Raw genomic sequence first — 137134 nt, 5'->3', positions numbered from 1 at the left:
ACATACTAATGAAATGTTATCGGGAATGCGCGAGAGAGAATTTGACATAATACCTGTATTCTGTGATGATTCAGCCATTTTTTTTACGGGAAGCTTGGGGTGCGAAGTAGCAGTCTTTAAATGGGCGGGGCTTATCTACTCATTTTGGATTTATGCACTAGCATGATCATTCTCGATGTTTTAATTTGTTAAAAACTACATACAGCATAGTAATACGATTATCTCAACACCCAACTTCACTAATGAGGCACAAATCAAAGTCACTGACACGTTAACTCATTATATACGTTTCTTTCCTTAATGCATACCTTTTTGCTATATCAATATACGCCTATCATTCCCAAACAAATCAATATAAACAATAAATAAAGCTTGGATCTGAAAATATCGCAACCTAAATGGTGTATATCAATACCTACGTTACTGTCGCTAGTGTAATTACGAGCCAATTCTGTCAGATAAAGATGAAAAATACAACTGAAGATTGAATTAAAAAGTCTCTGAATCAATCGTGTATACTCTTTGAGAAATCTAAAAGCAAAATTTGAATAATTATACCCTGAACATTCATTCACGAGACTTCAGAACGTAGGTCGCTAAGGTCATGATACATACGTAACCCTTTTTTATGCACGGCATATTTTGGGTGTAAAACGAGGGTTTTGGGGAGTATAAAAGGCGCTCAAAATTCACTTGTACGTTTTATTATAAAAAAAAACAAAATAAATAGTTATTGTTGATGCATATAAGTTTTTACGTGCCAAATGTTGTTATGTCCATTGGTTATAAAATATGGGATACTTACGTTACTTGGTCCACGAGAACATCTGAAGCCTTCCCAGTCATCAGCGGAGTCAAACAAGGCTGTGTCCATGCGCCGACGCTCTTTGCCATATTCTTCTCCATGCTTCTCCAGTACGCCTTCAAGGACTGCAGCGAGGGAGTGTACATCCATACCAGGGCTGACGGCAAGCTGTTCAACATCGCCCGTCTTCGTGCTAAGACTAAAGTCACAGAGGTACTCATCCGTTAATTGCTCTTGAACGGCAGGATTGCCAAGGCAGCAGCAGTGATACCCAGACTTAACCAGAGAGTCTGGAACAACTCCAACCTCACAGAGAAGACCAAACTGTGTGTCTACCAAGCCTGCATGCTCAGCTCACTTCTCTACAGCAGCGAAACATGGACCACCTATGCAAGACACGAGAGGAAACTCAACAGCTTCCACCTGAGATGTCTGCGGCGCATTCTGCACATCCAGTGGCAGGACAAAGTACCCAACACAGAGGTTCTAGAACGCGCCAACATGAACAGCATGTTCTCCATTCTCAGCGAGAGGTGCCTTCGCTGGCTTGGTCATGTCAAGAGAATGGACCCAGGCCGCATTCCCAAGGACCTGTTATATGGAGAGTTAGCAGAAGGTGCACGACCAACTGGACGACCACATCTGCGCTACAAAGATGTTTGCAAGAAGGATATGAAGACGGCAAACATCAATGTCAACGACTGGGTGAGCTGTGCAAACAACCGTTCCAGCTGGCGTCTAGCTGTCGAGCAGGGAGTTCAAAACGCAGAGGAAGCGAGAAAAATAAAACAAGCTGAAAAGAGAGCTAGAAAGAAGGATAGAAAAAAGCTTACTTTGGAGCTACGCCATCGTCTCCCGTAAACAGATGGATGCCAAGACGTTACTTGGTCCAAATAATATGAAATCAAAATCAAAGGATTGAATAAACGTTTTGAAAATGTAATCGTGTTTCATATATGTCTCAAACTAAAATCTTGATAAATCTATCAAGTAATATTTTGACAAATTTTTGCCCAAATAATACTTAATAATACGTACGTTACCGATACATACGTGACAAAGATATACTAAACAACGGAACACGTGATGATATCCGGCCAACTTTGCATGCTGAAAGGCGTCATGCCGCTATCTTTCAATTCTCAGTAGTAAAGAAAAACATCAAGTACAAAGAGGACAAGCCAGTAAAATTGTGTTATACTCTATGTACTAAAGCCAACCTATAGGTAAGCGATTCCAGTTAAAACTTTTGATTGAGACTTACATTTGTATTGCACAGGAATTAGTGAAAAAGAAAGAGTAGATGCCATACATTAAAATATAGTGACCTCTATGTTTATAAGCGATGTAATCACTGTGTATGAAGTACTGATAGATAAGTTACAGAGCCTAACGTATGTATTATGACTTAATTCTGAACAAAAATGATTATCAGTGTAAAATATGAGTACAACTTAGATCTTCAGTTTAGCTCTACTATACAATTATTCTTAAAAACACCATTAATATTGGATACAATTTTAACAAGTTTTTAAAAGTTACTATGAATGATATGAGCATATTCGGTAACTAATGGTTGAAGGACTAGCATAAAAAAGAACAAATCTTTAGTACGAAGGTAAATTATAAACAAACTAGGAAAAAATTAGAAACAAACCATGAGTATAAAGATTTAAATTTTTTAAAAATTAATTTCAGTTATACTTAATACTTCACATGATAATTTCGTAACGTATTATCGATACTTACGTTATCAATCCCCTACCGGTGAAACCGGGCGGACTCTAGGTTTGCATTGACTAGTTCTTTTCTTATGTTACGTGTTTAGGCTCTAAAAAGCAGTAACTAGAAAAAAAGTGAAGACAACAAGCTTTGTAAAATTTAACAAATAATTTATTTCCCTAGATAAAGGACAAGGTAAAAATGAAAAATAGAACTTACGGCTTTAAGAATCAAATCCAAAAAAAATCCAAGAATAATCCAAGAATTAAAAATTAGAATTCCTAATAATAAAATGTTGTAAATAAATTTGAGTTCTGATCCCGACGAAAATCCAAAATGGAAGGCGATGACGTACGTTACATCTAGATAGTGCTGTTGTGTCCACAGTTCTTTGTTATTCCACAGACAATAATATTCCGGTGTTTGAATTCCGAATAAAACTTAAAGAAGTGTCTTTGTCCAAGAATTCTGTAGAGCAGTAAAATATTTCCAGAAAAACTAATTATTCTTTTAGAATCCAAATAATTTGAATAACAATTAAAATGTAACTCCAAACTGGTCACAACTAAACGAACACCTTGACATCAAATGTTTTCAAGACCAAACTGACTAAATTCTTTTTAAACATTGGTATTAAACATGACTACTGCGCAATTCAGGTAAAACCAGAAATTCGAAATAGAAACTGTTTACATTTAAAGTCACGTATTCCCAGTATGACCTTGACAAAAACCAATCATTTTACTCTAAGAATAAGAGAGAAAAAAAATATAAAGTCGTTTACTTGACTCACTGGTTTCTGAATCAAGGTCGGTAACTAGCTTAGCTTTAGGTGTTTACGACAAAACATTCAGGTCAAACTTATTTCTGGAAAATGCCAAATTCCAGTAAACAAAATTACATTACTTTTACATGTAATAAACGCCAGAAAGCTAAGGGTTCGGAGTTCCTCCAAAACGAGAGAGCTAGGCAAAAGCAATATAATGTGCCATCGTCACAAGTAGGTAAGAAGAAAAGGGAGTAGAGAAACATGACAAATTAATTAAGAAACAGACTTTCACAGCATATGATCAGGCGTAGGGCTCTTGCGCGTTCCCACAAAAATATAGATATTCTGAAATCTGACGCTTCAAACCTGAGGCGTAAGATAAAGACACAAAATAAGAAAATTGAGTGACTGAGTAAAAAAAACTCAGACTGTTGACAGCACCTAAGGAATTAACACCAAGTAAACGAGCTGTTGCAGATGTTGAAAATTTATATCTGACCACAAGAAGACGGAATCTTGTAAGAAGAAAACTCATTGTATGCGATGCAGTTTTGTCTGAAATAAAGGCGTCAAAACAGTTGTTTGATCTTTCAGTTATTCCCGTGTTTTACACTACGACACATAAGTTACCATTCTACGTTACAAAAACATTTTATAAGATACATAAGTTATTTTGTTTTATTTAAAAAAATTGCGTGAATTCACTTAACGATTTTAATCATTTTGTCTTCCTGTAAAATATAAAATAAGTCATAATGATTATGTCAGATCAATGATCATGTGAATAATGATTATGTTCAACTGTCACATACGGAGAAAACATACTAAAATGGCGAATTTACGTATTTAATTGGGTTAATCAAACATATTTGTAATAATTTCATACCATAATTTCATGACCAAAAGGGAAAATTAGAAAACTGAGTGAAAACAATTATAGATTTAATGAACAGTCTCTTGTCGTGTGTATCTGATACATACGTTATATTTTTTGAGTGACTGGAAAGGCATACAATTTTAAACTTTCGTGTTTATATTTTGAATCGGAAATTGTTATGATTAGAATGGTATTAATTTGACAACTTAAAATGTTTTTGATGTTTTGAATATTCATTATTATCAATTTAAATTTAAAATACAAAATTTTTTGGTAAAGATACATTTTACTTTATGCACATTTATCTGTCTTTTTTCATAACTCATAATAGCACAACGCAATAATGTTTTGAACTAAATTTATGTGAAATTATCGCAAAATACCTAATTATACAATTTTCAACCATTTTCCCGGTATAATTTTATTTGTAAATCATAAAAAATACTTTCAAATACGAGAAAATCTCTTGTAACATGTGTATTTTGCTTGAGAATTAAGGTTTTGATACCATATTTGTGAGTAAACATAAACAAAATATGGGTCAATTGGTGTTATTGAAATTTTTACAGTTTAAATATCAGATATTTGTCTGTAAAATAGGCGAATAAAGTTGTTGTTTCTAGATCATTTTTACTTCCATTTTTATAAGTCTGATTGCGGGTCATTGGTGAATTTGGGTTTCAAACTTGACAGTAAGCCTGGTGCCTTGTTGCTGATTGCGGGTCATTGGTGAATTTGGGTTTCAAACTTGACAGTAAGCCTGGTGCCTTCTTGCTGATTGCGGGTCATTGGTGAATTTGGGTTTCAAACTTGACAGTAAGCCTGGTGCCTTTTTGCTGATTGTGGGTCATACCTAAGGACTTTAGTTATCAACTTTAGCTTATAATAATCAGACATTCGTGGATACAACAATAACGAAAATAGACAATCAAAACTTTTGTATCTCAGTTATCCAGAAGAAAAAAAAATACCTGAAGCAATTATATATGTGCACGTGTATGCTATTAAATGTGTTACCTGTTTGACGCAATCAGGGGTTTGTAATTGAACTCCCTGAAAGGGTCTCATTTTAAGACAGGTTTTACTGGCAAACAGACCGAGTTATTAAAGACTTTTTTTCTGTATTTTGCTCGCAAGCAGATCCAATTATTACAAGTATTTTCAATGGGTTTCACTCGCAAGCTGAATTATTATGAGTCGTTTCCTTCTGGTTTTTACTCGAAAGCAGACGGAGTTATTGTGAGCCGTTTCCTTAGATTTACTAACACGCAGACTGAGTTATTATGAGCTTTTCCTTGGGTTTTACTCGCACGCAGACCGAGTTAGCATGAATCGTTTCCTTGGGTTTTATTCGCAAGCAGACTGAGTTATTATAAATCGTTTCCTTGGGTAACATCAGTACAAGCCTTCATATGCATCAGTGTACGACAGGACTCTTCGACCTAAAGGACAGAGTTAAGCACCAGACACGAAGTATTGTCTAGTTTGGGATGCGAAATTCTGATCCAGATGATGAAATTTTGTTACCTAAAGCTGTCACATAATGAAGGGCAATTTTCTCACATTCTTGGCTACATGACGAAGGTTATATACCAAATTAAATTCAGTCGGTACAGATGAAATATGAAAAACATGCATTAAAATGCCTATTGTCTACACACTATCGTACTTGTTGCCTACCATAGAACGTTTTCCAAATCAGAACTGTATGTACGTAGGTTCGACAGATCAATCCATTGCCCTAATTAACATATTCATATTAATAGGCGGTACTTATGTAAACAATTGCACGTTGCTCCAAGCCGCTCGTTGTGCAATACTTCCAACATATAACAATGAGAACTTTTTGTTTGTTTGTTTGTTTTGTTTCTAAGAGAGGCATATATAGATAGATTCTACTTAGGTATACATTTAGCCTCTATTGTTTAATTGTATGCACGAGAGCAGACTTTTTTCTTGACCTGTTCACATCTGTATCATTGCGCAAACTGTCTGAAGTACATAACTCTGACGCACCATATTGCCATTCACTTAGCGAGTTCAACCACTGTTCTTCGATAGTTGTGTTTATTTTGTGTGATTTAACGCCTTTTCAGCACAGCATACAAGGCGCTCAGCATACTTTTTGTCAAGGAAAAATCCTGTACGACTCCGGGGATAACCACCGACCCACGTTATGTACTGGTAAGCTTTCTCATGTACCCACGTTCGTGAATCCAAGACTCGAACACATGCGGACAGAGGTGAAATGTCAGTGATATGTAAAGGCGAGAACTTTTCACCACTCAGACACCAAGCTCCTCCCTTCTTTATAACGCTGTTACATATACAAACGAAAGTTAAAGTTTGCATTGAGTTTCATCGTAGATGTAACTTCTTTCACTCTATAACAAGGAGGGGAAATTTTCAATGGGTAGGCATATTTTGCTGTTCGAAAGTTTAATCAGTATCCACCACATAACATTTCGATTTCGACGAGTATGTTTTGTTCAGGAATGTGATCTATGTTGGGGTTTGCACCGAGACAAGAATATCCCAGTCAAGGGGTTACATTATTTGTGTCCCCACGAGAATCAGTGAACTTGAAAGTTTAGCACATGATTATCCGCTAGGGTCCGTATTTGGAGGGTCTTTTATGCACAGGGGTAATTTTACAGTCAATATTAAGGCCAACACAAGTATGTCACAAATAGTTTCACCTCCTCCAAAGAAAAGGAGAGTTATATACGATAGTGATACAGATCACTAATTACCCGTGAATAACCCAAGCATGGAGACTCATGCTACATGTACCTTTTCGTTATAATAATAGCCTATACTACTACATCAGAGGTGTGGGACCAGTATCGTTTCATTATTTACAATACTATTTTCTAAATTGGAACTGATGAAAATGAAACATTTTCTTGTAATAAATATTAACTATTTATTGTTAATTTCATATAACATCCATATATTAAGTGTCATAATACCTCAATACTATGCAACGTTTCTAGGGGAGACAAATAATGTAACCCCCTTGACTGGGATTAAATTGTCTCGGTGCAAACCCCAACATAGATTATATTAATATCAGTCAGGCCTAGTTACTATCACAAATCTTACCCATCGAGTTAGAGCTCCATTCCTGCACATGTATGTATGACGAAGATTTTATTGCTATAGCCGAGGAAAAAAGTGAAGATAACTCTAGGCGTGGGCGAGAAAGCTCATTCTAGTGGTTTACTTGACTTTGCTTTCAAAGTCGGTGCCTCGATTCGCGACAAACGTGTTTACGTTGATTGTTTTTTTTTTCTTAAAGTCGCACAATTTTTTACTTATCTCTAGGGAATATTTTCCTCTGGTGGAAAGACCTTAGATGTTTCCTGTTGTTATTTGTAAGTCTCTATTATTTTTTTTGTGACGAAGATGAGTCTAGCGAGCCCTTGTCGCTGTACGTAGTCTTTATTGTAACAGTTTAACTGCTTGTCACCTAACACAACTGCATAAGTTGAATTCAATATAGATTATTGTTTCAAAATATGTGACGTTGTCATTGACATTTCGAACATGGTTAATTACTGAGTTATTTAAGATGACATCTGTTTTTTTAACAATGTAAAAATCTTTTATATAGAATGTTGTAGGATAAAAGAGACACAAAACCACCGCATATTGTGAAAGTTAGTTCTGTCTTTAAATGTAAGAAAACAAACTTAGAAGGAAAAGGTTATTAATTACAAGGAATTAGTTTTATAGGTAAAACTATCTCAGCATAAAAAGTTGAATAAAAAAATAAAACAGTACTAAAATTAGTCAATTTGTATGTGATTGAAACGCGAAGAAAAAAAGACATGCGTGCATGAAGAGTATCAGAGGCCAATGGGGTTTATGTATTGATTATGGTCTTGTCTGCGAAACAAAGGCGAGAATGGATATTTATTTTTCCGACAGCATTTCTGAGAATGTCTTAAAATATCTCGTTTTTAACTTCTTATTCTGTATGCTCGTCGGTCATCCGAAGCAAAAGTTCTAAGTTGGGCGTCAAGCGCTATGACGTTCTCGTATACCGATAAAATAACTTTTTTTTTCGTTGGGCAAGCGTGTTCGCTAACTTAAAGCCTTTAGCTCTATTTCTCTGAAACTGTTACATGTTTAGTATAAACGGGAAACACGGCCATACCTGTAGGCATACATTTTCTCCTATTTCCTTTTTAGGTTGAAATTACACTGTAATTTGAATCATTGCCACTGTCGATATTTATTATAGAATTTATTGTGTGAGTTACAAGGAAATTATAATTTCATGCCTTCAAGGTTTTGCATCCAGCGTCGTTTTCTTCGCACGCTAATACACGACAGTTAAATATTTTTAAGACAATTCATATGAAGTGTGTGTGTGTGTGTGTGTGTGTGTGTGTGTGTGTGTGTGTGACTTAGATTGTTAACGAAGCTTTGACAATGTTTCAGTCACGTCGCTACAATGTCTGCCGTGTGGCAGTTTATAGTGGTGTCTAGCACTGGGCCATCATGCCACAGACATGTAGCATCATGGCCCACTCAGTCACGTTATCCTGACACCAGACTGACCAGCCCTAACACTAACTTCTTAATGCTCAGCGCCAAGCGATGCAGCTGCAAATAGGCCTACCATTTTCATAAGTCTTTGGAATGACTCGGCTGGAGTTTGAACCCGCGACCTCCCGCATACGAGGCGGACGTTCTAACCACTCAGGCCACTGGAGCGGTCCATTCATATAGAAGTCTAATGTTCAACAGCCTTAAAAAGTAGGTGATACTGACCTTCTTCTTTTTTGTGTGCTTTAGGGTCATTTTTTAAAGGTTCTGTATTTGATATTGGCGTAAAAAGTAGGAAATAACATTCTGCCAAATTCAGGTTTTTATTAATAGTACTACTACTACTTATTATTATTATTACTATTATTATTATTATTATTATTCATTCATTCATTCATTCGACCCATTTGCATCTTCGAGGTCAGTCCAACTGATTATTCCTTGCATATATGCCGAGATCTGCCACCTCGGCTATTTACGAAACAAAGAGTTAAACAGACGTACACGTCGCGCTATTTATTGGACTGGTACACTGGCCAAACACTGGCGATTATGATTGTCCAGGGTACCAGGCTAACTATTTATTTCATTCGAAACCTCTCGGTCATTAATACAGCTAATCAAATCGTAGAAATAGCCGCGGTGGTCCGAACATATCCTGGTTTCTGGTATTTGCTAAGATATTTCTGGGGAACAATATGTATAATTTTTATTCTTTAAATGACTGAGCCGACAAATTTCCGATATTTTATGTCTCACTGAAACAGCCAAGGTGGTCTAAATGTCCTTCACCAAACTCATTTCGTACTGACAGGTGATCTGGCACTCGATGGTTCCAGGGATACAGTACTACAGTATAGCAATTGACAATGCTGCTCCGTTCATGTATTGGTTGCTCAAGCAGTTGCTAATAATCAAAGAAGATAAATTACATTATAAAGGATCAGCGAATGGGTAGTTGGTCCGAAAACGGAATTTATGAAAATATTTGTTGAGGAAAGATTGTATGTATTTTTGTGCCATGAATAATTACACATTTTATGCGTGAACCCATCCCCAAAATATCCTATTATAAAATATGTACCATGTCCCTTTGAGGTAGCAAGGAACACATCAGAAGATTAAATGAATACTGATCCAAAGAAAATTGGGGATTTCGGGTCATTCCAAACGCCGCAGGAACATCAAGACTGTTTGCTGACGAGATTTCAAAATTTATTGGATAAAGACATTATCTGCAGAATAGACCAATGGTAAAAGGGCAGGATTCTAGGATGTTTTATCAACATTTTTCCTTGTCGACGGATTAAGTTGCCAATTTCATTTTCAAGGCATAGTCTGGAAAACGGGATTGTGGTAATAGTGGTCTTACAGCTTAGCACATTACCCTCCCCCCCACACACACACACTGCCACTCCTTTTTTTGATGCAGTATTAACGTCACCTCTCCTGGTGACGGATTACCCATTGGACAATCTAAGTACGTAGTTAGGGCACCAGCCCAAAATGGGCACCAGAACATTTCAGATTAATTGTTGATGACAAAACTGAATAAGTTATATATGACCATTTTGATCTGCATGAGTATTTTATTTGGAATGATGGCAACACTGGTATTTTACAACCTTTAAAGCTTTTAATACAGTTTTTTTTAAAAAAAAATAATTAGTTTCACATTTTGTATGAAGGGGCAGGCACCCTGGAAGGCCTTAATTCAACATTGCTCCCTCCTATTCAAGATTGAGTGGGGTGGGGTGGGGGCAGAAGCGTCTACTGTGAATCGAATATTGGTAAAATTTGTTCATATAACGGTAGTGTTCATCTGACGATTTTTAGTACAAAGGACTTCATCACATAAACGGGAATATATTGCTCTTTCTCACTCATAATTTCCGAGTTCAGCAAAATACTCTTAAGCCTAGTACCGATAGATGCCAGTTTTCCCCGTGCTTTACGCGATTTGGTGCTACTAACTTTCCATATCCAGCACGAGTGAAGCAAACGTTTTTTTCGAGAAGGATACTGATTAGATTATATACACCAAGCACGGTATGCCACTGCTTTTGGTATCGTCTAACATAAGCATGAACCACATTATTACTGAGCCGTTAACCGCTTCGTTTGTGTAAGGGACGTAAATGCGAGATCATTTGTACAGTTTCAGCTATTACTTCCCTGGTTACTTTCCTTGTAGCGTATGCCTGCCGTTTTCTCATAACTTAAAACTATGAGCTTCATGAAAGAAAGAAAGAACGAACGAAAGAAAGAAAGATAGACATAAAAATAGATCGACTACCAGTGGAGTTACAATAATTAATCCAACCCAATGCAGTAGACTCGTTGCATCATCCTCACATTTAGCCTTGGTAAGTTCTTTCCATCGTTTTTCACTGAATTTTATTCCCAACCTGGTTCGGACAGTAGGTTTTTACATTTAATTAAGAGAAAAAAAAGATATGTTAAGATTGGAATAAAAAATAAAAAAAATATTTTAAACTAGTCTAGCTTATGTTCATGGTAAACTCGAGCTTACCTTCGATGCATAGGTCAAGTTTATCTTCAGGGCAAAGTTCTTCCATCTTCGCTTGCCAAGGTTCCGATATGTTAACCCTATCTACACCTTGGCGGATCGAGAAGATATTTATGTACTTCGGGGCTGTGAATTTCACTGGAAGCCAACGTATCCAATTAAATATAACTTGTTCAAATTTTAACACTGTTCCTACATGATTGAGACAAGGGGAGCACACAACATGAATCGACTCATAAATAAGCATTTTTCCACTGCCGGTCCGTGTTAGTACAGATACACCCGTAATAGTACGTAGTCATACTTTCGATGTTGAATTCCCAAAGAACCTTTTGGAGTAAATTGCTTCCACCATTTTCGCCTGATGTACAATGCAACGCTGTTACACGCTATTGGTTAGTTGGCAATATATACTAAGGGAGACAACTCATGAAATCCAATCGATGTCACATGGACAAAGCTCTAAAATCAGGGACGTATTAACCATTAAGCAGACTAAGCACGTGCTTAGGGCACGAGGGCCAAAGGGGGCACCACAAAGTTGAGAAAAGGGTGAAAAGAAAAAAAAAAACGAATGAAGATTTGTAAAAATAATTGATCAAACTAGTGCAAACTGATCATAATGTTCTTTTTCTTGATCATGGTGCACCCTCGGGTTATCTTCCCAGGTGTACGTGGAAAGGAGGGGGTGGGGGGGGCACCAAGATTTGTCAGTGCTTAGGGCACCAGTGAGCCTTAATCCGCCCCTGTCTAAAATGTCTGCTCGATCCGCGTAGATGTAGATAGGGTTAACATATCGGATCCTCATCTTCGCTAGCCAAGGTTCCGATGTGATAACCCTATCTACACCTTGGCGTATCGAGAAGATAGTGTGTGTGTGTGTGTGTGTGTGTGTGATTTGGATTTTCAACGTAGCTTTAACAATTTTCAGTCACATTGCTACCATGTCTGCAGTGTGACAGTTTATAGCGATGTCTAGCACTGGAACATAATGCCGCAGACATGTAGCATGATGTCCCACACAGTCACATTATCCTGTCACCAGACCTAACACTAACCTCTTTATGCTGAGCGGCAAGCGAGGCAGCTGTTAGTACCATTTTTGTAAGTCTTTGGTATGACAGCCTCGGATCGAACACACGATCTCCCGCATCCGAGGCAGACGCTCTAACCACTGGGCCACCAGAGCGGTCGAGAAGATATTGTGCTTCTAACCCTTGTCACCCCATTTTTGATATTTGGATATTTATGTTGGGGTGTAGGGTCAGAGTTCATTCCCTATCGAAAAGTTGGAATTCGCCGACACCATTTGGTGTCGGCATGGGGTAGCCGCTTACTAGCCGGCCCAGCAAACTTGAACGACCTTTCATCGAGATGAAATTTATAGGAATATGGTTTATTTTCTCAGAAATCGTGAGCGTGGCATTCTTCGTGTCTTTAATACGCTGACAGACGAGACGAAAGTACGTCGTTGCTGAAATTTGACCTGGATCTATCCATTTGCATCCCGAGTCACCAACATTCTGGATTAATGTTTAGTCATATACACATATTTTTCACTTCTCATAACCAGCTTAAATAAAATTCCTAAGTTTCAGATAGTGAATGTTCTCATTAGACTGATAAATCTCAAATCGTTGCAGGTTTTGTTTTAGTGGTTCTGCAACTTCATGCCCCTGACATTGAGCTCCTGTATTATCGTATTTTGCCTATAAGCATTGTGACTTTTTCCGTTTCTCTTCAAATCATGCTAAAAGAACATCAGGATATATGATTCTTCTTTTATATAAAAAAAAAATAATTTTCCAACTAACACACGAGTTTAACCGCTTAGAGTAATGCAGTAGTCACAAATTATTTCTTATCCAGCATTTTATTTTCACACCTTATCCAGTTAGTGTCTGAGACATATGCACTTGTAATGGATGTCCTAATTTCTCATCTACACGTTGAGAAATAAATTCAGTTTATTTGTTTTAGTCACGGATATTTTTCACTAAAAAATCGAACATTCTATGATAAAGCAAAGCTTTATCGCGTACGGTAATAGTTGTTGTGAGATAAGTAGTTTTTAGCTCAATAAATAATGCATTGTTTTATAGCCAGGATAACCAGACATGCAAGCGGTCTCACATCAACGTTATATTTATCATACCATAGTAAATAAAAGTATAGGTGCCGTGTTTAGTGTTAAACTTTATTATAATTTGTGTTGATCTAAATTACACTTTTGACCAGGTTTGCCTCGCCTGCATCAACAAGTTGAGAGAAAAAGGTTTCTTTAGTTGGTGGTGATGTGGGCGGAAGCATCAGACGTAGATGGATCTTATTCATTATAACTACTTTTGCACACTGAATTCTCCGTGCATTCATCCGTGTGTACAGAGTTCTTGAGCGGAGATACTCAGCTGATGTGACATACGTAGTAATTTATAGTTGTGTGTGTGTGTGTGTGTGTGTGTGTGTGTGATTTAGATTTTTAACGTAGCTTGACAATTTTTCAGTCATATCGTTACGATGTCTGCAGTGTCAGTTTACAGCGATGTCTAGCACTGGGGCATCATGCCGCAGACATATATCATCATCTTGTCCCACCCAGTCACATTAGACTGACACCAGGCCGACCAGTCCTAACACTAACCTCTTGATTCTGAGTGCGAAACCGAGGCAGCTGCTAGTACCATTTTATTATGTCTTTGATATGATTCAGGCGGGGTTCAAACCCGCGACCTCCCGCATCAGAGGCAGACGCTCTAAGCACTAGGAAACCGGAGCGGTAAATTTATAGTTGTCAAAAGGTAAATTGATATTTGCATATTTTTATTATATAATTCATCGAGTGTTTCAACAACCCAATTCCAGATCGGGAACTTGGATTTTGCAATAGTACTTGCCCTAACCCCGTTTTTGTTGTTTCCTCAAAACATCTTAAAACTCATTTGGCACAATATTTAACAAATGGATTCCACGCAGACGCGATTAAAATATAACTAAATGGCATGGACCAGTCGGATTAAAATATAACTAAATGGCATGGACCAGTCGGATTCATCCTATTCTGGAGTAAGAAAGTTGCTTTTTATTTACTTCTTTCAAAGTGTTAAGTAAGTCATCGCTATCCATGAATGTTCGGAGGAATCGACGGACTTTTTATCATGGGTATGTCAAATTTATATATGACAATAATTAAGAGACTATATACTTTGGGTACTTTGACCTAACATCATGGACGCCGGCAGCAGAGATCAAGGGGAGGGAGGGGAAGTAGTCCAAGTACACCCCCCCCCCCCGGCGGGAAATCATACTGCAAATATATGTATAAATTCTGACAAGTATAATCATGCAAATGAAGCTAAACATATATCTCAAGATTCTGTTCAAAACGCTTAGTAAATATTAGCTTTAGTTTCAGACTGCTTTACACACGGAACTACGTAAATAACTCTCCCGGCCGTGACTGACTGACCCTCACCACCCTACCCCACCCTGCAAAACATCCTGCGGGCGCCCATGCAGAGCAGTTTTAAGGGATAGGTACGCGAGGCACGTGCCTAGAGCCCCGCGCAGCAGGGGGCCCCACGGAGGCCCAAAAACAAAATTTCGGTGTCGGTTTCGGTATCGGTGCAGAAAGTGAACAAATTGTTACTTTCGGTGTAGTCTCGGTTTCGGCCGAAAGTTAAATTGCATCTTTCGACAGACTCCAGTGTATGTCTGCATATAATAACAAATAGTAACCTGTAGACACAAGACTTTTATGTATGTCTGGATATAATGACTGACAGTAACCTGTAGACACAAGACTCCTATGTATGTCTGGATATAATGATTGATAGTAACCAGTAGACACAAGACTTTTATGCAGATTCAGATTGTAATTGTCAGTTATCACAGATTTGCCATTTTGTCGATTTTCACTAACTACGATCTATTAAACGAACCATTAGACAACCCTCCAATAATGAGTAGAAATTATATGAGTGGTGCTGCGAAGAGAAAGAAGGAAGCAGCAGAATTGGAAAGATTGGCCAAACATCCAAAAGTATCGTCTTTTTTTCAAGGTCAGAAAGCACAATCATCATTGCAGTCCGACATTGTTGAGACGCAAGATACTTCGCAGCCGTATGATGCAAGAACGACTAAACTGCCTGTCTGTCATGAGCATAGAATCAGATGTGTTGGAGTCTTTGAATTTCGATGATATTATCAGACTTTGCTCCGAGCAAAACACGAAAGCGATGTTTGTAAGAAAATGTCATGACAATGTATAGCAAAGTAAGCTAACATTTACTCATTACAATAATACAATCTCGCTTTCAATTTAATTAACAATAAAAACTTTAGCGTATGTTTAACTGAACTTTTGTTTTTCACTCGTAGTAGACCTACGCAGTTTGCTGTGTTAGCAGTTTAGTATTATATTAATAAATTTAACAAAATGACACACATACACATGGAAATGCAATGCAATACTCTATATCTGAGACTGATAGACTGAGGCGGAAATCGGGCTACGTTTAAGGTTAGGGTTTGTGCCTAGGGCCTCCAAACTCCTTAAAACGGCTCTGCGCCCGTGCATAACATTAGTCTGTTTGACAAGGACGAGTACGTTTTAATAGATCTGAAACACATTTCTGATATGAACCTTGACGCTGAGGAAACGAAAGTGGAACTGGATTACAGAGCGAAGACGGATTGACGGAAGGGCATGGAGCGATTCAAATGTAATTCAAACTCCGCATTTGTTCTCGAACAGTTAAGAACACTAATAACACAATTTGTTTCTTTCCGATCAGAATAATAGATATTGATATTGTATACGATCCTGTGATTAATGAAGACCATCATTTATTGCAATTAACTTTTTTAGTCATGGCGGCGGTAATAAGAATGATGTACTCTGTTTAAAGGATTATTTCATTTTCACATCTGTGACGTGGGTTTAGTGCATCCCTTCAATGTGTGCGGTGAGATCTTTCTTCTGTACGACAATTTCGTGGCAGATTTGAACTGTGTATGTCCACCAGTTTAGCAGGTGTGTACATGCCAATTGTTATTTTTGTAGGGTTTAACGCCATTTTTCAGCACACGATAGGCTATATATGGCGGCCAGTATTAATGGTGGAGGAAGAACCCGGAAAACCCCCGGAAAGAACCATCGACCCACGAGAAGCTACTGGCAAGCTTTCTCACATACCCACATTGGCCGAATCCGAGACTCGAACCCACGCAGACAGAGGTGAGATGGCAGTGATCCGTAACGGAGAGCGCTTTAGACTACTCGGCATGCCGATTGTAATCTGATGGGTAAATAAAGGGGCACCCACACTTACATCTATGTTTTGAATTGACACGGACAGGCTTGTTTTAATGGCCCGTATGTTATTTGTGATGCATCTGTAATCACACACAGCAGTTGTAATGGCACGAGCTCAGCAACAGAGAGGGTGAACAGACTCTGATTGGTTCACTCGTATTTCGCCAAAATAAACCTTCCTGGAAAATCGCAAAAAACAACAAGAAGAAAACGCGATATCCAGCGTAAGACAGCCCTGTCAACGACAAATTGGCTTACCCATCCTATCGCTGATAGGTTTTTCTAATCGCGATACATCGAAGGAAAATATGCGATCGTGTCGGTGCCAATTTGGAGGCAGCACCCTCTCTGCTGCTATTATCCAAAAATCGTATCAAGACCGACTCGGTATCGTGCTCGAGGATCGTGTAAATTAATTGTTATAAATCCATGCGGGGATAACTGAGCCTGACTAAATAAATTTCTAAACTTAATTATGTCCATATTACCGCTACACCAGGTTTGATGAATATTTCTTAACGTGTGAGTATCAACTCCGTTAAACACAGCAAAAATATTACAATTATCCCTAATCACTTTAGGAATTTGTGTATATCGCTGGGTTACATAAATCACATTGGTGTTTTTGTGCCTGCCTCTGGAAAATATCCTAGCTGGATTTGATTGTTTATCAAGCATTACATCATCGTACACGACTAAATTGTTAATAAACCCATCAATATCATCAACACTCGGCGCTTCATCGATATCAGTGATAAACTCGATAACATCATCGCCGTTTTCATTTAACGATTTTGCATTTTCATTAAAATTCTTTAGTACATCATAGCACCGCTGGTCATCTACAGACGGAACTACCAAATACAACTTATCCCACCTAAGCCATCTCATTATCAAATTAAGTAGCAGTTGTGTTTTACCACTTCCAGATGGTCCTATAATAATCATACGAACAGAATTTGGTAGTGCAGCACGATGCTTGACTGGTTCTTGTTTTCGTGTTGCAGAAAAATCAATTACATTCCTGGTATATAAAAAGAATATGGATTTATATTGTGTGAAATGAAGGACACGTACCCCAACAGGTGATCTAACAACCATTACAACAAAAAATAACAGATCAGCGGTTACGGGTAAGTGTGAACGATGCCGTAAAAAGAAATTTAAATTTATTCCCGCTGACAAGTCAGTGCAGTCGGGTTTTAAAAAAAACGAGGAGGTGATATTGCAGCAAAATTAACAAAATTACCCGGGACTCCGTGGGCTAAATACCCAGGAGAAAAACATCTTCCAAGATATAATTACTGTGGTCCTGGAACCCGACTTGATATCAGACTTGACAACCAAGACCAACGAAAACCAGGTGAGTATCCGATAAACGCTATTGATAAAGCGTGTCATGCTCATGATGTAGCTTATAAAAGTAAAGATCTGCAGCATAGGCATATATCAGATGTAAAATGAATTCACGCGCTAAATTCCATTACGAATAAATCCTTCAAGGAATCATTGGCTAATTGGTTAGTAAGATCTGCGATAAAAGGTAAATTAGCTCTAGGCGCTGGTAATTAATTATAAATGGAATCGATTTATTATTCCCCAAGAGGATATTGGAAAGGTAACGCAGCGATTATTAAACTCGCTGAAGCAGTAAAAGTCACACGTGTTACTGCTAAAAAATGGTTATCCCGACAAACAATATGGCCATTTTATCTACCGCCACCTAAACAAATTCATTTTGCACATTTTGATGTTAGTGTTCCTAATGAAGTTCACCAAGCTGATATATTATTTTTACCACATGATACTATTAAAATTGGTAGACGTCAAATAACATACAAGTACGCGCTAACTGTAGTTGATGTTGCAAATAGATACAAAGAAGCAGAGCCGTTGTCAACAAAGATAGCAACTGAAGTAGTTGCTGCGTTTAAACGAATTTATCAACGTGAACCCTTGCAATGGCCACAGCTGTTACAAGTTGATCCTGGCAAAGAATTTCAGGGTGCAGTATCATCGCTAATGAAGCAACATAACGTCACCATCAGACGAGGACATACTGCAATTCACCGTGATCAGGCAATTGTTGAACAATTTAATCGAACACTTGCTGAGCTGTTATTTGGATATCAATACGCGAAGGCATTTATTCAAGACAAGAGATCTCGTGAATGGGTTGCAAGATTACCAAGTGAAATTACTCGAACAACCAACATGAAACCTATTAGCGCAGTCACAAAAAACATATACCCGTATAACGACGTGATTTTTTAACACAGCCAGTGCTGGGCAATGACACTGTAAGATATTTATATGAGCCCGGTGAACTTGAAGGCGGTAAAAAAAGAGCGACTGATCCTATTTGGAGCACCACGACACACAAGATATCTAACATAACAAGATCTGCTGGTAGACCAGCAATCTACAGACTGGATTCAACTGCTCCTCAATGATGCCCAGCGTAGCTCCGCGAAGTGTCTACCAAACCAAACATAACAACACGGATGATGATTCTTAACGAATTCAAACGACACTACACGAGCGAATCCTGTCAGATCAAAATCCGGTAATGGACCATTAATCGCCACTCGTGTCATCTTGTTTGTAGGATGTCCAAAACGCGCAAAATATCCAGCACACTCACCCATCCCGAGAAAACTTCCCGGATAACAAGCGACCATAGCCACCGAAATGACATCCTTGTGGTTATATTCGGTATTCCACAACCGCCATGTCCATATTCAATACAACTTAACTGAACATCTTCGAGGAACTCAGCGCGTGCTGGTCTCCATGAATTTTTCTCTGTCGCGGCGTGGGCAGCAACTGATGGAACTGTAAAACAATTAGTTAATGATTGCTTAGTATTTTCTGAATATCTTTCCGCGAGTTTTATCATTGCGAGTTGGAGAGATTCTTTACGATATAAATCGCCGTTAGGTCTTACAAATTGATCATATTCTTCATCTTCGGAACTCTTAAACAACCACACTGATACGGGATCATTTTTACTTATCGGTTTAATAAAATCAAACATATTTTCTGGAGAGTAAAATCTCACGACACGATCTCGTGGAAAAATTGTTACCGCGGAGGTCCACGCGTGAGCGTTATGATCAATAATTTCAGTTGGTGTCCCTCTAGATTTAGTCGGCGAATCTTATAAAACCTCTCCGGTTAATGTTTTTACTACCATTGGAAATTTTAATTTACTTGATAACTCAGCGACATCGTTTATTGACGCTCCTGTATCCTTGATCGATTCAGCCCATTTCGCTATTGTTTCACGTCGCAGATCAGTTAAACCGTTTCCACGCTTCGCATTTGTAAAATATTCCATTACTCGCTCGGCTACACAATTCAATGATGAAAATCTCATCGGGGCAAGATCATTAATGTTAGGATTATCATTTAGTTGATAAATTCCATAAATAACCGCAGTTACAGGATACTATCGAGCGTAATATGGTCTGTCAATCCCAGTTAACATTTCTGGTTTGGAAGCTTTACTTAATACAGCGGTTTCTAAATTAGCAAGGACAGGATCACGTTTGTCACGGATAATCCACGTATCGGAATCTGCTTGCACAATAAACTTTATTCTGAAAAGGTGTTTCTGATGAAGGTAATCGATAATCGTTTTCGCTATCGTTCATTGTAGCATCAATGACATCGTTGACACCTTCGGTGTTGCGTACAATTTTGAATGTAGACCACACGTGAGATGCTCAATCATCACGAAATTCTTTTTTGGCATCTCTGATAATATCAATCAGATCAGTCAGAGCTCGCCTCCGCGAGTCAGGGGTTAGTCTGTCAAGATCGAATCTAGAAGCTTTCCAGGGCTTGATTGCAGATAATCTCTCAAGATTATCCATATATAATTAAGACAAACATTTAAATAAAACATATTATATATAATGAATCAAGTACGAAATCAGTGTAAGTGGCTTATGGTGGGTTCATTGACTCCTTGTAACAAATCCTGTATAAAATTATTCTGCGAACAACATTTGCAGTGCATTCGTAATGCAAGCTTAGGACCAATACCATGTCTGCGATGTGGTGTCGGAGCCCAGAAAAAGACACAGTTATGTGCTCGTTGTGGTGGTAAGCGATACAGGGAACTTAAAAGATATTATGATAAAAAAATGATGACAGTGACATAGTTATAAAACGTGAAGAGGATTATTTAAATAAGTTCTCAGACAAATTATGATTTAAACAAATACATTATATATAATGGAGCAAAAAGAATTTGTCAGACATCCCACCATTAAGAACTACGAAGCAAATCGTGATGGTGTAGTTAGAAATTGTAGGTCGAGAAAACCACTTGGTTTTGTTAACAGTCACGGTTATCTAATGTTTGGTGTTGGGAAGAAATAATATCTCTGTCATAGATTCGTATTTGAGGTTCATCACGGAGCAATCAAAGATGATCTTGTGATCGATTAAATCAATAGTATAAAAACTGATAATTCTTTATCCAATCTGAGAGCTGTCACGCAAAGCCAGAATTGTAAGTCTGGTAATACTGGCTGTAATGATAAGAGCGCCAAAGCAGTTGTATCCATAAATTTGGATCCTGGCGAAGAGAGAAAATTTCAATCAATGAATTCGCTGGCAAATATTTTGACATTTGCATGCCTTCAGTACGAAATGTCGCAGAAAATATTTACAAATACGCATTCTCAAAGAAATATAACCAAAAAATTATTTTCAAATATCATTAAGAGAGAACTAAGATGCAGTTACTTTATTATATTTATTTAATTTTTTGGTCAGAAATTCCTATTTACATACTACTTCTTTTTCGACCTGAAATAAGGGAGATAATTCTGTAACGTAGCTTTCTCCGTTGCTGTAGTCGTAATTAACTATCTACGTCGTAATTCATTAATTAACTATCTACGTCGTAATTAAGGATATTTATGGTTTCTAACTTACAAACAGAAAAAATAACTACGGTTACACATTGCACAACAGTGAGTTATTTTTAGATCCGTTGCAGAAATATACAGTGTATTTTTTTGGTTATTTTTAGATCCGTTGCAGAAATATACAACGTATTTTTTCGGTTATTTTTAGATCCGTTGCAGAAATATACAACTTATGTTTTCGGAAACAGTCGAAGGTATGGACTAATGTTATTTTATCAGTGCATAAATTAGTAATTTTACTCAGTACTGTCTGTATTACGCTTCTCATTGGGTAACTAGATAATAATTTTTAAATTATATACCAGTAGATTAGAGCCATGGCGCAGTGGTAGAGCGACTGATTCTCGTTCTTGGGGTCAATGGTTCGAATCTCGTAACGGGCATACTGTCGACGGTACCGATTAATAGGGTTTTTCTATATATTGTGGGGGCGCCAGCAGCCCGTGTAATCTCTCATCACGTCAAATACGTGGTGAGTGCGTCTTTTGCACTACCCCGGGATTTGATCGGGGGGGGGGGGTGTACACGAATGCATTTCGCTCCCAAAATAAACAGAAGCGTGGATGTATAAGCTCTATGTCACATGGGTACCCACAAAAAAAAACATTCGGAAAGAATGTGGCCAAAAAGAAACGGTTATGGGATGGCGAGAAAGGTCTCTAGAAAAGATAAAAGTCTCAAATAAAGACAAAGTCTCAAACAAGGATCTCATGAAAGACACACAGGCCAGTGCAAGGACCCATGAAATGATAACCGCTCATCATAGCTACTGTTTTGTTTTTGGGCTAAAAATATTTTCTTTTAAATGTATAATATTCGATGTATGTATGTATGTATGTATGTATGTATGTATGTATGTGTATATATATATATATATATATATATATATATATATATATATATATATATATATATATATATATATATATATATATATAATGAATTAACGAAAATATCAATGATGTATTTGTTGCTATTAAAAAGTTAGAACATGACGGTATAAATTTATCTGATGAATTAAATCACGAAAAAATTATTTCTGATTTTGAAACACTGCAGGAGGCTAAACACGATGGAAGGTATATTTTGCCATCCCAATATAGATTTATAAAGATGATTCAGACGGTTATGTGTCAATCACTAGCCACAGTAGACGAAACGCGAATAAAGGAATTTGTTTCGTTGTCTCGTGCAATTGAAAAAAATTAGATCACAATTATCTCAAGAATATGAAGCAAAGAAGATAATTAATACTCGTGTAAGGCAATTAAGAAAAATTATGTCAGATCGTGAAGCGATCGAAAACGAAAGTTAGACTCATTGATTTTATCAAGTAAGTACGTGGAAATTAAGTACGTGGAAATGAGATCGAAAGTAAAAAAAAATTTCTGATTACACTACAGATTTCAGTAAAATATTATATTTTTTTTTGTTTTTCACTGACAATATTATATTATTTTTTTTTTTTGTTTTTCACTGAAAATTGTTGGATTTGTATGATTTTGACTACCTATTATCCCTTCAGCGTTGAGAAATCAGTCGATGTATATGATTTTGACTACCTATTATCCCTTCAGCGTTGAGAAATCAGTCGATTTGTATGATTTTGACCACCAATTATCCCTTCAGAATTGACAAATCAGTCTGATTTTCAGTAAAAAAATAAATTTCTTATAATATTTTTGTTTTTCACTGAAAATTGCTGGATTTGTACCTTATTACTTTCAAAATTAACAAATCAGGCTTATTTTTACGATGAGACCTTAAGATGGAAATCATCAGGATTTTACAAGTAAATTAATATTTACCGTTTCATTTCTAAAATCCAGAAAATGCCCGGATTGGTCTGTTAGTTTGAGATTTATTCTTGATAACAATGGATTATGACATCTTAGATAGACCGGATTGATCGGCTCTTGCACAATCAAAAATCCAGGCGGTTCTTTTGGTGTGAATGAATAAAGAATGAATCCTTTCTGTGCTTGATTTGACATTGTTGTGTCCGTGCTGTAGCTGTTATCGATTACATGACACACAAGATTGACCGCGACCACTTGGGTTATATTTACGACTTCCGGAGATACATGTCGTCCTTGCCCATGTGGATCATTGTTGTGCCGGAGAATAGTTGCCGGTGGTGGTGTTTTTCTCCACTGCGTAAGTACATCAGGAAAGAACTCATCGATGCTTTTGGTGGTGGATTTTTTTAGTTCGTCTGTGTTATACCCGGGAAATTTAAAATTTGGAAGATCAGCTTACTTTATCGAGTATGCAGTTAGAAATGTTTCTTTATAGCGATTATATATATTGTCAGTGTAATCAATTGTTGCCTGGATTACTCGCTGGTGAAAATATTCCATGTCGGATACGACTTGATTTAATATTTCTATTCACGTGATGATTTCGCTGCGTGAACTTGTTATATCAAAAAGATGTTCTTGGAAACTTTGCCGTAGTCGATCTAGTTGTGTTTTATGTTCTTGATTCATGATTTTAAAATATTCAATAATTTGACGTACGGGAACAACAGTGGATTTAGTTCCTTCTCTGGGGGTTTGTTCACAAATAAACCCCCACCACATATTGTCTTTACTATAGAAGTTAAAATTAGTACCCAACGTTGCGCTTTTTATATCGAGTAATTGTTGTTTGTAATACAGGGTAACATGGTGGTATGGTTGTTTGTCCGTGACAGAGTCAGACTTTTGGGGTTCAGGTGGTATCGATTTCTCCGGCGGTGGAATTTCAGGCCAACCTAACACTGTTCTGCTCGAACTCTGATTTATATCCACGGCGTAGTCGGAAGAGTTTATCTCAATTGCAGAAGACAGCGTTGGTTCATGAGCTGTTATTGCTATTTTGGATTCTTTTTTTATTCGACGTTTTAATTCCTCATTGATTTCGTCGATCTGATAGCTCCCAGTTGGTATTCCAACGTTCCAGTCGGGTGTAGCATCTTGCTAATTTTTATTTGCAAACACAAACGAAATATTTGCTGGTAATCCACCAAATGATTTTGATCTGATATTTGGCCAACTGTGATATACTCGCAACTGTGCTAGCGCGATCTCGCTTACCGGAAAATTAATACTGAATTCAGGTTTGGTTGAGCTTATTGTTATCATTGTGGTCCTTGCCTGAGTTGTATTTGCGGCTATCTGCTGAAGTAATTCTGTCATTATTCATTTTCGTTGTTTTCAAATGGTGGACTTCATCGTATGTCTTAACCATTAACGCGAATTCGGAATCTGATATTTTATCGTCGCTGAGGCTTGATAATATCGGTGACGATAATTTTGAGTAAGCTGCTGCTGCTGTGTTTAATCGTGTAACCGCGTCATGGTATTTTGTGCTATTGCACGTTGATATCTTTTTCGCGATTATATTAAAAACACCTGCAAGTGCCGCTGATGATGAAACGCATATTGTTACTGCTAGTGCAGTTGTTACCGGGGTCAGCGCTGATAATACTACCCCAGTGGACGCAACTACCGCGAATACAGAGTATACTGCAACGTCAAGAATGACTGCTCGTCGCTTATATTTTTCTACTTTTGTTGTATATTTTCGATGATGGTTTTTAACTCTGATTGCCATTCGCGTACTTGATCGTATCCATATTGCTGGACATTTAATGTTGTCATTGACTCCGTTTTTGTCAATGCCATTATTATTTTACGCAGTAACCAACTGAGGTGTCTCAGCTACAAATTCCAAACACCATCAGTAAGATGTTGCGGTTAATTTCTTATCGGCTATAAACGTTTCTTCGTTTCCGCTATTTAATATGATAGACACAACCCCGGAAAACCTGTCGGTGGAATGTCGCTAGGGATACGTTGTAAATATCTCGAATTTTTCAGCACTGAACACAGGCAGTCTATACACGCCAGTAACTGTTGCGGTATATTTTATAGTATTATTTTGTTTTGACCATGTTGCGAATCCAGATGATACTGTGTATACTATGTTGTCAATATGCCAGGGAGTAACTCCAGGTGGGATTTTAATCAGACTAATTTTGTTAACAATCTCAGGAATTCCACTTACGACATCTTCGAGTGTTTTCTTGATCGTGTTAATGCCAGTTTGGATATCAGAGAGTTTTGCGTCAACGGTCAATGGGGTACCAAAGAATTCCTCTGCGGTTTCATTAATTTTTCTAAAGTTTCTACGGAGATTTGTAAACGCATTTACGTGAACGTAATACTCGGCCCGCAACGTGGATAATTTACCGTCAACGGTGTTGTAGTCAACGTCAACATACCTTTTCGTCGCTGCATCTTCGTCGGATGTTGGATCTCTTTAAACCACTTTTTTATTTCAGTTCATGCTGAGTTCACCTGTCATTGTGTCACCGGTATTTTTTAAGCGATTAGCAACATTTGTTTCAATTTCATCTTTGATGCCGGCAATTGACATACTTGAGTCTCTGATTTTTCCGCTGTCAGTGAACACAGGGATGTTACCCGGGGTAGGTCCAAGAACCCTGCGAACTATGTCATACCATTTGATATCACTGGTTTTTAGCTTGCCATAACGGTCTTGAAAAATAACAACTTCATCTGGGTCTATTCTGGAGAGGGTTAAAAGATTATCGATTTCATCTTTGGTCTCATATTTTGATAAATCTACGTCGTCGCGTTTTTTACTTTTACTCGTGCTGAGAGATCTTCCGTAAATATCAACTATTATTCTTTAGGGATTGTTTAAAATGTTAAATCGTTCTGCGGTATACTCGTGCATTACTTTGTGAGGTGGTTTGGTTGATTTTGATAACGCGTCAAGTGCATTAATTACTTCACGGCCACATATCGGAGGATCAGTTAGTGTTTGTGTTGGTAGCGTTGAATACCAGACTGGAATGGGAGCGGAAGTGCTTTGCACTTTGTGTACGTATTTTAGAAATTCGACTGGCGGTGCTAACCCATACGAATCGAAATAAACAATTCCACGTGGATGTATCGCGTAAGCAACCCAGTGAGTTCCAGGACGTTCGCTGTTATCGAGATTAATAATTCCAGTTTCTGGATTATTCGGTTGGCTCGGTAACTGATCTCGCATAAAAACACCTCTGCAATTTTTTTATTTTTAATTGTTTAGCGGCATCGAGTAAATCAAAATTTGAGATCGATGTAAAACCGCTGGTTTTCAAAACCGTTTTGGGTACCATGAGGGCAGAGTTCCTGCAAGTCTTAAACCTGCCCTGTATTGTTCCACTGGTAGTTTTAGACGACCCAGCTGAGGCATATTGGACTTTTTTGGACGCCTTGTTGGTTTTTGTGTCCGTGATGATCTTTCTTTTAAGCTTTCCTTGTGTAAAATTCCTTTTTCAGTTGCTTTTTTTAATGCCATTCCAATAGCGGTTCCAACAGCACCTAACGCAGCTGCTTTTGCGACAGCTGGAGCAGCAGCAGCTATCAGCGCTGGTATTGCTGAGAGAAGTGGAAATATATCACCGGTTTTAATCATGTCGCTGATGGCTTTTGGAGCGAAATCAAGTTGAACTCCGGTTTTTGCTTGCTGCGCTTTATTGAAATGTTTTAGTTGGGTTTTAGTCAATGATAACTTGTTTGGACCACCACTAGCAATTTGATCTCGCTTCAATGTTATTTTTGTCCCACATGCGCTCGCGTTTTTTTATTCTAATTTGTTCGCCTTACCAGAAGTCAGAGTGACATTAACGTGACTATATGACATTTTTATAATTAACGCGGTTGGTCTAATTGTCTACATGTTTTCCACTGGGGCATCAATGACTCTCATTCGCCCACCAAAATCTTCAAGTAACATTGTTTTATGGCTGGGTATAAGAGCAATTGCTCTGTAAATAGCACCACCTGTGTTTACGCTAGCTCGAAAATGCATATCAACGACAAATTGCTTAACTAAAGCAAGATGTTGCAGCGAAAAGTAATAAATTGGGTACAGTGTTTTAAAATCTAACTGCTATATTTGTAAACCAGTATCAATACTGTGATCGCGTCCCACAAATGTCATCAAACGATGATATGCACGTGCTACATAATTTTCGTTAAAATCCAATAATATATCCTCGGATGGTTCTTGATGTCGGTTTATTCTTAAAGATACATTAGAGGCACCAAGTCTGTCAAATACCATTGGATTTCCTTCTTGATTGTTTAATCCTGCAACATTTTGAAAAGCAACAATGATATGTCTTGGTGCAGAAACACCTTGCTGTGATGATATATGCCAAGTAAATACACCGTAAACGGGATTTTGTTAGCCATGATAATATCGATTTGCCGCCTTGATCCATAAAAGAAAGTAGCCGCTGTTCTTCAGCGATCGATGGAGTCATTACCGGCATCCACAACGAAAGTTTAAATAAAATTACTTTACCATCAGCACCACCTTCTCGCCAGATAGCACTATTATCTTCTTTTCGATGAAGAACAATTGTGTGTTTGGCTCCAAAAATGACCTTTCTGACATTTCTGCAAAATCCAAAGATGTGAGACAGTGGAATTGCACATGAAAATCTTCTTCGATCACCTTTTAACATTAATTTACGTGTTTTAAATCCTAAGTTGTAATCTGGATTGCTATGAACCACCGGCCATACACCAGCGTCAGCGTTGTCGGCAAAGTTTCTTGGTCGTCTTACATTATCAGGTCTCCCATCGGGATTGTCAGAATTATCCTTGGCGAACATCATAGTCGGACCAGCTGATCTAGTATAATCATCTGAATATCTCGCTAGGCCTGTAATCGTTGTAGCAACGTCAACATTATCTTGGATTTTCTCAATTTCTTTTCCATCAATCATGTATACAGCACTTTTGAATAACGCCATGATGCCATTATTAACAAAGCCAATTCTGGCATTAGCTCCGTATGGTGTATTAGTGACGACGTTTGTTACAAGTTCACCTGTGACTTCAATAAATGCTTCAGCGGGCAAGAAATACCTACTTGTATCCTGAACTCGTAATTCAATTCGTCCACGTTGATTTGGCGATACTGCTTCATAAGAATAATATTGATAATCACGCACAGACTCATCCTTGAGTACTGGTGCATCCATGTCAAACGCTGGGTCAGATGTACGTTTAAACATTTTATTATAATTTGTTATCTTCTAAAGCGAAGACCACTTCCTGATATCAGACTTGTATTTATTTGTTCAGCCCCTTGATTTATCAGTGCTGCTAGTTTTTGATTTGCGGCTTGATTTATTACTTTACTGACATTTGCAGGCATCACTTCAGTGCTTGGTAATTTGACTGGCTGTGCCGGTTTGCGTATTAATCGTGCTAGTCTGTCCTTGATTGCCAAGAACGCTTTACTGGCAACGTTACCAATAGCACCAGGAGCTTTATCACGAACATCGTCAATAGCTTACATTGATAATTGTTTTGCGATCGGTACTGCTTTGGGAGCTATCCTTCTGAATAAACCCTGAACAACATCACCGAGTCCATCTCCGTAAGTTGCTTTATAGGTTGGTAATCGTGAGTTTATCACTCTAACCGCTACGGGTCTACGATGAGCATTGTGTATAATCATCTTATTTGTTATTCATTTATCTAACAACTAGTCACAATGATAGTCATCAACGATTTCATCAATGAGCCCCCGATAAACATTAATGTCCATGATACCGCCTTGAAATAATCGTCGACAGATATCAGCTGCTTCATTAATTATTTCTGGTGAGTTATTTCCAGCTCGTTTTCCTCCTATGAGAACTTCTAACTGTTGCACGTCATTGAGAATATTATCAGGACAGGCAATAAGACCACTTCCCAAACCACTGCCAGTAGCACCGGATACTTCTTTTGAAGATTGTTGTTGCTTCGCTTCGATTACATCTTGTCCAAATTGTGCGTACCCGTGATCTAATGAATCAATATGCGAATTTTTAGAAGCAAAATATAATACAGCAGGCCAAATATTAGATCTTACTTTTTCAACGTATTCAGGTTTCAGATATTTTTCTCTAGAATCATAACCACGTGCAACAAAATAGATTAATTTATCCCGATTAGTAAACGTATTAAGAGCTTTAAACATCACTGCAGGTTGTGATGATGTTTTGAAATCGAGTCGAGGTTTGGGTTGAGGTTCGGGTTGAGATTTTTGTCGTTCTATTTGTTGCAGAGGTGGAGGAAGTCGATAAGACTCTTGCTCAGGTGGCGAATAGGGAGGTGGTGGTGGCCGTTGAGGTTGTGGTGCTTATTTATTATCAAGTCTTTGTATTTCGTCCACAAATCTCGTAAAATTTGGGTCATCATTTCTGGCTTGTTTTTTGTCGTAATACACGCGATAAACCCATTTTACAAAATTGTCATTGTTTACGGTAGCGTATTCTGGTTTTAAAACCCTGTTTTTTTAAGTCATACTCAGTAATGTTTTAACGGGTAAGTCCTCTTCTTTTAATTTTTTTAAGTTGCTCAATAACACCTTCGTTAAATTTTGCAATCAGTTCAACATTTTCTTTTACTGGTTTGGGTTCAGGCGCAGGCTCCCGCCTTTTCAAGTCGGCGACTTCAGTACGAATTTTGCTGATGCCTTCAAGTATTTCTTTATCGACGGGTAGGGGTTAAACTGCAGCTATATCAGTTGGAAGATCTCGTAAAATCTTTTTTGTTTTTTAAGTTCTCGCTGCTATTTTTTCAGTCTGCTCAGCGGTTTGTTTTAATACTGGAAGAATACCCTTCTTCCTCTCCTCCTCATCCTTAATACCTCCCCTTATAGCTCTTTCAGTAGTCGTTGCAACTTTTTCAGTAGCTTTTGTAATGGGTTTAAATAACTGTTCTGTACCCGTAGCAAATTCAACTTGTGCTTCTTGACGTTCTTTAAGTTTTTGTCTTACAGAATTACGAACAGGAAGAAATATTTTGATTGATTCTAGTCGCTTTCGAGCTAATCTAGCGGAATGTGCTTCTCCGATATTTGCCATTATTGATATAATGATGATTTAATTTATAGCAGCAGAGAGGGTGCGCCTCCAACTTGGCACCGACACAATCGCATATTTTCCTTCGATGTATCGCGGTTAGAAAAAACCTATCAGCGATAGGATGGATAAGCCAATTCGTCGTTGACAGGACTGTCTTACGCTGGATATCGCGTTTTGTTTTTGTGGGGTTTTTTTTGCGATTTTCCAGGAAGGCTTATTTTGGCGAAATACTAGTGAACCATTTAGTCTGTTCACCCTCTCTGCTGCTAGCTCTCGTTCTTCGATCTGCGATGTGACTTCGATCCTGTTGCGAAAAAAACTGCTTTGACGTCTCTGTTTTTTTTTCTTAGCAATATTATCCAGAGGCGACTCCATTATTTGAACTTCTGCTGGCGTATTTGGTTCTGTCGCGTGAAATGCCTTTTCTATGGGACTAATCTCTCTGTCCGCCTAGGCTATATTGAGAGAGAGAGAGAGAGAGAGAGAGAGAGAGAGAGAGAGAGAGAGAGAGAGAGAGAGAGAGAGAGAGAGAAGTAGTTTTCCCATTGAGGGAATAAATATATACACGTTATTTTTTTTTATAGAGACTTCAGCAAACATCAGTTTTGTTTTGTCTTATCTACACTGAACCATACCTTAGATGGTAAACTTTAACCCATATGAATTTCCTCCGATTATTGCTTCTAGGTGGAGATATTTTACCGCGTAAAAATGCTGTGTTTGGATAACTTTCTCTCAGTTAAGAGATGAGTATTTGCCCACATTCTTCGCTAAAAAGTGGTAAGTGTACTCCTTTGAGGTAACTTAAACCACGCTTATCCCTGAGTGCGTTCCTTGTTATAGTTTTGCCACCCCCACCCCCGCCTCTATCCAGAGACCGATACAGTTAATTGTATATGTAATGAGCCCCTATGGGGTAAATTGTCCATATTCCAACACACGTAACTAATTTGGGCAACTCGAAAAATGACCGCCAAATAGTTCATAGCAATAGTAAAAAATATATTCCAGAAGTCGGGGTAAGGAAGGTACAAGATTACATCCTATCACTAAAAAGTACACTGCGAAGAATTTCATGGCTTTATTTGGACCAATGAGATTCACATAAACTGATATGTTAACATAATGAGATATAATTAAAAAAAAATGTTAAACTGCACTTACTATATGTAAAGTGTACGAAGTATGTGATAAACAAAATAACGTCATGAAATTTTAGTTACATTGAAGTGGACATATACTCTTAAATTCTCGTGGCTATATTTTACATGATAACATAAGTGAAGAAATGCTGGTGTGTTTTGTGATGAAGTCATGAAAAAGTTAGAAGAAAGAATGGCAGATCGAAAATGAATGTACGTTTGATCTTTTTTGCAAGTGTACACAAGGGGCTTACGGTATTCATATGACGACACTTATTTAGATACAAGCCTTTAATTTCCATTCATAGTATATGTGTTACTGTAACATCTAATTTTGACGTGTATTTGATTTAACTCTGATCGTAGTTCAACATGTACCGCTTTAATGTGTATTAGATTCAACTCTGATCTTTGTTCAGCATGTAACGCTTTAATGTAAATTTGATTTAACTCTGATCTTTGTTAAGCATGTAACGCTTATTTGATTTAACTGATATTTGTCAGCATGTAACGCTTTAATGTGTATTTTATTTAACTCAGATCATAGTTCAGTATGTACCGCTTTAATGTGTATTTATTTACTCCTGATTATAGTTCAGCATGTCCCCTTTTAATCTATATTTATCTCTGATCTTTGTTCAGCGTGTAACGCTTTAATGTGTATTTAACTCTGATCTTTGTTCAGTGTGTAACGCTTTAATGTGTATTTAACTCTGATCTTTGTTCAGTGTGTAACGCTTTAATGTGTATTTATTTTTCTCTGATCATAATTGAGCATGTCCCCCTTTAATCTATATTTGATTTAACTCTGATCTTTGTTCAGTGTGTAACGCTTTAATGTGTATTTGATTTAACTCAGATCATAGTTCAGTATGTCCCCCTTTAATCAATATTTGATTTAACTCGGATCTTTGTTCAGCATGTACCGCTTTAATGTGTATTTAACCCTGATCATAGTTCAGCATGTACTGCTTTAATGTATATTTGATTTAACTCTGATCGTAGTTCAGCATGTACCGCTTTAATATATATTTGGTTTAACTCTGATCTTTGTTCAGCGTGTAACGCTTTAATGTGTACTTGATTTAACTCTGGTCGTAGTTCAGCATGTACCGCTTTAATGTATATTTGATTTAGCTCTGATCTTTGTTCAGCGTGTAACGCTTTAATATGTATTTAACCCTGATCGTAGTTCAGCATGTTCCGATTTAATGTATATTTGATTTAACTTTAATATATGATTGATTTCACTCTGATCTTTGTTCAGCATGTTCCGCTTTAATATGTATTTAATTTATCGCGGATCGTAGTTAAGTATGTACTGCTTGAATGAGTATTTGATTGAACTTTAGTGTATACATGTATTTGATTTAACTCTGATCATAGTTCACCATGTAACGCTTGCAGAGTTTCCTGTTAATGAAAAATTTATACTACGAGTACATACTATACATGTATGTTATTTATATCATATACAAATACACTTATTTTCACTTTGAATGGATTTACGATATTCTCCGGGCAACTGTGTATTGACCGAGTGAATGAACTCCTCACATCCCTGAGAGTGTGTCCACTACAAAATAAAGTTCTAAGATTTTTCTTGTTGCTCATAATCAAAGTTTTCGTCCAGTGCAATATGTTTTTCTCCGTCACTCCAGATTTTTGCTTACTTTGTCCCTTACGCACGAGAGGGGAGAGGGGAATGGAAAAAAGAATGGATTCGGATGAAATTGCGTACCATTTTAATTTCATTTAGAAAACAGGGACTATTAATACCTTTTAGTGTTATTTTCATAGGTCATTTATGATTAATGAGTGAGTAGAAATTCATCATTTATCTATAGGCCTGCAGTTGAAAGAATGTTTATATATATACGTATGATTGCGCCATGGGCAGATCACAATTTGATCTACCAATAATATTGGTATATCAATTTGTTTTATGCCAACACTTTAAATGCCATGTTATTTTTAATATATATATATATATATATATATATATATATATATATATATATATATATATATATATATATATATATATATATATACACACACACACACACACACTATGAGCATTGTGCGTGTTTCTGATTTTAGAGTTCGAGCTTCATTTTGTGATTCGTAATAAACGTGTTTCGGAAAAATGACACGAGAATCTAGAGGTTTTCAATTAGCAACTTTTCCAAGTGATTTTTCTAAAAGTCTCGTTCAATCAGACTATACCATGACTTTAAGACATCTAGTGCAAGGGGTACTTTGTATAGATCTCCATATGTTATCAGCTGCTTGTTGATGGATATTATGACGCCAGAAGACGTACATTTGTACAAGTCATTTACTTAATGGTAGAAACTGATCAGTCCTCCTTTCATTTGAATCTTGCCTTCTGCACGTTTCAGCATTAACAGGCAAATACCATACTGAAAACATTTATTTTAACCTTGTTGGTTTTGAGAATGAATTAAATATTCACAATAGAATTTCATGCACTACCCAATAGACTGAGTGTTATAATACGTTCATGAGAAGTCGAATGCATAATATTCTCAAATAAATCAACATTCGAGGAATATGTTTCAAACTTTGCCATATGACATTCAGATAGCTAAACTATCCCTCCTGTCTGATTATTTGGACACCAAAAACAATTTTAGTATTAGGGTACCAAAACAATTTAGTATTAGGACACCAAAACAATTTTAGTATTAGGACACCAAAACAATTAAACTGAATAATAGGACACAAATACAATCTGAGTATTAGAACACCAACACAATTAATCATCCTGTTTGTGTATTTTAACACCAAAACAACTTCGATGGGGACACAGTTAAGGAGCCAGTGGTGAATTTGGCACATTTGCTTGGTAATAACTATACTACCTGTGTACGATAATTTATTGTTGTTCAAATTATGAAATTACGTTGTAAAATAGGTACAAAATGGCAAAACAAAACATGATTTTGAGTCAAGACAGGAATTTCTTTGAGGGATTCTTAGTGATTTGTTGAGATAACTCTCATGCCTTTACAGAAACTCAGAAACTGTATGATTTCCTATTACTCTGATTCTTGCTAGCCTTAACACATCTTGTAAGCGTATGTGATTGCTTGATTTTATAAAGTTATTTTACTAACATTATTTTTCTTTTATTCTATATATCCGCGTCATATTCTTGTTGTGGGACAGAAAGCCATCCATGCCAGCCATGTAGAAGGGAAGAAGATATATTATCGTGTAATACTTTTGGAGTATGGGCATTTGGTTATAGGGTTAAAAGGAATTCTTTGAATTTTGTGATTACTTGTCTGATTATTGGAATTCGGTGAAATATAAAGTGTAATACTTTTAGAGTGTGGGCATTTGGTTATAGGGTTTAAAGGAATTCTTTGAATTTTGTGATTACTTGTCTGATTATTGGAATTCGGTGAAATATAAATTTTCCTTTTGCCCGAAATAATTAGCCAATTACTAGGAGCAAACTTTTTGGAGTAAAGTGTTAGTGAGTTTCCATGATGCCATGGTCCACTAGTAATGAATTCAGGTCAAAACCGAATGAGTGACCCTGGAATAACAGTTCCTATTAAAATCTAGTGGTGTACATTGGTGATGTGACTGTAGTGGCAGTATTAACGGTAGGAAACCGATAAATTACACAAAGGAATCAATCTGAAGGGACTCGGCAGATACCGTTTGTGTCGTCGTGTTGGCAAATGTGATGCAGTTGTACTGGCGAAATGTTCCTGGAAACCACAGCTTTACTGGCCTAAGGTGGCGTAGTTAAAATAGTTCCATGTGTTAAGGGACAGTCGTATAGTTTCTACGGCGTGAACTGCTGGCGGTACGGAAACCTAACGAAAAGAAACAATGCAGATGTGCGGTTGATATATATTTGGCAGGTTGTGAGATCTGTTGTCTTGCATTGATCATATTAAAATTTATGTATAGAACGGACACGTCGGTCTTTCTAATTTGCAACTGAAGTTGTATGGAAGTCTTTGGAAATTTGTGGTAAACTTATAACTTCTAGCGGGAATCGCGTCAGGGTTTGACACCGCTTGGTCACGTAAAGACCCCTGGCTTTTAACAATAGGATTAATTGATCCTTCTGACTTGATTTACTTTTTGAGTGGTCAGGTAAAATGTACACATCCATAAATACCTAACCATGATTATTTAATCCTTATAATTCCAATTTACTTCCTTTCTGTCATCAGATTGCATCATCAAGACATTCACTTTTAGGTAGATCGTAGTTTTCTTGTATTAGCCTCTTAACTGTGACAGAGTACATAGCTGGATCTTCGCTAGCGAAGAATTGTCAATTCTTTATACAGTAATATAGGGTAAAGCGTCAAAGTGGATCATATCAGTATTATATTGTTATGATCATTTTTTTAATACGTAAAAATTTTGGTTGATGCTGTTTAAACCAGGCTATTCCTTATTTTTGACTCATTATGCTTGTGTATGGGACCTGATTGTTTAATAACATTCTTTGTTCTTGCTTTCTACGCATTTCGATTTTTCAAAAGTGTGTCCATTGTTAGTGAGATCCCTTGCTCTACGTATGATCCTTACCTTGAATAACAGCCGGTGAAACAATATCGAAACAAAATGCAATATTGTCTCACGATTGGCTTATAAGGCCGTCCATATGCTTTCTTGGCAAAAACAGGGGCTGTGTGAGTGTTGAGATGCAGGAATAGCTATGTATTGACACTATTTTAACTTCTATTTGGCGATTTTAATTAGGGTGCTGCACATTTTGTTTTGGAAATCACAAAGGTGGGTGGGAGGGGTTTGTTACTGTTATTATTATGGTGTAAGACATTGGTATTAATAAAGCACCACATAAAATTACCTGGAAACTTAGAACCAAAATTTGTCCGCAGAATTTACAGATGTATAAAACTTATTGATCAGTATCACGCAGCCATTTATATCCAATCATATTGCAGAACATTTGGTTGGTTCATGACAACTGGAATTATTTCACAATATGTGTTATACATGGATATATGATAGACATAAAGTATGAAAAGTTGCTGGTACATGGAGAAGATTTAGATTCTCAACCAATTTTCTGCGTTGTTCAGTGACATATGTAATAGTATTCATTTTCAAATCATCACCACAGTGGATTAAACCTCAAATGATGAAGATATGCCATTAAGTAAATCACTACAGTTATTTCACATTCTTGTATGAAGAATAGATAATTTCCTGTTACTAACGAACACATATGCAGGAACTTGTATTGTCTTAGTCTAGTAACTTTTATTTTTTACATATTAGTGGAATGGGTTCAAAACACAAATAGAAGAGTGTAAGAATACGTTTCTCCCGTACAACTAATTAAGTATGCACCCAGTGTGAGATAAACTCGTCGCACGTACACATGGTGCGAAAGCGATGTAAATTCCAGCCAAGACAAGACAAAGTCCGGCTACAAGAAAAATATTCCCAGATGGATCCAAGTAGGCAGACCCACATAGAACAGCAAGTGTCATATTCATCCAAGAAGACAACCTTGTTCAAAGAAAAGACTCCCAGACCACTGTTCCATATACTCTGCAGAATTGTGGGCAATCATAGAAGCTCTTAAATAGACACGAGACAACAAAATAGAAGAAACCAGTGTCATACTTAGTGACTCCATAAGTATACTAAGATCCCTGGAAGCCCGCAACTCGATCAGTAGATCAAACTTCCTGTCAGAAACCAATCTTATTCCAGCTTGTTTGCCATCTGGTATAAATTGTTTACCTAATGATGCTGTTTATTTCATGTATGCTGTACTCGATAGTCTTATATCCAACCTTAATTTTTCTTAATAATCTGTGATATACAAGTAACAAGTGTACTTAGTCACGCTTGTCAAAAACAATTTTATGAGGTACCAACTGTGTCTAATATTAATGTGTGTGTAATGGCCTTTGAACTATTTCAGCTGATGTTTTCATATCTGTGCTGTACTACCAAACCACATTTTGGGAATAAAATGAATTGTTTTAATTATGAGTTGTGTTTTATTCATATCAACACTTATTGAACTTCACGTGGTTGATATGGGATAAATCACATTATATCATATTATGTAATAACTAGGTCAAAGGTCAATGTACCAAATAGTATGTACCGCTCCTACTTCAGAAAGTACAAATCACCTTAAAGAAAGGACTTTATATTTGTTTGGCAGATGCAGAACTTAACATCAGAGACAGGTGGACATGACACGATCTTATTATAAAGTATAAGCTTTGAACACTTTACACACTCTGCAGATACATGAGATCACTAACCCCCAGTCCTCACACAAAGGTCTACCTACCCATCCTCTTTGTTGTAAGGATTGTGAGAAGTGTGGTCATACAGCTTAGCACGTTAAACCACCCACCCACTCCCACCCGCTTTTATTGCGCAGTATTATAAACGAAATGTCATTACTGTCATCTCTTACCTGATTATCAATAGTGGTGGAGGAGGGGAGCAGAGGCATCAACTATGAACATATTATCTAAGCGAAATTTGTTCATCCAACAGTAGTGTTCATCTGACGATATTTAGGACAAAGGACTTCATCACATATACGGGAATCTATTGTTCTCTGTCATTCATAATTTCTGAGTGCAACATAATACTCTGAAAACTCTGCAGTTTTGCCTGTGCTCTAAGCGGTTTTGGCGCTTACTAACTTTCCATATCCAGCAGGGGTGAAAGCATAGCACAATACCCACCCACCCCGTTGTTTTTTTCCGAGAAGGACCAAATTATAAATACAAAGCATTATATGCCTCTTTTCCTGACATCATCTAACATATGTCATGTATTTATTTTTCAGGGCCGTTTACTGCTTTGCTTCTGAAAGGGACGTAAATATGAGATTATTTGTACAGTTTCAGCTATTACATACCTGGTTACTTTCCTTGTAGCGTATGCTGTCGTTTTCTCATCTTTTAAAAATATCAATTTCATGATAGATTATATTAGGATAGTTAGATCGATTAACAGCGGAGCTACACTAATATCGATCTAACCAATGAAGTAGACCATTTTATCATCCTCACAGTTAACTTTGGAAAATTATTACATACATGTTTCTATGCATTTAATTCCCGACCCGGTACGGACAGTAGGTCCTTTAATTTTATTAAAAGACAATAATGTAGACTTAGAAGTTGGAAAGCATCTTGGAGACCATAAGTATGTGTTAAGATTGAAATAGAAACTAAAGAAAGTATTATAAACGAGTCTTGCTTATCTTCATGGCAAAGGTCAAGCTTATCTTCGTGGCAAAAGTTAACCTTATCTACAAGGCAAAGGTCAAGCCTATTTTCAAGGAAAAGATCATCCATCTCACTTTAAATTCCAGTAACAACCAATGAGAAAAGTGTCCAGTATCAACCAATGAGAAAAGTGTCAGCCACACAAGATCCATACTTAATCTTGACTCGGTGGTGAAGTTCTTGTTCTTAACGAGCCCTGAGCCAAGTTAGCAGAAAAGGTAAGAAAAAAATGTATATACTCAGCTTACGGAAATTGTGCACAGAATTAAGTCAAGTTTTCCTGACGAAAAATCACCATGTTTTACTAAAGCCTGCAATAGACGAAATTATGTTGCAAAAGGTAGTGGCATGGTTCTGACCGTTTGGCACTTACCATTTATTTAATCAGTTTATTGGTGTGGGGGGTTGATATTATGGGAAGAAAAAGTGTGATAATTTTCATAACGTCAGTGTTCAGCAAAATTTAAATAAACATTATAATGCAATGCGCATGCACATTCCTCATCCGATGATTGATAAGGTTAAAAGATCAAACATCCGGCATTTTTCCATATATGTGATCACCGAGTAAACTTAAAAGACACACACAACAACAACAACAACAACAAAGAGAAAGTTATTAGTAAAGTTTCGAAACATATGCCGGAACCTGTCTGACTATAGCATTATTTTTATCTAAACGCGTCGTTCATATTTTATCTTGTTAGTGATTAAGTGGCACATTAAATACCCGTTTAACGTTTCAAATGTTGCCAGTGGCGTAGCAACCGCCGCACCTTCGGGATGGAGGAATGGCAAGCGTAGTGGGGACCCAAAAGTTCATCAAACAACTTTTTATTGGGAGGAGGCGAGAACTGAGTTTCAAATGAAAAATATGTTCGGTAAACATGTTACATACTTCCATTCTGCCAACATTTATGGAAGACCCCCCCCCCCCCCCCGGAAACATTCTCAGTAATATCGCTGGGTATTACATTAATAAAGACGGAAAGGCTTTTATAAAGGTTAATACTTGTCCAATTCATAAGCTGTACTTTCGAGCCGAGCCTATTCAAAGCATGCGAGTACAAACTGCTGTAATCACGTCGATTAATTATGGAGGATAGATTATTGCAGATAACATTTCCACACGTAAATGAATCGATTCAGGTCAGTGTACTTATCGTGGCGGAGAACTCCACGTTTACATATCAGAGCTACGTATAGGTAAGTACTTACACTGAATATATGCCACACTGTACTTAAGCAAACTATCTGACCTTACTATCTTTGTTAAATTTAGAGCTTCCAACCCTAACATATCTGGTCAAATATATGTCTGGGTGTCAAGAGACCGTAGTAATCTGACAGTGTACATTGTCCGGAGTACCATGAACAATATTCCGCACTAACCAGTGTATAAAATCAAACCCAGCTACATACACCGTATGCACAGATCTGCGTTCGCATTACCAGCGGCGATCTAAACAGTCTAAACGCGCATTAAGCGACGGCTGTTCTTGGTCAACGGCGTCTGCTGTTGGATGTGTGAGAAAATCCGGCTATAATAACGTATCGGTTTATATTAGTCGTATGATTTGTCATGAATAGTCAACATAGTAAGTATTAAATGAAACAAGTACAGATAAGTACGGAATCCAGCGGGACCTCCGAATCTTGTGGTGATAGGGGTGGGAGTGGCGCTAGAACCCAAATAGAGGAGGTATGAGAATCGGATTTAAAATATATTAAAGTATCACAACCACCCCACCCCCAGTCCATTTCTCTCTCTCTCTCTCTCTCTCTCAGTGGCGGCACGATGGTTCGGGTGGAGCTGATGGAATGGAGTAAATGCCCCACGCCAGGCAAAGGGATGCCGTAGGGAGCTTCTTTTCAACCCAAATTTTCAGTTTACCATCACCTTAGAGTACAGGGGGCAATTCTTCACAAAACGTATTTTTTAGGAGCTGGGAAGAGGGAATTTGGATGCAAGGGTACCACTAAAGTACTTTGCCCCCGGGCCCCACGAACCCTCGCGCTGCCACTGCTATCTCTCTCTCTCTCTCTCTCTTCTAAATCACTCTGCTACTTCTGACCAGTAAAGAGAATGTTGAGCTAGCGTTTATTGCCTAAACAAATAAGCAGGACATTTTCACATTTCAAGTAGACTTCATTGCTTGGTTTTGCTATTGTAAACTAATCGCATTTGTACACAGGAACCTGACCCAAGAAATGGCTAGAGGGCAGCAGGACTCTCCCTTTGACTTGTGTATTGTCGGGGCCGGAATGATCGGGTCGGCGGCAGCCAAGCATGCGTCCTTCATCCCGGGTCTACGGGTATGCCTCATCGGACCAGACGAACCGTCGGTAGGTGTGATTGCATATTCTATCATGTACGAAGTCTTATTGGGCCTCTCCGTACAGCAGTCACATTATTTAGTATATTCTTTAATACCCACAATTATCCCCGCGTTCAAATAAGCATCACAGTTATTGGTGCTCTCTTTTGTACCTTTTTTAAATTTATTTCCTTATATCTGTCGGTTATGCCATTTTCTTAAACTGCTTAATTGAAAGTTGAAAAAGCATACTCATTACACTTTGCCCAAAAGGTAACTAGGTAAGAGATGGATGTTATTTTGGGTAACCATGTGAGACACTTTTGTTACTTTTGGTAACCACGTGGAGTGGTCTTTTAGTTTTGGCTCCGTACAATGGGTTTCCTGGTAGATCACAATGTTACATGATTAAATCTTCAACGAGTTGCAAAAAAATGAAAATAAATGACATGACTTTTATATGAAATATCGGTGACGAAAAGTCCAGATTGCTCAAGTTTTCTTTTCTCCATCTATTTACCTAACCTGTATAATCAGCATGAATCATGTTGAGCAATTTTTTGGGGTTTAATTGATTGTTCATAGAGAAAGGATTGGGTGTTGTAAAATAACAGAAAATCGACAATAGTTGAAACGTTACTGTTTGATATATACCCTTAAGTGCGTACCTTGTTTGAAGCCACTTTAAATTTCCATTACTATATCGAAGAAAAAGGCATGTTTGCAAGAAGTCATGTTTACTTGCACTGTTAGTGCTGATGCATCAGTTTTAAGTTTACTTACTTCAGTGATGAATCAGTTTTAAGTTTACTTACTTCACTTCATGCCAACTAACACAATATAATTCGATAAGAGAGCACCACTTTTATCCAACCGTGGTCATTGTATCCTCCCAGGGGTGTAAAATTAAGGGTAAAAAAGAACCTTGGTGTCAGAACTGGGGGTCAAATAAAAACTGTGGGGGTCAAAATTGTACTCACAAATTTTCACCTTATCTGTACTTTTTCAGCTTGAAATAGGATATTGCAGCTTGCACAACATTCTCTCTCTCTCTCTCTCTCTCTCTCTCTCTCTCTCTCTCTCTCAAACTCAAATACAAATAAACCAACATGCACCATTAACAAACAAATGCATTGTCCATTCAAAAAAGAATTTTATTAGTTCATTTTTCTTTTAGTTTAAAGTCGTACTTTTAACAGTCTCCTTATAATCTTTCTGAAGCAATATTATAGACCAATACAGGATATATAAGCCAATACAAAAAGCCAATTAAATCTTTTTAACCAAATGGCAGTTAATTTACTGCCTGCCATAAAATGTGTACTATCGTCGGTTTCATTGTACTTCGTCCTAGAGCACATTTATCCAAAAATCAAAAAGGCTGATGATTAATCTTCTCTCTAATAAGTTACAGTTGAACTTTAAAGATCTTTATTTTGTTGCATCAAGTTAAAAACCAACAAACTCTGCAATGACCCCCTGACTTTGGAATCCGAATGACGCATTTTTCTCAGCAAGTTTAAGAGTTTTTTTGTTGTGAAAGAATGTCTTGGGTGATAATGTGTTCACCAGATATCTTGTGGCGAACAAGGGCAGATTTTTTAAAATTCTTAAACCCTGTCACGAAAGGATTATTCACTTTTGCAGTCTTCGCAATCATGCGATCAGAAGTCACACCGGTAATCCTCATGGATGTGCCGTATTCCAGTAAAGGGAATTATTTTCGCCGTGTTTCATTAAAGTTAGGTCCACTGTTACTCTTTTGTGTTCTGCTTCTTTCACTTTCTTCGCTAATGATTCTTAGTCCAAGCCGTTTTAATCTGGTGATCACTTTCTAGTGCAACAAGCATTGACATTAAACATCTGGATGACATCTTGATGAGCTCGATGGAAATCGCATGAGAGCTCGTGAGATTAGGGATCGCATGAGAGCTCGCGAGATTAGGGGAAGCTACTCTGTCATAACATTGCCTATGCTAGTTTGGTTCCCTGTTTCGTATGCTCCCTGGGAGCATACGAAGCAGGGAACCAGACTATGCCTATACTCGAAGTATACACGATTCCATCCCTCATACAAAGCATTGGATATTAAATAAATCCTGATCGATTGATACGAATCCTTTGCGTCGAAAAAACGCAGGCACAAATGTGCGTATAGGGAAACACTGCGTGGTTTATTCGTGGCACCCTCCCCCATATATCTCTCTTTCTCTCTCTCTCTCTCTCTCTCTCTCTCTCTTCATGATCTAGGTCCTGCCTTTATAGCACATTTCAGTAAAATAAAAGCTTATGAAATCTATTGTTTGATGTAGAAATCGTACAACAATGCAAGTTATATCCTCGACAATTTGCAAGAATGTTCCCTAAAGTATCAGGATTCACCCGGTGGCCTTATGGCCTGCGGTCGTTGCCCTTGCAGATCATAATACATCTTACCTCTGTTTCCATGGATTCGAGACTTGTGCAGTGCCATTAGTTTCCCTTGGGTCGGTGACTCTTCACCGGTTTTCCCGGCTTTCTTCTCCAAAATATATACTTGCCCCTTTCATCTGCTGAAAAATGACGTTAAACGCATAAAGCCAAACAGCCAACCTTACAGTATCATAATGTTACGTTTATTCTAAATGAAGTTAGAGAACTCTGACTTGAAGATTGGCAAAGCGTTTGGAGAATACAGGGCAGAGTCCCACTTAGAAGGCCACCTCTTTATCGCAAGCAAGCTTTTTTGTAGCATATGATAATCTGAATACTGCCACCTCCCTTGTTCACTTGAATAGTTACATGTGTTGCAGTGAGCCACTAAAAGGGTTCGTCGTCGGTAATCGTATTATGTCAGAAAATGCTTGGGGTTTTTCCAAGACGTTTTTAGTGGAAGTGTGTCTGATTTTATCGTTATCCAGTTGGAAACGTAGAGCGTTTGACCCATGCAAAACGGTACTTAACTATCGAAGATTTGCAGTTTTTTTGCGATGTTTAGTCCTTCGATTTTGTACGTTTACAAAATTAAATCAATTAAAAATGACTCCTTTAATGCACACATTTGTTTTTGTTTTTTTAATTGTACTTTACTTCATAACCTTGTTGACTGTTGTTGAGCCATTTGAAAAACTTCGTTTTATTGTGTATGATACACATATAATGGCTTGGGGTTGTAAAACGTCTTCCGTGTAGTCTGTGTCTTTATGAGTATTTTTAAGGTTAATCTGTTATTTTCGGCACCATCCGAGTTGGTTTTTGATGTATTTTATTAACGAGTCCATAACATGAATATTGAAGACAGGTGCTAACATATATCCGTGTTTGACTCCTATATCATCTCTTAAAAATTCCAGTTTGTCAATCTTGATAAAGAATTCTTATTATGATAACTATTGGACTCTGTAGTCATACTAAGTAAAAGAAAGAAGCGAAACCAGCAAGTTTGTTTTCTTCTCGTAAACCCTAACAAATTATTTAATTCTCTAAATTAAAAAATCAAAATTTATGAGGAACTTAAAGCATTATTTACTAAATCCAAAATTATCCTAAAAGGCTCATAACATGTCGAAAAGAATCGAGTATTCCGAACGAGTAAAGCACCCAGTATAGACTAAATATACATTGGACATGTCACTCAATACTGCCGCAAGGCATGTTGTATAAGGAGAGGAAAATAGGTCATAATTAGCTTATATTCATACGCCGAATCAACTCCACCGTTTTAATCAGAAAATCATACGCGATGACACAAAAAGAGACACGCAATTGTGAAAATGTACAAATTATGTTAAGATTCCACTCCTTAGTTTCGCATTTTTGCACAGGGTTGAAAAATTAAAGAATAAAGTATCCATCTGATTTTCTCCGTGACAATTCTGCTTATGATAAGACACGTGCATACAATAGGGTAGGTTAAAGAACCTGTTTTGTTTTCTTCTTCTTCTCTTGATTTTGATGTTTGAATGATAGAGTTGATTTGGGTTTGAGAGTACATAGCTATGCTTTACTTCAGTCATGCATCACGTAACAGAATGCTAGTCAGCAGTGTATTGTCACTTCTTGAAATGCAGATGTAAATTATTACAAATAACATTCAAAATTTTAAAACTTCGTATGTGCACTTTCACTAAATACTTATGCATATACTGTGGAGGTTAATTTCAGCATTTCAAAGACATTCAGTGTTCGTGCACTTTATAATGTCTCAAGTACATTTCCACATCACACAAAAGGAGCCGAAACTAAATCTCAATCAAAATAGTGCCTTTTGCCTTGCTACTATTGTCGGTGTGGTACCCGAGTCTATGGTCGAACCATATTGTGATTAAACACATTTTAGACAGTAGAGCGACAAGAACGACGTCATCAAGAAACTTTGTCAGACCATCGAGTCAGTTGTAGTTGCTATGGTTCACAATATGGCCAATTGGAGAATAGCATATTGCAACTCACTAAATGCTAAAAATAGAGGTTATAAAATAAAGAGTAAATTTGGAAATAAAACATTGAATTTTTTTGTTCTGGACTTTACAGGATGACATAAAATTTATTTAGCATACAATAAATTTCAGTTTTCTGTCTTATATCAGACTATTTAGACAAGAACATGTTTATGAGAATCGCCTATATCGAATAATGTAAATCATAAGATTTTATAGCGTTTATGCGAAGCACGTGCTTTTTGAGTTAAAATTAATTTCAAAACTCTTTGTTGCTTTTTCTCTTGAAAAGAAAATAGGTATTTTTACAAACGAAATTCCACCGCTAGGGTGACCTATGTGGTTAGAGTGGCCGCCTCGGATGCGGGATGTCGCTTGTTCGTACCCTGGCAGAGTCGTACCAAAGGCTTATAAAAATGGTACTTGTAGCTGCCTCGCTTCGCTCTCAGCATTAAGACGTTAGTGTTTGGAATGGTCGGCCTGGTGCCAAGATAATGTGACTGGAAGGGACGTGATGCTAATGTCTGTGCTAGACATCACTTTAAACTGCCACACTGCAGAGGTAGCGATATGACTGATTTTTTTTTTGAAAGCTACGTTAAAAATCTAAATCACACACAAACACACACGAAATACACTTAGCTCTGCCAGTTTGAAGCGTCCAAGACTAAAGTAACGTTCCTTAATTCTTCTCCAGTCTTTGGAGGAATCGATTTTAGTTATGCTTCACTTAATATTTGAGGAGACTTATTTATTTAAATTTTTCACTGGAGCTACAAAGTGCTCAATAACACTTTCGAACTATATCACTATATTGGGATTATTGTGAATTGATTTAGAGATATTTTGGATTATATCATTGTGATGCATCAAGACTGTTAGCACATCAACACTATTCCAGGTCATTGGTATACCAGCCCTTTGAAGATTGGAATTTATTCGGAACACTACTTGAATTCATTGGGAATTCTCTGTACTTTTGGACTTGTAATAAAACTTTTAGGGTTAATAAGGATTTAATTCAAAATAATGTAAGAATTTTTTAAATATTCACTTTTTAATCTAGAAAACAATTTTTTTTTGTTGACTTTTGCAGCACTTGTTGGTTTTTCTTCTTCTCTTTCCTTTTTTAAGACCGTGGAGTCCTGATAACACATGATGTGAAGTGAAAACGTTTTACTTTTGGTAAAAATCTTGCATTTATGGGGACGATATTTTTTTCATCGACGTTTATTAAGATAAAATGAAATATCTTTCTGTGAATTTAGAAAAGATATGCTAGCTGAAGAAGGAAACTAAAAAATATCCATAGGCATATATTATAAATATCCATAGGCATATAGTATAAATAGCCATAGACATATAGTACAAATATTCATATGAATTTAGTATAAACAGGTATTACAAGCCATATGCATGTATTATTAATAGTCATAGGCATGTAATACAAATTGCCATAGGCCTGTAGTATTAATAGCCATAGGCATGTAGTACAAATAGTCACAGGCATGTAGTATTAATAGCTGTAGGCATGTAGTATTAATACCCATAGGCATGTAGTACAAATAGTCACAGGCATGTAGTATTAATAACCGTATGCATGTAGTATAAATAGCCATAGCATGTAGTATAAATAGCCATAGCATGTAGTATAAATAGCCATATGCATGTAGTATAAATAGCCATAGCATGTAGTACAAATAGCCATAGGCATGTAGTATAAATAGCCATAGGCATGTAGTATAAATAGCCATAAGCATGTAGTATAAATAGCCATAGGCATGTAGTATTAATAGCCATAAGCATGTAGTATAAATAGCCATAGCATGTAGTACAAATAGCCATAGGCATATAGTATAAATAGCCATAGGCATGTAGTATTAATAGCCATATGCATGTAGCAAAACTAGTCATAGGCATGTAATACAAATTGACATAGGTATGTAGTATTAATAACCATAAGGATGTATTATACATAGCCATAGGCATGTATTATTAATAGCCATAGGCATGTAGTATAAATACCCATAACATGTAGTATAAATAGCCATATCATGTAGTACAAATAGTCATAGGCATGTAATATACATAGCCTTAGGCATGTAGTGTAAATAGCCATAGGCATGTATTATACATAGCCATAGGCATGTAGTATTAATAGCCATAGGCATGTAGTATAAATAGCCATAGCATGTAGTATAAATAGCCATAGCATGTAGTACAAATAGCCATATGCATGTAATATACATAGCCATAGGCATGTAGCACAACTAGTCATATGCATGTAGTACAAATTGCCATAGGCATGTAGTATTAATAACCATAGGCATGTAGTATACATAGCCATAGGCATGTAGTATTAATAGCCATAGGCATGTAGCACAACTAGTCATAGGCATGTAGTACAAATTGCCATAGGCATGTAGTATTAATAACCATAGGCATGTAGTACAAATAGTCACAGGCATGTAGTATTAATAGCCATAGTTATGTAGTATAAATAGCCATAGCATGTAGTATAAATAGCCATAGCATGTAGTACAAATAGCCATAGGCATGTAGTATAAATAGCCATAGGCATGTAGTATTAATAGCCATATGCATGTAGCAAAACTAGTCATAGGCATGTAATACAAATTGACTTAGGCATGTAGTATTAATAACCATAGGCATGTATTATACATAGCCATAGGCATGTATTATTAATAGCCATAGGCATGTAGTATAAATACCCATAACATGTAGTATAAATAGCCATATCATGTAGTACAAATAGCCATAGGCATGTAATATACATAGCCATAGGCTGTAGTATTAATAACCATAGGCATGTAGTATACATAGCCATAGGCATGTAGCATTAATAGCCATAGGCATGTAGCACAACTAGGCATAGGCATGTAGTACAAATTGCCATAGGCATGTAGTATTAATAACCATAGGCATGTAGTACAAATAGTCACAGGCATGTAGTATTAATAGCCATAGGCATGTATTATAAATAGCCATAGCATGTAGTATAAATAGCCATAGCATGTAGTAGAAATAGCCATATGCATGTAATATACATAGCCATAGGCATGTAGTACAACTAGTCATATGCATGTAGTACAAATTGCCATAGGCATGTAGTATTAATAACCATAGGCATGTAGTACACATAGCCATAGGCATGTAGTATTAATAGCCATAGGCATGTAGCACAACTAGTCATAGGCATGTAGTACAAATTGCCATAGGCATGTAGTATAAATAACCATAGGCATGTAGTACAAATAGTCACAGGCATATAGTATTAATAGCCATAGGCATGTAGTATAACTAGCCATAGCATGCAGTATAAATAGCAATAGCATGTAGTACAAATAGCCATAGGCATGTAGTATAAACAGCCATAGGCATGTAGTATTAATAGCCATATGCATGTAGCAAAACTAGTCATAGGCATGTAATACAAATTGACATAGGCTTGTAGTATTAATAACCATAGGCGTGTATTATACATAGCCATAGGCATGTATTATTAATAGCCATAGGCATGTAGTATAAATACCCATAACATGTAGTATAAATAGCCATATCATGTAGTACAAATAGCCATAGGATTGTAATATACATAGCCATAGGCATGTAGTGTAAATAGCCATAGGCATGTATTATACATAGCCATAGGCATGTAGTATTAATAGCCATAGGGATGTTGTATAAATAGCCATAGCATGTAGTATAAATAGCCATAGCATGTAGTACAAATGGCCATATGCATGTAATATACATAGCCATAGGCATGTAGCACAACTAGTCATATGCATGTAGTACAAATTGCCATAGGCATGTAGTATTAATAACCATAGGCATGTAGTATACATAGCCATAGGCATGTAGTATTAATAGCCATAGGCATGTAGCACAACTAGCCATAGGCATGTAGTACAAATTGCCATAGGCATGTAGTATTAATAACCATAGGCATGTAGTACAAATAGTCACAGGCATGTAGTATTAATAGCCATAGGCATGTAGTATAAATAGCCATAGCATGTAGTATAAATAGCCATAGCATGTAGTACAAAAAACCATAGGCATGTAATATACATAGCCATAGGCATGTTGTGTAAATAGCCATAGGCACGTAGTATAAATAGCCTTAGACATGTAGTATAAGTAGTCATAGGCATGTAGTGTAAACAGCCATTGGTATGTAGCATACACGGCCATAGGCATGTAGTATAAATAGCCATATGTAGTGTGTATAGCCATAGACGTGTAGTGTAAATAATAGTGAGGATGGAGCTGATAGAAGGAGGGGTGACTACACAGGGAGAAAAAATATTTCACGCACTTTAAACGAAGGAAATTCATCAGGGTCTGATTGGTCAGATTGATTCAAAATGATCAAGAACAAAATATCATATGGAGTGCATATCTTAAGATATATTTAAACTTAGGAAAGATTCTCATAGATTATGCAGGTGTAGTTTCCACTAACAATGTGTCGTACATCATGTACTGTAAAATTGATTTTCTTTATAGTCAGGTTATATTATATTATTCACAGAGTAATATAGCAACGAAAGAAAACGACAGTAGTATTTGTCATGCAACGAAGCTTTCTGGTTTTGTTTTGTCTCTTTTTCTTTCGTATGCACGTAAGGAAGTGGCAGATACGTGCGACTTGAGTTCCGTCATCAGAATACGAAACGTCAGACATATAGACTAGCTCGAGTTTTAAAACTAGTACGAGTGCATCACTTATAGCAGAAAGTTTTTTTAGTAAATATTTTTCAAATTAAATTGAAGTTTAGTAACTATAATATAATTTTAGCTCTGTGTCCAGATTTATACATGTATCGACGAAAATGGTTTAAAGCGTCCGCCTTGGATGCGGGAGGTCTCGATCACTTTTGATCAGTGAAACAAGAATTCATTTTGCGCAAATATATATATATATATATATATATATATATATATATATATATATATATATATATATATATATATATATATATATATATATATATATATATATATATATATATATATAGTTATGTATATTTAATTTCTATTGTGTTATTCACTTTTGTCCCTAAATGAGGGTAGAGAATTGGTCTACCTGGCTAATCTCTTGTGTATTCACGTTTTGTCATATTTGTAATGTATAAATAAGTTGTTGATTGATATTTGAGTTCAGAGAAGTCTAGCCTTATTTACAAGTTTTAAACGTTCTGGAAGAGAACTTACTACCCACATACTAGCCATTTTATTGTGTCTTAGGTTCTTATATAAGATTGTGGTAAAGAAAATTAATCATTCTTTTCTTCAGATCAGACTGTCGAATCATTCTCAACTGTGTTCAGATATAATTTGAGAGGAATCATTTGTTTCACAATTATTCATTGGAATTACAAAGTGCTATTGTCTTTTTGGACTAAATCACTAATATAGGGTTATTAAGAATTCATTCAAAGACATTCTGGATTATATAATTTCATGTTCCTCTTAAGTTTATACTATAGAACAAAGAGAAATAAAGTTTTTATTTTTTACTTTACTAAATTTACCCGTTTCGCTTCCTTCTGTTATTAAGTTTAAGACCATGGAGTCGTAATAATATATATATATGTCATCCATACAAAAATATAGTTGTAACAGATTTTGCTATGTCTCATAAATTATTCCTATATATTATATATCAGGAGAGGCGTCTCGGTGATGGGCGCGATATTTATGGAGCGCACTATGACGAGGGAAGAATAACGAGGATCTCAGATCCGGATCCGGTTTGGGCCATTTTGGCTAGGAACTCTATCCGACGTTACAGGGATATTGAAAATGAGTCAGGTACTACTGCTATTATTATTATTATTATTATTATTATTATTATTAGTAGTAGTAGTAGTAGTAGTAGTAGTAGTCGAAACGATGAAAACAAATATTGCAAATTTGTAGAAAGTCTCTTCATTTTGTGTCTCAGTTATAAATTAAAGAATCATGTTGGTTGGACAGAATAACTGATTGACAAGAAATCACATTGGGAATTCGTGTCAGAACTACCGAGCTGAGCCTTTGCATAACTGCAGTGATGGTCCGGGTTGGACAAAGTTGTTTAAGCTGTTGCAGACTTAAACCAGTGGAGAAGGTTTAATTCTTTCAGTCCCCACCGCCAGTTTTATCGTGCATAGTCAATGGAGAAAATGTATGCTTTCAAAATCTTATGTAATTGATGTGTAAGAAATGAATTCCGTTTCATTTCTTATGAACAACAATGCGAACTATGGCTTCAGATTAATAGCCTATGATTTAAATATTGATTTGCAGGTATATCCTTTTACAAGGAAGTGGGTGCCATGCAGGTTGGAACTCGAGATAGTCAGTACATTAATGACATAAGGCAGACAAACTCTGCACTAAACATTTCTTCACGGGAAATGAATGTCTCGGATATGGGAAATATGTTCCCATACATATCATTTGCTGCTGATGATGTCGCTCACTACCAATCCACGAATAGTGGCCATATCAGTCCCAGAAATCTTGTTAGAGCACAACAAGTGATCGCGTCACGACATGGATGTACACTTATTCGTGATGTAGTTGCTAACATTAGACGTATGGTTCAGTCAGATGGCAGTTATGTGATGGAGGTTACAACAGACAGTGGTTCGATATATAAAAGTAAGAAAGTGCTGGTGACTACAGGAGCTTTCACGACGTTCCGGAACATTTTGCCGTACACTGATGCTGTACCAGATTGTAAATTGTATCCAATAACGGTGGCTAAGGTTGAAGTCAGTCCAGATTATGCTGAAAAGCTAAGGTAAATATATTGGAAACATGAATAATATGCTGAGAAGGATCAATACATACCATGTAATAACCGTCATAAACGATAAGATATTTTTGTTGGTCTTCTGTTTACATTAAAACGATAACAAGAATATTTCCTTCAGTGAAAGGAAAGTAATATCAATGTAAGCAGACTGCATACCCACACCGCCAATTAAGTTTTACTGAAAGGAGTGTAAGGTCTTTGAAAAAGGAGAGAGAGAGAGAGAGAGAGAGAGAGATGTGTCATGCAGCAATGAAGGTTGTTGTTCGACCTCCACTAGAACAAGCTTCCTAATTTTGTTTTGATTCTTTATTGGGGAAGGGGTTGTTGTTTTTTGTTGTTTTTAACTTCTACCTATGGAACTTAGTCTTTTTTTCCACACAGTAATTGTCGAATAAAAACAAGCGAATTATAAAACAGAGAAAATCAGGCCTAGTTATCCAAAAAGAAAACGTTCATCTCAAAACGCACCCATGCATTCATGACAGAAGGTGAAATATCAAACCTCTCCCAGTTAACAAGTAGCATATTTGCAACGTTGGTATGAAGTTGCAATTTAGTTGTATTAAAAGTTATATTGTGACAGCGTTCTTATAACGTTACAGAAAGGTCGCATTTCTGTAATGTTTTATATTTTATTTTGTAGCAGAGCTGTAGAAAACAAAAACGTTCTTGACAAAACGTTGTTTAGAAGCTTTTTTAAGACAATGTTACTGAGTGGTATTATTAACGTCGGCGTGGCATGTCAAAACTGCATCAAATTTTTATACTGATATATGCAGCATACATTTTCATAACATTAAAGCAATGCACTTATTTGAAGTCTTTGTATCACATTTCATCCTTGACTGGCACAACGTTCCTATAAAGTTGTAGAAATGTACGCACAATACCAAATCAAATATAATTAGTCATTTTATTTCATATAAAAAAGTGTTTGCTTGTTTATTTCTGTCCAATGGTATTTTCATGACATAAAACATATTTCCATTTCATTCTTAGCTTAAAGGAAACTAAATGTTTAGTCGGCACCCTAACACTGGATACCATAATTATAATTAGTTGTACTAATATAACATGTTGAAGTGAAAAGATTTGTAATCTGTCAGCAGCATTGAACCTTACATTATGTAGGTCAACGAATCAGTTCAGGCCGTTCCTTTGTCTATAGCCACACAACGGCTCGGTTCAGGTCATTCGTTTATCTAGACCACACAGCGGCTCAGTTCAGGCTATTCCTTTGTCTAGACAACCCAACGTCTCAGTTTAGGACATTCCTTTGTCTAGATCACACAATGACTCAGTTCAGGCCATTCTTTTGTCTAGACCACACACCGTCTCAGTTCAGGCCATTCTTTCGTCTAGACCACACAACGACTCGGTTCAGTTCATTCTTGTGTCTAGATCACACAACGACTCGGTTCAGTTCATTCCTTTGTCTAGATCACACAACGACTCGGTTCAGTTCATTCCTTTGTCTAGATCACACAACGACTCGGTTCAGTTCATTCCTTTGTCTAGATCACACAACGACTCGGTTCAGGCAATTCCTTTGTCTTGATCACAAAACGACTCGGTTCAGTTCATTCCTTTGTCTAGATCACACAACGACTCGGTTCAGTTCATTCCTTTGTCAAGATCACACAACGACTCTGTTCAGTTCATTCCTTTGTCTAGATTACACAACGACTCGGTTCAGTTCATTCCTTTATCTACATCACACAACAACTTCAGTCAGTTCATTCTTTAGTCAAGATCGCACAACGACTCAGTTCAGGCCATTCCTTTTTCGGGATCACACAACGAATTAGTTCAGGTCATTGCAGTTTTCTAAATCACACATGATCGATTAGAAGATCGAAAGTGGAAACTTCGTTCTCACATTATTATTTAGTCTTAATACTTCTGGATCTATGCTGTAGTAATTGTTTATGTTTAGAATTAACGTGATATTGAAAATAACTTGGATAAATATTCGTATCTTTTCGCAAATAGAATTGTTCAGACTATGACCAGTGCTGTCTAGGGTCTATAAAAATGTAGCATATAAAAGGATATTGAGGCCAAGGGATATCGCATATCTATCAGAGACGTACATTTTACAAGTCTATCAAAATATTAGAGTCGAAAAAAAATCAGTGCCAATAAGCCAAGACGAAGAAAAAATATTATTTCCGCTGGCTAAATGGACCGTCACACAACAGGGGCTTTGCAAGTTTCCCTGTCTAGCTATTTTTATACAATGTAAGGCTAACGATAGAAGACATACACTGTATGATACAGATCATAGCTGGGGTCCCTCCAACAGGGAGATGCAAGTGACAGGGCACAAATATATGCCTTCGTTAGCTGGTAATAAGAATGGTATTAAATATATTTACATTTATGCAGCTTGAATTGCCTCAAAATTTACTTTAGTTAGTTCTGTAAATCAGAATGGCATGCCCTGCAAAACCTGATACACCAAAAATGTAATGGAATTTCGAGACATTACTAACTGAAATCACACTCTTCTTACTGCACTGAACTGACTCAGTAATAAAATCCATCATAATCAGAAAAGCAGAATTGAGTTGGCTCAACATAAAAACGAAATCCATCAATTCCAGATCTAATGGAAAAGTTTTTGCAATAAGCATTCATTCACAAAATGACTAAATTTCAAGTAGACCAATACGACAATTCTTTTTGAAACTACTGTCTAGCGCGCGACGAAGTTAAAATGTCGCTGGGCGGTGTTATGTGCGCATTAATATTGTTATTGTGTATTGATGTATTGATCAATCTACGGTTGTGTATTTATTTTTAATAGAGCATACATTCAGTAACTTGCTTTCTTCTTGTGAATTAAAGCTTAGGTAGAATAATTAAATGTGTATATAATAGAAAGGTTACTGCATTTGTATGGGAAAATATGAACTCGTTTCCCAAAGATCGTGCAGTCTTATTCCGAAAGAAAACCAACCTCGTTCATATTTTCCCATACAATTGCAGTAACCTATAAATATTATTCCAGAACTAATCGGAAGCATTGTCTTTACAGTGAAATAAAAGCATGCAAAACAAAAACCGTGACAGGTTTTATACTTTGCTGAGTCTTGTTTAAATGGTAGAATCGTCCAGTCCACGAGGTACGAATGAAATTTGTCAGTAACTGGGGAACTCTGTGATGGGGTATCTTTAAACCGTATAGTCCCATTGCCGCTGAGTAACACATGAATCCATGTTGGGGCTCCTTTGTTAAAGCTTTAGATTGCCTTTGCTGCTGAGTGACAAATGAATCCGTAACAGTGTGCATTTATTTAAGTTGTCGTTAGTGTCCTTTTCTGCTGAACAACATATAAATCCGTGCTAAGGTGCATTTATTTAAACCGTAGACGCTTTTTTCACTGATTAGGGTGCTTTCAATTTAAATTTGTCAGATACCCGAAGAACCTGCTTATATTCCGTGTTAGTGTGCCTTTACTTAAGCCCACAAACGCCGTTTGCCACTGATTCAGTTCATGATGTAAATTTGATTACTTGGTGTAAATCAGCACACATTTAGATATGTGCTGTAACACACGTATGTTTTGCTCTCAAAGGATCGTTATGCGCTAATGATTATCTTTCCCTTATAGATCAATGCCGTCTATTAGTTACAGAGGTATGGGCGGGAAAGACTGGTTTTCTGGATACCCCAGAAACAATGACGACCAGTCTGTGTCCTGCTACATGCTTCCACCAATCAAGTATCCTGATGGTAAATGCTCTCTTTCTCTCTGAATAGTATAATTAATTAAACACTGCTACCTAATTGTTTTCTTCAATGTGTCATTATGCATGTACATGAAAATGTAATTTATTTCAAAGGCTCTTGTCTAGAAAGTCATGTCGATCTATCCTTGAGATGACCGCATGATACTTGTTTTATATACCAACAACTATAGTAGTATTAACGGTTGCAGTCACACTTCATGGACAACCTGGGGTGGGGGTGGGGGAGATTCCATCCATAATCGAGTATCAAAAAGAATATATATGTATTTGGAGACGAGCATTAAATGTTTTCGTTTGATGCACTCCATGGATATCAATAGTTTATTTTATTGTAAATTGAATAAACCAAAATGCTTCCATTGCAGCCTAATATCATTAAACTTGGATAAGTGTTCGTTGCTTATTGTCAGATTATACGAAAGCTATGCAATTGTCAATGCAGAATCTCTGTATCTGGAGAACGAACATTCAACTTTGAACTCAGTTTATGTTATTTGACAGCGGCTGTCTCGTTTAACAGCCGGTTTATCATTTGATCCTAACTTCCAGTGGTACTGCATGGCAAATGGACCTCGCACTGAAATGACGTTTTAATCAAATACAGATGAAATGTTGAGTACAGGCTTCATATATCCCAGCCTTTGATAATTTTTAATTAACCGAATATCGCTCAGGGTGGTTTTTCTTGATGTCATTTTAACACGTCAGTACCTTTACGTAATTTCGCAACTTTTTGGTCTCTCGCATTGTCATTTTCCAGTAATATTGTTTATTGAATGTTCGCGATTTTAGACCAGATCCCTTGGCATTAAGTTAGGGGTAATTCAGGGTCAGCAAATTCATCGTGATTGTCCAATAATATGTTTCAGAAAAACCGTATACAAACAAAATTTGCAAGGATTTTACTTCTGATCATAGTATACATCAACGCTGATGCAGACCGCTCCGGTGGCCTAGTGGTTAGAGCATCCGCCTTGGATGCGGGAGGTCGTGGGTTCTATCCCCGGCCGAGTCATGCTAAAGACTTACACAAATGGTTCTAACAGCTGCCTCGCTTGGCGCTCAGCATTAAGAGGTTAGTGTTACGACTGGTCGGCCCGGTGTCAGAATAATGTGACTGGGTGGGACATCATGCCACATGTCTGCGGCATGACGCCCCAGTGCTAGACATCGCTAAAAACTGCCACACTGCAGACATCGTAGCGATATGACTGAAACATTGTTAAAGCATACGTTAAAAATCAAAATCACTCACACACACTCAACGCGTATGCAACATCCTAAAATCCAGCTTTATTTTAGCGTTTAATAGCCGAAACTGCTTCGAAATGCAGAACGTTTTACTCAGAGTGAGCTTATCGATGATTGAAGAGCAAGCTGGGAAGTAATGGTTGTGTCAGATTTGAATTAGGTATCAAAGCAGGAAGAAATTTCCCCGAATACGCCGATATACCAGCTTTAGATATTACATCCAAAATGGGTTTTCATACGATAGTTTAATTTTTAGAAAATGCACATCGCTGACTGTTAGTAATTATTGATTTTTTCTATAGGTCGGTATTACATCAAACTGGGTCACTCCCACATCACCTTACCGATGACTCTAAAGACATCTGACGAGGCAAAGCGATGGTTCTGTGAAGGAAATCCTAAACTTGTGCGGACCATTGCTGATTTGATTATTAGCATGTTCAATGGTCAGTATAGTAATTTTCCTAGAATGTAGATTTCTATTTAATATTGTGATAACTGATTACACCATCACAAATTTGAAGAAGGTCATGATGACGTATTGTTTGCGAATAAAAAGAAAATCTAGTCAACTATGTTCTGTACGCAAGGTTACATTGGCATTGTCGTGCCTTTTCTAGAAATCCAAATATTACCAAGACAGGTGTAGCAGTTACAGTGATGTTTCATTGCAGATTCGCATTCTTTCCGTACACATCTTTGGTAGCACCAGAAAAATTATTAATAATGAACGTATGTTGGTGATATCTTTTCATTCTCTACACATATCTTAACCAAGTACATCATTCTCTACACATATCTTAACCAAGTACATCATGCCTGTCATCTCACTTTCGTTGTATATAGTTTCTGATCTTGTGCCAAAGAAATAAGCTGTCATGAATGTTTCTATAGTTGATCGTTTTATTGTTTTTCTTCATTTTATTTTGCGAAGGAATTGAGCCATTATCCATTGAGGGGGATCAATGCGTCATAGTTGAAACTCCAACTATCCGCCCCTACATTGACATGGTACATTCCCAGATGGGTGTTGCCATCGGTGGAAACGGTTATGCAGCAAAAAGTAGTGACGAAATAGGACGGATTGCGGCAGCCATGGTTATGAAGGGATGGGACTCAGAAATTCCGAAAGAAAAATTCACTTTGAGGCTGAAATCTAAGAACGAGACATCTGAATATGTTAAATCAAACCTCTGAAAGCTATAGACAGATCCACACTTGGGATGAGAGTGATGTTTTTAATACTGCATTCCCTCCCAAATTGTAATTTTTTTTAGATAACTGCAGGCGTGGTTGTGTGGTTCTCCCAATGAAGAATATTATTTTTCTTTTGCAAAAATATAACCCACATTCAGGTAAAAAGAGTGAAACTGAAAAGGTTTCCGCAGTTTCGCTCAGACGAGAAGCTATGATAGTTATAACAGGAAAAAATATCCGTAGCATATGCAACTTGATACAACCCATAATTAATCCGAGACCGGGAATAGAAAGTAAAAAACAAGTGTTCTCACTGTCCGACCAATTCTACCAAAAATAGTGTAATAGACACAATCAAAAATCAGCACAGTCACCTGAATACCGTGCATGTTTAAAGTCTGGGAAATATGAGCATCGTTTTCAAAATCGGCGAGTGTAATTAATAATAGTATTAGTCAGCAGCGCTTGTTACTCCAATATGAACTAGTCGAGGTTGGACGAAGTGTGGATTTTCATTGTAAGACAGTCGTTTTAAATAGTTGCGAGCTTCGGATAAAAGGATGGACAGATTATTGTCAAATTGACGTTGGGAGGCAATGCGGTTTTAATTGGACGTGTTTTGTCCGCAAAATACGCATGACTGTGCGATCAGTATATCTGTAAAACTTGAAGTAGGCCTTACAATATTTGCTTTATTAGAATTTACGGTAGATAATACTTACATTTCTCACGAATGCCGAATCACTTCCAAGAAATCCATAGGAATTGTTTTGACAATCGGAGACAGTCCTGAAGTTGTCATGTACGGCTAATTGCCGTCTTGCCATATATTACTCAGGCTTTAGCATATGCCAATATACATGGTTCCATGACCATTACTGTCACCTGGAAAGGCGTAAGGAGTTACTTGATCTTTTGCAAACAGAACGTTTGTCATGACACGTAAATGATGCCCGGACCCCAAATCGTTCCTCACTGTATATATCATGTATGAAATCAAATAGTCATACGGTCAATATTTGTCATTTTAAAACTTTAATATTTTCCTTACACGTAGAACTGACTCGGAAAAAAATGTCAAAACAAACAAGGAAACTAAACTAAACAAATTTTATATCACGTGCTATGCCACAGAGTTGTCATGGCTACTACGTTGGCAATACGTCAGTTTATATCGTATTTTCAATATATATATTATTTGACCTTATTGTGGACACGTTCTTCATTAATGTTGATTTTCAGTTAAAATAAATTTATATTGTACCATCTGGGTGCCATTTGAGATGCCACAATTAGAGGGAAAGCTTAGCCGTTTTGGTATGCCACAATTAGAGGGAAAGCTTAGCCGTTTTGGTATGCCACAATTATAGGGAAAGCTGATAACTGCAAGGGATGGATCATTAAGTACATTTTGCGTGTACTTGAACTTAATTGTTATATGCAGTGTTTATGAGAATAACATTATAATAACGAAAACAAAAATATTATTTAGTTGATTCCATTCTATATGATTCGTTGAGAAAAATCTGATGTCCTAACAGAAACTCAGAAACTGTATGATTGCCTGGTACCCCGATTCTTGCTAGCCGTAATACAGCTTGTATATGAATGTACTTGTTCGGTCTTGGAAGGTTATGTGTGTGTGTGTATGTGTGTGTGTGTGTGTGTGTGTGTGTGTGTGATTTAGATTTTTAACGTAACTTTAACGATTGTTCAATCATATCGCTACGATGTCTGCACTATGTAAGTTTATAGTTATGTCTAGCTTTGGGTCATCATGCCGCAGACATGTAGCATGATGTCCTACCCAGTCAATTTATCCTGACACCAGGCCGACCAGTACTAACACTACCTCTTAATGATGAACGCCAAGCGTGTCAGCTGTTAGTACCATTTTTATAAGTCTTTGATATGACTCAGCTGGGGATCGAATCCACGACCTCCCGCATCCGAGGCGGCCGCTCTAACCACTAGGCCACCGGAGCGGTGTTATTTTTGTAACCTTTTTTTTTTCTTTTTTCTAAATATCTCCGTCACAGTCTGGTCGTGGGACACAGAGCCGCCCCATGCCGGCCGTACAGAAAGGAAGATAATGTATAGCACAACAGATGTGCAATACATGGACAAACGATAAACATAAGTATAAAAAAAAAAGATTTATCTCAGAGAGAGAGAGAGAGAGAGGGGGGGGGGGTAGGGTAGTGATGGGGTATCAAAGAACGTACTAACGTACTGAAAACATAACCAAGGTACACTGATTAGGATCCGACATTAAATATGTACACAAATCCAAGGTAATTTTTTTTCTTTCTATCAATAATAAAAAAAATATTCGTACATCCTTCATTTTCATTGAGAAGATATTTAAATGTTGGTGCGGAACCGGGTAGCTGAATGGTCCAAAGTGCTAGCCTTTTCCCATCAATGCCGTCTCACCACTGACCGCATGGTTTATAGTCTCGGGCTCGGCCAATATTGGTATGTGAGAAAACTTGCAAGCTCCCCATGGTTCTGTGGTTCATACCGTGGTTTTCCTCGGTTGTTCTCGACCAGTTATACTAACTACAATTTATAGCCCGTCTAGTGCTGACAAATGGCGTTAAACCCACAAGAACAAAAACAAATGGTGGTGGAATATATTAAATATATATATTTCTCTATCAGTGCGTAACTGGCGTGTTATAAAAACATCGATTCACCGCAACCATTATTTCATTATATGCTAGCAAATTCAGATATAATTTTTTTCTATGAAATGCTCAAAAGAATTGTACTTAATTGTTTCCCATATTTTACTAATACATTTTTCCGACAACCATCACCTTATCGTTGAACCGCAAAGGTTCTTTTAGAAAAATTGATAATAATTGATAAATCTGTGAACATTTTACAGTAAAACGAACCTAACCTTAAACATATTATGCTAAAAAGAATTTAATCTAAGTAAAACAAAAATTATTGTAACATGCTTCCTTCCGCTTTTACACCCATTCGATATTTTTCCTCAATTAAAATACTTATGCATTCAGTTTATAATTATTATTGTATCAGTGTACATGTCATTTCTTCGCATTGTTAATTTTGCTGATTACACTACTAGAGAGGCATGCGTACCAACTGATGCTACAAAACTTGATATCTGCTACAAGCTTTATACCTTAGGTAGAAGAAGGTGGTTGCTAAATTCTATCTATGTAATTTTATTACTACGTAACAAGAATTAGTAAATACAGTTTCTGTCTTGCTAAACTGCATATAAACCGATAGTGTATGCTTGGACAAATTACACATATATTCAACACTTTTACAATTTAAAAATTTCTTTAATTCTTCACCAATAATTGTCAGTTATATATATATATATATATATATATATATATATATATATATATATATATATATATATATATATATATATATATATATATATATATATTTCCAGCTTATACGCGTTCCTTAGTGTTAACACTATATGGTCTTAACCTAAATAATAGAAAAGAGCGAAAACAAAACTGTTTTGTAAAATTAAACAAATACTTTATATACAGAATGAAAAATTTAAAAATTTATTTATTAATTTATGAATTTAAGCAAGTTACAGTATAGATGCTTACTAGCAGATGATATTCTGCCCATTTTACCTGGACGATGGGCAACATGGCAGTTTCTCCTATATACGATAACTAAAATTTACCATTTTTAACAAGGCACACTGAAGGAAAGTCAACTTATAAATCACAATTATAGATACTAACAGAAAGCTTGATTTGCTCTCTCTTTACATATGTAATTCTCGTAAAGGTCTCTTGAGAATCAATGAATTTATTTCAACTTCCAAACACCATATAAAGTCAACGGTAAATCTGCCCGCTGACCACAAATATGGCTGCTGATAACGTCATTCGGGAACTATCTATTGTGAATCAAATCCCAAATAGTCTACAAAGTTCTATCACCAGTCCTAGTGAATACAGTTTCGTGATAGTATTTAATAACTGCCGCGAAAATAACGTTCACATTTGTCCAGCTGGGCTTTATTCTGGGTAATTCTACACTGAATCAGCTAGCATACCTCTGTGATATGGTTTGCAAAGCAGTAGATCCCCAGTAAGGAGGACATTGTTGAGTTGTGCGTTATAAGTAAAACTTTTGATCATGTGTGACATAAAGGACTTGTTCATATATTGAAAACTACTAGCCTCACAGGAGGGCTTCTTAAATGGTTTTCTTACTATCTTAAAAACCGAAGAAAACGAGTGATATTTTTGTGTGATGCGGGGTTTATAGAGGGGAGGTATAGTAGATGAGGTGTTCGCCAAGGGTCCGTTTAAGACCACTTAATTCCTTTACATTAATAAATGATATTGTAAATACTATACTCGCCAAGATAAGTTTATTAAGTCTCTTCTAACCGTAGATAATTCCGTAATAACTGCTCATAATCTCAAGTGTGACTTGGAAAAACAATCTCTGAATTAGCAATTAATGGGGCTGTACCTTTGAATCCTTCTAAACTTAATCCCTGAGATTTTATAAGAAAATTATTAAACCCTTCCGTTCATCACTATCTATGCTCAACCACAGTAACGGGGAAATTGGCTCCCACAAATATCTTGAACTATTTCTTTCGAATGACTCTGTATGGGAAAACGGCTTCCAAAAGAAATAGAAACGGCATAGTCAAGAAGTAATGTAGTGCACAGACTAGAATTTCAACGTTGTCAGGAAGCCTGTAGAAATTATATGTCATTTTTATAAAACCTATTTGGATTATTGTCAAGATGGTTCGAAACAATTTTACGTTATTAGATGCAGTTACAGTTAGTATCTATTGAAGCTTTACAAATGTAAATAGGATGGAAATGTCTTTCATTCAGACGACAAAAATAAAAACGTATACGTTTACATAAAATGATAATTGGTTCAAAACCGCCCTGTTTCATATCTCTGATTCCACCAAGTTCTGGGGAGATTACTCTCTAGAACTAACCTGCTTTAAACATTTTCTAATTAGTACAAGCAAGAACATGTTTTTATTACAATTCGTTTTTTCATACGGTCATTCTAAATAAAAAAAGCCTTACACATTACAGAGATCCCAGTGACAACTTCACACTGCCCTACATTTTTTAAATTTTAATTAGCAGCTTCTCCTTTTATTTTTCATTTCTCGAGCCACATCTTTTGCCAACTCCTTTGTACACCTTAGTTAAATGTTAAATGTGTACTAATGTACTCGTATGACTTTCGTTTATGTTATGAATTTAACTTTCTAAAGGGATTTGTAAAGGTATTATTTCAAATACATCATCATTACTGAAAATAATGATTACAAAACATTGATAATTTATCGCTGGAGGTAGCACCTTCGTAGCCGATTTCGCGCAGCCATAAGACAAAACGGAAGTGTTGTGGTGTAGGGAAGGGCCCCGAGTTGTATCAAGGCATAACAAGGTGATAGTTGTTTTATCATTATCTGGCATACATTTATTATTTTCTTCTGCATATCGTTTTCTCCAACTATTGATATACCACAATCAATATTATTATTGAACATAAATAATTGTTATTATTGTCTGTTTGACTAAAACCTCTTAATATGTATCAGTTTGTATTTGCAATATTGAAATTATTTTGATGTTGTTTTTTATGGCTTACCACCTGTTGTTTTAATGGCTTACCAACTATTGTTATTGATGGCTTACCACTTCTTGTTTTTCATGGTTTACCAAGTGTTCTTTTCGATGACTTTCTTCCTGATGTTTTTGATGGCTATCCTCCTGCTGTTTTTGATGTCTTACCACCTGTTGTTTTTTAATGGTAAAATCTGTGTCTTTTTCCTAACACTTACTGAATATGTACGATTCATAATCCTGCTATTATTTTTTAAATTACTAATAGCCACATCATTTATATCAGGGTTTTTTTCTTCTTCAATTTAGACAAAATGATTTCAGGGACCCCAGCTGGCTGAGTGGTCTGAGATGCTCACCTTTATAGATAACTGACATCTCACCACAATCCGCATGGATTCGAGTTGGTATGTGAGAAAGCTTGCGAGTAGCTTCCCGTGCGTGGATCGATGTTTCTTCCCGGATTTTCCCGGGTTATCCCGCATCAAATATATTGGCCGACATGTATAGCCTATCATGTGGTGACAAATGGCGTTATACCCATAGTAACTATGACAACAACAACATGATTTAATGTATTATATCGGAATGTTATATTGTTTATTATGTACCCATTGAAATTACTTATGTTTTGGCTGTTGTTTAAATTCTAGCAAACTTTCTAACGACTTTTCATCTCTGTATCTGTATTTAATATAATATATACGATAATAACCGAACACGATACTATCCACTTGTTGTATTTGAGAAGAGTTGTAAACATTTCCTTCCCACTCGTATATCTCTTAATAATATCGAGTGGAGGTAGCCAAAGCGAATCAAAATATTCAATTTCTGTGCTGATGGGATCATTTCAAATAGCTACCCAATATATTCATTACCTTTGAAAAAGTCCTCTTAATTTAACAATAATGCTATAATGCTGAAATCATATCTTTAATAAAACAAACTCTGAATTTAAAAATAATATTTTATTACTTTTTCCATAATTGTTTCAAGGCCATTTCTTACCTATATATGAATGATTTTCCCGGTGAAATAAATGAACCTTATTCTCTAGTTCCTGACAATTCTAATCCTTTTCCAAAAATGATTTCCCAAAAGATCTGGTAGAAGAGAAACGTGCTGCCTCCCCCTCCCAGTAGAGGTAATATATAAAGTTACCCAACCTGTATTTAAATTGTGTCCGGGAAGATTTTATATCTACACTTTGTATTTGTGTTTTTGATATGCTTTCCTATTAGCATCAATTTATGAGCCGTGTAATAGGTTTTCATCAGGATATTCTTCTGATAAGAGTACTACATGGCACATACACAACAGAATATTATATCTTACAAAAAGTAACAGAAAAGAGTGAAGACAACAAGCTTTGTAAAATTTAACAAATAATTTATTTCCCTAGAATATCAAGTCAAAAATAAGAAAAAAGAACTTACGGTTTTACGAATTCAATAAAAAAAATATCCAAGAATTAAAAAACAGAAGTCCTAGTAATGAAAAGTCCTGAATTAAGCCGAGTTCGAATCCATATTAAATCCAAAATGGAAGACGATGATGTCTGTTGTAACCTGTGAAGTGCTGTTATGTCAACAGTTTCTTGTTGATACACAGAAAATATTATTCCAGTTTTGAATTCAGTATATCTTCCAATAAATGTTTTTATCCATGAATTTTGTAGCAGCACTTAAGTATTTCCAGGGAAAAGAATCACTTAAATAAAATAAAATCTCAACTCAAACTGGTCACAACATATGTTTGAAGGCCGACTGAACAATCTCTATAAAGACAACAGTTATACACAATTTTAAGACGCAAAACAGATTCCCTGATGTGGGTCAACCTTTTAGAAAAATTAGAAGTTTGTATTAATAGGCACATGCTTGATGTCACGTAGTCCAGTTATAGCCTTCATACCACTTAATGAATCTTACTCTGAGAAAGAATATTTAAAAAAAGTTCTTTACCAAAACTATCAAGGTCAGAAGCTCGATACAGTGTTTCTATTATTAAGTGTCTATCATTAACAGTCAGGTCAAAAAGAACGGAACTGAATTTCTGGACAATTCCAAATCCAGTAAATAAAGTTATATTACAATAGCATGCAACAGAATTTTAAAAAAAGTAAAACTAACAACCAAACAATTAAAAAAATAATCATATATATATATATATATATATATATATATATATATATATATATATATATATATATATATATATATATATATATATATATAATCCAGAACTATACATCAATTTTAAGCAAAAATCATGAGTAAAGTACTGTGATTATGATGTGGGTGATTTTAGTTTTTGGCAATTATATAACACCGATGTGTGGAAAGTGTTGTCTGAATCGTGTTTTCGTGAATAGCATGTTTTTTGGGACGAAACTTCGATAATTACAATTACGTATCACACTAAATTTGAAAATTTGAATCATTGTTTGTATTTGGCTTTGCAAACCAATGTAACATAATATTGTAAATAGGAATTAAAATAAGTTAAATTACCAAATTACACGATTTTTTAACGCGACTTTCTTTAGTCATCAATTATAAACACACACACACACACACACACACATATACATACATACATACATACATACATTGACTCACAACAGACAAAACGAGAGGCGATATCACTAAATTCTACAAGAGAATAACATTATCATACAGGTTAGAGAATTTTTAATTCGTGCTCTACGGAGATTCGAACCCAAGTCCGCGAGTATACAGCACCTATCGCCTTGCCTGTACGAATGGACGCACCCCCCCCCCCCCCCATTTAACCTCTAAAACTTATTAGTTAACTACAACCTGTTTGCCCTCCTGACAGAAGATAATTCTGCTAGCACCCGTGACTGTACTCACCAACCCCGATACCATCACGACCATGCACACATCTCAAAAAATGATTCCTGTAAAGACGGTGGTACAGGCAATCGTGCATAAGGGACACACTCTCACGCGATTTTACAATCGACTTTATGTTTCTTGTATCTCGTTGCTTGCCACTTTCTTCAATTTTTCCTTTACTGTATACGCCTCTTTCTGATCATTTTCTAAACTGTCCAACTTTTCCAACGCGAGCTTTTCAGTATGATGCTTTTTGTTCTTCCTTTAATTGTTCATTAGTTTTCTCGATCATTCTCATCACCATGTTTAAGAGATCTCTCATTTGGATTAGTAAGGTTAGCGTCGGACCATTAGGTTCTTAATTGTGACCTTGTCATATTGAGTGCCAATACATTTCACGAAAGCACTGTACTGTGAAATAGTGGGACTGACTGCGTCTCGCTATGTAGTTTGTATTCTATAGTCAGTTCCAAAAAACAACCTAGTTTCTACACCTGATGCACCATAGGCACGTGTCGTACAAGTACACATTCAGTGGATATGTTTCATGCACTACTGATGTTAAAAATACCTTAACGGCTTTCTAATATATCTCGCACAGAGAACTGATTCAGATATTTATTTCTCAAAGCAGGCAGCACAAAAAAAGTTTTTTTATTTTGTTTTCTTTGTTTTGTTGTTTTTTGCTGTTGTTTTATATTTCAGGGAGCTCTCATCCCTTGCAAATGTAGCAGGCATAACGGCACCAATTGCGCAAGTCCAGATTGGTGGAGGTTACGGTTTAAGAAACATTGTATTCAGAAATAACAAACCAAACAAACAAAACTAGATGTGATTGGTGCATTATGAAAGAGCTGTACTTTCTGTTAGGTTTTAAAAAGTTGAGCCTCTTGGCAGCATGTGAGATTATGTTAATTCATATGTAGATCATACTTTGTAATTTTTTTATGATTTTTTAAGAAAGTGGTGCACATGACTGAAAATGTGTCTGTTTTGACTAGATAACTCTTACCCCTGTCTAGTTCCAACAGAGTTATCTCTCTTAAATGCTCTGGAATACATAGTTCTGTCGTTGTCAAATTGACAATCTAACATTGTTCTCTATGACAGTGTGTGACACGCATGCTGAGGTAGGATAGAAAGTATATGTATTTCACCAAACATTAGGATTAATGTCTATGGAAAAATAATTGGTACTGTGAATTTAGCACTGCGACATGGTGCCGTGATACCAGCACTGCGACTTACTGAAGGTTTTGGTCTTGCAAGCTTTAACACGCGTTGTACGTAGATGCCTCAGTTTGATCTCGTCATATTACACTATTCTTTTATTTTTACTCTTTGTTTGATTTCATGTCTTAAGTTTGCTTGCATTAATAGATGAAAAACAGAAATATGCACGTATGTTGAAATATGGTGGTATTCTATGCTTTTCTAATTTTAAAAACTTAATTTTCCTAGTCATTTTAAGGAAGACTTGTCGTTATTGTGTTTACGCTTCACACGCCAGATGTACATGAAGTATTCATACTTCTGAAGATTTCATGCCACACCCACGTCCTATTCACACCGTTGAAATGGATGATGTTCTTTTTTGTAGATTCCTTGATACTTCTTTGAAACACCAGACTCCTTATCTGTAAAGTTGCGGTACTGCAACTATTATTTACCAGAATTTCTAGGGCTGTACCGATAAACTAATACAAATTGACTGGCGTTATGTAAGCGATATCAAAGACAGAAAAGCCGCAGAATCAAGTGTCTAAGCGGTTCAGTGTTTTGTTTTCATTTCATGATTTAATTGATACACATTTTGCTTCCAGCGTAATCTTTCAATGGCTGACATCTATTTATTGACTCATTTATGTGAAGTGACAAAGTTCAAAAGTTGGATTCCTTTTTCATTTTGTTGGTAAACAAATATCTATTTCGTCACACACACACACACACACACACACACACACACACACACGGATATGAGGATGGACTATCTTCATTACATCGTTCAAAATGCCTTCCCGCGTGATACTCATACATTGTTCACTCGATTTCTAGGCCTCTGAGCTACACCCTCACCTTTCTCCAATAACTGCCATATCCCTATTCTTTCGCTATTTTATTCCCGTGTTCACCCGACTCCCTCACCATGCGCTAAGAATAACTAATGTACAAACAGAATGGCAGCGGCTTTTGAACTGATCGATTGTTCGGACTTTTTCTTTACGTACGGGATTCCCACCCTATGGAAGCTGGGCGTGCTTTATTAGCAGCCATTTTGTATCTCTCGAGCACTGACCAGTGTGATCAGGCGCGATTTCCTAACAGTCGGTTTGACGAACAGCAGTTACTGCTAAACATTATTAATCTTGGTTGACTTGTACAACAAATAGTGAAGCAAACGAAAGCGACAAGGTTGACCGCTTGTGTGTGCAAAATGTGTTAGCAAAGCGTGATTTCTGCACGTAGATGCTTCTAACACTCGATTTCCCGCTATTTGTCTAATTGCACAAAACAGGTTCAGAAATCAAGGGAGCACTGTATGTCGTTTACAGTGATCGTGCATAACGGTAGCCAAGCTGCGTTGACACAGTTAATCCGTTACGCCATGTGATGGAAAATGAAGTTAATATTCCCTTTTCTATACGATTCCAAGTAGAAAGTGTTAGCTTTGTTTAGCATGTACATTATTTAACTGCAGATCTGGGTCTACACTCTTCGCATGGGTGCTTAGCACAAGTAAATACGGTAAATGGAACTAAACTGTTATGGGTTTTTTTTCGGGGTGGGGGGTGGTCAAAGGAGCTTTCTATCAGTGTTCATTATAACTAAAGTTCCACGCGGTCCTTAGATCATTTTCACTTTGCCTACACTAGGCTAAGGGCTCATCGAAGGATACTCCTTGTTAAACATAGCTACGTATGTGGCAAAACACGTTTCTATAGGTCATATGGTGCAATTAACTAACAAAGGGATGCATGTGATGATAAATGTTCTTCTTGTGGGCTTATTACAATATTGCAGTACATTGTAATATATACATAGCGGAAGAAGCCGGGAACCACCCCCGTTTGAACTATCAACCCACGGGATGTTGCTGGCAAACTTTCTAACATAACCACGTTGGCGGAGCCCTAGACTCGAACCCACGCCGACACAGGTGAGATGTCGGTGACTGTTAAAGGCGAGAACCTTTGACCACTCGGCCACCGGAAAGTTACGTCACCTAGAACTCAAACTACCACATCAAACAGTGGCTGATTGTTTGCTGATTTGGGTTTTTTTTTTTAAAAAAAAAAAAAATATTTCCTTTTATTGTTGAATATAGGTAATTAACTAACTTCCACCTAGGATGTATTTTGTCCGTTTGAACAAAGTGTCTGTTTCAAACGAGAATCGGTGAACCTGAAACATTGTCTTATTCAAACACGAAAACTGATTGAGTAGGAACAAACTTGTTGGCTTCCTGTCTGACAGATTCCTTCAATACATAACAGTACCGCCAAAACATAGTTTTATTAAACCACTTACAGCTCATACACTACGTACTTTCTTTTGCTCAGCCTGACGGTCTTTAACGCGGCTTTTAATTTCAACTCTGTCGTCCTGATGTGGATTTTCTGGATTCGTATATTTGGCATACTACAATAGTGAGGAAAGAATATCGTATCTACTCATTCCTAAATTATGTCCATCAGTATAGGTATGTACATCAACGTACCTGTCCTTCCTACTGATACGGTTGCTACAGGTGTTAGATATGTGAATTTATTAACTGACGACACGTTGCTTTCCAAATAGTTCTAAACTTTATGTATGAAGCTGACCCCATGATGGCAAGGGAAAGCCGGGGAAACGTGTTTGACTTGTGTATTGTGGGGGCCGGAATGATTGGGTCAGCAGCAGCTAGGCATGCATCCCTCGTCCAGGGTCTACGCGTCTGCCTTATCGGACCAGATGAACCTATGGTAAGTGTGTCATCGGTATTACCTCGTACTTATAAACAACAGGGCAGATCGACCCAGGAGTGCTCATTCTTGTTGATCAGGGGCAGAACATGATTGAGTGTTACAGACTTATTACGATTTATTTGTAGCCACGATGTATATTACACAAGAAACTTTGCATAAATTTGCACCAAAAATACGAGCGGCAATTCTGTTACGGTTTACGTATTCTGACGAAGTAGAATGAAAAGGATCACCTGTTGACCGTACTAAATCTTACCTGGTCATTGGAAATATCCGTCTTTAGTCATCCTTGGTCATAGGAAATCATCAGTCATTAATCTTCTTTCGTCATAGGAAAGTATTTATCATTAGTCTCCCTTCGTCAGTCACTATTCGCACCTCCGTCACCCAACATAGCATCTGTAACGCCGCTTCAGTAATCTGCCAATTTGTGTGTGTGTGTGTGTGTGTGTGTGTTAATCCGCCGCTTATTAATTTCTTGATTTCAACTCTAATGAATTTTCGTCGTTTCAATATTTCATAACCTTTCTAGGTACTGACTTGTTTCCATGATAACATTTCTGAAACAACAATACAAAACCGAACAAAACAAAACAAACAAAAGCAACAGTCCGTTGAAATTTCTCAGAACTATTGAACCTATTGCAATTGCGGAATAAAAGGTTTGAACTGCTCTACAAACTGTATTTAGTTTAGGTCCTCCAGTCAAGAAATATCTCAGTTTCAAAGTAACCATTTGAAGGAAAAAAAGATATTGGAGTGCTTGTTCATTAACAGTATCCTGCCTCATATTCTCGAAACATTTCAAGTTCAAAACGCCAACATATACCGGAAGCCTTCAACAGTGTATGCTGTGAATGTTACGGTATTTAATGATCTAGCAGGTACAACATCTTGGTACTATTGCCATATGTAGTACTTGCTGGGCTATAGTAGTTTGCTATACACATATAAGTGTAAAGCTTACTACTTGTTCGGCTCTAGTAGTTTGGCACACACACACACACACACACATATAAGCGTACAGTTTACTGCTTGTTGGGCTATAGTAGTTTGGGATAAAAACATATAAGCGTGCAGCTTACTACTCGTTGGGGTCTTGCTCTAGTAGTTTGGCACGCACACAATAACCTTACAGTTAATTAATTAATTAATCATGTACATCTTCAAAATTGTTTATCTATTTTTACAAATTCAGGTTAATTTTTATAAGAAACCATTTTCGACATTAAGCCTCTGGAACATGTCTTTTAAAAAATCTGATATGTGACAGTCCTAGAAGGAAGATATATTGTTTTAGCATGCAAAATACACAGCGAACAATGACAATTTTGACAACCTTGACTATTTTAATTAAGGTATTTGTAATCAAGGTTCTGTGTCAAATCTTCAGTTATATTCGTTTACGGCTTGAGCACTTTGGAATTTTATATGGAAGCAAAATTATTTGATGTATATATTTTTGTTTTATATACTGAATTGAACATCATTGCCTTATAAAAGTAGATTTTTGGTAATTTTCAACTAATCTGTGTGCCAAAACATATATACATGTTTGCTTTAAAATGCACTACGGGTTACTATGGGTTGACACTAAATGTCTTTAGATACGATTGTATTGCCGTAAATAAGCTATGACACGAATACTAAGGGAACATTTCTTTTGACGTTGTCTAAACGGATCCAGAAACCAACTTTATTAATGAAATCAGTAACACAGATAATACCTTTCTGAAATCAGTGACGTAGATGATACCGTTCTACTTGTTTTAATACACTTACTGCCTCTTTAAGTGCTGGGATTTAACCATTCAGAGTTTTATAAAAAAATATTCAGGTGCGATAACTTTCACTGATTTATGTAATTCTGAGTAGGCGCCAAAAACATTTATCCAAAATGGATTAGGATTGTTTATTATAAACTGAGGAAAGATATTTTCTAAGTAAAGAAAAGATAATCAATAGTTTTGTTCTGGTATACGTTTCAAATTAGAATTCACAGACAACAGAAAAATAACTCTTTGTGAAACTCGTTGACGGCTTTTTCGAATCGTGAAGTTTTCTTCGAACGTGGCCGGTAGGACGTGTGTCTGGTTATTCGCAAGAACCATTTCGACTGTTTCAATCCAACTTAGGAAGACTTTTTGGAAAATGGATTTTTTTTCTTCATCTTCTGCCCATGGATTATGATCGTTCTTGCTTAAAAATGTTTTCTTTTATATATGTATCTGTGCTTTTGTTTTAGCACAGAAAACATGTCTTGTGAAACTAAGTGTTGAACTAGGTCAGGTGAGAAATTATAAACCGTATGTTTATGATTACATTATAGTGATGGCTCTTTGAATGTGTTGTGATTTGTTGTCGTGCATTATGAGTTTAAGTTAACAAATTGCGGATGCAACAAAATAATGTCATCCAATGGTCAATAGTTTTGCCCTATTCATTAGGAAAATAATATCATGCAGTGGTCAATAGTTTTGCCCTATTCATTAGGAAAAGCGTTTGGATGAAAGGCGGGATATATTTGGTGCTCACTATGACGAAGGACGAATTGCGAGAACTGCGGAGCTGGATCCTGTCTGGGGAATTCTTTCACGGAATTCCATCCGAAGGTATCGGATAATCGAAAAGGAGTCGGGTATGTCTTTGCATTTATTTATATAAAAACTGAGTAAGCACTTGTATTTGTATCTTTGAATAGTACACACAGTAATTTTGTTGCACGTGGACAGACACAGTTTACTCTAAAATGTTCAAATGTTCAGCATACGATAAATCGTAGCGATCCCTCAAGCAAATTATTTGGTGTGATAAATGTAAAGGTGTGAAGTGATAATACAAATATTAAAAATCAGCCATCTAAAGCATAAACACACTATCTTGTTTGAATGAAAACATCCACCCTTCAACTTTTAATTTCATGTAAAATCTTGCAGGTATTTCGTTCTACAAGGAGGTCGGTGCTATCCAGGTTGGTACTCCAGACAATCAGTTTATCCAGAATACAAAACAGACGATCTCCGATCTCAAGGTTCCTTCTCGGGAGATGAATGCACAAGAAATGGGAGAAACGTTTCCGTACCTTACTTTCGCTGAAGATGACGTTGGTCTTTACCAGTCAAGAAACTGCGGACATATTAGCCCGAGGAAGCTGGTTAGAGCACAGCAAGTGATTGCATCAAGCAATGGTTGCACCATTATTCGTGACGTGGTCGCTCACGTGAGGAGAGTGGTCCAATCAAACAGTACTTACATGATGGAAGTTGTAACGGAGGATGGTTCTGTGCACAAAAGTAAAAAGGTCCTTCTAACAACCGGTGCTTTCACCACGTTCAGGAACCTTTTGCCTTACAGCGATGTTGTACCCGAAATGTCTCTGTATCCTCTAGCTGTGGCTAAAGTTGAAGTCAGTGCAGACTATGCCCATAAATTGAGGTTAGCATTTTATGAAAGATTACACCAACCTAAAGTAGATTTTTCAGGATGAACGACACAAGTTAAAACCGCAGGTTGTCATATATCCACGAAAATCACTACTAGAATACAGGACCAGGTTTCAATGATGCATTAGTGATTTGTCATCTATCCTTACACTTTTTTGAATTGGAGCGTGATATTCGTAATTGTATGTGTACTTAAAAAATAGTGGGTCAAATAGCAGGTTTGCAGGATTATTTATAACGCGAAAATGCACAAAGATATATTTGTATAACTCTCAACGAGACAGATCTTATTGTCAAATCAGTAACATTTCATGAAATATTCTGGATATATTGGGATGTCAAGATTATGTCACATTCATATTATTCACGGACTTAACAGATGATTCTGATATGATAGTTTAGTTCTGTTTCTCTGTTGTTGCATTTTATTTTTGTTTCAGGTCAGTAATAATTAAACGCAGAGATTTTTCTTTACAAACCTTTTCACGAACAATTTATTTTATTTAATTCGGCAATGTTTTTCATGCACATTCACATTTTTTTTAAATTTTTTTTTTTTTTTAAATAGCACGATGCCCTGTGTAAGTTATAGAGGCAAAGGTGGACAGAATTGGTACCCTGGATTTCCAAGAAATGAGTCAGACCAGTCGGTGTCTTATTACATGTTGCCGCCAATTAAATACCCTGATGGTAATGATATTTACTTAAAATGTTCCAAAAATTCTTAGGATAGCTCAACGGACAACATTAGGTGATGGTAAATTTCCTACATAATTTCCTAATCATGTATACTATCTTCTCTTTTTCTTTTTTCTTTTTGTTGTTTTATCACATCTGGTTGAGCGCCAAGAAACTTGATAAATCGAGTACATAACACCCAAATTGAAGCATTGGAGAGGAAAAAGAGTCACGTGCAACATACTTTGAAAAACAATTATCAGTTAACAGCTGAGATAAAAACTAATTGCTTTTCAATACTTGTAAGAAAACGAGGTTATTTAATTATATCATGGTACATGTATATGAATTATCTTTTGCCTAGGTCGTTACTACATCAAACTTGGTCACAACCATGCGACTCTGCCCAGGATTCTGCGAACCTCAATGGAAGTGAAAGAATGGTTTTGTAATGGTGACCAAAGACTTGTCAACAATACTGCAGATCTAATCATTAGCATGTTCAAAGGTTAGAGAAGCCGTATTTTTTTTAAAGCATATGTTTAACAGGTCCTTAAAGTTGCGTGAAAGAGTCTACAGTGAAATGTTTTCTTGGTAGGTGTTTGTTTAATTTGTTGTGTAAAGAAATCTGTAATGGAAAGGAATTGCGTAAGGAGCAACCTATGAAAATGCAATAGACTAAATACTAAGATGTCCGGGGCCAAGAGTGACCGAGTGGTCTGAAGCGCTCACCGTTCCGGATCACTGCCATCTCAATGCTGTCTGCGTGGGTTCGAGTCTAAGCTCGGCTAACATTGGTACGTGAGAAAGCTTGCCAGTAGCTTCTCGTGGGTGGGTGGTTTTTCCCGGGTTCTTCCTCCACCAGTTATATTGGTCGCCATGTATAGCCTATCTTGTGATGAAAAATGGCGTTTAACCCTACAACAAAAACAAATTCTAAAATGTCCTGAGGAATTTGTTGCTGCTACTTTTTATGTACAGTATGTGTATGTTATAGGTATCCGTACAAATTATTTGCTCTCTCTCTCTCTCTCTCTCTCTCTCTCTCTCTCTCTCTCGTGTATTTTTTCTTCTTTAAAAAAGGAAACCTGGCTTGTCGAGTTTCCTTTTAATGAAAAATTTATACAACGAGTGGTATATCATTGATACAGCGTACATACAATACATATATTTTATTTATATCACATACAAATACACATAGTTGCCCTTCGAACGGAGTGAAGATGTACTCCGGGCAACTGGGTATTGATCGAGTGAATGAACTCTTCACATCCCTGCGAGTATGTTCGCTACAAAATGTAGTTCTATGCCTTTTCTTGTTGTTCACAATCACATTTGCAAATTGATAAGCTGAATGTTTTCTTTTTAAGTTCCTGTTTTTATTCAATTGACTAAATCAATACAAGACACACTTATGATATAACCATGAAAGATGGTTTTTATGAAGTTGAGCTCTACGAACACGTCAGCTTCTTGTCACACTGAACGATTAGGCATTCACGTACTAGCGTATGGAAATTAGTATGGAATAGAAACTAAGCGAAATGACGAACCAGCAAGAGGCAATTAAAAGATCTTAATACATTTACAGATGATCTAAGTTATATTCTGATTTGATTAACATTACTACCGACCATAAAATTCTCTCTCTCTCTCTTTGTCTCTGTCTGTCTGTCTGTCTGTCTGTCTGTCTCTCCTTTGGACGGTTAGACATCGCCGTATGAGACAAGCGAAAATCCCCAACTCATGGATTTTCGCCCGAATCTTGCTACGATGGTCCAGAGAGAGAGAGAGAGAGAGAGAGAGAGAGAGAGAGAGGGGAGGGGGACGCCGTTTGGACATTTTCATATTTAATTAATAATACTCAGTTTTTGGAACTTTATAATAGGCTTAATGAAGAACAACACCAATAAAGGATTAAATACGTTAAAGTACGTGAGCCTCGTTACCGGCAAATTTAACTTATAGTATCGATCGGCTATTGCAGTTATGTATCATTATTATTATGTACACTTAAGACAGATCCAAACGAAAGTGTCAACATACCACTACGACTAACTATATTCTTGTACGTTACTTGGTGCAATAACAGTTTTAAGGTTTTCATCCAACCCAACTTGTTTTTCTCTCCTACTCCATATTTCTCCGTATGTTGCTCCTTATGCATGATAGCGGACAGGGGAACGAAAACAAGGATTGCGATGAAATTGTGAACCATTTTCAATTCATTTAGAACACGGGGACTATTAATACTTTGTATCGTTACGTTCATGCGTCATTAATGACTAATGAGTGGAAATTCATCATTGATATATAGGCCTGCAGTTGAAAGAATGTTTATATATTCGTATTACTGCGCCATGGGCGGATCACAATTTGATATACCAGTAGTATTGGTGTATCAGTTTGCTTTAAACCAACACTTTAATTGCCATGTTATTTTTATGTGATATATATATATATATATATATATATATATATATATATATATATATATATATATATATATATATATATATATATATATATATATATATATATATACACTGGACTACATCGGCGGATCATCGACTGTTCCATCAAATTCGTATTAGTAATCAGATGCAGCTTCGCTCGTTTCAAATGGTTTGAACGTCTGTGGATAGTCAAGTGACTGTCATGTGATGGATATAGATTAATTGTTCATGGTAACTGAGATTGCTCTGAAAAATTTCAATTAATACGTCTATACGCTCTCTGGTCGATCCAAGAAAATAATCATGAAATGCATCCAAGTTATTTTAGGTGCAACTATCTATGAATGAGGATATTTTATCATTTATCCTTAAAAGTTTAGACAATAAAAAGCGTGCTTTATTTTACTACATTGTTTTGCTTGGAGCGTTATTTAACTTTGTTCATATTGATGTTATCAAATGTAATTATTACTATATATGTGTCCCGTAAGTAATTTCATTAGATAGGGAAACAAAAAGTTTTGTACAACCTTCTGAAAGCGTGTGTAAAGCGCGTATTTATATTAAAAGCCATTATTTGCTTTCTCGTTGTTTTTGTTTCGTTACAGGAATGGAGCCATTAACCATCAAAGGTGACTTTTGCGTAGTAGTTGGAACGCCTACCTTTTTACCTTATATAGACTTGGTACACTCTCAGTTAGGAATTGCTACTGGAGGAAACGGTCTTGGAGCAAAATCCAGCGATGAAATAGGGAGGATTGCTGTGGCCATGATGACGACAGGCTGGGACTCGGAAATTCCGAGGGAGAAATTCATCCTAAGACTGAAACGTCTGAACCCGACGGCGAGGAGTACTCATTCAAACCTCTAAAACCCGACAGTCAATTCAAGTTTTTTTTGTCGTATGATGCTAACTTGTTAACGATGTTGATGGTTAGTTGTTTCTTAGAAGCTTGAAAAGGTGGAGAAAATCTCGAAAATCAAATTAAATGACTGTTGTTAGCACAACGAGACATTTTACGTCCTGTTTTGTTGTTGTTTATTTTGTTCTTTTATAACTGGACACAATCAAGGCCCAAGAAACGAAACAAACTTCTTGAAATTTATTTTTGAGAAGTTTTGCCTTTCATAAGTATGACTGCGTATTGAAGAGTTGAGGGCGGGGAACAGTTGGTGTGCACCTTGTTAAGGACGAATGAGGTGGATGCTAGCGTACGCATTCATATGTTCATGTTGTCACTTCACATAATACAGTGAATGAGTTTGAATGTTAAACAGAACTAGAAATGGAACAATAACAGCAATTTTGGAACCATCACATTGAATTAGTATTAAAAAACGTAATAAACGAAGAAGGCCATTTTAACTTATTTCACAGCATGATAATTTCCTTGGTTGATTTTAACAATCCAGTGTTGAGCCCCTCTATCGATTGTGTGTGATTAGGATTTTTAACGTAGCTTTAGCAATTTGTCAGTCATATCGCTACGATGTTTGCAGTGTGGCAGTTTATAGTGATGTCTAGCACTGGGGCATCATGCCGCAGACATGTAGCATGATGTCCCACCCAGACACATTAACCTGACACCAAGCCGACCAGTCCTAACACTTAAATGGAAAATTGCAATGAGTATAGCCTATGATAAGTGCAGTGTGTGTGTGTGTGTGTGTGTGTATATATATATATATATATATATATATATATATATATATATATATATATATATATATATATATTATTTATATCTTTATTTATTTTCTTTATTTAATTAGTTTTATGAAGCTAAAGACATACAGAAAAGTTTCATAGGTCCAACAAAGTTCTTTGAGAAATAGAATGTCGAAGTCATTGTGAGTGTTTTCTCACTTACTTGACATTCTAAATTCAATTCAACAATACTTGATTAATCTAGCTGTGTATAAAAACATAATTTTTATGTTTCTATTCTATAATTTACTAGTTGTCTAAGTCACTGAGAGTGTTTTTCCTCACCGACTTGACAGCCAATTTACATCCATCTATATCAATTCACTTCAAATAAATATTATGCCATAGTTGAAGTGTAACGTCAAGCAAGTGTTTTCCTTGCAGATTTTTACATTTCACAATTACAATCAAGTCATATTTTCTCTTATGAGGTAAACTTTATTGGAGCTAAATCGAAATATGGCAAATCTTATTAATTTTCAATCATCAAAACTAGTAATAATATAATGAACTAATTGTACAGTGCTAATGTGTACCGTAACCTTGTGTTAAATTATCATATACCATACTGTATCTCAAAACAACGATAGTATTTTGGCTTAGTAGAAAAACAACAAGACTGTCATGGTTATGAACTGACTATTCAATGTTTCTTAATAAATGAATCATCTTGTGTTATGGTTGAAAAGAAATCAAGAGTTCGAGTTTACTCCATTCTCCCCCTCATTAGTCAGCTGATAAGAAGCATACTCATCCCTGGTGCCGTACTCCAAGCTCGGCCGTTACATCTACCTCATATTTGTCATATTCTATACTAAATTTTAAATAAAAGACGTGACCTTTTTTGCAACTTAGAATCTTCTGGAAATGAACTTTTGATTCTCGTGTCCTCGTATTGTTTTTAGGTTTTTATATTAAGGTTGTTTACATCAGAATTATTCATTCCTATCGTAACATCTGCAGTGGACTCAGTCTTTTTGTTGCGTTCAGTTATAGTTTGAGAGAATGTATTTATTTAAACTATTCATTGTAAATACAAAATGCACATTGAACTTTCGGACTAACTCAATATTTTGTGATTATTGTTAATTCGTTTATGGAGAGAAGCGTAGTGAGATGGTCATGGTATGGGTACCAGCAGGGCCGGCGCTACCATATAGGCAAACTAGGCAGCCGCCTAGGGCGCTGATTTCAGGGGGCGCATTTCTCCAAATCAACAATATTTTTGAAAAATAAATAAATAAATTTCAGTTTTATTGAGGGTCGTTTTTTTATCCTGGTTTATTTCATACAGGGACAAATAATCGGGTAGATTCAGTGTGACCGAAACACCAGGCTGACCGGAACAAGCAAAATGAGTGAGTGAAAATCGCGCGTATACGAAACTTTCAGGACGTAATTACGTTCGCGTGCTTTTATAGGTCACGAATTTTTCCGTGGAATCACGCGTATACGAAACCTTCAGTTTGCGGAGGGGGGGGGGGGCAGAATCTAACCTTGCCTAGGGCGCCAGATGGTCTGGCGCTGGCCCTGGGTACCAGATTAATACACCACGAACACTTAGATAGCAAGTGGTATATGACATGATTCAAGGAAGACAACTCTTTCCAACATTGGAAACAATCATGGGACAAGTTGTTCCCTCTCCACTATTGCAGTCCTTGTACCAGTTGCAAGCAATATAATAGTCCCCTGTCCAAGATTGTCAGTTATAATAATAAAGAGAACTCTTTCAATAGTTTCCTACAAACCTTATCCGCATACTTATAGTTCCAATTAATCGAGACAATGAAAGTTGGTGATTGTTTCCCCTGAACATGAGTGGCTACAAACAAGAACAAAAATAGACCATGAAAGAAAATAACCGAATATCAATCAGATCCTGAGTCAAGTCTCCGCCGCCTTGAGGAATTTCAAAGAGTCCAGACTATTGTCGATTATCTGAATTAACGCATTGTATATTATTTGTATTTTGCATCTTGAATAAAGATATGTAGTATGTATTTAAATGCCTGACTCTATCATACGATTTCTCCAGTTTATTACAATAAGGTATTGCAAATAAAGTTTCGTTAGTGTCTCATGCATTATAAGGTGTGAGAGAAACGGTGCGTGCAAGGTTTCCCAAAATAAAGGTCCGTAGAAGAGTTCCCAAGAATAGCAAAGACCACATTATAAAATTAAAAGGCTGATATATGAAATAAATCGATTTGAATCAATTACATTATAAGCAAAATAACTTCAGTTAATTATGTTGTACAAGACATTTGTTTGCTGTTTACAGGGCTTTTCTTACTGCATAGACCGCTCCGGTGGCCTAGTGGTTAGAGCGTCCGTCTCGGATGCGGGAGGTCGTGCGTTCGATCTCCGGCCGAGTCATACCAAAGACTTACAAGAATGATACTAACAGCTGCCTCGCTTGGCGCTCAGCATTAAGAGGTTAGTGTTAGGACTGGTCAGCCTGGTGTCAGGATAATGTGTCTGGGTGGGACATCGTGCTACATGTCTGTGGCATGATGCCTCAGTGCTAGACATCACTATAAACGGTCAAAATCCAAATCACACACACACACACACACACACACACATTTCTTACTGCATAGGTTCATCCATTCAAATTAGCCTCACAGCGTAAAAATTCAGTACACACTTTAAACGATGTTTAATCCCATCAGCATTTTTATTATGATAAGAGTGATATTATATATTTTCTTTCTTGTCCTCATACCGTGAGCGCATGACCAAGCGGGAAGGTTACTCATAAGCCCCAGTGAAAGAGGGAATATTTGATAAAAGACTTCAAACTAGATCACAAAACTGTTATTACCACATTATGCGATCACTCGATTGCGAAATCATACGGGTGATGATATTGGAACCTATCACAAGTGTACTGGCAAACAAGAAAACACTCGAATTTTTCTCCCTGTAATGATCCTACCATGTTCTGGGTGTTGCAGATCGTTTTCCATTTCCGTTAAAACAAACTCAGCCATGGTAAGAGTTTTATCTTCAATAGTCATCAAGTACAGCTGTACTGAGACTGTTTTGTGCTGCCGTGAGAAGTTCTGAATAGCACGTATTCGTGAATGCAACTGTGACGAGATTATTTTATCAGAGCCACTAGTCACACCGGTTACTACTGATATGGTTCCACCAATATTCTGACTTACGTGTCCATGAGAGTGAACGAAGTCGTGATTTCTGCCGCACCAAGGCCAACGGTGGTTTCAGCGACAACTCCGCAAATCAAAAACTAAACTCGCGCGTTGGTATTGTACGAATGGCGCTGTGTATCTTGGCTATTTCACCTCGCAGTTGTTCTGCTTCTATTTTTTCTCTCGCGTTGTTAACATCGAGGGTCTATCATAGATCTTCAGTTGTTCTTACCTATTCTCTGACTCAGGTTGAAGAAAACTCTTGACCCCTTCTCGAACTCAGCTTTGCAGAAAACCCTGGACCTTTTCTGGAATACAACTTTACTGAAAACCCCGGACACTTCTGGAACTCATCTGTACAGAAAACCCTTCACTTCTTTTGGAACACAGCTTTCAGATAAGCCTGGACCACTTCTCAAACTCAGAGTTACAGAAAACAGCGGACCTCTTCTTGAACTCAGTTTTGCAGATAAACCTGGACCTGTTTTGGAACTGAGTTTCAAAGGATGTATCAGACAATCAGATTCATAAAATATTTCGTAATATTAAGAAATCTTATTTTTTTTATAGATATTTTGGCAATAAATCGTAGTAAAAAATCAGGGTAAGCTTCCCGTCGTTGCAAGATAAAGAAAACAATACATATATATGTCCTCAAAATGTTTCAACTTTGTGACAACAATAAAACAACGTTGTCGCAGAATTGATGCATCGTAAAATTGTTAGCTTCACTATAAGATTGTCCTTAGCTGCGTTTAAGAAGAGACTTCGGGGGTCAAGCTTAGTTCATGCGTGAAATTATACATAAGGTTTGCTATTGCAAATGTAGAATCTCCATTTTCTGGCAAAGACAGAACAGCCCATAATTGTGGAAGGCAATATATATATATATATATATATATATATATATATATATATATATATATATATATATATATATATATATATATATATATATATTATTTGACAGCCGGTGTATCGTTTGACAACCAAATTATCATTTGATCCTAACTTCCAGGGGTACTGTATAGCAATTGTACCTCGCACAGAAATGACTGTGATTACAGGCTGGAAATATCCAAAACTTTCACAAATATTAATAAACCTAATATGTTTTTACTTCATGTCATTTTAACACGACAGTACTATTAATTATTCGAATGAAATCCATGACATTTAGTTTGAACAGCTTACAGCTTACGAATTTCTAAGTTTCGTTTTAGGAGACAATTTCTTGGTTGTTAAATATTTGCTTATTTCTTGGAAAAACCAATCTGATTAAAATCAGATCTCCGCTGTCCTACGTGAAGATCTGATGACGACCGTTTAAGAGTCATGTTCTGGTGACCTTTGAATTAGCCAATGGAAATACAGCTTTCAAAAATCTGAAAGTGAATCAAATCGTTCGGTAGACATTCATGCTCTTCACACACACTGATCCGTTTCAAACGCAAAGATATAAGACTTCATCTGATTGGTTGGTAAAATTAGTGAATATGGTCATGATATAGGTTACTAGAACGTGACACAAATGCGGTTGCTGTCAGAACTTCATGTTTAACAGTGGAGATCTGATTTTAGTTTTGTCGCATTTTTTCTGTCGTTGTTTCAGTTTCCAATGATATTGTTCATTAAACATTCGCGCCTTTTTGATCAGGTAGCGAATAATTGCGAATATGTTATTTCATTGAGGAGACGTGACTTGTTATATCCCTTCGTAATAAGTTAGAGGTAAATCTGAGTTTTAAAAAAAAATCATCGTGCTTTTATGCAATCAGACGTGTCAGAAAAATCGTATACACAGAATTTGCGAGGATTCGACCTTATTTCATAATATACATAAACCTTCATACAACATTCCTAAAATTCTGCTTTATTTAGCGTTTAATTGCCGAAACTGCTCCTATATCCAAACAACTTTACCCCGAGTAAGCGCTTACCAATGAAGTTTTCAATGAGTAAATAACAGGCTTGTTCGTAACGGTTGTTGTAGTGTTCATTTAGGTATCAGTCAGGTTGAAATTTTCTCGTATACGCGGGTATACACGCTTTACATATTAAACTCAAAACGAATTTTCTCGGATAGAAAACTTGGGAAAATGCGCATCGCTGTCTGTTAATAATTATTATTTTCTTTCTAAAGGTCGTTATTACATCAAACTGGGCCACACCCACCCCACCTTACCGATGTCACTAAAGACATCTGATGAGGCCAAGCGATGGTCCTGTTAAGGCGATCCTAAACTGGTGTGGATCATTGCTAATTTGATCATTGGCATGTTCAGTGGTCAGCATTTTTTCTACAATTACAATATTTTATTCAATATCGTCGTAACACCATCACAAATCTGAAGAAGGTCATGAAGACGCATTTTTGTTTTGCGGATAAAGGGGCCAAAAATTAGTCAATTATATTCTATACGTTAGGTTACAATATCATTGTCCTGCGTTTTCTAGAAATCCAAATCTTACCATGACAGGTATAGCAATTATATTGGTGTTTCATTGCAGATTCCGTTGCTTTCCGTACACATCTCTGTTAGCAACAGAAAATTTATTAATGAACGTCCATTGGTGAAGTCCTTCGTGCTTCATTCTACGCACAAATCTTACAAAGCTCATAAGACTGTCATATAGAAATCAGCAATAGGGAGTGTTTCTATAGTTAATTGTGTTAGTTTTTCCTCATTGTATTGTTGTCTATGAACTAATTAACTAAGATAATATGGTAACTACATTTAGGTGATAGCAATGTTTATGTAGTAAGTAAGATGTACAATGTATCCTAGTTTATGGCTACTTATTATTCACAGATCATAATATCACACTTTGTTTTACTAAACAATATTTGTAAGTATCATTGCATTACTTTCTTAGAAGGCCCCTTTGAAACTCACACTGTCATCAGACGATATTTATTTATATTACAACATTGATATATTAATTGCAGTAAACATTATGATCGTCTCACTTTGATCACAACATACTCATGAAAGGCCTTTTTTAAACACGGTTTCTCATTCATCATTAAAATATGTTTGCATCTCTTTTTTCCTTTTTTGTTTATGCCATAATATACAGATGTTTTTATTCTTTTACTAATTGTCTTTTTACATGTTTCATTACACCTTTCTTTAATTTAGTTTGTTGATTTTGTATTTTGTATATCGCAACAGGCGCCCCTTCGCGCTTACACCCGAATGACATTTATTGATTTATTCTAAACGAAAATACTTGAATATTTAAGTTTTGTACACTGTACTTTTTGTGGCTTCTTTCTAGAAATTAAATGTTCTTGGTCATTGCTAATTTCGTCGATTATGCAATTCGCATACTGCTAAAGAGGCATGTTTATATTTAATGATCTAAAATTTTGTATCTACAAATTCAACATGCATGTAGAAAGATCTGACGTATATATGTTATCTTTACGCGATTGTAATCTTTACTATATTCTCATTCCATCTATCCAGACAGTACATGGCTTCAGTGTATACAGTATCTTCTTCTTGCTGTTGTTATAGGGTTTAACGCCATTTTTCAGCACAAGATAGGCTATACATGGCGGCCAGTATTATTGGTGGAGGAAGGACCCGGGAAAACCCCGGAAAGAACCACCGACCCATGAGAAAATACAGTATCTAATATATCTAAAATTTATGGTAACTAAACGACATGCATTTGTTTGTGGCTACTCCCTTCTTCGTATCAAATAATATTATACTAGATAGAAAATCCTATGTATCTGTCATTGGATTGCTTTATTACAAGATCTCTTAAACACGAAGACGCAGTCACCAAAGAGAGATAATCTATATTACAACGCTTTCATTCACATTAATGTAAACATAAAATATACACAACGATCACAACTTAAACATGAAAGACTTTTACCAGATCTAGTTCTTAGTCATCAATATATTTGTTTTGCATCATTTTTACTTCTGTGTGTGTGTGTGTGTGTGTGTGTGTTTCTTTTTACTCTTTTTCTTCCATGTAGAGTTAGATCATGCTAGTTAATGACGACATCGGTACTACTCATCAAAGTATACTTACGTAATTTAGGAGGAGGAATTTCAATGGTATAAACTTGTTCTTTGTTCATCGATTTATGCCATATATCGTTTCATTGAAGCCTACCTGTTGCTACCATGCATTTATATCGTCATCAGTTCAAATTCTCGCTACTGCTTCATGTTTTAGTTATGTTCATGTTCCAAACATTCTAAGGTTGTACTACATCTATATTGAATTAAGTGACAAGACCTCACTGATTTCACATATAAGCTACTTGATAGGAAATTCTTGACGTGCTTTAGCAAAGAAGTCAAATTCAAGTCATATTGTTTTCAAATGTTTCTTGTGCGTGTTCTATTTATATATGTTTTATCCACATGATTGCCTGAACTTATATTAGCCGCTGACATTCTTCCTAATCCGGTACCAAACCCAACGCTGATATTCTTCCTAATCCGGTACCAAACCCAACGCTGATATTCTTCCTACTCCGGTACCAAACCCAACGCTGATATTCTTCCTAATCCTGTACCAAACCCAACACTGACATTCTTCCTAATCCTGTACCAAACCCAACGCTGACATTCTTCCTACTCTGGTACCACACCCAACGCTGCATTCTTCCTAATCCTGTACCAAACCTAATGCTGATATTCGTCCTAATCCTGTACCAAACCCAACGCTGACATTCTTCCTACTCCGGTACCAAACCCAACACTGACATTCTTCCTAATCCGGTAACAAACCCAACGCTGATATTCTTCTTAATCCGGTACCAAACCCAACGCTGACATTCTTCCTACTCCGGTACCAAACCCAACGCTGATATTCTTCCTAATCCTGTACCAAACCCAACGCTGACATTCTTCCTAATCCTGTACCAAACCCAACGCTGATATTCTTCCTAATCCTGTACCAAACCCAACGCTGACATTCTTCCTACTCTGGTACCAAACCCAACGCTGCATTCTTCCTAATCCTGTACCAAACCCAATGCTGATATTCGTCCTAATCCTGTACCAAACTCAACGCTGACATTCTTCCTACTCCGGTACCAAACCCAACGCTGATATTCTTCCTAATCCTGTACCAAACCCAACGCTGACATTCTTCCTAATCCTGTACCAAACCCAACGCTGACATTCTTCCTAATCCTGTACCAAACCCAACGCTGATATTCTTCCTAATCCTGTACCAAACCCAACACTGACATTCTTCCTAATCCTGTACCAAACCCAACGCTGATATTCTTCCTAATCCTGTACCAAACCCAACGCTGACATTCTTCCTACTCTGGTACCACACCCAACGCTGCATTCTTCCTAATCCTGTACCAAACCTAATGCTGATATTCGTCCTAATCCTGTACCAAACCCAACGCTGACATTCTTCCTACTCCGGTACCAAACCCAACGCTGACATTCTTCCTAATCCGGTACCAAACCCAACGCTGATATTCTTCTTAATCCGGTACCAAACCCAACGCTGACATTCTTCCTACTCCGGTACCAAACCCAACGCTGATATTCTTCCTAATCCTGTACCAAACCCAACGCTGATATTCTTCCTAATCCTGTACCAAACCCAACGCTGACATTCATCCTACTCTGGTACCAAACCCAACGCTACATTCTTCCTAATCCTGTACCAAACCCAATGCTGATATTCGTCCTAATCCTGTACCAAACCCAACGCTGACATTCTTCCTACTCCGGTACCAAACCCAACGCTGATATTCTTCCTAATCCTGTACCAAACCCAACGCTGACATTCTTCCTAATCCTGTACCAAACCCAACGCTGACATTCTTCCTAATCCTGTACCAAACCCAACGCTGACATTCTTCATAATCCTGTACCAAACCCAACGCTGACATTCTTCCTACTCTGGTACCAAACCCAACGCTGCATTCTTCCTAATCCTGTACCAAACCCAATGCTGATATTCGTCCTAATCCTGTACCAAACCCAACGCTGACATTCTTCCTACTCCGGTACCAAACCCAACGCTGACATTCTTCCTACTCTGGTACCAAACCCAACGCTGCATTCTTCCTAATCCTGTACCAAACCCAATGCTGATATTCGTCCTAATCCTGTACCAAACCCAACGCTGACATTCTTCCTACTCCGGTACCAAACCCAACGCTGACATTCTTCCTACTCCGGTACCAAACCCAACGCTGATATTCTTCCTAATCCTGTACCAAACCCAACGCTGACATTCTTCCTACTCTGGTACCAAACCCAACGCTGCATTCTTCCTAATCCTGTACCAAACCCAACGCTGACATTCTTCATAATCCTGTACCAAACCCAACGCTGACATTCTTCCTACTCTGGTACCACACCCAACGCTGCATTCTTCCTAATCCTGTACCAAACCCAATGCTGATATTCTTCCTAATCCTGTACCAAACCCAACGCTGACATTCTTCCTACTCCGGTACCAAACCCAACGCTGATATTCTTCCTACTCTGGTACCAAACCCAACGCTGCATTCTTCCTAATCCTGTACCAAACCCAATGCTGATATTCGTCCTAATCCTGTACCAAACCCAACGCTGACATTCTTCCTACTCCGGTACCAAACCCAACGCTGACATTCTTCCTACTCCGGTACCAAACCCAACGCTGATATTCTTCCTAATCCTGTACCAAACCCAACGCTGACATTCTTCCTAATCCTGTACCAAACCCAACGCTGACATTCTTCATAATCCTGTACCAAACCCAACGCTGACATTCTTCCTACTCCGGGACCAAATTCTACAGCATACTTTAGTAGCGCCTCATAATTCACGTCTAGCGTGTCAGTTTCTTCTCGCGATCCATTTGACTTTCACATAATTGTTTCATTACGCACAATAAAGTTCAAAATATTTTGTCTAAATTAAATAAATTATATGCAGAATTGTAAGAATTTTTTTTTTTGGCCTTAAATGAAACTTGGCTCAATTCATCCATTTCTTCCAATGACCTTTCCCTTCAATCACATGAGAAACCAACAAGAAAAGACGGCGTAGTTGATACTCGGTTATGTCATAATGTATGTGAAAGAATCGCTTTATTCCAAAAGCAACAAGGTCTTGGGCGAAATACTGCAGAGTGTTTATGGATTGAACTTTCACATAGATAAAGAAAAATTAAAGTAGGCTTATTCTATAGACACTCGAATGCACACCCCCCCCCCAACAAACCCGTACATACATCTTGATATATCATGCTGTTGATAAAGGGATATCAAATGCAATTGTAACAGATGATTATAATTTCAGTAAACTAAATCCGCTCTCAAGTCAGGAAATGAAATAAGTAGGCGGTGAGCTTTCTCTTTACCATCAAAGTTATCAGTCCACTCATTTCATGAAAACTCTACAGTGCTGCTAGAGCTGTTACCTGCAATGAGCAATGAAAGTTTGGTTCTCTGCTTGGTTGTGGATCCTTTGCAATGTATTCCGAATATAACTGTTGGAGTAAAACAACCAGAACCTTCACGGATCTCAACAGTAATCAAAATGTCAATATGCAAACGCAGGAGAGCTTCAGGAAAAGCCATACAATCTAGCATGCCCTCTTGTTGAGCTAAGTTTTGTTACCTGCGGAATAAACAATCACAATGATTCGAGAAACTAAACAGCGTGAAGTTAACGTTTTTCAAAATGAAAGTTCATATTTTAATATTACACATAGTATTGAAAATGTTTTCAGAACCCTTCATGATGTCTCACGAACCCGTATTGGCCAGTGCGAAATCGGCTGAAATAATGTAAGCATAATCTACAGAGCGTGGTGTAACTTGAGAAGACAAGTTTCCAAAGTATGGCGTTGGTACTAACGTAGTTCGGCTAAGTTACATAATATTTTCTATATATGTAAACATAACAGCTACGGTTCATTTAACATTTCGCTACATACATTTTATTCAAACTGTCATTTTTCCAAGCATTGTATAGTTTTGAACAAACTATGTTATTACCTGCTACATCGAAATAAATGTCTTTTTTAAAACTGAGTCTGAACATAGTCTGCCATGTTATTAATCCAAAAGAAATGCGACATTTAGCTTTTCTTGATGCAATAATTTATATAAGTAGTCACGTGAATAAAATATATAAAGAACACGGAATCTTTATAGCTACCAGTATATGAGGACTGTATATAGAGTCCATCGGCATATGATGGTAAAGGTCCTGAGTTTTAATTTAAACATAAATCAAACACTTTCAGACTGACTCTGAGTATTCTTTTCAGACAGGTTAGATTATACCTCATTAAGAGATCTACATTTACATGTGTATGTTCAGTGATTGAATCTGATTTCTTTCGAGGATATATATATATATATATATATGATTTACATAAAAAAATCTCGATTGTCTGGTCGACCTGACATTTCCGTAATTGAGAGGCGGTCAGTCATCGAATTGACGTTAATGAATGTATCACTGGGACGGCCAAAATTGGAGTTAGTAGAGCGATAGATAGCTTGAGGGAGACATCTTCATGTATACCATCTCGCTCTTGGTCCTTGTTTGTATAGTCTTGACTCCTGAGAACAGTGATTGCATATTTCCATGTAATTTAGGAATAAGACTGTTCAGTTGTTCCCAAAATAATGAATGTCGTGTGTCAAACATCGTAGCACATATCTTACAGGAATACGTGAATTAAATAGGCACAATGAAGATTAAACATCAATCAAAAGAAGTAAAATGCATTGAATATTAATTATATTTATTTCATATATTTAATCGGATTTTACAATATTTGACACGCTTTGCTCATTTCACACCATGCATTCCTTTATCGGGCTGACCACGTGTTCGGGTTCCTTGATTCTGTCAGCACAGATATAGGCAAACCACGAGTTGTTCTTGTTCACAATTCAGTTCTTTTGATTATAAAATGAGTGAAAAGAGATTTGACCAAATACAAATCGGAAAGTCACGGTCATACAATAAATCCGGTAGAGAATATTCTCTCGTGTAATACCAGCGGAATCGTATGGTGGAGGACTCAAATGGTATATTGGCAGGGAAAACGCGACGGGTAAAGACCCTCGATTTATGTATTAATACTCAACTCTTCGGTATCACTGGTAGCCCGTTCGCGCATATAGTATAAACTAATTTTTAAACCCACTTTTCAATTGAAATTCATACTACAGCAGGCGAAATGTACGTTAATGCTCAAGTGGTTGAGGGTGCTGCAGCCTATGATTTTTATACTCGTTCTGTTTCATATGGATCTTCCGTCACGATGGGTGATATAAGGACAGGTACTGCAGGAGAGTGGATTCTTTTTATGATTGAAAGTGCAAAACTTACCATTTCATTTGAATTTCAGCATTTAATACCTACTTTCAGTTCATTATTTCTCTTCCAGTTGACAATATTGTAAGCTGAGGGATTTTACCATTTCATTTCAATTGAAACTTAATTGATTGTATCTGAGACTAACATAAATGTGTTATAGACTGTACTTGATTTTATCTAAATGCGGTTTTTCTGTCTAAAAAATAAAGCATTTGTTACCAAGCCTGTTGTGCCAACCTGCTTGATTCTGACTGATAGCTAGGAGATCGAAACATTGGATTATTTATGGCGTATTACTATATATACGTACTCATGAAAACTGAGGAAATCTCAGAACAAGCAGCCACGGGTGATAAACGATCGTAGCGGATTACCGTTCTTGGCTAACTTAGCATTTATCACTGTGTATCAAAATCTTTTCCAAAAATCTGCATTTTGATTCAGTCATCAATGTTTCTAGTGCAATTTTCCTGTCAAGTTCGCACGAGTGACGGATGAAATAGAGAAGATAGAAACCGTGTCGTCCACAATCTTGATTATTGTTGAAAACTACTACTGTCTTACGTGTAAAGTATGGTACGGACCACCGGTGAAAAAAAGATGTGTTAAATTCATAGGTCAAATTTAACATACAAAATTTATACATCATAACTATTTTGAAACAAATAATAAAATCCAAAATTAAGGAAACTCAGTAATAATACCAACAAATAAATCGGTTTCAGATGTTACAGATGATCTGGTGGTTTCAGATTTTGTGTCATCTATAAATAGTTCTTGATAGTATCAATTTAGACACACTTGCAATATCACAACATACATTTTTTTTATATATGCGCCAAGTATAACCAATGCATAAACAATAGGAACTGTATAGAATTACCAGGCTGCCGCATTGCTGTATGAAGCAAAAATCAACAATTAACGACTGACCCATTACCTAGAGAAGGAATAATCATAACGTGGTCGAATGCAAGAATGTGTAGATTAGATAGAGACGTCCAACCTATTTTTGCATGCAACCAAAATAGAAAAAATGCTTAAGGTCGCTGGCCGCGTGATCAAGAACAGTTCATTATCAGTATTTATACATACCGCGGGTTGTATAATGTCATAGACTGGGCTGCATGCTTGCTTTAAACGGATAGATACAGTAAATGGAACTAAACGGATGTTTAAAAATGGTTATTTCTTAAAGAGTCTTTCTATCAATGTTCATTATGACTAGGTAACAAGTGCCTTCTACATTAGGCTAAAGGTCATTTAACGATGACCCATGACAAGTTTAATTATATATTTGGTAAAACAGGTTTCTACAGGTCATGTTGTGTTATAAACAGGACTCTAGGAATCATAGCGTGTTATATTTATTGTTAGTAAATTTTGCTAATATGAAGCAATGTTTTTTTTTGGTGTAAAATATAGTTTTAAATTGGTCAACTAAAGTTGTTAAAAGAGGTTGGTGGGTCTTTTTGTTTCTATTGACGGGGATATACGGTGTACGCAGGACGGAAATAGAGTCATAAAGTTAATTCACTGGACTTGTTAGTAATGTATCAGATAGACGTAACAACAGGATGTCCATTATGGGAAATGTTGTGGGTTTAACGCCTTTTATCAGGACATGACAGGCCATACATGTTGGCCATCCTATCTGGTGAAGGAAGAAAGGGAACCCCTGGGTTAAACCACTGACCCACGGGAAGCTACTGACAAGCTTTCTAACATAACCACGTTGGCCGAGCCTGAAACAAGAACCCATGTGGACAGATGTGAGATGTCAGTGATTGGTAAAGGCGAGCTCCTTAGACCACTCAGCCACCTGGGCCCAAAGAAAGTTAAGTAACATAGGACTCAAAGGACCAGATCAACCAGTATCTGATGGTTTGTTGTTGTTTATATTTCTTTCCATTCATTGTTGAATGCAGGTAATTAACTAACTTCCACTATGGGTGTATATTGGTCGTCTGTTTCCAACGAGATTCGGTGAACCTTAAACATGTCTTATTCATTTGCGAAAACCGACTGAGTAGGAAAAGTCTTCATGAATGACAACTTACTTCAATAGCTAAACTACGGCTTAACATGGTGGCCCTAATTGTATGCCACAAATAGCCACTAATAAGGTCATCAGAACAGCCGACCAATGATAAAAAGGAAAGGTGTTTTTGGTTAGAGTACCGCTAAAACATGGTTTTATTTAACTAATTAAAGCTCATACGCTACGTACCTTCTTTTGCTCAGCCTGACGATATTAAAGTCGGCAGTAGTGAATAGGGGCACCCTAGCCTCAATGGGAATTAGTATTACAGACCCCCCTTGGGCAAACCTAGCCTCAATGGAAATTTAACATGGGAAAAAATCATGGGCAAACCTAGCCTCAAGGGAAATTGAACATGGGAAAAAGTCATGGGCAACTCTAACCTCAAGGGGAATTGAAAATGGAACAGGGTCGGGACCCTATTTTAATATGGTTCCGACCTGATGGGTCTATGGAAAGGGAACAGGCGAAAATTGAAACAGGGAGGGTCTCTATTTTTTGTTTTTTAAAAAAAAAATAAAAAAAAATAAAATAAATAGGGCTAGGCAATTGAAAGTCGATCTCTTTTCGAGAGATTGGACTGGTCCTGAAAAGGGCCTTTGGATTTATGCCAATATGCCCTTAACATAAAGGGCATCTGCGGCATCTTCTTGTCCTCAAGCTGCGTCTTACTGCAGGGCCATAAATCAGAGTCCTCTTGAGGCATCCTTGTCTTTCCACATACACTCTTCGTATCCACAGACTCGTGTCTGACTTGTGGACAACTGTCCACTTGGATCGGACATACATTAGCATGTCCGTCCTGAACATCATCGAAGAAACAAGGGTGGATGATTCGACTGTGGTCTACATCTTGAGGCGCCGAGAACAGGTGAATCAATGCAGTGAACTGCGCTTATTTATAGGTAGAGGAAGGATTGAAACGAATTGAGTTCATTGACCAATCCAAACACGCGTTACATAATTCAGTCAGCCCGCATCCAATCCGAAGAGAGCAGTCTGTGACGTCACGTGGTCTATGTAGATTCGCTAGCGCCTGTGTGCTGTCAATCTATGCGACGGTGATTCAACATGACGGAAACTCAGAAAACGATCCATTGGGGTGCACCAGCAGTGGAGACCACCCAAGGGAACCCGGACTTACTTTCAGAAGAGGTAAATTGGGATTTTGTGGATTTTCTTACCTCGCAAGAATTTGTTCCGGAACCTTCGTCACCTTCTTCATTGCCGCACGTGGAGAATTTTAGACAGGAAGCGGAACAAGCTTTTCTCCTACAGCAACAGCAGCAAGAAGAAGAGGTAAGAAAAAACAACAACAAGAAGAAGTAGCAGCAAAGAAACAAGAGGGTGAAAATCAAACGGTCACGGTACTGTTAGACATTTTAGCGGAGTTAAGAAGTCTGAATGAAATGTATCAGACTTCTTTATCATGACCGAAGAGAATACGACCTTCCCGAGCTAAACACTCAAACCCTGTGACTAAGCCTATCGTGCCACCCTTAGTGATTTCAACCAAATCATCATCAACATTACGCAGTCCAGAAGTAGGCCTTGGCCGTGGCAAAGGCTTAAGACAGTTAAAGATGATTGCTTAAACTCAAAAAAGGCCCTTTTCAGGGCCACTCCAATTTCTCGAAAAGAGAACGACTTTCAATTGCCAATAACTCAAAAAAAACCCATTTTACCCCTATAGTACGTGTCTGTGTATGAGTGCGTGAGTGTACGTTCTTATTTTAAAATCAAAACCCAAAGACACTTACCTTTTTATACCTAATTTATTCTTTTATAAATATTTACAACCCAATTCACAATTCACAACAAATCACTTTAAAAAAGTTCATACACTTCTTCTGTCTCATTGTTTAGTCTCTCTGTTTTTTGAATTTCTTCACCGTCACAGTCTTTTCCTCCTCTTCCTCCTCACTTTCTTCCCTTCTTCTTTTCTTCTCCTGTTTCTTTTTCTTTACCTGGCTGCTTTCTTCCTCTGAAGAATCCCTCTCTTCTTCTGAAGAATCCCTCTTTTCTTCTGACTCCTCTTGTTTCTTTTTTGGGCAATCTGGAGACCAATGTCCTTTTTCTTGACAATAATAACAGGTATCTTGACTTTTGTCTTTTCTAGCCCCTTTTTTTCTTTTTTGACGGTCTGGACACTATGAAGACCAATGCCCTTTCTTCTGAGAGACATAGCAAGTATCTTGACTTTTATCTCGAAAGGAAGGAGAGTAGTCCGTCGGCTGGTCTGAAGAGAATTTTCTAATGACCCCTCGCAAAGCTCTGATGAAATGTTCGATCTGTCTAGTCTCTTCCATTGTTGTGATCGGTTTGAGAGTGAAATGAATAGTGAAAGGACAAGACACACACCCTTTTATATACGCTGGTTTGCTATGACTATAAATTAGTCTATGGTGTTTAAACTTTAGTGATTTGACGTTTTGCACTCAAGATGAAACGATCCAATTCATTCGAGAAGAAAGAAGAAGAAAGTAAGAGGCAGAAACGTGATCTATCGCCTCGTACCAGGGCTGAAGTCTTGGCACAAATTCATGCCAGTGATTTTGAAGAGGACATGAGTGAACCAGAATCCAAACCCTCTAAACGAAGTTCACCACCCTTAGTCAACCCTGAAAACTACTATTCCATTCGAGAGACCGAAAAGCGCTCCTCTAGAAAATTTAGAACCACGGCTTACAAATACACGGTGAAGTTTAAAGATTTCAAGGCTGAAGTACCGTTAGAGAAAGCAGAAGGGTTCATCACCGGGGTGTGGGATTCTTTGCTCACCACACTCAAGCGACAATGTCAACCCAAAGAAGACGATCGCTTGAGACTTTCCATACAACACGACAGTTTGAAATCCCCTGTTTGGATCGAGTTTAGCAGCCCTGCAGAATTGACCGCTTCCAAAGTCATGGACAAGATTCAACACGTACAACAATCCAATGACCAGTTTGACATCACCGATGGAAAAGCCACACTGGACATGACCCACGTCTCTCCTCATCAAGGGACTGGACGCAAAAAGATGTTATTGGTGGACGAGCTTCGCAGCACCAAAACAAGTCTCGTCCGAATTCACAATCCTCGAGACCAGATGTGTTTAGCCAGGGCCATCGTGGTGGGACTAACCTATGTTAACAAGAACGACACGGTAGAATGGAACAGAGCCTGGAAAACTATTCGTCAATCGGACCGAGCCAAACAACGAAACGAAGCAGAACTCCTGTTACGACAAGCTGGCTTGCCCAAAGACAAACCCTGTGGCATTCCTGAAATGCAAAAATTACAAGATGCCCTAGCTCCACGCTACACCTTGAAAGTGTATCCTCAAGAAATGCGTGGGTCTCTGTTGTTTCGAGGGAAAGACTTTAAGGATGGAAAATACATTCACGTCTATCATCACGATGACCATTTCGATACCATTACCACTATCACTGGATTCCTGGGATACAGTTATTACTGTGAGAAATGTGACTATGGCTATAACAATCGAGAGCAACACAAGCATTGTGGATCGAAATGCTCAGGATGTTTGGCCTCTCCACCCTTTCAGAGCGAAGGACAAAAACCAGTGCATTGTTTTACTTGTCTGCGCACGTTTGTCAGCCCTGTCTGTTACCAACAGCATTTGAAGACGCAAGGTTCACAGAAGAAATGCGCTTGTCAACTGCTGATTTTGTGCCTCACGTGTGGACAAGGTCTATGTACCAATAGTGCCAAGGGACACGTATGTTAAGGAAAGAAAAAATGTCACATTTGTCACCACATCGTGGACTTGAAACACCAGTGCTACGTGCAAAAATACCAACCAGAGAAAGAGGATGGACACAAGAAGAAAGGCAATTTCATCTTTTTCGATTTCGAATGCATGCAAGAGATCGGTATTCACATTCCTAATTTCTGCGTGGCTCATCGAGCGTGCGAAAAGTACATTCAAGACCCTATCGTGAGTCATTGCCCTTACTGCAGTAAGATTCCTGGAGGGCGTGAAAAAATCTTTCGGGGACCCAACACGCTAGCCGATTTCGCTCAATGGGTCTTAGACCCCATCGACAAGACGTGGAGCCAAGAGGACATCAAACGATACGGAGATTGTCATCGCCATGCCACGGTGATGGCTCACAATTTCTCCGGATACGATGGACAGTTTCTTTTGAGGTACTATACGGAACATGGCACCGAACGTCCTAAAGTCACTTTGAACGGAGCCAAAATCATTTTCATGCAAGTGGGACAAGTACAGTTTAAAGATTCGATGAGTTACTTGGCCATGTCGAATGCCTAAAACGTTTGGAATGACAGAAATGGCTAAAGGTTATTTTCCTCACTTTTTCAATACGGAAGCCAATCAACATACCGTTCTACCCCATTTGCCCGAGGCTCACTATTACGACCCCGACAACATGCGTACCGAACAACGAGAAGCTTTCTACGCTTGGTACCAGGCTCACGCCTGGGACCCTTTCGACTTTCAGGAAGAAATGCTAAAGTATTGTCGTTCCGACGTGGACATTTTACGGCGATGCTGTGGAAAATTTCGAGAACTGTTCATGGAACACGGAGGGTCGATCCTCTGAAAGAAGCTTGCACCATTGCCAAAGCGTGTTCTTTAGTGTAGCGGCAACGATTCATGCCTGAAAACACCGTGGCTGTCATCAGTCCTCAAACGACCAGCTATGTCAAACGTCAATACTCGGTCAAAGCCCTACGCTGGTTACATTACTTGTGCGACAAGGAAGACAAATGGATTCAGCATGCCCGCAACGGAGGGGGTGAAAAGACCATCGGAACGCATTCGGTCGATGGCTGGGACTTAGAAAACCCCAAGATCGTGTACGAGTTTAACGGTTGCTTATTTCACGGATGTCCCGTCTGTTACCCTTATCGTGGCACTAAAAATCAGTTTTTACAATGAACCATGGAAGACTTGTACCAGGCCACTTATCAGCGACGCCTAAAGTTAGAACAGCAAGGATACCAAGTGGTGGAAATGTGGGAACACGAGTACGATCACCGTTTGAAAACCGATCCCGAGTTTAAACGTGTCGTGGAAAGTTACCAGTTCATGGACCCGCTGAACCCGAGGGATAGTTTGTACGGAGGAAGGACCAATGCCACCTGTTTGCTGTACCAAGCTGACGAAGAGAAAGGAGAAGAAATCAAATACTTGGACGTGTGTTTGATGTATCCCTAATTGTGCAAATATTGTCGCTTTCCTGCAGGGCACCCACAATTGTTCACCGAACACATCGACCTGAAAAACATTCGACCAGACGAAGGTCTGATCAAGTGCAAAGTCTTGCCTTCCACGGACTTGTACCATCCCGTGTTACCTCACCATTGCCAAGGCAAACTGATGTTACCTTTGTGCCGTACTTGTGCCGAAACGTGCAACCAAGACCAACCTTGTCAGCACAGCCAGGAAGAACGGACCTTAACGGGAACCTGGGTTAGCGTGGAATTGTTCAAAGCTCTGGACATGGGATACCAACTGTTAGAAGTGTACGAAATTTGCCACTTTCCCAAGACACAACAATACCACAAGGGTGACCCCACGCAGAAAGGCATTTTCGCCGACTATGTGGATGCCTTTTTGAAACTGAAGCAAGAAGCCAGCGGCTATCCTTCCTGGTGTCACACTCCCGAAGACCAAAAGACATTCAAAGAGAAATACCGGGAACAAGAAGGCATTACTTTAGATCACATCGAGAAAAACGAAGGCAGGCGATCGTTTGCCAAAGTGATGTTAAATTGCTTGTGGGGTAAAATGGCACAACAACCGTGTTTACCCAAGACGGAATATTTGACAGAACCTTCCCGCTACTTTCAGATGATTCACGACAAAACCAAATACATGAAACACGTGGACGTCGTTCGTGAGGATTTGATCTTGGTCAATTACGAAGAAGATCTGGACTTAGTACAAGACGACCCTTTTGGAAATGTCATCATTGCGGCTTACGTGACAGCTCATGCTCGCTTAAAATTGTACGAAGCTTTAGAACTGTTAGGGGAACGTGTCCTGTACTTTGACACGGACAGTTGCATTTACATCCATCACCCGAGTCAACAGCACCCTGACATCGAAGGAGACCGTTTAGGAGCCTGGACAGACGAGCATCCCGACGACAAGATTCTAAGTTTCGTCAGTGGTGGTCCAAAAAATTATGGTTACCAATACCGGGACAAACAAGGAGAAGTGCACACGGCTTGCAAAGTGAAAGAACTGACTCTGAATTATCGTACCAGTCGAGTGGTCAACTTTGGGATATTGAAAGAAGCCTTGCAATCTGGAGAGGATGAACACTTTAAAGTGACCACCTATCAACCCAACAAGATTGTACGTTTACCCACTCACCACATCGTCAGTCGACCCCTGGAAAAAGTCTATCAAATCGTGCAACAGAAGCGAGTGCGACTTCCCAATCATTTCACCTTGCCGTATGGACACGTCGGTATTGGTCTGTATATAAAAAGGAACCCTAGGCAAGATCGATATTTCATTGTGACTACCAAGAGCAAGTGAACAAGATGAATACTTTCAGAGAAACACAAAACAAGTTTATACAGGCACAATTCAAGTGTGGGGCTTCTGAAGTGGAATGCGATTGTGAGCCTTGCGATGGGAACGATGCTGTACGCTGTGATCTTAGCGATGCCGTAAAGCATCATGGGAACTTTGTTCTCACTACCCCTATCATGGAAAGTGATGCTGTGCGTGTCAAACCTGAGGGATGCGAAAGCGATGCCGCTCGTCCTCTTGGACATTTTACTGGGTTTCGTTTTAAAGGTGGACGTTCACCTTCACGTCTACCCCCCTTTGGATGTCATCCAGCCCTGAGCAAACTCCTGTCCATGTCACCCAACCCTCATCGAAACGAACCTGTGAAAGACGAATATTCGTTCGCTGTGCGTTTGTCGGAATACTGCGACTTTGAAAATCGTCTTCAATCGTTCAAAGGAAAATGGCCTAAGTATCTGGGAGGACCGACCCCCGAAGAATTAGCCAGAGCCGGATTGTTCTACTTGGGCGAAGGAGATAAAGTCAAGTGCTTCAGTTGCGGTGTGTCACTTCACCACTGGGAACCACAAGATTCGGCCTACATAGAACATGCTCGATGGTCACCGAATTGTCATTACTTACCCTTAGTGGGACCGAGACATTGAAGTAACTTACCATAATCAGTTTATGGATACTTTACAAGAGAACATTCGCACTTTGCCTGTGGAGTTGAGAGAACGCATTTACCGAGAGCTGGTCAAAATACAAGTGAAACGTAAAGAACAATTGCATCCGTTACGTCACCGGTGTTTGAACCACTGGTACCTGAATGCTATACAAGGACTGATTCAGTTGAAAGTGTTCCATTGGACAGACATTGATCAACGATCCCCTAGTTTTAAAAAGGATTGGTTTGCTATTGATCATTCTATCTACTACATTGTAAACTTACTGCATCGAATTCCAGAGGAAGAGTTAACGAATTACCAACATCTTGTACACAATGTCAACTTAGTGAAAGAGGAAACTTCTGAACGAATTGAAATGTGTAAATTTGTAACTAAACGATTTAAATTCGACACTGAAGTAAAACCATGTCTGTGCAAACGGTACATTTCTTGTGTCAGACAAAAGAGGATTTAGTATGACCTATTCATGGATACTTTACAAGAGAACATTCGTGCTTTGCCTGTGGAGTTGAGAGAACGCATTTACCGAGAACTGATCAAAATACAAGTGAAACGCAAACGCAAAGTTATTCATCCGTTTTTAAATTATGCTCTGTTCCAAAGTATAAGAAGACTGATTATGAGTGGATATTACATCAGGCACAAAGGTAAACGAGGCTATTGGCCACCACCCAAGGATTCCAAAAACAGTGTATATACTTATGGATACTATACAAGAGAACATTTTGAGCTTGCCTGTGGAGTTGAGAGAAAGGATTTACCGAGAGCTGGTCAAAATACAAGTGAAACGTAAAGAACAATTGCATCCGTTACGTCACCAGATCTTTAGCCACTGGTACCTGAATGGTATAAAAGAACTGATTCGTCAGAAATTGTTTCAGTGGTCAGACATTGTTCAAAATTTTGAGGTCACCAACGATCGACATGTTCATAATTTTGGTTACTTCAAGATTCACCTAGTGCAACGCATTGAGGAAGACAAGTTAAAGGATTACAAACATATTTTACGTGGAATCTACTTAGAGGAAGAGGAAACTCCTAAACAAAGTTTGAAGTTTAGGTTACAGTTGGAGCATTTAAATTTCCTACTGGAGAACGAAGATGTCTGGCTAGAAAGTACGTGTATTGCATCCGAAAAAAAGAGAATATAAAAACAGGTTGTCATGCCGATGTTTTTATCACATGTGATTGAACAGATTCCGTGGAAGGAACTCAATGACCATATTCAAACCGTGGATCATTACCATCAATTCTTACGAGAACTGTATCCATTCAATTTGGGTCGACAAGTGGTGTGTGTCTTAATGACTTGTTTTCTGGGATTTCGTTTACCAGCCGATTCCTTGTGGACTCTTTACGAACAGTACGTACCACCCCAATGGCCTTAAATGGTCACGAAAGACTCCTTTTGCTCAAAGCCTTGCGTTTTCATCTGGATACTTCTCGACCTCTACGGGAGAAAAAGATTCGTCAACTTTTAGCTACCGAAGACGTGTATGACGATGTGTGTGTAGCTTGTGACTTACACCCCCATTGGACAGATGTCCGTGCCTGGAAAGAATGGGATTTTGAGGCTTGGACCCAAGAAGTGGCCCAGTATGCACGAGAGTTGTTCAAGGAAAAAAGTTACTTTTCAACCAGTGTTAGTAACGGTGCCAGAAGAACCCGTCACCCAGGACAGAACTGTCGTGGACATGCCTGAAAGACCCTTTCGGGAGGACACTTGTGTGACATTACCCCCTACTATAGAACTGGTTAGAACATTACCCAAAACATGTTGTACAGACACTTGTTTCTATTCCACATTGATGGTTATCTTGTGCCTTTTATCGTTGTACTTAAGCCTTTGGCTTTTATATATTTTTGTCTTTCGTGTTAATGTTTAAAACATTCAATAAACGGGTCCTGAAAAAAGTACATAAACTCTCGTCTTGTCTGTTTTCGTGTCACAAGTGACATTCCTAACACTATGGCTACCTCTACTGTCTCTGCTCCCTCTTCCTCCACTGTCAAAGTCATCGACGAACACTTAGATCGTGCCAGTTGGGAGGCTTTGTATCTTCGCCATCCCTTTAACATGCTCATTGCTGGACCTAGCGGTTCAGGCAAAACCGAATTCGTCAAACGCTTGATCGAACATAAACATCATTTGATCGATCGACCACCTCAACGCATCGTGTGGTGTTACAAAGAGTGGCAATCGGCGTACAGCCTCTTGCGAGAAAGTCAAGGCGATTCCATCGTGTTTGTGGAAGGCATTCCTAAAGAAGACAACGGCATCGTCTCTGACTCCCGTCAAACCCATTTGGTCATTTTCGACGACATGTTAGGAGAAGACGAAGAAGAAATTAAACTGTGGTTCACGCGCAAAGGGCATCATCGTAATACCAGTGTCGTTTACATCACTCAAAATTTGTTTCAACAAAGTAAAGCCCATCGCACCATCAGTCTCAATGCGCATTACGTGGTCTTGTTTAAAAGCCCTCGAGATAAATCGCAAGGGCAAGTCTTAGCCAAACAGTTAGGGACACCTTGGCTGACTCAGGCGTACGACGATGCCACTCAAACTCCACACGCCTATTTACTCGTCGATTTGAAACCTACGATCCCCGATGATTTGCGATTTCGTACCCACTTGTTTCACCACTGGTGCCAAGACGGAGGGCCTGTCCTGTACACGTCTCCGTCCTCGACTTAACTTCATTCCACAAAAAAATCTATAAAAACCTCAGACCCTTTTCGTCTGTCTCACACAACGTCAACATGACGTCTCTTCAGTCGCATCTTCCCGTCAAATTGATTCGTGCCTTGTATGGCATCAGTCGAGAAAAAAATCCACAAATACGAGCTCGTGTCTTTGAAGCTAGTCTCAAAGAAGTCTTACGATGGTTCACGGTGACGGCACGTCAATTACTCCAAGGGATCATTCAGATTCCTCATCAAACCAAACGCTTTTTTGATCGAAACAAAGTCGCTTTGATCCAACTGGCCGATCCCCGCATCGACACTCAAACCAAAAAACAAATCATTTTGAAACCTGGAGGGAGCTGTACTCTAGAAGGGGTCATCATTCGCTCTCTCTTAAGATGGGACCCTAATGCCCCCATAGTTCTCCCCAAGAAAAAAGTCAAACGAAGTTCCAAGAAGAAGAAAAAGACCAGGTCCCCAAGGAGACCCGTGTCTCCAAGAACTTCTCCAGTGGCGGGACCCTCCTCTTACCAGTCACCACCCCGGAAAAAGAAAAGAATCCCCCAGAAAAAAAACAGAGAAAAAGTCCCCAGAAAAAGAAAATCCCACAGAAGAAAACTAGTCGCAAGAGAGGCACTTCGGCCAGGACGCAACCTTACACTCGCAAACCACGACCTGCAAAGGCGGTGACCGCGTCTCCGGTAGCCTCAGGTTCATTCACTTCCCCGTTGATGTCACCAAGAACTGAAGAGTATTTGGAGACGTTGATTACACCAAGAACTTCTCCGTTGATAACCCCAAGAACTTCCCCAGTGGCAGGACCCTCCAATTTAGTGGCAGTGGCTGCTGCTCACAAAGTACCTTCTCCCAAAATCAAAGTCCAAGAAAGATCGGGCACGTTAGAAAGTTTACTGGATTTGTCCAAGCAAGGACTGGCTCGATTTAGTCCGTTACGTACCCCTGCACGACGTGTCATGCCTGTCCTCAAGTTGATACGACGTAAAGACAATCAGTGGCGACGCGTTCCAGTATAAAAAAGGTGTGTGACCAAATAAGGTATCAGTGTTTTGGTGCTCCTGAAGATGTCACCCTCCAGAAAACATCCCTCTTCTAAACAAACCCAAGGAAAGAAAAGGAAAGGACTGCCTCCTCGTTTAGTCAAACATGGGGACATGTTATCTGTCCTGTCCAAATCTTCTCCACCCCTACGAAAAAAACTCATTCAATCGGCCTCCAAAGAGGTCATCGATACCGCGTGCGAATATTGTTTGAACGTCTTGAAAGGCGCGATCCCTTTGTCCAAACACCAGAAACAATGCTTAGGCAAACATCGTCACGTTCTGCGCCAAATGGTTCAAAAGAAAATTCCCATTCGTCAAAAGAAGAAGATGTTGGTCCAACGTGGAGGCATTTTACCCCTCTTGTTAGGCCCCTTACTGAAAGGAGTCTTGGGAACCATGTTGGGAGGACTGGTGGGAGCAAGATAAAAAGGCCCTCTGAAGTCCCAAGATCTCATAATCGACCCCTGACAACCCCATGGAAGGACGAAAACTAGCTTTAGTGCCTTACAAACGATGGATGGAATACCATCGTTGGCAAGAACAACGCACCCCGCATTTACCTCCCAATCCCAATTTGAGCGAGATGTCCCAGTTACAACACGAATTGCAGTCCTTGATGGATCGCCAAGATTTGTCCGAAACAGTAAAATCGCAAAAGTACGGTCAACTCTTGCAACGACTGCAACTCTTTCACCAAAAAGCCTCAGACGAAACAGCTCTTCCCACTCTTAAAGATTTTAAGACCTTGATGAAAAGTTCAGCACCATCACCAGTACCACCACCACTACTACCAGTGACCAAGACAGAAAAAGGAGAAGAAGAAGAAGAAGAAGGGTTTCAAACTCCACCAGAAAAAGTACGCAAGTTAACGACACCACCTACCTCCAGAAGTGGATGGATTAAAAAGATGATGACCACCCCTTCTTCATCACAAGAGAAAAAGAAAGTGAAGATAGAAGTGAAACAAGAAAAAATATCCCCTGTTCTGACATCCTCCTCCTCCTCCTCCTCGACACCTATTGCCGGTCGCACACGCAAAGCATTGCAATCCAAGAAAGTACCCCAAGAGAAAAAGAGTAGCATCTTCCAAGAGTGGGTGCCTTATTAACAAACAAAGAAACAAAAAATGGAAAAAGTGTTAGCCAGCATTTACTACGATCCCTCCCATCGTGCAGGTTACGCAGGAGTTCAAAAATTGTATCGTGCTGCCAAAACTCGACTGAAAAGTCTCCGTTTACCTCAAGTGCAACGATGGTTACAAGAACAAGCTACTTACACTTTACACAAACCCATTCGACGCAAGTTTTCCAGAAGTCGCACCCGAGTGGAAGGCATCGATCATCAGTGGCAAGCCGATTTAGCCGATGTCTCTCATTTGGCCAGCTACAATCGTGGCTACAAATATTTGTTTTGTGTCATCGACGTCTTTTCCAAATTTGCCTGGGTCGTACCCTTGACTTCCAAATCGAGCAGCGAGTTAGTGCGAGCCCTGCAACGGGTGTTGAAACAAAGCGGTCGTCACCCTCTTTAATGGCAAACGGACAAAGAATTAAAGAAACGTGACATTCATTTTGTTACCACCGAGAATCCCGAAACCAAAGCTAGCATCGTGGAACGTTTTCAACGCACTTTGAAAGAACGCATGTGGAAATATTTTACGCATCACCACACTCTGAAGTACATCGACATCTTACCGCACCTGGAGCAAGCGTACAACCAATCTTACCATCGAAGCATCGGACGTGCTCCGCAAGAGGTGACTCCCGAGAACGAAGTGCTGGTGTTTGAGCGCCTGTTTGGTACGTCCCCGACGAGGGCTGTCCCCAAGAAAAGTGGAGAGTTGGACGTAGGAGATTGGGTGCGCATTGGCAAAACCAAACGCACTTTCGACAAAGGTTACTTACCTAACTGGACGACCGAATTGTTTCGTGTCACTGGACAAGTGCATGGCCGTCATCCTGCCGTCTATAAATTGGAAGACATGAACGGAGAAGTACTCAAAGGAACGTTTTATTTGCCCAAAAAAGAAGACGACGTGTACGACATCGAAAGCATTCTCGAACGCAGAACCCGTAAAGTGGGCAAACGACGTGTCAAAGAAGTCAAAGTACGTTGGAAAGGATATCCACCCAGTTTTGATTCTTGGATCGACGCTTCGCAAGTCATCGACTATAAAAAGAAGTGACCATCATGCCCTTTCACACAGACGCAGCTACGTCGACCACTCCTTCACCCAGTTCTTCTCTGCAAGATTTACAAAAACAACCCTTGTGGGTGTGGTGTGGAGAACGTGTGCCTAAAACGCAAATCGTCTTTTTCTGCCAAATCTTCGTGGTTTATTGTGTCATCGGGGCAGCCATTGCCAATTTGAGTTTGCAAAAAGGAGAAAAACTATTGTGGGCCATTTTATTGAGCAGTTGCATCGGTTACCTGCTTCCCAATCCCTCCCTGAAATTCACCTCGAACGGGAACAACGGGAACCTTGTGTCCAGTGCCAGTGCCAGTCACCACTCCAACAACAACCACAACCAAAACCCCATTTTGGGCGTAGACACACCTCTGACGTCCAGTAACCCCTCGGACAGCCACAGAACTCTGGAATTATGAGTCACCAAAACCAATTTTACTTAACCTTACCCAGTGACGGTTCCATGGAGGTGTTTCCCCACAACACGTTGTGCTGTTACACGGCCAAATTACCTCAGGCCATCCCATTAGATCACGAAGCCCATTGGGAAGTGGCTTTGGTAGAAATGATTTACCCAACACAAATCAAAAACATCACTGAAACTCAAAACACTTTTGACATCGAAATTCTCGACCCAACGGTGCAGCAAACCATGATGACCACTCCTCAACATAAATCACTTGCGAAGACCCTAATACCCCGTAGCAGCAGTGACCCTTCTCCTCCTTTTTACGTTTATCACTTTAAAATTAACCCAGGCCATTTTTTTAGTGCTCAACATTTGGTGGAGGCCATCGCTGACAAATTCCATGCAGCATTTGACAAAATTCTGACCAGACATAAAAAGCGCGTCACCATTGAGTACCATCAACTGTCTCACCGTCTACTCATCAAATTTGAAAGTGAGGAAAAAAGTATACGTATTAAATTTTGCCCTGAATTGTATGACATTTTGGGTGGAGACCTCAATGTGGTCACGGATAAGCAGACCAAAAAGATTCACATGGCAGACATTGACAACAACGCGCATTTTGCGAGATATTTTCGTTTCCCGGTAGAACTGAACCAGGGACTGAATTTGATGTTTGTGTACTCCGATGTGGTGGAGTACAACGTGGTGGGACACACCTCCGTACCGTTACTGCGTGTCATTCCTTTCAAAGTGAATTCTGCCACGAACGATGACCAGGAAGGTGGAAACACTTATCACGTCCACCGCGTGACACTCATTGATCGTTCCGGCTCGAAAACCGTAGAGGGATGTTTTCCTTTACGTCCGCGCTTTGACTTTAAGAACCGGGGTAGTTTCCAGTCTAACCATCCATTGTCGACTCATCCTCCTACGAAGATGTGCTCCAAACTAGCTAAGCTAAACGAAACCTACGTGAATTTGCATAGGTTCAGACATAGTCTGATACCGAAGCCAGAAGAGATAGAGAATGTGAGAATGCTAAAAGTCACTGAAGACCTCTTATAGATAGAAGAGCTCTTCAGAGAAGAAGTGAATAGGGAGAAAGAAGAATGGACAGAGAAGTACAGACTTCAGAGACAGCAGCAACAGCAACAACAGCAGCAGCAGCAGCAACCTGAACCTGACAGAGGCTTTGTCGATTGTCGTATCGACACCAAAGAGTTCTTCTTCTCTTTCCGAAGAAGCAGACCTATCGTCAGAAAGTCTATCCTCAGAGGACGTCGCATTCTTAGAAACTAAAAGATTGCCATAGCAAACAAAAAAACCCAGCCCTTTTCAGGGCTACCCAATACTCTAGAAAAGAAATAACAATCGATTTGCCAATGTGTGTATGTAGAGTAGTGTGAATATAAACACTGACTCTTTTGTGGTGTAAGTGTATGTGTTTGTGTGGATAGTAGATCATGATCATATCTTTTTTTTGCTGTTTGACGTGCGTGGAGAGTAGATTTGGGGTTTGATTGAATTGCTTTGCGTATGTGAATAGTATATTAAAGTGATTAATGAAAAATTTTAAATTAGTAATGGGTAGTATAAAAAAGTGAGTGAGTGTTTCTTTTAGGTCCGCGCGTTGTTTGGTCATGATCTAGGTAATATCAATTTTGTTTTAGGGGGATGTTTTCCATCACGTCCGCGCTTTCACTATAAATTAAAAATCACTCGGCAGTCTAGCTACCCTTGTTGATTGATCAACAATAAAAATGAGTAGCAGACTTGAAAAACTTTTTGAACTCCAGATGCACCTGGAATATGCCAGATGCCTCCTGAACGAGCTGGCTGCGGAGGCCTTTGTGGAAGAAGCCAGGATAGAACAGGAAGAGGAAGAGAGAAAAATGAAAGAAGAGGAGGAAAGAAAGAGAGAGATCAGGTGTCACCCTATGATGAACCCTGTGTGCAAGGTTACACCTGAGGCAAGGACATCTCCCCAACCTGTAGCTGCACCACATTTACAACAGGAGGTAAGGATGCCGATTTATCCTAGAATAAGAAATAGAAGAAGAGAAAGGGAAGTCTTCACTATTCCAGAGACAGAAGATTGGAATAGTGAAGCCACTCATGGGAAGTTGGTATTGGATCGTGGATGGATTGAATGTAGCAGAAAGGCTTGAACATGAATGCAGTGACAAAAGACTTCGTCCCAAGACAAGTAACCATCCTCCACTTAGCCATCGATATTGTGAAAGAAATGATAGAGGATGAGGAGAAGAGAATAGAGGTTTCATTAACCCACCGTATGTGAAAGTGGGCAAGTTGAAAGAAGCCATAGTTTATGTGGCGAGTGTAAGGTGGTTTTTAGAAGACATTGTAGAATGGACAGATTGGTCTTTTGTGAAGTGGGGTTTAGACACGCTTAAGAAAGCGGAAGAAGTAATGAGGAAAGTGCTGACCGAAGAGGTCAAGAACATCAAAGAAAAGTGGTCTAAGGAAAGAAAAGAAGAAGAAAATAGAAAGAAAAAGGAAGAATAGAGAAACTAAACGCTAACTGGATGAAAATCCAACAGAAGTTCCGAGCCATGGGTCACCCGGACTGGATACCGGAAAATGAAAAGAAGAAGAAGAAAGGAATGATGGAAAAAATAAGGGGATGGATAAAGAAGTTAAGGAGTTAGAAGAAGAAGAAACCCAAAGGCCCTTTTCAGGGCCACTCCAATCTCTCGAAAAGAGATCGACTTTCAATTGCCTAGGCCTATTTATTTTATTTTTTTAATTTTTTTTTTAAAAACAAAAAATAGAGACCATCCCTGTTTCAATTTTCGCCTGTTCCCTTTCCATAGGCCCATCAGGTCGGAACCATATTAAAATAGGGTCCCGACCCTGTTCCATTTTCAATTCCCCTTGAGGTTAGAGTTGCCCATGATTTTTTCCCATGTTCAGTTTCCCTTGAGGCTAGGTTTGCCCATGATTTTTTCCCATGTTAAATTTCCATTGAGGCTAGGTTTGCCCAAGGGGGGTCTGTAATGCTAATTCCCATTGAGGCTAGGGTGCCCCTATTCACTACTGTCGACCTTTAATGTAAACTTCCTGTCACTCCGATGTGTCTTTTCTGCATTCATAAAATTTGCATACTAAACTAGCGAGGAAAGAAAATCTGCTACCTATTCAAACTTGAATTATGCCTATCCGTATAGTTATGTACATAAACGTACCTTTCCCTCCTACTGAACACGGTTACTGTAGGTACAAGATACATGGACTTATTGACAGACTTCACGTTGAAATCCAAATAGTTCTAAACTTTATGTATGAAGCTGACCCCATCATGGAGAGAAAAACAAGGGACACGAGGTTTGATTTGTGTATTGTGTGTGCCGGAATGATTGGGTCAGCAGCGGCGTGGCATGCGTGCCTCATTCTGGATCTATGTGAGTGCCTTATCGGACCAGAAGAACCGCATATCTATATACAGTAAAGTCATACCAGGTTTGTTATTGATCATGGCAGAACATGATCGGGTGGTACAAACTTACTACCATTTATTTGTAGCCACGATGTATAATAAACCAGAATCTTTGTAGAATTTTGTACCATAAATACGAGTGCCAATTCTGTTACGGTTTACCTATTTACTAAATCTTACCTGGACATAGGAAGTCTTCGGTCGTTAGTGATCCTTCGTCAAAGGAAATCGTCCGTCGTTAGTCATCCTTCATCATAGGAAATCATCCGTCGTTAGTCATCCTTCGTTATAGGAAATCATCCGTCATGAGTCTGCCTCCATTATAGGAAATATTCCGTCGTTAGTCATCCTTTGTCATAGGAAATCATCCGTCATTAATCATCCTTCGTCATAGGAAATCATCCACCATTAGTTTTCCTTCGTCATAGGAAATCATCCGCCATTAGTCATCCCTCATCATAGGAAATCATCCCTCATTAGTCTTCCTTCGTCATAGGAAATCATCCGCCATTAGGCATCCCTTCGTCGTAGGAAATCATCTGTCCTTAATCATCCTTCGTCATAGGAAATCATCCATCATTAGTCTTCATTCGTCATAGGAAATCATCCGTCATTACTCATCCTTCGTCATAGGAAATCATCTGTCATTTCCCATCCTTCGTCATTGGAAATCATCCATCATTAGTCTTCCTTCGTCATAGGAAATCATCCGCCATTAGTCATCCCTCTTCATAGGAAATCATCCGCCATTAGTCATCCTTCGACATAGGAAATCACCCGTCATTATTCTTCCTTCGTCATTAACTACTAGCTCATCCGCTAAATACTTAACATAACTTCCATAATTCCGCTACAATACTCTAAAACTTTGTGTGTGGTGATCTGCTGACTATTAATTGCTCAACTTCACCAAGTACTTCAACTTCACTCATACACGGTGCCGTGATCAGTGTACAATTTGAATATTACAGTATCTGATGTGTGATGATGATCAAGCGGATACAAACCCATGATAATATTGCGATCCTTAGTACTGTTTTGGCCTAGTAGTTTTGCACACAAATATAAGTGTACGGTTTACTACTTGTTGGGCTCTAGTATTTCGGCGAATTGACATGTTAGCGTACATTTGACCCCTTGTTGGGCTGTAGTAGTTTGACACACAAACCTATAAGCGTTCAGTTTACTAAATGCTTAGCTCTAGTTATTTGGCACACATATGTAAGCGTACAATTTGCTATTTGTTGGGCTGTAGTAGTTCGGCACACATATACATATAAGCGTACAGCTTACTACTTGTTTTGCTCTAGTTATTTGGCACACACATATAAGTGTACAGTTTAATGCTTATTGGGCTGTGGTATGGTACACACACATTAAGCGTACAGTTTACTGCTTATTGGGCTGTAGTAGTTTGGTACACACATTAAGCGTACAGTTTACTGCTTATTGGGCTGTAGTAGTTTGGTACACACACATTAAGCGTAGTTTACTGCTTATTGGGCTGTAGTAATTTGGTACACACACACATTAAGCATACAGTTTACTGCTTATTGGGCTGTAGTAGTTTGGTACACACACATTAAGCGTACAGTTTGCTGCTTATTGGGCTGTAGTATTTTGGTACACACACATTAAGCGTACATTTTACTGCTTATTGGGCTGTAGTATTTTGGTACACACACGTTAAGTGTACCGTTAATTCATGAATAATGTGCATATTCACAATTGTTTATCGTTTGTCATAAATTCAGATTAATTTTCATAAAACCCATCAGAAAATGTCTGGGCTCTAATTGTTAATAAAAAAGGAAAGAAAGAAAGTTAATAATGAGACTTATTGTAATAATATATTTCTTATCAATAAAATTCAAAAATATATTGCAATTTAATTAGAATCTAATCAAGGTAACATTTACATAAAAAATGCGTGGAAAATATTTGTTCTTAAAAGTATGCGCTAACGAGTAAATAACTTTGTCAAATTAAAATTAACATGCTTTTCGTCTTTACACTTCAACGCACTTTGCGAACACATCAGTGTTCAATAAATTGTTTGTATAATAACTATTTGCTGTCTTGTTTGTATAATAACTATTTGCTGTGATGTGTTTTCGAGATATATTTTATGCATGCATTGTAATTTTCGACATTTAAATTAAACATAGCTAGCTTTTTTAAAGTATTACAGATTAGGACCGTCTTTGCAATAACTACATTTAACAATAAATCTTTTTGCCAAGAAAGTAAATAAATTTATTTCACCATCAGCCCGAGTTCTCTTTTGATTCCGAATATTTTATTTCTTGCGAAATCTAATTGTTGGGTGTGACTATACATACTCTTGAGCCTCTGGAACATGTCTTTTAAAAAATCTGGTATGTGACAGTCCTAGAAGGAAGATATATTGTTTCAGCATGCAAAATACACCGAGAACAATGATAATTGTGACAACCATGACTATTTTAATTAAGGTATTTGTAATCAAGGTTCTGTTTAAACTCTTCAGTTGCATTCGTTTAAGGTTTGGGGACTTCGCAGTTGTACATGGAAGAAAAAATATATACTGTAAATCTTTCTCCTCTATACTACTGAATTAAGCATTCATTCCCTTGTAGAATTTGGTAATTGGTCATTTTCAATTAACCATTTAACTCTTTACATACATGTTGGTGTGCCAAAACATGTTTAAACGGTAGCTGTAGACTACATTACCAACTGAGGTTAAAAGTCTTTATATATGATTGTAAATTCGAAAGTATACTGTGCCAATCTAATAAGTTAATACGAAGGGAGAATCTACTTCTGAAGTTGTCAAACGTTTTCCAGGAGTCAACTTTATTAATGAAATTAATGACATAGATAATACCTTTTTGAAATCAGTAACATAGATAATACCATTATGAAACCAGTAGCATAGATAATACCTTTCTGAAATAAGTAACATATCTAATAACTGTCTGAAATCAGTAACATAGATAATCCTATTCTGAAATCAGGAACATAGATAATACTTTTCTGCAATCGGTGACATAGATGATTATATTCTGAAATAAGTAATAGATTATACTTTTTGGAATCAGTAACAAAGATAATACTTACATACAATCAGTAACAAAGATTATATCTTTCTGAAAGCAGTAACATAAATAATCCCATCCTGAACTCAATAGCATAGATAATACCTTTCTGGAAACTGTACAATACATAATCCCATTCTGGAAACTGTAAAATACATAATCCCATTCTGGAAACTGTAAAATACATAATCCCATTCTGAACTTAAAAGCCTAAATAATACCTTTCTGGAAACTATAAAATACATAATCCCATCCTGAACTCAATAGCATAGATAATACCTTTCTGGAAACTGTAAAATACATAATCCCATTCTGGAAACTGTAAAATACATAATCCCATTCCGGAAACTGTAAAATACATAATCCCATTCTGAACTCAATAACATAGATAATACTTTTCTGGAAACTGTACAATACATAACCCAATTCTGAACTCAATAGCATAGATAATACCTTTCCGAAAAGCATAGATGTTTAAAATACTTTTACTGTATCTGTTTCTTCTGTGATTGAAAAACACAGATACTTGTAAAACTAATCAGTTGCGTTAACTATAATTGTTTTATGTAATTCTGACTGGGCGCCAAAACATTTGTTCAGGATGGATTAGGATGGTGTCCTATGAATTGAAGATCTTTGCTAAAGAGATAATCACCATTTTGGTCCTGAAATTTCCGATATATTTTTCCGTTTAAAATTCACAGACAAAACGAAAAGGAAATTTTTATGAAAGTCGTTGACTGATTTTTCTAAATGATGAAGGATTGATCAAACTTGGTTAGGTAGGACGTGCGTGTGGTTACTTACATAGGTCTATGTGACAACCTTTGTAAAATTATTTTCATTTTTTTTACGTCTCATGAACCGCTTTGACTATTTCAATCAAACTTATAATTCCTTTGGCAAAATGTTGCATATATATATTCTCAAAAGCATCAATAACGCCCATTTCAATGCTAAAAGCTTAAGTTTATTAACTAGTCCTAATTTTTTCTCTTCTGCCAATGAATTGTAGGCTATTATAGCATTATCGTTTCCAAATTTGCAATAAAATGTTTTATATATGTATTGGTGATTTTGTTTTAATACAGAAAACATGTCTAGTGAAATTAAGTGCTGAACTAGGTAAAGTGGGAAATACTAAACCTTAATTTAACTACTACATCATAGTGATGGTTCTTCCAACTTGTTTTCTTGTCGTGCATTATATGAAATTTAGTGGAAAATTGCGGATTTTACAACATAATGTCATACAGAGGTCAATGGTTTTGCCTTATTCATTAGAAGAAGCGTTCGGATGGAAGGTGGGATATATTTGGAGTTCACTATGACGAGGGTCGAATCGTTAGAGCTGCGGAGCTGGATCTTGTATGGGGGATTCTTACTCGGAATTCCATCCGATGGTATCGGATCATCGAAAACGAGCCTAGTATGTCTTTGCACTTCTTTATAAAGAAAGTGAATTAAGGCTAGTGTTTATATCTTTGAATAGTTCATAAAGAACTTTGATAACTTGGCCGAACACAATTTACTCCAAAATGTTCAGCGCATGCTCAAGCTCAGCGAACTCTCAAGAAAATTGTACGGGGTGATAAACGTAAAAGTGTGAATTGAAAATATAGATATTAAAATCACCTATATAAAACATAAACGCATTATCTTGTTTTAAAGAACATATGCAACCCTTCGAAGTTTTAATTTCACATAAAATCTTGCAGGTATTTCGTTCTACAAGGAAGTTGGTGCCATACAAGTTGGTACTCGAGACAATCAGTTTATCAAAAGTGCAAGACAGACGATCTACTATCTCAAGGCTGCTTCTCGAGAGATGAATGCAGAAGAAATGGGAGAAATATTTTCGTACCTTACCTTTGAAGAAGACGACGTTGGTCTTTCCCAGTCAAGAAACTGCGGACACATTAGTCTGAGTAATCTTGTTAGAGCACAGCAAGTGATTGCGTTATGCAATGGATGCATACTTATTCGTGACGTCGTCGCTCACGTGAGGAGAGTAGTCCAATCAAACTGCAGTTACATGATGGAAGCTGTAACGGAGGACGGTTCTGTGTACAGAAGTAAAAAGGTCCTTCTAACAACCGGTGCTTTCACATCGTTCTGGAACCTTTTGCCTTATAGCGATGTTGTACAAGATATGTCTCTCTGTTCTCTAACAGTGGCTAATGCGTAAGTCAGTGCATACTAGGCCCATAAAATGAGGTTAGTATTTCAAAAAAGCGTATGCCAATCGAATGTACATTTTTCAGGATGAACGACACAAGTTAAAACGGCAGATTACATGAAAACAATGACCCATATCTCATTAGTATTAGATCGTACTTGCGCTGATTTTGCCATTGAAAAGTTACAAGACGTTTGTAATAATCAGTAAGGAAGATCTTCAATCGATCTGTAGAATTAGGATGGATTTTAGAAGTACTGTGTATCACGAGAACATTTCTGATAATTACTGTACTTGGTTTTGATCGCACAGAACTGATATACAATGAGAATGGAAGTATCCATTATCTGTCTCCAGCTGTAATATCTATATTTAGTAAAGGCCTTAAATCCAATATAAGAGCGTTTGATTGTGACCAGGCTTTTATGTCTGGACATTTTTTGACATGTAACTGAAACACAAGATCTAAATCCTACATTCAGACACGGTATCTGAAGTATATTTTTGGCACTGAAAATGGTCGTGGAACAAACGTTATGGTAGAAGTAGATCTATGGCAATAGGAAGTTGACAGAGGAACCAAAACTGACAGAGTGACTGACATATGAGTTTGAGTTACGCGCTTAAAAGTTTATAGGATAAAGATCATGTCTCTTGTGAACGTCAATGGTTTATCACCCATCCCGATTTCCAGTGAGCATCAGTGGGCTGTCATCTAACCATGAAAGTCTATAGAATAGGGGAATGGACCAGATCTCCAATGTGCATCATTGCTTTATCATCTATCCTTAGAAGGCTATAGAATACAGATCCTGATCTCCGGTGAGCATCAGTGGGTTGTCATCTATCATTAAATGTCTGTAGAATAAGGAGCAAGATCTCCACTGTGCATCGCTGGGTTGTCATCTATGTATTACCCGATATTGAACTCGCGCGACAATACACATATAGCATTCACGTGCATAAAGGAACTACTTTCTTTTGTAAACAAACAATGGACGCAGACGCCAGCACTTTTGATTTGTACACAAATCATGCACACTCGCGTAAGAGGCTTTTTACGTTGTGGTTGTTTCAGATGTTTCGTGGACTGCCACATACCAGCTGTTTTGGCACATTCCGCGTTGATACAATGTTACGGATTTAGGCTAGCTACATTATATAAAAGACGCAAGATAAGGTCCTTACAAATAATATACAAGTGACAAGTCATATACTCTCTTCTTTAGCTGGTGATAAGAATGGCAAAATAAAATATACTTACAGTTTTACATCCTGAATTTCCTCAAAATGTATTTTCTTAATTCTTCAAATCCGAATTACATGAGCCATGTCATAGGTTTTCAATCCGGATTACACATTTCGAAAGTGTGCTGTAATTTCGATGATAAGTGCAATTGCATCCTCCTTACTGCACTCAAAATGAAATAAACATTAAATTCCATAGCGTCTTTTTGATAATTGCAATTGAAAGACTTCATATTTTTTCCCACATTATGATTTCAAACATTCAATGACAGAAACAGAAACACATTTGCAGACGTAAACACGCTTCTCCCGCGCTACTTCAATCCGATGTATTTCATGTACAATTTGCACAGACGAATCCAGTCCAAAATCAGAAACTTTCATCGAATCGAAACAAAATACCAAAATCTATTTATTCCATATCAAAATGGAAAAGTTGTTGCAATGCGCATTCATTCACAATATGACTGGAATTTTCACTTTTAACTAGACACGCCATTTTCTTTTGAAAGTTATGTCGAGCGCGCGACTAAGTTCAAATTTATCTGGACGGAGTTATGTGCGCATTAATAATGATGTTGTTGTGTAATGATAAATCTGCGCTTGTGTATTTAGTTTGGTATGTGGAATACATTCATTTATGTTGTTTCTTGTAGTGTATTTTGTTTTTATAATTAAGCCTTAGGTAGAATAAGAAAATGAGCATATAATAAAAAGGTTAATGCATTAGTATGGGAAAATATGAACTCATTTTGTCGGATAGATATACTTCACTCCTAAGGTCTTGCAGTATTCCATCCAAAACACTCGTTCATATTTTCCCATACAAATGCAGTAACCTATAATTCTTAACGTATTATTTCATATTTTTGCAAGTTACTTACTCGAAACTGAACGGTATATATCTAAGAACAGTCTAAATACACTGAAAATTAAACAAATATCTACCAAGATAACTTTTCTTAGAATATGGTCAATTGTAGACTTTTGCATGTAACTTCAGTGATCTGTTAAATATATGCTTTAAAAAGATATGGTTTCTCTAAACTTTGAACTTACTTTTGATTAGATCTGCAACAGTTTGGACAAGTCGTTGGTCGCCATTACAAAACCATTCTTTTAGTTCCATTGAGGTGTGCAGAATCATGGGGGAAGTAGCATCGTTGTGACCAAGTTTGATGTAGTACCGACCTGGGCAGAATATAGTTAATATATGTGTGCATATACATGATTATTACCAAGAGACATGTTGCTGTTGTTTTCTTCTTTATTCATTTTTTGTCTTACACACGAACAAGGCCCGAGAAACGAAATAGACTTCTCCTGAATTCATTTTTGAGAAGTTTTGTCATTCCAAATCATGACCGCTTATTGGCAGAGAGCTACTTTTGTGCAATGTTCTGGTAAAGGAACATTTGTGAGGAGGATGCTAACGTACACATTCATCTATTTATGTTAATCACTTCATGGAATGTAATGAATGAGCTCGAATGTTAAACAAAATTAGAAATGGAACAATAACAACATCTTTGGAATCATCTCATTTCATTCTTATTAAGATACTCGATATCAAAAGAAGCCTGTTTTTAAATATTTCACAGTATAATTGTTTAATCGGTTGATTTTAATATTCCGGTGTTTAGCCCAAATGTCTGGCTGATTGTGCGAAATTTGTCTAGTATTATTCACCCCCCACCCCCCGGCGGTCGAAATAGCACCGAAGAAGCATCTTCATTTAAAATAGCAAATTAAATATAGCTTATGGTATGATAGGTACAGTAGCATCATACAGTGAATGGGAACTTTAACTATACGAATTATTAGACTTGGTGAGGGGATGCATCTTGATGAATAATACACCCTTATCAAAAGTATGCCACTTTGACCCATATTTCATACCTCATTGACTTAAATTTTGTGCTTTAATTGTATTTCTCAATCTCTGACCATACTTCAATCATCACTGTGACCTACATTTTATATTTTGCTGGCTTATGTTAAATATTCGCGTGTAGTTTATGAGCACATATTATATATATATATATATATATATATATATATATATATATATATATATATATATATATATATATATATATATATATATATATATATATATATATATATATATATATATATATATATATATATATATATATTGTAGAATATTTGAGTCACACGCTCATGTTAAAAGTAGGTCACTGTGAACCATAATTTACGCTTTGCTGACTTTTGTTAAATGTATTTTTATTGTTCATGCTTGAATAACGTGTATCTATATATTTGTAACTCCTGGCACATGATTTTGTCTAATTGTTTGTATTTTTTTCTTTCATGGCTGTAAATTGCGGTGATTATATAAGGTTTGGTTTCATACGCGTGTCTGTTTCAAGATATTAAAGAACGTAAAACTTTATAAATATATTAATAGATGCTGACTTACATAGAGCTATCAATACATCTTGACAGTTACTAATAATAGAATTTTTAGAAATATGTTTACGGGATTCAGCCCATCGGTCAGGTGGATTCTTAGAAGACTTACGTTAATTCCTATTGAATAAGCTAGGTCACATAAGTAGGTATTTTGAAATATTAGATCGAGTAGTCAGATCTTTCACTTGGGTTATATTGCGACATGAAGTCGTAATAGACTCTTGAAGGTATATATGAAGAGAGAACTGAGCAATCAGATTTTTTCCTATTTTTGGAGTCATTCTTATTTATTTTGTGTTCCTGTTGTTACATCAAGTGTGCAGACGTGTTTTGTGTCGTACTTAGATATTATTTGCGAGGAAACACTTGCTTGGACTGATTATTGGTAATAGAGAGTTCATTGGGCTCTAATATTCTACTGAAACTATTGTCAATTATTCAGAGGATTTCTGGACAACGTCATTTTGATAACGTTACGATTCTTGGCGGACCAACACATTTTCGGTTCTGAAATTTATATGGAATTTTCCATTCTTTTGGACTTTAATAGAACTTTTTCTGGATTAGTTTGGATTCGCCTCATAATACTGAAGTTCCTCTCACATTTTCATTTATGACTTTGATAATTAAATTATTTAAGTTTTACGAAACTATTTGGGTTGGCTTCTTTCTGTTACTTAGTTTTTGATCATAGAGTCGTAACACATTACGCTAGATGCAGGGGCGGATTAAGGCTCACTGGTGCCCTAAGCACTGACAAATCTTGGTGCCCCCCTCCTTTCCACGTACACCTGGGAAGATAACCCTAGGGTGCACCATGATCAAGAAACAGAACATTATGATCAATTTGCACTAGTTTTATCAATTTTTTGTTACAAATCTTCATTCGTTTTTTTCTTTTCACCCTTTTCTCAACTTTGTGGTGCCCCCTTTGGCCCTGGTGCCCTAAGCACGTGCTTAGTCTGCTTAATGGTCAATACGCCCCTGGCTAGATGCTCGTATAGATGTCTCTTAGTACCGCGCCCATACAGAAAGGTCACTGAGCCGTACCTTTTTATGTAAAAAGGTTTGGATTTAGCTCATGACGACATATGTTTTGTTTCGAAGTTACCTACTACCCTGTCTAGAAACATACAATTTGATGATGATTCGTCTTGAATAATCACTTTTCCTTCATTTCAGAAATAGATCATTAATTCCACTATTTTCTGTTTCTCTGCCTTGCGTTAAATGTTCTGTTTTGATTTTCATTTCTCATTTACTGTTTATGCTAGGTTCCTCAAGTGATACGAGTCTATAACTATGACACCATTACAGCGAAAGAAGCTCATCGTGACCTATATTTCATCTTTTACTGACTTTAGCTACGTTTTAGCGGTTAGCTCATGACCACACGGGTTTGTGGCACGTTATATGCATGTCGCTATTTTTAGAATCATGAAATACAGCTTAATAAGTTCTACATTCTGATGGCTAGAAAGCGTTCTGTGACCTACATTTTAGGCTTTAGCTCATACGGTAAAATTGTTCGCTTAAATTTCATTGGGTGCTATTTATTTTCCAATTATGAAGCTTGATAACTGATTGCATCTCTGTTAGGACATGTGCAACAACCCTACAACCAGCAACGTCACTGTCAATAAAATTTTATGCTGTAGTAGCGTGATTTAAGGATTTGAATTTTTCGACTACATTGATTCTTCGATGCTATATACTATATACCCCCCCCCCCAACCTAATCAGATGAACCTTCCTGGCCAGTGCAGTTAGAAATAAGAATAAGTAAATGTATTCATTTGTAAACGCTTTATTTTAATGACTATATACCGTATATATTGATATATTACCATCAACAGTATCAATGCACATTGCACATTTGAATGTGCGTAGGAATTATATGAATAGACTGCATGTTGCATTTTTGTCGTGTTAGGGTTCATATTAAGTGGCTAATCGAGGTAATTATTCATGCATAAACTGCGCATGACTAGTGGCTGTTACTCCAGGGCCAGTAAAGTCTGGGTTGTAGCGGTGGCAAATGGAAATAGTGTTTATCACAGGTGTTAGGAACAAGGAATTAAAACAAACAATACAGCTCAAGAAGAAAGAAAAAGAAGAAAAAAATCTCTGGTTTTATGAATTAATTAGAGTACCTGTACTTTGATACAGGGAAAAGAATGTCATTTGCGACAGTGTTATGTTTTGTATGGTTCGTTTGTATGTGAGCAGGCAGTTAATTTCTCAGTAGTGGCGATTAAAATTATCATTTTACATTATAAAACGGGACGAACATTTCGTTATGAACACCACTTTAATGTGAACCGATTTTCTTTATTATAAATAATGTTTACAATGGCTGCAGAGGCGAGTCACGTAATCTTTGATTACACTCTAGTTTGTTAAATTCGTGTATTACAACCACTAAAGAACAGATTAAAGACGAGCATTATGAACAGATGGTCTTCATATATACGAGCAAATATGTGTTGTTTAATCATGAGGGGATCTTATCAATGTGATCATTATATACAGTTTGTCATCAAAGTTGTATTTCTCTGTCTATGTATATATCGTACTCCATAAGTATAACGTTGTCCATGGGAAGCAAAGACTATCGTAAGTACTCGCTTATATGTCGAGTCCAACGGCAAACTGCACAAACCCAGATCAGATATTTCATAATGCACCGGCAGATCTAGGTCTGTGCAGCTTGTAATAATTAATCAGTGGAACAAACACCATAGGTCCTGATCTGCATGCTCATTATGCTAAGGTAGTTCTTGATCTTTGTTTTTTTTGCAGTTTGATTCGACTTATAAGCGGGTGACAACGGTGTTCTGTTTTACACTGAGACCGCATTGTAACGAATTACACGGTATGCATATTGTTACTACCACTTAACGAAAATGTATCCATGAACGTACTCACCTTACTGACATTTTAAACCAACTAAAATGTAATTTTATTACTGATATTAAGGAAATTGTTGTATTGCAAAAATTTACATTTCACAATAGCGTACAAGTTTCTCTGTGTATGATTACAGATATCAAGATATTTTAAATGATAACAGATAACAAGATATTTTAACTAAGGCAATACTTGCTAATTTACAACCGGTATGTTTCATTCGATGCCAATTAATGGTTCGGATACACTAGTACTATTAAAACAAACAAGACTGCTGACGCACAACAAATAAAAACAAAATGACAACGAAACATTCTTAATTCCAGATTTCCTATTTCAAATGTACTTACATGTACTCACATATTTGTTTATCACATAATTGGCATACTACATCTGAAACATTTACTACTGCACACCATGCTATCGGACTTAACCAGGAAATGTCGATGACATGACGGATGCAATTCTCATTAAAATCTTGATACTACAAACCCTATCCTCGGATTAACCAAACAGACAAAACAGAGACTGTCGAAGTTCTCTTACTGCTGCCCTACAGGACCATGCATGTGACATTACTTGCTTACTTGCCGTACTGTTGTACTGCTGAAAACATTACAACTGAAAAAATGCTAGCAAAATGAAGAAATAAAATGCTATAATTGTGGTACTGAACCGGCAAGAATTTCAAGCAATGACATCGTACTCTGTCACTTATTCTGATAAAGAAAATCATTTTAATAGTCTCCCACCACCTTTATCCAAATACGTATAGTTATTTGATATACAAGGCATTTGTTTCCTTTGTTGAGCAGAGCAGATCTTAACAGTGTTCTTATTATAGTATATCTAGATGCATTCAAAATTTCGCCACAGCGTACATATTCAGTGTACACTTTAAATGATGCTTAATCATGTCAGCATTACTAGCATGGTAATAGCGGTTTTGTACATTGTTATAGTGATCTAGTTAAAAGCCCTTCTATCCCCAATGATGTTGTCCTCACATCACGCGCGCGCACATGCGCTTGTGAAAGAGGAAAGTGGAGTGCGTTAGAGGAATTTAGCTCAGATAAGTAATCAAAAAAACCACTAGTACTATACTGCTCTCTCACTCGATTGCAAAACCATACGAGTGATGATTATGGAACCTACCATACGTGCACTTGCAAACATGAAAACACTTTAACAACCCTTTTTTGCTTGTGAATCAACTACGAAACACTTCCTCCCTGAGAGGTATCTGTCGTTGGAGTTGCCGGTGCTTTTTCATTTCCGCAAATACAGTTTTAAAGTCAACCATGATAATCGCGTCATCCTAAATAACCGGTAGAGTTTGGTACTTGTACTGAGACTGCTTTATGCCGCCCCGATAAGTTCTGAATAAGCACGTATTCATGAAAGCAACCGTGACGATATTATTTTACCAGTTCACCAGCCACACCGGCTATTACTGATATGGCCCCAACAAAAATTTTGATTGAAGTGTCTATAATAGTTCACGTAGTTGTGATTCCCGGAATAACAAGGCCAACAGTTGTTGCAGCGGCCACTCAGCAAGTGGCACCTACGACTACACCCATGCGTTTGTATTTTACGAGTAGCGCGGTTCTCTTGACAGTTTCATTCCGCAGTTGTTGTTTCGCTTCGATTGTTTCCTCGCGTAGGTAACATCATAGTTATCATAGTTACCCTTGTTACATATATTTGATTTAATTTATATTTGATTTGATTTGATTGTTTGCGGGTTTTGGAATATTTTTTTAAATTTTCTTTACATGTCAATGTAATGTAATTGTCTTTACCAGGAATTTGATATTTTCCAGAAAATTCAGTTTGACCTGAGTTTTTCCTTAGATACCTAATAATATAAACACTTGTTTCTATTTTTGACTTAGTTCCTGGCCTTGATTGAGGGTCAAGTAAACAACTTTTTGTCGGAGTAAAATAATTGGTTCTTTTCAAGGACATACTTGACCTATGTGACTTTTACATGTAAACATGATCACGTCATCCTCTATTTCGCAATTAGGCAATTCCAAAATTGCGAAATATTTAGCATTAATTGTGATGTTCAGAGAGAGGGGTGGGTGGGTGGAGGATCCGGGCTTTTAAACACTTGATGTCGAGTTGTTTTCTTCTGTTGTGACCAGTATTGAAGAGTTTGAGGGTTTTTTGTTAGCTATATGTTAATTTTTCTTCAGATTATTTGGACTCTAGAAGATTAATTCGTTTCTCTGGAAATATTATTGTATTCATACAGAGCTCTTGAGCAAGGACATTTCTTGAAAATATTATTTGGATTTCCAAGAGCGGATGATTAATTATTATGTTTCTACAAGGAACTGTAGACGTCAACACAGTACAGGCTACATCATATGTCATCTTCTTCCATCTTGGATTCTTCGTCGGGACTCGAACTTGGAATCAGTAGAACATTTCAATATTAGGAATTCAAAACATTTTATTCGTGGATTATTCTTGTGATAATGTTGGATTTGATTCTGGAAACCGTAACTTCCCATATTGTTTCATTTTTACAGTATTTTTTCCAGGGAAATAACTTATTTGTTATATTTTTGAAAGCTTGTTGTTTTCACTCTTTCTTGTGTTACTATTTATTCGAGCCTAAACACGTAGCATCCTATTAGTAACATTATCATGGAGACTTGTGCTTGTTTAGGTGTAATACGTATACGCACTTCCAACCAAACACTTTTCTTCACTTGTACTACCATCATACAATCAAGGAAAATATCTTCCGCGGGAATGTTGAGGTCTCCAGCAATTGTTCATTCATGATGTTTGGCACCACATTAGAAACACACATTTCTATACCTGTGCTTTTTATCTCTAATAATCGTATTTGTCCCAGAACAGTTACACTGATATGTGCGTCCTTGTAGAAGAGCAGTTCAAATCTTTCTTTTATTAGTTGAGTCAATGATGGTTTAACATTTTCGTTGGGAAATGTAACCGGAGTGGATTCAGTGGTGAACCTTATTTATTCGCGGTTGAAATAGTCTTTCGATGATTTCACGCCCGATGGTGTAGCATATTTTTGTCTGGCAATTTCACTTCCTGGTTCCATGACTAAAATTGACGTCGAATTTATAATAGTAGTACGCAGGGTGGTTCCAACGGTCTATTTATATCTTATCTTCTTTTAGATTATACTTGAGTGTATACGAGGGCCTGGTAACGCTATTTTGAAGCAGATATTCATCGACAAGTGGAACAAAATCAATATCGATATTTGCATCCGCTGTCAACTCGTTAAATACCCCGTCACCTAATTCCGATACTTCATTGCCGCGGTCCGAATCCATAATGTACATGTAATGATAAATCTAATCTTAACAAAAACACCAAAGACGGCTAATGACCCCTCCTCATAGACGTTGATTCCTTCAAGCTGAATTTTATCTCCCGCTATTGATGCTGTTAGTATAAATGTAACCAGTTCGCGATGAATACCAAGGTCATTTTTGTTCAGAAGTGATATATATGGTTGCAAATTATGATACTGCTGATCATTTATTAATATTGTTCTTTGACCCCCAACCATTATTTCCGGTTATGATAAAAAATTATGATTAGGACTCGGGCAGTTTTAAGATTGGCCAGAAAACTAAAAACAAGTCGGCCAGATTCTATGTTTAATGTATTAATTTGTTCATGTGTGTCGCTAATATTGTCATAAATATGATCCATTAAGTTACTGCCTGTAGTGGTGTGGACTCATTTTCACATCCACAAATCGTTTCATCTTTTGTATACAAGGCAGAATCTGTGCATTCTTTGATAAAAACAGCCGACAGTCTCTGATTCTCTCAATTTCATTGATTTCGCAGCTTCATAACAAAATCTTGAATGTACATATCGGATGTTCGCAGTTTTTCAATTTGATCTTTTCTAAAATCACACGCTCGCCATTGTTGGACGTCAACAATAACCCGGCTGATAAACTTGATCAAATCCTTTAGATCCATATCAGCGTTGCGTCTGGTTGGGGAAATCTCTTAAATATTAATAGGCATTTCGTTATACTATTAAGCTTACTTTCTAATAGACAAGGTAAAATCTACAAGCGTGAGTGGTGTTTGTGAACTCTCGTTTGCACTTAACGTCTTAGCAACAAAGATGCCTACATATTATCCCGTCCAATCCAGTTGGCAACTGCGTAGTCGATTAAAACTGGCTGTCGTCCGTCCCCTAGGTTTAAAAGTAAGCAGCAACGTCAAGTGGAGGTTCAAGCCCTTAAGAGTAAAAATACCTAACATGTACAATCGATATCACGTATGCTACCCAATGAGTCCAAGGTCCTGTTGATGAATCCAGGTTAACAATGTCATAATCACTGATGCAACTTCATTATGCATAAATACACCTCGGATATCCTCGACTAACCTGCTAAGCGAATAAATTAAAATTTGGTAATGGATGCACGACCTTTTGAGAGTTGTACCGGGTAGTCAAAGACCTCTGCCTGAGGGTATTCTGCGAGTTGTCACGGATAATAGAAGACCGTTTCCATCGACCACACTTTAAGAGCCATTCTGGATACTATTCCAACAGTCTCTAAAGCAGTTGCTTTTGCAACCGCAGTATCTGCAGCCGCTAACTATGCTGAAGTGGTTGCAAGGAATGGAAATATTCCATCATTCGTTTGCATTTGCGTCACCTCTGATATGGTTGATCTTAATGTTCCAATGTGTTTTTCTTTTTGGCCACATAAAGTTGATTAAGTTGTCTGGCTCAACCACACGGAGACAATTTCAATTTACGAGATAGCCTTAACGTAACTCCGCAATCGTTTATTATTGCGCTCTTTTTTTTGCAGGATTCTTTGGACCAAGGCCACCGTTCACTTCGTGATGGTACAGTAATATTTGAAAATGCAAACGGTTTAATTAATATTGTGCGACTTTTTATAGGCGCGTCCGTAACTCCTCTCATTCGACCACCCGTTCCCTCCGGCAACAGAGTTTTGTCGGAGAAGATCATAGCAATGCATCTATAATTGGGAATATTCAGTTGGAGGGGACCATCAAGGTCTTTAGCACTCCATGAAAGTTTGTGTCTACCACAGACCGTCTAAACAACTACAAATTAGAAGATCTGATAATTACCATTTTCAAGGGAGGAAGTAAGAATAAAGGAGATCCGAACAATTATAGAGCAATAACGCTTCTCCCAGTTATTGGTAAAAAGTTTGGGAAAAAAATATTAAGTCGGTAACAGACTGATTTTAAACCTGCTAAGTTCTCAATTAACTCACTACAGGAGGGCTTTCATAAGGGTCTAGTTTGTAATATGACTTCATTTATGATTAACAATTTTTTTTAGCTATGCTAATGAAACCCAAAGCAAATTGTACGCAGCTTTCCTTGATACCGAGAAAGCTTTTGACACGGTATGGTATGACGGATTATTCTATAAATAGTTGCAGATCAGCATCAATCACAAACTATGGATTTTGATTGTCAATCTATATACAAATATGTACAGCAACGTTTTCTGTTCAGGAAGAATTCCTAACCAATTTCCGGTGTTACAAGGTACACGGCAAGGAGGCATATTATCCTCCTGGCTTTACATTTTCTTTATCAATGAACTGCTACATTTTTTAACAACTTGCAGTTTTGGTTTTGTATTCTTCGACCATCCGTGTCCTTGTCCGACTGTAGCAGATCATATGCTTCATCTGAGTCTTTCAAAACTTGGCATGGAACACTTACTGAAGATAAGCTTTCATTACTCTATAAAGCGGAGATTCAAATACAATTTCAATAAAAGTAATATTATTTTATTTAATTAAAGATCATCTGACCACAAAAGAAGACACATGCGTTGGTTCCTGGGATCTGATGCTGTACTAGAAACAGAATCATGTAGACATTTAGGCATCAATTCATCATAGTACAGCAAAACTGATATTAAGATAACAGTGGCCAAAGAAAAGATAGTAATTTCCCTGTTCAGCTTTATTGATATTGGAGTTAATCAGTATGGCTTTAATCACTCACAGCAAACATTCTGTGTAAAGCTATCGTAGTACCACGCGCTTTGTATGTTTATGAAACCTGGTGCAACCCTAGCCATATCAAATACTTAGATTAAAGAGAGGTCATCGTTTTTGCATAAAGCACATTCATGGACTATCTAGATACACACGAACTAACACTGCATTGAATTTATTGGGAGTAATGGCGAATGTAGACAAAAAGGGAGCTATATGAAAGTGCCTTGACTAATTAAAATGCCTTGAAATCAAATGTAAGGAATTCACGTGAGTTTTGTAATCTTTTTAAAACTTCAAAATGTTTTAACAGTGATTCGAATGGTTGATGTGCATTATCAGAAAATAATACTTGTCAGTTAATACATTGTATAAAAATACAAAACGCAAGTATAACTGAGAACTTAAGTGAACGAGCAGAGATGGATGCTACAGAAGATCTAACTTCGGCTGTATAAAATGTAAAATACAATCATGCTCCAGGTCTTGAATGAATATATTACTGAGTCACTTCCACTTTTATCAAATTGAATGTTGAAACTTTTTAAGAATTATATTTAGCAGCTGTTTATATCCTTCATAATGGAGCAAGGGTATTATTTTACCAAGTTTTAGGACAGGTGATCATACGATGCAAATAAGTATGGAGTAACAACATCGCTTAGCTCCATAGGAAACGTTTTCACCTGCTTCTTAAATCAAAACTGTCCTCGTGGTGAATTAAAATGATATTATTCCGAATGCACAATTTGGTTTTAAGAAGAATATACTATAGACGGCATTATTATATTAATTTATTTTTATTTAAAAGCTACTCGAAGAAACGAAAACGCTTTTCCATGCCTTGATTTATTTCATTAAAGCATTTCATTATTGGAAAGGACAAATTTATGGCATAAAATGCGGAGTGACTGGGAAAATGTTAAGAATAATAAAATGTATTTACTTCAGCACTGTCATGTGTGAAGAGCTTAAACACGCACTCAGACTATTTCGATTGTTCACTTGGGCTTCTTCATCGAAAAACCCTCTATTCTGTTTTCTCTTTATATAAATGATCTGGAAATCGCATTACAGTCAAATATAGAGGCGGGTTCTATTTGAGAATATATATATCTATATATATCCTTGCCACAGTACTGAAACTACTCTTCAGAAAGATATATATATATATATATATATATATATATATATATATATATATATATATATATATATATATATATATATATATATATATATATATATATATATATATATATATATATATATATATATATATATATATATATACATTTATCTTTTAGAAGACTAGTTTCAGTACTGTGGCGAGGACGATGTGCAGATTGTACATTGCTAAAAAGACTGTTTGAATTTAGATGAGATACAAGCTGGGATAGAACAACCTTTTCTAAGATTTTTTTTATATGAATGGGAGATTAGAAACTGGGCGGTAGTTCTTTAAATTGTTATGGTTTAGTGTTGGTTTCTTCAGCAGAGGCTTTACAATGGCAGTTTTGAAAAATGATGGGAATTCCCCGGATGAGAGAGAGCTATTAATAACATCAGTTAGTGAAGGCAATACTGGATCTAAGCACTCAAGGAGCAGTGATGTTGGAATTGGATCAGGTTCACATGACTTATATATATATATATATATATATATATATATATATATATATATATATATATATATATATATATATATATATATATATATATATATATATATATATATATATATATATATATGTATGTATCTCTTAGTATTTGATGATGTTATGGTCATAAAAGGGTAACCCCTCTCTGCTGCTTCATATTTGCCGCGAAAGCAGATGTTCTACAAATATCCGTGACCGCTCCGGTGGGCTATTTGTCGTTAGAGCGTCCGCCTCTGATGCAGGAGGTCGCGGGTTTGATCACGGCTGAGTCATACCTAAGACTTATAAAAAATAGTATTAACAGCATTAAGAGGTTAGTGTTAGGAGTGGTCGGCCTGGTGTCAGGATAATGTGACTGGATGGGACATGATGCTACATGTTTGCGGCATGATGCCCCAGTGCTAGATACCACTATAAACTGCCACACTTCAAACACCTTAGCGATATCACTGAAAAATTGATAAAGCTATTTTAAAAATCCAGCGCGCGCGCGCGCACACACACACACACACACATACACACACACACGAGCATCCTTAGATAAGTTACGTGTATAATGCATAAGACGGAATATATGTGTAAATATTGATAAAGCAAATGTTTTTAATTTTAAGAAAAGAGTTAAAATTGTAGATCTTTTATTTAAGTACCAAGATGTATTTCTAGACGTTGTGGAAACTTTAATTATATAGAGCTAGCTTTTACCAACGTTTCGACGTGCTACAGAGACCATTGCTGGAAAAGGTGTCAAAGTAATTAAAGTACATCTGAATAATACTAATAGCCTATAATATCCACTTAATATAATCTTTGATTTATTCGTATGTCATATCTTGATTTATTACTTTGAAATTTCGGGAGTTTTTAAAGCAGACAATATAAAGCAGGTACACAGAAAATATTTCAAGAGCTTATTAGATGTTTTATTTTATTTGCCATTATTCATTTATTCATATACTTCCTGCCAATATATATATATATATATATATATATATATATATATATATATATATATATATATATATATATATATATATATATATATGTATATATATATGTATATATATATATATGTGTATATATATATCTATATATATATATCTATATCTATATATATATATATATATATATATATATATATATATATATATATATATATATATATATATATATATATATATATATATATATATATATAAACATGGCTTTTAAAGTGTTGGTATAAAGTAATTTGTTATATCAATAATATTGGTATATCAAATTGTGATCCGCCGATGGCGCAATAATAAGCATATATAAACATTCTCGCGACCGTCTGCAGTTGTCTCTAGATCAGAGGTCGGCAAACTTTTTTTTGTAAAGGGCCACATTATATATATTTTAGGCTTCGCGAGCCAAGGGTCAAACTCAAGGATGTTAATGTCGGTTGACTTATATAAATATCAAGAAGACAAAAGCATTTTTTCATAATTTTTTTAAACAAAATATAACGTAATAATACACAATTGTTTGAAATACAGCTCTGCTAATGAGAAGAATGCAATTGCTTTTTTTTAGATAGCATTTCACCAAATTGGGGTTCAAAGTTGGTACTCCCTATCATCAAAACTGATTGTAAATGTTCATCTGTTAATGCTGACCTGTGTTGAGATTTTACGTATTTCAACTTACAGCTTTGAAAATGTCTTCTCACACAGGTAGGTGCTGCCACATACAGATATAAATCCCCGAGCATATAATCTTTTTTGACCATATTCATCGCTTGGAAGACATTTATAGAATTCTGTTATACTTTTCTGTTGAAATTTGCCTTTTAGTGTGTCATCACACTGCAGATTAATCACTTCAAATTGAAGGTTAGGTGGAAGCTCCTCAATTGTACATTCAAATGGATTTTGAAATATGGAAATGCTTACTGCGCTTGCATCAAGATCTGAAAACGCTGCTTGAACTGTAGTTTGAGCTCAGAAAATATATCCGCTGCTAATTTGTGTGCGAATGGAGATTTTACTTCTTTGAATTTGTGACAGCATGGGAAATGCACAAAGCAGCTTGACGTGACTTGTGACTCAATCAACGTCAGTTGTCGTCGAAATGACTTTACCGCAGTATAAGTTGCACACATGAGCACTGTTTTACCTTGTAGTTTCAAATTGAATACATTAAGAAATACAATGATATTTGCAGCAAACGCTAATTTCCAAAGCCATTCAGTATTTGATAATAGTGTTTGAGGGCGGTTTTTCTCATTTAAAAAAGTTTCAATCTCTCCTCTGAGTTTAAAAAATCTCAGTAAAACTGTACCACTGCTGGTAGGGTAAGTCAGGATATTTAGCTTCCATTTCTGAAAACAAATCACGAAACTGATGATGGTTAAGTCCACGAGAGCGAATGAAGCTCACTGTTGACAAAACTGGTTCAAGAACACATGATATATTCAAATATTTCCTACAAAATACCTGCTGGTGAATAATACAGTGAATAACCATAGGCTTTGAACATCTTGCATTTTCACAAGCCTTGTAAATATTTCCAACTAAGCCTTTCACTTTTCCACACATATTTTTAGCACCATTAGTTGTGACACATTTAAGCTGATTCCACTTCAGATTGTACTTTGATAACGTTTTCTCAACTTCCTTGAAAATATTTTCACCAGTAGTTATTCGACGCAGACTATTCATAGAAGCTAATTATTCAGTCACATCAAACTCAGCATTGATTCCTCGAATAAACATCAGCAACTGAGCAGTATCAGTAACGTCTATCGACTCATCAAGAGCCAAGGAAAACCACTCGAAATCATTGCGCAATAAACACAATGCTTTGTCATCTAATTCTGTAACAAAGAAATTCACACTCCATTCTGCCTTAACAACACGACATTCGAAGTCCACTTTTCTCTTCTTTTCTGGTTTTGAAAGTGACATGATGGATATGCACGGGTAATAAAATGAGAATAAAATGTCGCAAAATTAGCGAAACGCTGTCGAATTATAACTGCGTGGTGTCACAACGTCACGGCAGAGGCCGCCGCCAATCAGCGTATGAATGCGAAGCTACAGTAGCGCCTAATCAGTCGCAACAACGTCACAAAACTCGGCAGTCGACCGTTTCGTTATAGCGCGTACTTTTAAAGAATCTGAAAATTTAAAATACATTCTTAGCTCATGGGCCGTACAAAAAGAGGCAGCGAGCCGGATTTGGCGAACAACATATAAGTGACAAGGAATATACTGTATTCTTTATCTGGTGATAAGAATGACAAAGTAAAATATACTTACAGTTTTACATCCTGAATTTCCTCAAAATGTTTTTTCTTAATTCTGCAAATCCGAATTACATGAGCCATGTCATAGGTTTTCAATCTGGATTACACATTTCGAAAGTGTGCTGTAATTTCGATGATAAGTGCAATTGCATCCTCCTTACTGCACTCAAAATGAAATACACATTAAATTCCATAGCGTCTTTTTGAAAATTGCAATTGAAAGACTTCATATTTTCCCACGTTATGATTTCAAACATTCAATGACAGAAACAGAAACACATTTGCAGACGTAAACACGCTTCTCCCGCGCCACTTCAGTCCGATGTATTTCATCTATAATTTGCACAGATAAATCCAGTCCAAAATCACAAACCTTCGTCGAATCGAAACAAAATACCAAAATATTCGTTGCAATGCGCATTCATTCACAATATGACTGCAAATTTCAATTTTAACTAGACATGCCATTTTCTTTCGAAAGTTATGTCGACCGCGCGACTAAGTTCAAATTTATCTGGGCGGAGCTATGTGCGCATTAATAATGATGTCATTTTGTAATGTCAAATCTGCGCTTGTGTATTTAGTTTGGAAAACGGCATTCATTCATTTACGTTGTTTCTTATAGTGTATTTTGTTTATATAATTAAACCTTAGGTAGAATAAAAAAAACGAGCATATAATAAAAAGGTTACTGCATTTGTATGGGAAAATATGAACTCGTTTTGTCGGAAGGATATACTGCACTCACAAGTTCGTGCAGTATTCATTCCGAAAACTCGTTCATATTTTCCCATACAAATGCAGTAACCTATAATTATAAATGTAAGTCACACTAACCAAAGTATAAGAGAGAGAGAGAGAGAGAGTTATGGTCAGCGGTACTGTTTCTGTTCTATAGCAGAAAAATGACTTAGACCGACTGTAAATATATCAAAATATTTTAATTACCTATTCTCGGTTCGTCATTTCGCTTTGTTTCTATTCCATATTAATTTCCATGCGCCGGTACGTGATGGCTAAGCGTTCATAGAATAGCGTAGCTAACCAAGCGTTTGTAGTTCTCTACTTTCATCAGTAAAACCATCTTTCATGTTTAAATCATAAGTATGTACAATACTGATTTAATCTATGTCAAGAAAAATAGAAAACAAAAAAGAAAACAATTAACTTATAAATATGCAAAGGTGATTGTGAATAGCCACAAAAGGCACAGAACTACATTTTGTGGCGGACACACTCGGATGATGTGAGGAGTTCATTCACTCGGTCAAAACCCAGCTGCTTATAGTAAATCTTAACTCAGTTCAAAGGACAATATATGTATTTTGTATGTGATATAAATAAAATATATGTATAGTATGTATGCTGTATCAATGATATACAACTCGTTGTATAAATTTGTGTGTATATATATGGTCATAGGAATTTAATAGTCACGAAAACATATTTTTTCTCAAGAACATACTTTCCAAATGCTGTGAAAGATAGAAACATGCCATATTTAACAAATTTAGAATTAGTAACGACCTTTCCCGTTTTCTTCAAGGTACGGTTGGTGTGTGTGTGTGTGTGTGTGTGTGTGTGTGGATATTTCGTGATTTCCAATAGCAAACTATGGAAATAGATGTTATTATTATTATTATTATTATTACAACAACAACAGCAACAACAACAACACAATGATGATTATAATGTTAGAAGGACGTCTTTATTTTGTTACATTGTATTATCATTCTTGATTGGGATTTTAAACACAACCCATCAACAATTATGCATTAATTAGATCAAGTGCTTTACAAAGAATGCACGTTTATAACCTAAATATGTCTTTAATTATAACAAAGAATTTAAAATATAAATTTTGCAAGATGCTTCCGTGCGCAAAATAAGTCAGATACCACACTGCGAGTAGACCTATAAGGATCTCGTTTGCAGAGTTCTGGTTGGCAGAACCAATATGGCAGTCAAGAAAAAAGACCAACTCTAATATTATGCACACAACAACAAAAAATGTCATATGAAGCGCGTGCTCACTATCTGGAAAGATAAAATGGCATTAAAGATTTTAAAGGCCTGTTTGAACCATATAAACTCTAATCTGGACAGATAAGAGGTGTCTAATTTGTTTATACTGGGTTATTGTATATTTCTCACATGGTGATATTTTATGTGGGCCTTTTTGCATTCCAAAACATTTCTTGTTACATTGCATTACAAACTGGTTTGATATTATTTATTACAAAACATTCTGAAGCAGTTTCATTTAATAATGATGAGAGCGACAAATATAGACTGCTGATGACATTATGGTTATATTACTATTATGCTGATAATATTATGGTTATATTACTATTATGTTGATGACATTATGGTTATATTACTAATATGCTGATGATATTATGGTTATATTACTATTATCCAGATGACATTATGGTTATATTACTATTATGCTGATAATATTATGGTTATATTACTATTATGCTGATGACATTATGATTATATTACTATTATGCTGATGACATTATGGTTATATTACTATTATGCTGATGACATTATGGTTAAATTAATATTATGCGGATGACAATATGGTTATATTACTATTATGCTGATGACAATATGGTTATATTACTATTATGCTGATGACATTACGTTTACATTAATATTATGCTGATGACATTATGGTTATATTACGATTATGCTGATGATGTTATGATTATATTATTATTATTATATGCATTCTGATTCTTCTGTCTTATCTCTTCCAGTTTAATGTGTCACTATATTTAATAAAATCAAACTTTCTATTTACTTGCCATCTCGGTTCCAGCGATAGCGTATTGTCTACCGGTAAAAATTTGCTTCGCTTTGTTGTAAAAGCAAAATCATGTAATTAACAAGGAGCGACCAATTGTACAAAGTAGGTCAAGTTCATCTATGAAGTAATTATTATTATGTTTCAGAGCGTTGCTAGAAACAGTATAATAGTAAAAACAGATGTATTTCGGAAAATTGTAGAACTAACACTTCAATCGTTAACATATCTTCCATTTAATATACTAAAAAAAATATTCTACATACCACTATAAGTATTTCCAAGTTGTGTTAGTTTCCTAATCTTTTATTACTCGTTTCCTAGGCAATTTATACTCATGGAGAAAAATTTTCGCGGCAAAAAAACCCGAAGTGTTTGAGAAGAAAATCATCTTTGCCAAATAACCATTGATGGCACGGGTTCTAGCGTTAAAATATCCCATTAAAACATATATTTATCCGAAATACACATGACAGTAATTTAAGATGCAAGCTAACCAATTTCACATTTAGTATTAAAAAAAATTAGAACCTGATGGAGGAGGACTCCAAAATAAATGTCATCGTCAGTTTTAGAACCAGT

At 37.2% G+C, this 137134-nt stretch overlaps 3 protein-coding genes across 6 annotated transcripts; all 3 read left to right on the top strand.

Annotated features, from left to right (window-relative positions):
* The first annotated feature begins 38454 nt into the window (after nt 1-38454).
* LOC149800789 (uncharacterized) lies at nt 38455-65347 on the top strand. 4 transcript variants are annotated; one of them, XM_089954773.1, is made up of 7 exons: nt 38455-39101; nt 41079-41229; nt 51316-51460; nt 51938-52436; nt 56069-56190; nt 57761-57904; nt 58393-65347. In XM_089954773.1, exons 2-7 carry the CDS (start codon nt 41095-41097, stop codon nt 58653-58655), a joined length of 1308 nt encoding a protein of 435 aa, XP_089810899.1. In that variant the 5' UTR covers nt 38455-39101; nt 41079-41094; the 3' UTR covers nt 58656-65347. The 4 variants fall into 4 exon arrangements, with proteins under 4 accessions (XP_089810899.1, XP_089810898.1, XP_089810900.1 ...); XM_089954772.1 differs by lacking the exon at nt 38455-39101 and adding an exon at nt 39957-40089; XM_089954774.1 differs by lacking the exon at nt 38455-39101 and adding an exon at nt 40246-40481.
* Nucleotides 65348-70669: 5322 nt separating this feature from the next.
* Nucleotides 70670-80064, top strand: LOC149800788 (uncharacterized). The gene is made up of 6 exons (XM_089954771.1): nt 70670-71117; nt 73614-73758; nt 74057-74555; nt 75132-75253; nt 75606-75749; nt 78306-80064. Exons 1-6 carry the CDS (start codon nt 70962-70964, stop codon nt 78566-78568), a joined length of 1329 nt encoding a protein of 442 aa, XP_089810897.1. The 5' UTR covers nt 70670-70961; the 3' UTR covers nt 78569-80064.
* Nucleotides 80065-110795: 30731 nt separating this feature from the next.
* On the top strand, nt 110796-117783 carry LOC149800787 (uncharacterized). Its single transcript, XM_089954451.1, has 3 exons — nt 110796-110941; nt 115298-115416; nt 115732-117783. The coding sequence occupies exons 1-3, from the start codon at nt 110796-110798 to the stop codon at nt 116199-116201; spliced, it is 735 nt and encodes a 244-aa protein (XP_089810577.1). The 3' UTR covers nt 116202-117783.
* The last annotated feature ends 19351 nt before the right edge of the window (nt 117784-137134 follow it).

This window comes from Sinohyriopsis cumingii, chromosome 4, assembly GCF_028554795.1.
Source record: "Sinohyriopsis cumingii isolate HCF-2022 chromosome 4, ASM2855479v2, whole genome shotgun sequence".
In the NCBI taxonomy this organism is placed as follows: Eukaryota; Metazoa; Mollusca; class Bivalvia; order Unionida; family Unionidae; genus Sinohyriopsis; species Sinohyriopsis cumingii.
The sequence above is the reverse complement of the archived record's forward strand: the minus strand, read 5'-3'. Positions and strand labels throughout refer to the sequence as shown.

What these genes read in the sequence shown, in the direction of transcription:
- LOC149800788 (XM_089954771.1), top strand. Translation starts at nt 70,962, where the DNA reads ATGTATGAAGCTGACCCCATGATGGCAAGGGAAAGCCGGGGAAACGTG. An exon ending in GCCAATTAAATACCCTGATG is followed by an intron (nt 75,254 to 75,605) that starts GTAATGATATTT and finishes TCTTTTGCCTAG; the next exon opens with GTCGTTACTACATCAAACTT. An exon ending in AATCATTAGCATGTTCAAAG is followed by an intron (nt 75,750 to 78,305) that starts GTTAGAGAAGCC and finishes GTTTCGTTACAG; the next exon opens with GAATGGAGCCATTAACCATC.
- LOC149800787 (XM_089954451.1), top strand. Translation starts at nt 110,796, where the DNA reads ATGGAGAGAAAAACAAGGGACACGAGGTTTGATTTGTGTATTGTGTGT. An exon ending in GAACCGCATATCTATATACA is followed by an intron (nt 110,942 to 115,297) that starts GTAAAGTCATAC and finishes CTTATTCATTAG; the next exon opens with AAGAAGCGTTCGGATGGAAG. An exon ending in ACTCGGAATTCCATCCGATG is followed by an intron (nt 115,417 to 115,731) that starts GTATCGGATCAT and finishes AAAATCTTGCAG; the next exon opens with GTATTTCGTTCTACAAGGAA.
- LOC149800789 (XM_089954772.1), top strand. Translation starts at nt 40,019, where the DNA reads ATGAATCGATTCAGGTCAGTGTACTTATCGTGGCGGAGAACTCCACGT. An exon ending in TCGGACCAGACGAACCGTCG is followed by an intron (nt 41,230 to 51,315) that starts GTAGGTGTGATT and finishes ATTATATATCAG; the next exon opens with GAGAGGCGTCTCGGTGATGG. An exon ending in GATTATTAGCATGTTCAATG is followed by an intron (nt 57,905 to 58,392) that starts GTCAGTATAGTA and finishes TATTTTGCGAAG; the next exon opens with GAATTGAGCCATTATCCATT.